This window comes from Taudactylus pleione, unplaced genomic scaffold (assembly GCF_031769625.1).
Source record: "Taudactylus pleione unplaced genomic scaffold, aTauple2 ptg000634l, whole genome shotgun sequence".
In the NCBI taxonomy this organism is placed as follows: Eukaryota; Metazoa; Chordata; class Amphibia; order Anura; family Myobatrachidae; genus Taudactylus; species Taudactylus pleione.
The window spans coordinates 3,558,094-3,702,272 of record NW_028285036.1 but is presented as its reverse complement, the minus strand read 5'-3'; the positions used below and the strand labels follow the sequence as shown (position 1 = coordinate 3,702,272).

At 45.9% G+C, this 144,179-nt stretch overlaps 1 protein-coding gene across 2 annotated transcripts; it reads left to right on the top strand.

Moving 5' to 3' along the window:
• Positions 1-33,822: 33,822 nt before the first annotated feature.
• Positions 33,823-113,036, top strand: SYT10 (synaptotagmin 10). 2 transcript variants are annotated; one of them, XM_088454880.1, is made up of 8 exons: positions 33,823-33,831; positions 34,883-35,024; positions 44,934-45,291; positions 63,674-64,238; positions 106,190-106,310; positions 110,631-110,802; positions 111,019-111,148; positions 112,965-113,036. In XM_088454880.1, exons 2-8 carry the CDS (start codon positions 34,883-34,885, stop codon positions 113,034-113,036), a joined length of 1,560 nt encoding a protein of 519 aa, XP_088311006.1. In that variant the 5' UTR covers positions 33,823-33,831. The 2 variants fall into 2 exon arrangements, with proteins under 2 accessions (XP_088311006.1, XP_088311005.1); XM_088454879.1 differs by lacking the exon at positions 33,823-33,831 and having other exon boundaries at positions 34,626-35,024.
• The last annotated feature ends 31,143 nt before the right edge of the window (positions 113,037-144,179 follow it).

Here is a 144,179-nt window from a genome sequence, read left to right as displayed (position 1 = left end):
GATGTCAGTGGGAGTGATTTTGGCTCTGATAGAGCCAAAATCACTCCTGAGCTTGCGGTTGAAAACCTCAACCGCAGGCTCCGGCTCGCAAATTCGATGGTCGCGATGGTCTCGACCATCGCGACCATCACAATGCACGCTCGTATAGCCTTTGGGTGGAGACCCACAGCTATACGAGCGTCCAGGAGGACGCTCCATGAAAATGGAGGCCGGCCCTCATTCAGAGTGTGCGCTCTGCTCAGAGCGTACGGCTCTGAATGAGGGCCATGGTTCTCTGATTATAGTGTCCCTATTCCCTACCCATGGCCCCTTTACCTGACTTTCAGTGAGTCAGAGGGGCAACTCCATGCAACCGTATTCCAGAGTGCAGCTGCTTCTCCTATAGCCCAGGTCAGAAGATGTGTAGGGGGTGTGGTGATGATATGGACCTAAATGGAGCGCACATCCACTAGTGGACAATGAATCCCAAATCTAAGAGAGAGCGCAGCTGTAATTTATACACAACACAGGAAGGGATGACGATATAGGCTTGGGTGATGGTATACTCTGGGGTGATCATCATCTTCTTCACACAATATTAATTTGTCCCCGCTGGAATCCACCAATACAGGTGCCTCTGTAATTTTTGCACGTAATTGACGATAAAGGTCTTTCTCGTAGAATTTGTAGTTAATTTTGATGGACATCATCTTTCCCACATTTTGGGGAAGTAGTCTCAGGCCGATCACTGACTGGGTTCCCTGGTATGCTGAAAACTCTTCCACCTTCCAGAGTACACACTGGAAGGTGGGCAGCTCAAGTAAAGCAAAGGCAGTTTTGTGTTAGGGACTCCAAATTTTTCCTGCCAGCAGTTATTTACATGCATCTCTTTCTCTTCAGAACTGTGTCTGTTGGGAAGAAAAAACAATGTCTTCATCGCTTCTGGGATGAAATTCCACTCCCAGCAGCAGGCATGGCGCTCAAGAATTCAGAAGAAAAACACAACGTAAGACTTAAACCTGAAATCTGAAATGTTGCATTTAATGCTCTGTTCCGCTTGTTCACATATCTGGTCTGGTGAAGTGGACAGTGGGAACAACCGCAGTTTGAAGGCCACTAACTAACCATGGCCCTGATTCAGACCCACTCGCGAGCGGCTGTCCGCTCGCAAGTGGGTCGATGCTCAGCACTGCGCACGACGGATGGAGCTCCGTCGTGCGCATGCGCGAGACGCAACGAGCGAAGGACTTTTCTTCGCTCGTAGTGTCTGATCAAAGGGGGCGTGCTGTCGATGTTGATTGACAGCACGCCCCCTTTGGTAGGCGTGCCGGGGGTGTGCCTGCCAGACGGAGGCGTTCCCAAGGGAACACCTACCGTCAGAAGCCGACCCCAATGACATCACTAGTGATGTCAGTGGGAGTGATTTTGGCTCTGATGGAGCCAAAATCACTCCTGGCCTTGCGGTTGAGAAACTCAACCGCAGGCTTCTGCTCGCAGTGGCAATGGTCGCGATGGTCAAGACTATCGCGACCATCATCCTGCATGCTCGTATATGCTGTGGGTGGTGACCCACAGCTATACGAGCGTCCAGGAGGACGCTCCATATTTATGGATGTGGGCCCTGATTCAGAGCGAGCGCTCTGGTCAGAGCGTCCGGCTCTGAATCAGGGCCTATGTTTTTGTATAGGTTGGGAAATGCTTTTACGGAAGGTTTGCAAAGGATTATTTAACAGTCAATTGTTTTTGGAAAGCACTCATCCTGGTCCCCTCCTGGGATGAAAGTCCACTCCTAGCCACAGAAGCAGGTGCAGGATTCTCAAGAAGACACAACATAAGGCCTTAAATCAGGGGTAGCCAACCTCTACTACGCTACTAACAGTTCACGTTTTCCAGACCACCTAGCTGGTGCACAGGTGTATTCATTACTCAGTAACACATTTGAAAAGATCCACAGGTGGAGTTAATTATTACACTTGTGACTCTGTGAGGAGACCTGGGAAACATGCACTGTTGGTAGCTCTCGAGGACCAGGGTTGGCTACCCCTGCCTTAAATCATAGATCTTACGCTTGTCAACATATCTGTGCTGGTTAAGTGGCACTTTGAGGTCACTAACTAACTATGGCCCTCATTCAGACCCACTCGCGAGCAGCTGTCTGCTCGCAAGTGGGTCGATGGTCTGCACTGCGCATGCGCACGACGGAGGGAGCTCCGTCGTGCGCATGCGCGAGACGCGCCGAGCGAAGGACTTTCCTTCGCTCGGAGTGTCTCATCAAAGGGGGCGTGCTGTCGATGTTGACAGACAGCACGCCCCCTTTGGTGGGCGTGCCGGGGGCGTGCCTGCCAGACGGAGGCATTCCCAAGGGAACGCCTACTAGTGATGTCAGTGGGAGTGATTTTGCCTCTGATAGAGCCAAAATCACTCCTGGCCTTGCGGTTGAAAACATCAACCGCAGGCTGTTGCTCGCAGTGGCGATGGTCGCGATGGTCAAGACCATCGCGACCATCATCCTGCATGCTCGTATTTGCTGTGGGTGGTGACCCACAGCTATACGAGCGTCCAGGAGGACGCTCCATATTAATGGAGATGGGCCCTGATTCAGAGCGAGCGCTCTGGTCAGAACGTCCGGCTCTGAATCAGGGCCTATGTTTTTTTTAATGTCCCTGTACAGGTTGGGAAATGTTCAATGTGGAAGCTTTGCAAAGGATTATTTTACAGTCAATTGTTTTGGAAAGCAGTCTTTCTGGTCCCCTTCTGGGATGAAAATACACTCCTAGCAGCAGAAGTTGGCACAGTATTCTCAAGAAAGACACAATGTAAGACCTTAAGGGGTAAATTTAATTTACTAAAGTGAGAGTTTTTATAAGTGCATTTTAGAAGTGATGTTGCCCATAGCAACCAATCGCATTCTACTTAACATTATTTACCTAGCACTTTCTAGAAGATAATAGCTAGAATCTGATAATTTTCTATTATCTTATATCTTGTGCTGGTTAAGTGGCAGTATGGAGGCCACTAACTTACTATGGGCCTGATTCAGAGCCGTTCGCTATTTGTGGTCGTTCGTTCAAAAACAAGGGGTGGCTATTCAAATGATCCGTTCGCACATTGCAGTCTGTTCCCACCTCTAAGTCTGAACGAGCGAGCAAAACATACGCTCGTTTTTTTTATAAAAACGCCCCCTGGCCGCACGCACCATACGTCATGTCCGCTATTTATTAGATTAATCTAGTACATCGTACAGCGTATGAACTGCTCGCTATTCTTGTGGTTGGTGTTTTCAACCACTATTTTGCGAGCAGTTCTGAGTTAAAAAAAAACAAGTGACGTGGTCAATGACGCTGCTGTATTAATTATGCACTCCCTTAAAACGCCCGTTTTGACCTTTAAGCACGCCTGCGTTCGGATCCCCACTCCCCGTTTTCAAGCACCTTCCCCTGTTACCACCCACATACGCCTCATTCTGTCACTCAAAATAGCAGGCCCTCGCTATATTGCGTACCAACGATTTTCGGCCGCACTGACTGGTTCGCGCATGCGTACTAAAAACCGTACGCATGCGCAGATGTGCGAACATCGCTCGGAACGAGCGTACTGCCGCTAGCGAGTGGCTCTGAATGAGGGCCTATGTTTTATTAATGTCCCTGTACAGGTTGTGAAATGCTTTTTCATGTGGAATGCACTACTAGAAGTCTTCCTAGTCCCCTTCTGGGATGAGAAAATCCACTCCCAGCAGCAGGCATATCGCTCAATGATTCTTCTGGGGCAAGGACTGATGTGAATGAGTAAAATATTTTTTTTTGCAAATGCCTCCTCCCCTTCCCTTCTCCCTCATAAATTTACTTAAAAAATAAAAAGAATTAATTAAATTTACTACCAAACTCTTCCTGTCCCTGCCTTCAACTACATACATACTCCAACTCCCTCAGGCCTGTTTCCTGATGTGCCATGTTGGAAGTTGAACTGCCACGTTTTTGTGCCGCCCACTGCTGTCACATAGCTTAGTCAGCCAGCTAGCTAAGTGCAAATTTTGGGCCTAAACTGGATGAAAACAATATAGTGAGCTGTGAGGTAGTCAAAATTGACTGGAAACGAGTGGAAATAAATGTTATTGAGGTTAATAATACTGTAGGAACAAAAACACGTGCATTTGCAGGGCACATTTGAAGCCCCACAGAGGTATTTATCATAGCTGAAGATAAAATTGTCAGAGATAAAGTACTAACCAATCAGCTTCTAACTTACATTTTACAGGCTGGGTTTGAAAAATGACAGGAGCTGATTGGTTGGTACTTTATCTCTCACAATTGTAACTTTCGTCAAGCTTGTGAAGATTTGTGACACTACAAATCCCAGCACGCACTGCCAGCTCTCTGAAGGTCTACCAGCTGCTTAAACCAGTGCTAGACCCACATCACAAGTATATAAAATATTTAAGAAATACACGGATAGCTCCCAGCTGTTTTGTATTACCAGCCTCTGTCAGCAGATACACAGGGGTTTCTTTCTATTTAGGAAGCCTCTGTTGTTAAATGGCAATTATTGCACTTTTATTATTTCCTTTTGAGCAATTGTCTGCATGTGAAGCAGCGTGAATTCAGCGTGGTATGAATCAGTGAGTTTTTCGGTCACAATCGCTCTTATACAAGATACATTTACATTAACGCAAAGACAATGGAGATAGGACGCTACATGAGAGATGAGGACAGCGTGAGATTTTTTGTTACGCACAAGCGCAGACTGCTGGGACCTTTCTACCGAAGCTGCAGTTTCAAAGTACTCTTCAAGAATTTGCACATTTAAAATGTAATTGTTTATGAAAATCTATTCATGCCTTCAAAGTCACCGATGAATACTATGTCCGGTTATTCACAGACAATGGACCTGATCATTTCTAATGTAAGTGATAATGTAGTTCACGGGATCAGCAGGGTGCGCAATCTATGACTCCCTCCATGACTGTGCAGCGTTGATGCCGCCATTTAGTGCTATTTTTGTGGTTTAACTCGGGGGTATGCAGCACTTACACCTTTTTTTTTGGGGGGGGGCTTTAATTTAATTCTTAAAACTTTTTCCATAAATAGGAATAAATCAGTGGGGATGTAGTTTAAGTCCCGACTGTTGGGATTCCGGCGCTGGAATCCCGACACCTGTCAGAATCCCGACCGCTGGCATCTCAATGGTAAGTATTGGGGTTAGGGCAGGCTTGCCTACCCTCCCGATTTGGCCGGGAGCCTCCCAATTTTCGGGTGCCACAGCCCACCAGAAAGGCAGGCAAGCCTCCCGGAAGCCTGCGACCCTCCCGACCTTCCCCCAGAAAAAACTAGAAACCCCTGCAGCGGGGGGCGGTGACGCGATTTGTGCCGTATCGCGTCATCGTGGCCCAGCCCCCTGCTTCACAATGCCGAAAATAATGGCATTGTGAAGAGGGGGCAGGGTCACGATTATGCGATTGCGCTGCCCCGCCCCCAGCTCCGCCCCCAATGTGCCATCAATGGGTGGCCCCGCCCCCCACTGTTAGCCGATAGTCAGCTCCCTCCCGGAATGCAGGAGCTGATTGTCGGCAAGTATGGGTAAGGGGGAGGGTAAGGGTTAGGCACTGGGGGGGAGGGTTCGGGTTAGGCTGTGGTTTAGGTTCAAGATGCGGGGGAGGGAGGGTTAGGATTAGGATATTTACCAACTAGTGTCGGTATCCTAACCCTGTCGGGATCCTGTACCCAACCCAATCAGTGATATCATTTCAGGAATGAATAAAGATAAGTGTCTGTGTGGAAGCTACAACTGGACACAAAATACGTGACATGATACAGAGACGGACTTGGGATATAAAAAATCAGCCCCGGCATCCCTGTAGCACGGCACACAGAAATGGTGACGTGGCCACGACTCACGGGGACACGCCGTGACTGACAGGTGCGACTAAGCACGCTGGCCGGGCAGACTGCCGGGACCTGGAGCTGCTCGGCCAGGCCTTCACACTGGTCATCGGGCCTTCAGGCATTTGCCATTATTGCCAGATGTATCCGTGCACGGCCGGACTGGCCTAGTACACAGCACTCACGTGTTACTGAAATGAAGAAAGCAGATACACCAGAAACTACCTCATTTCTTGAGCTTAAATTCAATTGAAACTAACCGTTATGGGGTACATCCACTAGACGATCTACTCCCTGTCCGATCTCTAAACGATTTTCCCTTGATTTTTTCCCTTGAAATTTTATCTTTCAGTCTGAAGGATTTGCAAACGATTTGCAAACGATCTTTAATAGATCAAGTGAAATTGACCAGTATGTTCGGTCGACTGACGAGATGATCAAACGACCAGCGGGAGCACGCATCGTTGATCATTAACGACCAAACACTGCGCGATTTATAAATGATTTTTAAACGATTGAACAATAACGACGTCATTATCGTTCAATCGCCTGCTAAAATCATGTAGTGGATGCCCCCTTAAGAATGGGGTAACTCTTATTCTTCCGTGATGTTATAGCTATCCTGCTGACGAGGAGCGTCGCACTGAGACTGTTTCCCGCCAACTGCTGCCAAAGCAACTACTGGAAAGTGACAACGGGTTTGTCTGCGTCCGGATCCAGCAAACGGATATATCGTATGAAGGGAGAACACGTCAGCTGCAGAATATCTCACACGTGTCACCTGTGCGCAACTTAGAAGATCATGATAAAAGCAGGAACACAGGAGGACACGACACCTCAACAAATGAATAACAAGCAGGGAAGAAGACAGATGATTAATAGCGAGGATGGCTCTCATGTTATCTCAGTACAGTAGCTCATTCTTCATGTTACGTGTCAGGATGAAACTCTTTTGACAGTTCCCCAGCCAAGACAATGAGACAAATGTGCAGGGCGCTTTACGTAAACCTAGCACCAGCCACCACCACACCTACCATGAACATATGTGCCAGAAACACACACAACCTAACGCTACCATGACCAAATGTGTTTCGACATTAGAGACCCTGGCACCTAGTTATCAAAATGTGACAATTAGAGCGATTGTTTTATTGTCACTGTTCTTCTTATACGCTAAAGTTTAGACAAATCGCATTTTGCATTAGAGCGCATTGTGGGAACATTTACACGATTCAGCAATGGCGCAGGAATAAGAATGCTCAGATTTAGGGGCGTGATGAAAAAGCTTGATGAGAGATAAAATTGTGAGAGAAAAAGTATTAACCAATCAGCTCCTAACTGTCATTTTTCAAACACAGCCTATAAAATGTAAGTTAAAAGCTGATTGGTTGGTGATTAAGGGGTCTATTTACTAAGCAGTGTTAGGAGACAGAATGAAAAGTGATAAGGTGCCAGCCAATCAGCACCTAATTGCCATCTCACAGGTTGTGTTTGAAAAGTGACAGTTAGGAGCTGATTGACTGGCATCTTATCGCTTTTCACTCTGGGCCTGATTCAGACCCGGTCGCAAGCGCTGAGCGCTCGCAACCGGGTCGATGGTGGCCCAGAGCGCATGCGCACGACGGAGCCGGCTCCGTCGTGCGCATGTGTGAGACCCGAATAGCGACGGGCAAGCTGTCGCTCCGGGTCTCGCACCAAAGGGGGCGTGCTGTCGATGTTGAGTGACAGCATGCCCCCTTTGGTGGGCGGGGCAGGGGGCGTGGCTGCCCAGACGGAGGCGTTCCCATGATGTCTGGGGCCGGCCCCACTGACATCACAAGTGATGTCAGTGGGAGAGCTTTTGGCTCTGTTAGAGCCGAAAGCTCTCTGGGGCTTGCGGCAATGAGACCCTACCACAAGGGTCTCGTCGCAAGCCCGATGGTCTTGACCATCGCGACCATCTTCCTGGCCGCTCGCTATAGTTGTGGGTGGTCACCCACAGCTATGCGAGCGGCCAGGAAGCCGCTTTAAAAAAAAAAATAGCCCGGCCCTGATTCAGAGCGAGCGCTCTGTCAGAGTGTCCGGCTCTGAATCAGGGCCTCTGTCGCCTAACACTGCTTAGTAAATAAACCCCTATATCTAACACTTGTATCTCTCATCAAGCTTTGATACATAGGGCCCTTAAAACGTACACATATTTCCGCACGTTTTGAAGTGTTCTATGTATTGGCGAATGAGTGTCACAGTAAGGGAAAAGTTAATTACCAGACAGGGGCTATTTTACAGTACTTGACAGGTCTCTGGCTGGTTAAATCCACCATGTTAATGTTATGCCCCTGTATCATTCCCTCCATTGCGGACGTTGGTGGGACCCACTGGGAAAGTGTTGCTGCCTTAAGGTCCATACATCCGGGCGCAGGCCAGGGACAATGAACGCCTAGATAAGGCTGTAGATAATGTAATTGCAAATCACATTTTATTAACCTATAGATTTTCTGTCACGAAAAAGAAGCTTCAACAAGCAAGCGGACTGGAGCTTTCAGCGGCAACAATCTCTGAGAGACAGGAGCATTCATGAGGAAGGCAGACATGATTGAAAACAGGAGAATTTCATTAGTTTCTCGTTGGGCTGCTGAGACTAGATACAGTAAGGTCCAGCGCTCATCCGCATCACGAGCAAAGTTATAATTGTGCTTTTGTAAATGTTCCAAAGACTCAAAACAAATCCAGTTCATCGTCTATATGCAAAAAAATATTTAGTGATTCACAAAGATTCCGCGAGGTATCGCTCCTTCAGAAATCCACAATTTAAATAAGTATGGCTGGCCGTTGACCATCGATGGTTAGCAACTATCGATGGCCTACCATCTATGGTAAAGAGTTTTACCATTAATCAATATTCACCCATGATGAACATCGGTCGCGCAAAGACTAATTTCGTATGGCAGCTGTGGTCCAAACATGCGCTCGACGAGGACATCGATGGCTCAACCATTTCAAACATCGATGGTTTCCTCCTGATGGTAAGAAACCATGGACCATCCCTGATTAACTCTCTGATATCCATCCGTATTAAGAAGCACAATACAAAACTCTTGAAACAAATGCACAGTGGGATGGGGGTGGTGGTTTGATGTCAGGTTACTGCTGGTGCATACACACTTGGGGCCTGATTTATAGAGCTGATGTTCACAGGGGATCCAGTCAAGATGCCGGCAGATGGGATGCCAGACGTCAGGAAACCGACGCCGGAATCCCAACGCCCATCAGAATGCCGACACTGGAATCCCGAAGGGATCAAGATACCGACATCAGCATCTCGACCACCAGCTTCCCGAAAGTAAGTATGCAGGTTAGGGATAGGCCGAGGATGGGGGGGTTAGGTTTAGGGACCTGGTGGGGTGGGTTAGGGTTAGGCACCGACCGGTTAGGGTTAGGCTGCTGGGAGGTGGGTTAGACACCACCGGGGGGAGGTTAGGGTTAGGCACCACTCGGGGAGAGTTAGGTTTAGGGTGTAGAAAAGGGGGTTAGATTTAGGCAACACCGGGGGGAGGTTAGATTTAGGCAACACCGGGGGAGGTTAGATTTAGGCAACACCGGGGGAGGTTAGGTTTAGGCACCACCGGGGGACGTTAGGGTTAGGCACCATCGGGGGAGGGTTAGATTACTTACTGACCCCTGTCGGGATCTTCACCATAGGGATGCCGATGTCGGTCTTCTGACTGCCGGCATCCTGTCCGCCGGTATATCATACCGATTCCGTTCACAAAGTTGAGTGATTTTATTTGCTACTGCGGGTGCGTCTAATTCGCTAAAAAGTTGCACATTGCTTGTGTCCCACAGTGTGTGCGCACAGAGGCGCAATTGCGATTGAGATGCACGGTGTCAGCCATGTGACAGAAATGTGCCAGGCGCTCCTGGGAGGTGGATATTCAGTCGCACGGACACGGTCCGTCTTATGGGCGCGTTATGGGAGTGTCGTGGGCGTGTCGCTGAAATGGGTGTGTACACAGCGGAAAGGCGAGGCAGCATAGATGAGTCCTCATTCACCTAGTGTATGCGTCATATGGCGCCAGACGCCCCACATGACTGAGGTGCTCCGAGAGCAGCTTACCGTATATTTATTTCAATTTTGCACCACAGAAACAACCAAAATCCGCACACATGGCCTGATTCAGACCTGGTCGCTATTTGCGGCCGCTCGCTGTCAAAAAGGGGCCGTCTATGCAAATCATGTGCTCGCTCTTTGCGGTGTAAGGAAGCCTCTATGTCTAAGCGAGCGACGACATATTGTGCTCGCAAGTGTTTAAAGACGCCCCCTTGCTACTTGCAACACACATCATCTCCGGTATTTAAAGGATTAATCGTAACATCGAGAGCCATCGGAGCTGCTCACTTCGTTTGAGGTAGACCTTACCTTCCCGCAAGCACTGCGAGCAGTTCAGGGTAAAAAACAAGCAAGTGACGTGTTCAATGACGCTACTTTGCTAATTATGCACACCCATTGAACTCCGTTCTGACGGTCAGACACACCTGCATTTGCACATCCACTCCCCCGTTCACAAGCACCTTCCCCTGTTACCACCCACAAACGGCGCTATCTGTCACTCATTCCAATGGGCAGTCTTTTCAGGGCGAGCGAGCAAAATCCAATCGCTTGTACTAGTTGCGACTTATACGCATGCGCAGACGGACGACCATAGCTCAGCGTGAGCGACCTCAACTTAGCGTCCAGGTCTGAATCAGACCCACAGTGCACAAGAGATGCTGGTCGGCATCTTTAACCACACAGGAATTGGTTTCATGCACTTACAAAGTTACAGATTACACACAATGGAACTTGGGGGGTCATTCAGACCCGGTCGTTAGCGCCGATGCGCTCGGACCGGGTCGATGGCCCCCCACAGAGCATGGCACGACGGCACCGGCGTCGTCGTGCGCATGCGTGAGACCCGCTACGACCAACAGAGCCGAAAGCTCTCCAGGGCTTACGACAAGGGAGACCCTACCCTAGGGTCTCGTCGCAAGCCCCGATGGTCGCGATGGTCTTGACCATCGCGACCATCACCTTAGGCGGTGGTAAGGCTGTGGGTGTTAACCCACAGCCTTACCACCGCAAAGGAGGACGTCTTGAAAATTCAAGACGTCCTCCCCTCATTCAGACCGACCGCACGCTCTGTGCGACCGGCTCTGAATGAGGTCCTTGGTGTGGGGGAAACTGCGGCTATTCGTGTCGGAGGCCTTTCTGCAAAGAATCAGACTCAGACACACATAAATGTCACCAATCACAGGGGTCTGCGCACACTAGCGAAAGTTTTCTTGCCTTCAGTAGTTTTATTTGTGCGTATAGGCTGCACAGTTTGAGCGAAAAGCTGTTCGGTGAGTGGCCCAGAACCTGCCGCGCTGAGAGAGGCTATTTGGGGTGACTTCAGAAACAGGGTAGGCTGGGTACATCAAAGGCGTATTCACGTTATTGCGAGAGAATTAAACATGGACGTTTTTACCAGGCAGAGCAGGACTTGCGCAATTATTCCAGATGAGCATAAGGATCATCAGCAGCCCCATCTAGTCACTTGTGACTGCCTGCTGAGACTTCAGCTGATAGTACTTCATTAGCGCTGTGCCCATATCATATCAAGCCCATTCCCATTACTTAACTCAGTGGTTCCCAAACTCTGTCTCCAAGGGTGGGATGTACTAACAGCAAAATGCGGTCAAATCTCAGAAAACAGCAGTTTTTAGAGGTTTGACGCATTCCCCATATCTATCATGCTCCGGAAAGCTAAACTGTCATGCCTGCGTTCACTCAACAACCCCCCCCACCCACCCACAAAGGGCACTACCTGTCAATCACACTGCGATGGGTCTGCGTGGCCTCTGCGATTGCAGTCCCGATCGCTATAGCTAGTTTGCACACACGCATGCGCAGAACACAGCAATCGACCGATTGCGTGCGTATAAGCAACTGCGTTCCTGCTGAATCAGGCCCTTAGTCGCCCTTTAAAGAGGAATTTTCCTACGTTAACCTGAAAGTGGCCAAAATGGGAAAACAAAATAATAATTCACGTGAGAAAAGAAACACAAAAGCCCCGACACGTACAGTAAGAGACACTTCTAAGGAGAACAGGAATAGGAATTTGAGGCAGGAACCGTAGCAGAAAGGGATCTATTATTAAACAAAGCCGCGGGTTATTAACCAGATATTCTATCAAAAGCTCACTGTCCACGAAAGAGCAGCAAGTTCAGTTTTGTTAGGGACATTTCCAAATAATATTTCTGCAACCAGAGGCGGTAGACGCAGACCAGGAACACAGCCTAGCGAGGGATTGGATGGTGCTTTTGGTACTTCGCTTTAAGGATTGGTTATCTCAACAGGGGCGTTTCTAGAGAGGAGGGGACCCGTGTGCAGTCTCCGACACGGGGCCCCTCCTCTCCGCCCGGCGGCCGGCAGCGCACTGACCTGTGCGCGGCCAGCGCCAGAGTTATAGACTCTGGGCACTAGAGTGTGCCCAGAGTCTATAGTGTATGCACAGGTAACCGGGAAAATGGCCGCCGTGGCCATTTTCCAGTCGTTTTACAGCGCTGGACGTCAACGTGGGACTCCAGAGAGGTAAGTAATATTATGGGTGCAGGGTGTGCAGTGCGGGGGCCCCCCTGGACCCAGCGGCCCGTGTTCCCCGCACACACTGCACCCATTATAGATTAGGGGTGTGCACGGGCCACTTTTCGTGTTTTGTGTTTTGGTTTTGGATCTGGATCTTTCTTCGTGTTTCGGTCCTGGATTGGTTTTGCCAAAACCACCCTTCGGTGTTTTGGGTTCTGGGTTTTCTGTTTTGGATCTGTATTTTTTTTTTAAAAAGCATAAAAACAGCTAAAATCATAGAAATGTGTTGATTTTTCTGCTCCTATGCTATTATTAACCTCAAAACTTTAATTTCCACTCATTTCCAGTCTATTCTGAACACCTCACAATAGTGTTTTTATGTCCAAAAGGTTGCACAGAGGTCGCTGGATGACTATGCTAACTATGACTATGCACACGAGTGGGCGGCACAAACACGTGGCCCATCTAGGAGTGACACTGCAGTGGCAGACAGGATGGCAGTTTGAAAAACTAGGCCGCAAACAGTACAAAAATTGTCCTTGGGCCCTCCCACCCACCCTTATGTTGTATAAACAGGACATGCACACTTTAACAAACCAATAATTTCAGCACCAGGGTCTGCCACACGACTGTAGCTGAAATGATTGGTTCGTTTGGGCCTCCACAATACAAGCTGGCAATTAATCTGTCCCTGCACAAACTGGCTCTACGGAGGCAAGATGTCGTCCTCATCCTACTCATCCACCGATTCCTCACCCTCTTCAGTGTTGTGTACATCCTCATCCTCACAGAGTATTAATTCGTCCCCGCTGGAATCCACCACCACAGGTCCCTCTGTACGTTCTGGAGGCTGGTCTCCCTGGAAGAGTTGATAATTCATTTTTATGAACATTATCTTCTCCACATTTTGTGGAAGCAACCTCCTACGCCTTTTGCTGACAAGGTTCCCGGCTGCACTAAACATTCTTTCGGAGTACACACTGGAGGGGGGGCAACTCAGGTAAAATAGAGCCAGTTTGTACAGGGGCCTCCAAATTGCCTCTTTTTCCTGCCAGTACATGTACGGACTGTCTGACAAGCCTACTTGGATGCTGTCACCGATGTAATCCTTTAACAGACAGACGCACGCTTGTCGCTGCTGCTTTGAGGATGCAGGTGCGGCTACAGCCCACACAATTCACAAAGACGCACGCTTGTCACTGCTGCTTTGAGGATGCAGGTGCGGCTACAGCCCACACCGAGGAACCAGGAAGTCTCCATGCTGTAAACAGGACCCGGGTCGAAAGACCCAGGTTACCCGTTTACATGGCAGAGTTACACGGGTCGTTCTCCTATTAAACCCTGCAAGTTACTTGGGTTGGATTACCGGGTCACTTGACCCGAGAATCCAAACCTTGTCCCTTTTACACCTAGCAGCAACCCGGGTTAAACCTGCGATAACCTGGGATTTTGCTGCTAATCTAAAAGGGGTATTAAGGTGCATACACACACAACGATTTTTTGAACGATTATCGTTAATGATATCGTTTATCGTTCAATCGTTGAAAAAAATCGTTCACTTTAAGTTAAAACGATGAACGATTATCGTTCATGCGCGTTCACGTTTGTAGTTTGTAGTTCAGTCAGACTTGTCAACTCAACGATTTTCATTAAGGGAATATGCAAAAATCGTTTGTAGCTCAATAAAATCGTTCATTACACTTTAAAAAATCTGACAGATAATCTGACAGATATGGGGCCTGATTCAGAGACGGACGCTCTGACCAGAGCGCTCGCTCTGAATCAGGGCCCTCCTCCATTAAAATGGAGCGTCCTCCTGGACGCTCATATAGCTGTGGGTCACCACCCACAGCATATACGAGCGTGCAAAAAGATGGTCGCGATGGTCTTAACCATCGCGACCATCGGACTTGCGAGGGAAACCCTGCGGTCGGGTTTCCCAGCCACAAGACCTGGAGTGATTTTGGCTCTATTTTGTCAGTGGGGCCGGCTTCAGACGGTAGGCGTTCCCATGGGAACGCCTCCGTCTGGCAGGCACGCCCCCGGCATGCCCTCCTAAGGGGGCGTGCTGTCAATCAACATCGACAGCACGCCCCCTTTGGTGCGAGACCCCGAGCAATGGAAAGCCCGTCGCACGACGGAGCTCCCTCCGTCGTGCGCATGCGCAGTGGGGAACATCGACCCACTTGCGAGCATACTGCCGCTCGGCGATAAAGTGGATGACTGAACGATAACGATATCGTTATCGTTCAGTTGTCCACTTTATCGTCCATTTTTAACCCCAAAATGATGAACGATGACGACGACGCGCGTTCCCGCGGGTCGTTCGTCATCATCGTTCATCGGGCTGACATGCAGGCCAACCTGACGATCTCGTCAGGTTGCTGCATGTCAGGGAATGGGGGAGAGAGCCCGGCACTGAACGATATCGTTAATGATATCGTTCAGCGGCTGTGCTCAATGTCATGAACGACATTGAGCACATGCTGCCGGGGACAACACTACACGATATCGCTCAGGGAGCATATCGTGTAGTGTGTACCCACCATAAATCTGACAGAAAATCGTTCATAAAATCGTTCATAAAATCGTTGGTACCAAAATCGTTGTGTGTGTATGCAATAAAGCTGCATACACACACAACGATTTTGTTACCAACGATTTTATGAACGATTTTCTGTCAGATTATCTGTCAGATTATCTGTCAGATTTTTTAAAGTGTAAAAACGATTTTTTTGAACTACAAACGATTTTTGCATATTCCCTTGCTGAAAATCGTTCAGTTGACAAGTCTGACTGAACTACAAACTACAAACGTGAACGCGCATGAACGATAATCGTTCATCGTTTGACTCAGAAAGTGAACGATTTTTTTCAAACGATTATCGTTGAACGATATTGTTTAACGATAATCGTTCAATATATAGTCAATATATATACTTTGTACGTCTTGTCCTTTCCACCACTAATGTCTGTTTTTGTGGACATGATCATGATTAGTGCAAGGTGACGGCAATTGCGCGATGACTCAATTTGGATAATAGGAAGAAAGGCAGCACGGCAGGAAATGCTTAGCTAAACTACATAAAATGAGAGCTATAATTATTAGGGATGATTAAGGGTAGGTGCTACCTGAAGTGCACAAGCTGATGTCACTCTTGTGGTTTAAAGATGTAAATTAAAGAAGATATATTTAACTATTGGTGAGTTACGGCAGTCTGTGTCTTTGTTCAACATAAGTTTTCTGAGTACGATCCACATGCACCAGTATCTGTGCTCCCTAGTGTAACATGGGAGGATCGCTGCATCCTATTCGGAATATAAAATATAACGAACAAAGGGCCTGATTCCCTACGGATTACTATTGCGATCGCAGCTGCGATTAATCGAGCAGTCCTGCTGCGAAAATATGCTAATGTCTGCAATCGCAAAGCCAGTATAGAGACGCCCACTACCGCTATCTCACATCTGTAAGACATGACAGACCTGCGTATACATCGGTACCATCGAGTAACATCGGCCCCTCACGTACAATTACAGCAGCCCTGACCTGTCTCCACAATTGCAACTCTCGTCGCACGCAGTGAGCACTTAAGCTGCGTATGCCGTGGCAGCGGCTAATTTATGCACGCCCTCGCGTTCAAACGGACTGGCACATCTGCGTTTCTCTGACCACGCCCCCGTCACCACCCCCAAACGCTGACTGGTGTCCCGTCACTCACTCTGCTATGGCTTTCTTTCTGCGTGCGTCATCGCAGAGCGATCGCAATGCTGGCATGTGCAATACGCACCGTCAACCAATCTGCGTATGCGGTTGCAATTGCGATGCGTGCTGAATCAGGCCCACACACAACCCATGTTACACCCCTTTCACATTGCAATGCCGGGCCGTACCCAGGATTTTATGTGACCCCTCTTCAGACTGGCGGCTCGACCCGGCTTATTGCCGGGTCGATGATATCACCGCCATCATATGTTGGCCCGGCGCTTGGAGATGAGGTCATCTCCAAGCGCTGGCTCTCCCTATGCTGTGAACGGGTTCCGGGTCGCATCGACCCAGGTTACCCGTCCACACTGCATCACGAGCCGGGTTCAACCTTACTCATGACCAGGGTTGAATTGCCGGGATCCTCAACCCTGGTTATTTTAAACTGGGCCCTTTCACACTGCGCAGTAAGCCGGGTTATTGCTGGCAGTGTGAAAGGGGTATTACATAGAATTGCTGATTTAGCGTAAGTCTGCATACCCGACTTTCAGTGGGATTGCTTTTGCTTCATTGCGCTGCATTTTATAGACAAAGTCCCTGATTCAGTGATGGACGGAACTGCGGAGCCGCACACAAGCGGCGGTGCTATTCCGTCAATCTGAAATGCAAATACAGCGGCAGGAGGTGTGTGTAGGAAACGTGCGCCTTCTTGCTGCATCTGTGCTCCCAGCGCCGCGACCGAGGTCACAGCCTGGGATTTCCATCATGACCATCAATTCAGTGGAATTTCAGAAGGCAACTCTGCGCCTGCCATAGGCTGGTGCAAGTGTCGATGATGAACGCGATGGCGCGCCAGTGGTGGAGTGTTTGGAACCACCAGCGGAGTTGAGGCATTGAAAGTGGGCATCTCAGGGCTTGATCATTCCAGCGCACACTAGTACACAAGGGGAGGGCTGAAACCAGCATTTGGATATTATCGTCCACCTCAGCTTCAGGCCCAAGGTATGTAGTGAATGGTATATTGCAGGTCTGGCCAACCTGTGGCTCTCCAGCTGTTGTGAAACTACAAGTTCCAATATGCCCTGCAACAGTTTTAGCATACCCTGAAAGCAAAACTGTAGCAAGGCATGGTGGGACTTGTAGTTTCACAACAACTGGTGATCTACAGGTTGGCCAGGTCTGGTATAGTGGATGCTGGGACAGGTTGTCTTAGTACATCACTTGGCATAATGTTACATTCCTGCCTGCTGTTTCCCTTAGTGCCTTACTATATATTCACCGAACCAGAGCTGACGGTGTATACGGCCCAGCAGCTCCCAGGCCTAGCTCTGCTTCTGTAAACAGTTGACAGCGCAAGCTCCTGGGGGCAGGTTTAATATGCAGAGCCATATCTTGTACCAATGCCTATTTGTACAGTCAGTCATACAGTAATGTAGGTATCTGGAATGAAAAATGATGCCAGGAGCCATAGCTGGAGACCATACTAATCAGAGGTTTCCAGAGAGTGAGGGGTAAATTAAGATTCGTGTTGGTCCCGATTTACAATCTCAAGTGATAATATCACTTTTTTGCAAATCGGGAATTTACTATCAATAATAGGTGAGTATGTGTGCGTGTGTGTGTATGTATGTAATAAAACTTTACTTGACGGTGTTTGTGTCTTGTGTTTTTTTAGACATTTCTTTACAGGTGAACTACAGGTACCAGCGGGCCCTCAATATCCCACATGCTGGCACTTGTGGTTCTCCAAGTACCAGCATGCGGGGGCGGCTTGCTGGCACCTGCAGTTCTACTGTAAAGACAATATTGATACTTCTCTTTTTTTGCACCACACGTACACTATAAACCCGGCACCCACCACCCAGGGGTGGTGGGGATAGCCCCGGGCAATCAGCCTAGGCCAGGGGTGACCTGGAGAGGGGGACCCCTTTATTCCCTGGCCTAGGCTGACTAGCGGTCAGGACAGATGCTGCGGCTTGGGGGCCCGGTCACAGGACTCCCCTCCGCTAGAAAAGGGTCTGGTGCTGGTTCTGGGAATTACAGGGGGACCCTACGCATTTTTTTCCCCTGTAATTCCAGGACCAGGACTGGTTCCCAGAGCCCAGTGCTGGTTGTGCTAAGTACAGTGGAACCCTACACATTTTTTTCCCTGTACTTAGACAACCAGGACTGGCTATGAAAAGTCCCGTGCTGGTTCTGTTTTAAGGGGGGACCCCACGTCAATTTAAAATAAAATAAAAAAAAATAACCATTACGATATTAAAAAAAAAACAAGCAGCCTGCACATATGTCACTGATATATGGAGCCTGCTTGTTCGGGAGAGAAATTTGTCCGGTTAAATCAGGCTTCAAAACAGACAGGATCGACCAAATACACCATCAATCAAAACGATCCTGTCAAAACCGGGAGCTTGATAAATTCACGATTTTAAAAGTGAAAAAAGGGACGTTTTGAATCGATCCAGTCTGAGTTGAAAAACGGGACAAATCGGGACCAACACGAAGCTTAATAAATTTACCCCTGAGAGTGGTGAGTGCTACGATTTGCAAAGTAGAGTACGGTGCAGCAAAGTAGTAATATCCTCCCTAAACTCAACCTCCTCCTCCAGCACAGTAATATTTAGCAATGCTCAGATGCATACCCCATTTGTACAGCTGACAGTGGAGGAAAGATAACTAACATTGGCCCTCATTCAGAGCCGCTCGTTAGCGGCAGTACGCTCGTTCCGAGCGATGTTTGCACATCTGCGCATGCGTACGCTTTTTAGTACGCATGCGCGAACCAGTCAGTGCGGCCGAAAATCGTTTGTACGCTATATAGCGAGTGCCTGCTATTTTGAGTGACAGAATGAGGCGTATGTGGGTGGTAACAGGGGAAGGTGCTTGAAAATGGGGAGTGGAGATCCGAACGCAGGCGTGCTTAAAGGTCAAAACGGGCGTTTTATGGGTGTGCATATTTAAAACAGCAGCGTCATTGACCACGTCACTGGGTTATTTTAGAGCCAGAACTGCTCGCAAATTTGTGGTAGCAAACACCAACCACAAGAATAGCGAGCAGTTCATACGCTGGTCGATGTACTCGATTAATCTAATAAATAGCGGACATGACGTAGGATGCGTGCGGCCAGGGGGCGTTTTTAACAAATAAACGAGCGTATGTTTTGCTCGTTCGTTCAGACTTAGAGGTGTGAACAGACTGCAATGTGCGTACGGATCATTTGAATAGCCACCCCTTGTTTTTAAACGAACGACCGCAAATAGCGAACGGCTCTGAATGAGGGCCTTTTTCTTTATCGCTGTCACTCTGGTTAAAGTAACTGCTACCTGCAGGACGACGCTCCCTGGTACAGATTACATTGGACATTGATACCTGTGCTCCTATATGGTTCGACCCAGTATGCTCCAAGGTTTGAGCTTACTCTCCACTCAGGAAACGGAATCAGTATGATTTACCGCCGGCTACAAGATCCCGACAGGTGAGTATTTTTTCTATTTACTAACCTAACCTCCCCCTCTAACCCTAACCCTCCCTTAGGGGTGCCTAACCTTATCCTCCCCCCGGGGTGCCTAACCCTAACCCCCTCTTCCCCTAGCCTAACCCTAACCTCACGGAGGGAGTGCCTAACCCTAAGCCCCCCCGGGAGCCCCTAACCTACCCCTCCCCCCCCCCCGTGGCTGTCCGCGCCCGGCTTACCTTCGATTGGTAAGCCAGGTGTTGGGTTCCTGGCATAGGTCTAATGACAGGCGTCGAGATTTCGATACCTGTCATTAGACACTTGCCGGGATTAGACAGTTGGGATGCCGACGGTCGGCATTTAGACCGTCGGCATCCTGACTGCATACCCAGGAAACACCTCCATAAACTAGAAATGCATCCAGGTTCCCCACTTTAGAATCGCCTTCAGTCCGGCCATCCACACCCGTCGGCCGACGCAAACTTCCACATCCCCACAACGGCCAGCGCTTTCCATTGCCCTTCCAAAAACCATGGTTGCCTAGACAACATACTGGTATGGTTCTCTTCACACGCTTTATGTAGGATATTTTGGGACCCCTGGGCCGTAGGCGGGTGCCTAATGGTTGATCCGGCAATGTGTATTAGTAACAGAGGAAATCAAGGCACACACACATGTTGTACATCATAGATTACCTCCATTGGGATTGTCCAGGGGCCAGTAAGGTCGGATGCTCCAATGCTGACTGGGTAAATCAAATTAATATCAACACCTGTCCAGCTACTACAATTTTCAAATGGCGCCGCGCTCCTCATAACTGCCAGCATGTCAATGAAGAGCGAGTTCCCGCTGTAGCCTCGCTTGGTGCATCTCCAGGTAAATAGACAACAGGCATTTTTGGCCACACCATAAGTCATTTTATATGCACCATACTTGCCGGAAATGTCGCAAGACCACGTTGCTACAGCTGGACCTCGCCCCTTAGTAAATGGAATTCTACATGTAAATGTAGAAAATGTTTCTATTACACCAGTACACATAGGAATCAGTGCAAACCTTCCAATTTCTCTATTCGCGGACCTCAAAGGAGGCGGTGCTTACACTGAGGTGGGCGGGGCTAAGTAAAGATAAGAGCAGGTATTGGCCAGACTTGGGGGAACGACGCGGGGCTTATTTAGTTTGGATTTTGCATGTATAAAGGCTGGGAGGTACGGATCAGTGTACAACCACAAATTTGGTACAATGGATGTTTAATTTGGAGGAAGGTTTCTATAAAAACAGGTTTATTGGAGGAGACTGAAAATGTGCAGAGCTGGGCCTAATGGGTTACTGAGGCATTTAATTTTGTTTCACTTGTGTGTGAAAAAAACGAAATCTAACATTTAATTAAATGATACTGCAAATAATGTGCAAAGTAAAGATAATAACTGTATAATAATGTGATGTAAGGACACACTGCACCCCCCACCGATTCCCCAGGACATTACATTATGACAGAGTGTATATAGCAATTAAATAAGTATATAATGTTTGTTGCAAGCAATAATTGTCTGCAGAGCCTCCTCCTATACATTTATTTAAATGAAGTAACATATGAGAACTGCAGGACGGGGAGAGAGAAATGAATAATTTACTACTAACGTATCTCTTAATGCAGCTCAAGAGTTTATTACGGTGACAGAAATCTTATGCAGAATGTCATTCAGAAACGTATAATATATAGAAATATATGGTGCAGTTCTGGAAATTTTTTAGATATTAAAATTGGTGTTTAACCACTTTGTGACTGGAGAATTATCCACCCCTTCACGACTGAGCCACTTTCTACAATTATGTCATACATCAAATTAGAGGGTCAAACTATTTTTAGGTATATGATTCAGGTTCCAGCACCTATTGACTTCAATATCATCTCCTCTACATCTAACATGTGACATGTGTTTACATAGGTGGGGCTCGGCTGAGCTGTATCTGACCAGTTCTTCATATTTCCTCAAAGCAGCACAGAGTATATCAGGAGATGAGTTATGTGTTAGGATAGGGCCGCATGTGACAGGGGCTATGACATGATGTGAGGAGGGGAATGGAGACAGCAGGAATCTACAGACTAGGAGTTATATGCCAAAAGGAGCTGGGGCTCCAGCAGCACAGAGTATATCAGGAGATGAGTGATGTGTTAGTGAGGACAGGGCTGCATGTGACAGGGGCAGTGACATGATGTGAGGAGGGGAATGGAGGCAGCAGGAAGTCACAGGCTGAGAGTTATATAGCGGGAGGAGCAGGGTCCTCCAGCAGCACAGAGTATATCAGGAGATGAGTGATGTGTTAGTGAGCACAGGCTGCATGTGACATGGGCAGTGACATGATGTGAGGAGGGGAATGGAGGCAGCAGGAAGCCACAGACAGAGAGTTATATAGTGGAAGGAGCAGGGTCCTCCAGCAGCACAAAGTATATCCGGAGATGAGGGATGTATTAGTGAGGACAGGGCTGCATGTGACAGGGGCAGTGACATGATGTGAGGAGGGGAATGGAGGCAGCAGGAAGCCACAAACAGAGAGTTATATAGTAGAAGGAGCAGGGTCCCCAGCAGCACAGAGTATATCAGGAGATGAGTGATGTGTTAGTGAGCACAGGCTGCATGTGACAGGGGCAGTGACATGATGTGAGGAGGGGAATGGAGGCAGCAGGAAGCCACAGACTGAGAGTTATATAGTAGAAGGAGCAGGGTCCCCAGCAGCACAGAGTATATCAGGAGATTAGTGATGTGTTAGTGAGAACAGGGCTGCATGTGACAGGGGCAGTGACATGATGTGAGGAGGGGAATGGAGGCAGCAGGAAGCTACAGACTGAGAGTTATACAGTCGAAGGAGCAGGGTCCCCAGCAGCACAGAGTATATCAGGAGATGTGTGATGTGTTAATGAGGACAGGGCTGCATGTGACAGGGGCAATGACACGATGTGAGGAGGGGAATGGAGGCAGCAGGAAGCCACAGACAGAATTATATAGGGGAATTTTTGGCTACCCCCAGGGGTGTGGAGCTGCAGCAGTGGGTGGGCCTGGGGATCAAACATAACTGTGAAGAGGGGGCGGAGCCATGATAGCGTGATTCAACGTAAATTGCATCATTGGCCAACTGGACTGGCCACTTCACTCGGGAAGTTGGTGGCCGCGGCCAGGTAACTCCAGTCGGGTGATGCTACCGGTCCCCCACAAGAGTAGAAAAGACTCCTGGAATGGCCGCCACCCCCCATGGCCAGTCGCACCCACTTCTTGAGCGAAAATGGGTGGTCCCAGGGGGCCAAAGATGCGATTAGCGCCGTATCGCGTCATTGTAGCCCCGCTCCTTGCTTTACAATCCTGTTAATATCGGCATTATAAAACGGGAAGCGAGGCAGCGATGACATGAACACTCCGGCACACCCCTGCACCGCCCACCTATGCAGACACCATGCCCCCTGTTGCAGTCAGAAAGTCGGTGAGCATGTGCACGATGCCAATTATTGTATTTGTTTATTCAGATTTAGGGGCGTATTTAGCAAAATTTTCACTCTTGTGGTAAAAAGTTTAGATACTTTTTACAAAGGCGGGATGTACTAAAGGAAAAATGTGGTTTTCTGGGTTTTTACAGCACTCTCAGATGTACTAAACCCCGGCCGCCCGATTTTCGATGTGGAGGGTAACACCAGGTTTTTCTGGTGTTACCCTATAGAAGTCTATCGGCTTCTTACTGCATCCCGCTATCCGCCACTTCGCCACCCCACCGTCGATCAGCACCTCTCCCTGTCGACCTCTTCTTACCTAAGCCTCCTGCGAGCACCTCCTGGGTCCCCTGTCTCCTTCTCCTCTTCTTCCGGGTGTAGGGAGGATGAGGAGGAGCCCAGAACTTCCTGCAGAGGTCACCAGTAGGAAGCTCCTGGGGTTAGGAGGGGGAGGAGACTCACGGCGATCCCCACACCCAGCGTCGGCAGCTTCGCAAAAGGCAGCTGTTATCGCAAGAGCTGTCCTTTGCAATACTAATCGCATATGTTAGTACATATGTGAGTAGTATTTTTGCGGTGACTGGTGGGATTTATGCCGCACGGTTAGTACATCCCGGGCCAAAATAACCCTTAAAAATAAAACATCACTTTGGAGTAAATGCTCTGGAGTACCGTCATCTCCTCTACTGATCATAGATAGGGCCGGATTAAGGGACACATGGGCCTTTACTGAGAAGGGGAGGAGCAGCAACCAGTGCTGTGTGGGTGTGGCCAGTGCCATGTGGGCGTGTACACCCCTACAGTATCAGTCCCAATATTCTCCTAAATACATCAAAATAGAAAAATTGCATCATTTTGTGAGAAAACTAAAACAACAAGTATAATACATACAGTATGATCAGGGCAGCAGAGGGCCGGCCCGGGGGAAAGGGGTGTGGCCTAATCAAGGGAGGCGTGGCCACATCTCCTCTATTGCACGCTGGGGAGGAGGCGCTGAGGAGGTGCTGTGAGCAAATCCAGGGGAGGCGCGATCTTCCTGGAGTAGAACTTTTGGAGCATAAAAGGAATATTTGGTGAACTTAATGAAAATGAAGAGACTGAGGGCACCATTTACTAACGAAATATAACCCCTTTAGCGCTCGCTAAAGGGGTTATACCATCTTTCTGAATTTAGTAAACAGCGATAATCTTAGATTACCGCTGTTTTTACAGCATCGCTCTCGCTATCTTTTAGATGGCGAGAGCGATGCGGGCCCCATTGCCGGCAATGGAGACCCGGCGGTGCCTTTCCGCTTTCAGCGAAGTCTTCCAGGCAGTGCCGGGTCTCCGTGTCATGCACATGTGCAGACGGACCGTCGTGCATGCACATAACAGTAGAGCCAGCAGCCCAGCGGAGGACCTCACCAAGGATGAGGATTCCGCTGGACCTCCCCGGAGGGGTAAGTATTACTAAATACCAGTGGAATTTTCACTTGTATCACAGTGATACTAAACGAAAATTACCACTGGTATTTCGTTCGTTTAGATAAACGAAATGACTGTATAGGAGTGGAGAGGGTTAAACTTCCTAGGCTGGGGGCGGACCGGAGTGGGGAATCATGTGTCATGTAGGGCCAATGGGTTTTTAGGGTTGTAGTTTCTAGCAGGGATATCAGAGTTTGTTGGAGGCGGAGTCAGCCTCTTTTGTTCGATAAATGGAGCCCTAATTCTTTAGTTGGGAACAGTGACAGCGCCGGAGTGGGATCTTATTTATATATCAGTTCCACTTGATAACAAAATACATATGTAAATCCACGAGATTAACACAATCGCTCTTCTGCGATTCCTGTGGTAGAATATTCTGTGGTATTTATTTTTATTATTATTACCAGTTACTTATATAGCGCACACATACTCCGCAGCGCTTTACAAAGAATATTTGACCATTCACATCAGTCCCTGCCCCAGTGGAGCTTACAATCTATGGGCCTGATTCAGAGCCGTTCGCTATTTGTGGTCGTTCGTTCAAAAACAAGGGGTGGCTATTCAAATGATCCGTTCGCAAATTGCAGTCTGTTCCCACCTCTAAGTCTGAACGAGCGAGCAAAACATACGCTCGTTTATTTCATAAAAACGCCCCCTGGCCGCACGCACCATACGTCATGTCCGCTATTTATTAGATTAATCGAGTACATCGTACAGCGTATGAACTGCTGGCTATTCTTGTGGTTGGTGTTTTCAACCGCTATTTTGCGAGCAGTTCTGAGTTAAAAAAAAACAAGTGACGTGGTCAATGACGCTGCTGTATTAATTATGCACTCCCTTAAAACGCCCGTTTTGACCTTTAAGCACGCCTGCGTTCGGATCTCCACTCCCCATTTTCAAGCACCTTCCCCTGTTACCACCCACATACGCCTCATTCTGTCACTCAAAATAGCAGGCCCTCGCTATATTGCGTACCAACGATTTTCGGCCGCACTGACTGGTTCGCGCATGCGTACTAAAAACCGTACGCATGCGCAGATGTGCGAACATCGCTCGGAACGAGCGTACTGCCGCTAGCGAGTGGCTCTGAATGAGGGCCTATGTTCCCTGTCACATGTACCACACACAGACACACTAGGGTTAATTTTTGTTTGGAGCCAATTAACCTACCAGTATATTTTTGGAGAGTGGGAGGAAACCAGAGTACCCGGAGGAAACCCACGCAAGCACAGGGAGAATATACAAACTCCACACAGTTAGAGCTGTAGTGGGTATATAGGGCTCTATTTATTAACATTATTTTGACTAAAATAAAGTGAAAAAGGGTGTTTTCACACCTGTTTCACATTATTTTAGTATCACCTATAGTTATTACAGGGCAATTGGAGTAGAATTCGTAAAATTCTACTCCAACCCCTAAGTATCACTTATTTTTAGTAATCAGATAGCATTTCCCATAATTATAATGGGAAATGTGATCTGACCAGAGTTACTAAAAATAAAATGTGAAAAAAATATCGGTGAAAGCCCTGTGATAATAACGCCACCTGGAGGTGGCGTTATCCAGGGTCACCCCCAGTTACCGGACTCCTGCCCTGCTCTAACAGGGAGAGCAGAGCCGGGAGTCGGTCCCAGTAATCAGCTGTGTGGTCTAAACAGACTGCAAGCTGATTACTGTAAATAAAATAAAAAAATTTACTTACCTGACTCCAGGGACCGGTGATCGGGGCTCCGGGTGATGTCCTCCCTCCGGTCAGCTGGTCTCCCATAGTGCACTGCGGCCCGGTCATTTGGTGTTCGGGTCCCAGTGCAGTATGGGATATCACCTGACCGGAGGACATCACCGGAGGCCCTGATCATGCAGGTAAGTGTAATTAAGGGAGGGAGGGGTCGCGGGTGGGGGAGGGGCTTAGCACCAGGGGGCGGGGCTTAGCGCCGGGGGGGTAGCAGCGGCGGCCGGTTGGTGCATGCATGGGCACTTTGTCACAGTATTTTTTCCGAAAATACCGTGACTAGTGTGCGGAGGGGATCCGCAGGGACAGAGCTTTATCGCAAGCTCTGTCCCTGCAAGGGATTTGTAGTAAATCCCTGTGATATTGCCGGAATTGGCAATGCAAATTCAGTCGTTAATATCACTCTACAATCTGCATTCAGTATGCGGATTGTAGTAAATAGAGCCCTTAGTGACAGACCCTGCATACTGGTTTCCCCCGAGTCAAAGCACTAACACAAACCTTCATATGACTATCATAGCGTTAAATGGACATTGGCCCTGATTCAGAGCCGCTCGTAAGCGGCCGCTCGTTCGTTCTGACCGATGTTCGCACATCTGCGCATGCATACGGATTTTAATACACATGCGCGAACCAGTCAGTGCGGCCGAAAATCGTTTATTCGCTATATAGCGAATGCCTGCTATTTTGAGTGACAGAAGGAGGCGTATGTGGGTGGTAACAGGGGAAGGTGCTTGAAAACGGGGGTGTGGAATTCGAACGCAGGCGTGCTTAAAGGTCAAAACGGGCGTTTTAAGGGTGTGCATAATTAATAAAGCAGTGTCATCGACCACGTCACTTGGTTGTTTTTTACTCAGAACTGCTCGCAAAATAGCGGTTGAAAAAACCAGCCACAAGAATAGCGAGCAGTTCACACGCTGTTCGATGTACTCGATTAATCTATTAAATAGCGGACATGACGTATGGTGCGAGCGGCAAGTGGGCATATTTTTAAAAATTACAACCGCAAGTTTTGCTCGCTCGTTCAGACTTAGAGGCGTGAACAGACCGCAATTAGCGAACGGTTCATTTGAATAGCCACCCCTTGTTTTAGAACGAACGACCGCAAATAGCGAGCGGCTCTGAATGAGGGCCATTGGCCTAATGGCGTAGTCCTTCACAGAAAATGGATGGCAGACAGAACCTCAAAAGATTCAATTTACTGAATTTACTACACGGTAATGGGAAGAAAAATAGACAATTTTTCACACACTGAAGGGTTCTCTCAATAGAAGAAAAAGCAAAGTCATAATAAAGTGATGTACGCTGGAAATGCATTCAGCAAGACCGTGAACTTGCTGAATAATAAGGTTATATTGACCGCTATTTGGGAGACTGAGAAAGAAAATAATACTGGAGTGAAGAATTAAGTTGTGGCAATTGTGAAACTTTTATCAGCCTATAGGGTCTAATAATACTCAGAGGCTATAAGAGGTACATTTACTAAAGTGAGAGTTTTTAGAAGTGAGTTTAAGAGGGATGTTGCCCATAGCAACCAATCAGATTCTACTTAACATTTAACTAGCACCTTTTAGAAGATAATAGCTAGAACCTGATTGGTTGCTATGGGCAACATCACTTTTAAAACTCACTTCTAAAAACTCTCACTTTAGTAAATTTAACCCTAAGTCTTCTCAGAAGGCTTCTGCCTATTTATCAGTCCTTCTCCCACAGGCGCTTTCAGCGCTGGCAACAACATTTTTGGGGAGAGACTAATGCTTTTGGGGTTCTCCAACCCTCCCTGGCAAGTACTGGACATTTGCTCATCACCCCTGTGTCTCTCCAGCCTTATCTCTCTATGGCCGGGATGTACTAACGGCGAAAATGCGGTAAACCCCCCAAAAATGCAGTTTTCGGGGGTTTTATTGCATTCCGCAAATGTACTAAGCATCCCGATGGGTAACGCCATCTTCAAGTGGCATTACCCAATAGAAGCCTATGGGCTTCTTATCGGGATGCTCCAGGCTTGCGCAGAAAGACGCAAGAGGGACTTCTGGGTGTTAAACCGGGAAGTTTCTCTGTCCGGATGCTGGAATCCCGATCAGCTGGAGATACTGACTCCCGGAATCCCGATCAGCTAGAGATGCCAAAGCCGGAATACCGACAGTCGGCATCCCGAACATAAGTACAGTGGAGCTGGACTCCTGTTAGCCGAAAGGGGGAGGGTTAGGTGGTACCACCGGCGGGAGGTTAGGGTTAGGCACCCCCCCAGAAGGGTTAGGTTTAGGGTGCGGTTTGGGGGGGTTAGGGTTAGGCACCCCCGAGGGGAGGTTATGGTTAGGCACCACTAAGGGAGGGTTAGGGTTAGGGGGGGAGAGGTGGAGGGATAGGGTACTTACCTGACCTGTCGGGATCTTCTCCCTATTCAGTTGCCGGGACTTCATACTCATTCCATTGGGAACTAGCAGTTGCGTTCCACTTGGTGGAACGCACTTGTCTGCGCAAGCGTCCACCCTCTTCATATACCCAGACGGTGGAATACACACTTTGTAGACAAAGGCGATTGGACACCACCGCGCAAGCTAAATGCATACCATGGCACACAAGTTCCAAATGGCCACTAATGTGGCGGTTTTGACAATCACACTTGGTAGGGAGGCCCATGCACTTGCAGTACTACGGAACAATGAATGTTTCTATCAGGACGACGATGGCTGGTCAGCTCAAAGTGCAGATGTTAACATCTGGGAATGTCGCTAACGATGTGCGCTTCCGTGCTTTGTCAGCGGCATCATCCGTCGGACCTGCAAACAGGTCCGATGGGCGACATCATTAGCGAGGGCTATGCTGCCGAATGCAGCATGGCCCCTGCCATCTCTGCCTGCATCGGCCAGTGTGTACGCACTTGCCGATGCTGTCACCCCGCCTGGTCCCATCGCTAAAGAAGTCGGTACACAGTAGACATCGCCTAGTGTGGTACCGACCTTAAGCCGGAGCGTGTGCCCCAACTATTATCTATTTAACTATTATCTATAAACACTGCAAACAGCAGAACAATCTCCAGTAACATATTCCATTTTTTTTTCTACATAAGACTTCTACTTTCTTTTATTATCTCAATGGTTCAGTCTCTTCATTTCCAGAGGATAGAAATTAATATTGAGCGCCGCGGAGTTATTGATAAACAAATGGATTTTATTTCTCAGCAATCAAACTAACAACGAGCAGCTCGATTGCTAATTCTGTAATAAAAAGGGATATTCGCCACTATTTGCATACTGATGACTATTATTATCCCATAAAACTGGAGGGGGACCGATGGCGGCTATAACAAAACTAAAAATAAAGTGAGGAAACTGTGTTATGGAAATTACAACCAAATATTTAGGCTGCCGCTTCAGAGGGGCGAGTAATGGGTCCCGACAGCTATCCCCGGGAGTCGCAGAATGAATTTAGACACATCAGCTGGGGATTTCAGTGGGCATTCCTGCTAGAAAAGAGGGGAGGGCCTAATAAGACGTGGGCGTGTCACAGGTGTGTCACGGTCAGCGACTGCAATAGCGTGTTCTTCTGAGTCAGGCCCATAGTGTATAAAGAAACGTACAGGATGTAAGATCGCTGATTTATACTTAGGTGTGTGTAACACCACAGTCTTCCCGCACCAGGCAAGCCTCATTCACTACTCTGTGCTCAGGGGCATAAGTAATACACGATCACTGAGCCCCTGTCCTGAATCACTCATGTGATATTATATGATATAGATAGAGTAACACCCTGTCCTGAGCCCCTCATGCGATATAACATGATATATAGATACAGTTACCCACTGTCGTGAGCCATAACATCAAATAACATGATATTGAATTTGATATAGTAGAAATGTGAATCCTCACTTTGCTCGCCACAGGTTACTATTCCCACTCTATGTCCACGTGAATAGTAGCTGATGACATCAGGGTCCTATAGCTGAAGGGGATATAGTCGCAACCCTGAGAAGAGAGGAGCTGCGAAGAGAGGAGCAGCATCCGGAAGATGCTGAGTAAGGTAAGTGACTGGCCTGGAGCTGGAGGGATGTGTGAGGCAGAAGGGGGCAGGGGAGACACTGTGGGGCTGGAGAGAACAAGGCAGCATGAGCTGGGGAGACACTGAGGGGCTGAGGAGGGATGAACTAGGGAGACACTGAGGGGCTGAGGCACAAGGAGGCATGAGCTGGGGAGGCACAAGGAGGCATGAGCTGAGGAGTGACTGAGAGGCTAAGGAGGCATGAGCTGGGAAGACACTGAGGGGCTGAGGAGACACAAGGAGGCATGAACTGGGAAGATACTGAGGGGCTGAAGAGGCACAAGGAGGCATGAGCTGGGAAATCCCTGAGAGGCATGAGGAGACATATGGAGGCAGGAGCTGGGGAGACACTGAGGGGGTGAGGAGACACAGGAGGCATGAGCAGTTTTTTCTGCGTTACCCTATAGAAGCCTATAGGCTTCTTACCACATCCTGCTCCCCGCCGCCCCGCAGCCGCACAGCACCTCTCCCTGCCGGCCCCTCCTTAGCTCAGCCTCTTGGGTACCCCGCCTTCTTCACCTAAACTTCTTCTTCTGCATGCAGGGAGGAGCCCGCAACTTCCTGAAGAGTCACCAGCAGGAAGCCCCCACGGCTAGGAGGGGGAGGAGCCCCGCGGAGACCCCTTCACCAGGTGGCAGCAGCTTCGCAAAGGCCAGCTCTTATCGCAAGATGACATCATCTCCAAGCGCCGGGAAATTCGGAAATCCCCATGCTGTAAACGAGACGCGGTTCCTCCGACCGAGGTTACCCATTTACACTGTACCATTAACCCGGGTCCTTCCTGTGTCCAACCCTGGTCTCTCAACCCGGGTTTTTTTTTGATGGAGCCGTTTTCACTGCCAAAAAGTTGATGCGCATTACTGTGCCAAAACCCAGGTTTTTCAAGATAGTGGAAAATGGGTATGGGGTGCTTGGAACGTTGAGACGAAGAAGGAAATGAGCAACAGACTAGGATATGGGGTGCTGGTACTGGGAGCAGGGGTGCTGGGACTGGGAGCAGGGGTGCTGGGATTGAAATGGGAAGAGACAACAGACTGGAGAATGTGCGCTGGGACTGGGAGGAACAACAACTTGGAACAGGGGTGATGGGAGGGGAAGACACAGCCGCAGGGCTGGCTCCAGGAGTTGGAGCACCCTGTGCCGGCCCCCTCCAGAGCGCCCTATCGACCACAAATGATGGGGCGTGGCCTAATTACCATAGGCCATGCCCCCTACATGACGTTATTAGGAGGCGTGTCCGTCTCCACATAACGTCAGACTGGGGGGAGCCTCACTAGCGGGGCTTCCCCCAGCCCTCTCCCATCACTGAATGGATGCCGCGCGCATGTGCGCAGCATCCATTCAGAGTCTCCAGCACTGCCGCACAGCTGCGGCAGTGGGGGGTCCCCAACCTCCCGATTTAACCACCCGCGGGCCACTTCAGCCCACGGGTGGAATAGCGGGACAGTAATGTCCCGCTGAAATCGGGATGTTGGGGAGGGGTGCGCCCTCTATGGGTGGTGCCCCTGTGCGACCGCTCAGGTCGAACACCCCTACAGCTGGCCCTGCACAGCAGCAGACTGGCAGCAACACTGTACTCACAAGAAGCCTCAGGTAGCAGAGCAAATGAGTCACTCCTATAAGGCTGCGCTGCAGCTGATCTCTACGAGACAGAAGATCATGTGATGGGCTCCTCCAATCAGAACTCAGCACATGCTCCTCTGATCTCTCTGCAGTCTCATGTGAATTACCCAATAGTGCAGTGCCTAGGCGTGTGCCCTCAGGAAGAAGTGTCTCCCCATAGGTGACGGTTGTTGTGGGTGTGACTGCAGGAGGCGCCCTTCCACCTGCAGATCACATAGCCCCGTCTATGGCAGCAGGCACATTTCTGGGGTGCCTGCTGCTGTACACCTCCCCCGCCCTCACGTCCCCTCCTACTCGCCGTAGCACAGGGGAACAATGTCTCCCTTAGCAGCGCTGGCCTAGGCCCCTGGCCGGGTCCCTACAACAAGCCCAGGTAATTAGAACCCCCCCTCGTTGCCACTGATTATGCCTCCTATGCCTGTGACTGTGCGTCTATGTGTATGCAGCTGCTTCCTTTGACAAGTCCACTGAAAGGACCATTCTGTGTGCACCTCCCGATCCACAATCGTCACTTTCCACAATGATTCTGATACTGTGGTCTCGATTGCAACAGTGCCTTTGTGTGTACACTCTGTGTAACGCATGTGCCACGGGAGTTTTGGTCGAGAGGCAGTGGCGTCATGCGGGGGGTGCGGGCCGCACTCGGGTGTCACCCTCGGAGGGGGTGACACCAAAATGCCGGCTCCTCTGCAGTGACAGGAGCTGGGGGCTGCAGTGTCACATTCTCCTGCAGCACCCGTCTCCTGTCATAGAAGAGGAGCCGACAGTGCAGACTGCCCAGTCTCCGGGGGCAGCGATGTTGTCAGGATGACCTGCGAGGCCACGCCCCCTTTTCAGCCGGGTGCGCTTCCGCCACGCGGTTGGTATCCAGAGTGCGCAGCGCTGCGGGTAACACCAGACTCGGTGACAGCTCTGTTGAGAGGGGAGTGGGCTCTGCGTTACCTCTCCCTTTGTCTATGTTTGCCAGGTTTCTCCGGTATTCCATATCCTGTAGATGACGGTGCTTCACACACGTGACCCGGCTACGACCCTGACTGAAGTGCGCTACTGAGCATGCGCGGCTTTGCCGCATGTCTTTCCTCCGTTCTCCATTACAGAGGTCGTGCCCCTGAGCGTCTCTATATACGGAGACTGTGAATAGGATGCATACAGTACATTCTACAATGCACTGTATCACCAATGCTGGATGTGTATGAGCCAGTGGCAGTGCCACCACTTACAGTATATAGGGGTCTATTTACTAATCAGCGTTAGGCGACAGAGTGAAAAGTGATAAGAAAGTGATAAGGTGCCAGCCAATCAGCTCCCAACTGTTATTTTTTTGTGAGATGAGAGTTGGGAGCTGATTGGCTGGCAACTGATCACTTTCTTAACTACCTGAACATCAGTATTGCGTGCAGCTCTGAATCAGACTTTGCATCTCTACCTCAGTGGAGTTAGCTATTTCTTATGGGCCAGAGCAGAGGATGATAATGCACCCCATATATATTCACTAGAAAGTAATGACACCAATGAGGCATGAGGCACTTTGTGCCTCCAGATGGCTCATTAGTTCCTGGTGAATGTATGAGCTGTTTGCCTGGTGCATTGTACTAATAACTGACACTATGTTTATCCTCACTAGTGAGCTGAGTGCAAGCTGTTGACTTCTTTACCAAAGCCGTAGTGTCCTGCAGTGTCACCAATTCACTATGGGCCTGATTCAGAGCCACTCGTAAGCGGCAGCTCGTTCGCTCCGAGCGATGTTTGCCCAACTGCGCATGCGTACGGATCGTTATACGCATGTGCGAACCAGTCAGTGCGGCCGAAATTCATGTGCTCGCAAAATAGCGAATGCCTGATAATTTGAGTGACAGAAAGAGGCGTATGTGGGTGGTAACAGGGGAAGGTGCTTGAAAACGGGGAGTGGAGATCCGATCGCAGGCGTGCTTAAAGGTCAAAACGGGCGTTTTATGGGTGTGCATATTTAAAACAGCAGCGTCATTGACGACGTCACTGGGTTTTTTTTAAGCCAGAACTGCTCGCAAAATTGTGGTAGCAAAAACCAACCACAAGAATAGCGAGCAGCTCATACCCTGTTCGATGTACTCGATTAATCTAATAAATAGCGGACATGACGTAGGATGCGAGCGGCCTGGGGGCGTAGTTTCCCAAAAAACGACCGCAAGTTTTGTTCGCTCGTTCAGACCTAGAGGCGTCAACAGACCGCAAACAGCGAACGGTTCATTTGAATAGCCGCCCCTATTTTCTGGACGAGCGAGCGCTAATTGCGTCTGGCTCTGAATCAGGCCCTATATATATATATGGCCTCCTCCTGTTTGGTAAAGTGGAAGCCAATTATATGGCCATTCACCATAAGTGAGAAGATGGGAGGGAGGGGGCGGAGACTGTAGAGGAAAGGGGGCGGGAATGGGGAGGGGTGGAGGGTAATTATATGGCCATTCACCATAAGTGAGAAGATGGGAGGGAGGGGGCGGAGACTGTAGAGGAAAGGGGGCGGGAATGGGGAGGGGTGGAAGGTAATTATATGGCCATTCACCATAAGTGAGAAGATGGGAGGGAGGGGGGCGGAGACTGTAGAGGAAAGGGGGCGGGAATGGGGAGGGGAGGGGTGGAGAGTAAGTGAAAGCAGCAGCAGCAGGAATCTGGTCACTCACTAGCAGCTTGTTTGCAGACTGCATAAGCGAATCACACACAGGGACTCTCTCCTTGTGCAGTAAACTTGTCCTGTAAAGCATCTGTTGCAGTGTAGTAGCCATAAGCGATGTGCAGGGGATAGAGCAGGGGATAGAGCAGGGGTTTCTCAGCCAGTGACCGGGAGATAACAGGTGGCAGCGGGGAATTCCGAGGTTCCAAAGTGGAAGCACTGACTGAGCCTGTTGCTGGAGGATTCCCCCCCGTGCCCACCATGACCTAGCTCTGCGCAGGGGCCACAGCGGAGATGAGTTTCCACAAGGAGGACGGGGTGAGCTTGTGCCAGAAGGCGCTGCAGATCGTCTCCGAGCTCTGCCTGGGGGGGCAAGTGGAATGGGACAAGTGCACCGGGATCTTCCCCAGGAGCAACCAGGGAGCGGGGAGCACAGGTGAGTGTCCAAGCCCCCCTATCAGGGGCTGAGGTTCCCCCCCCGGTGTCCACATGTCTGATCCCCAATCCACAGCTTCAGCCACTGCGCTACCTGTCCCCCAAATCCCCAATTTACTGTCCCCAGAGCACCCATGGCTCCCCCATCCCCAGTGCACCCATGGCTCCCCCATCCCCAGTGCACCCATGGCTCCCCCATCCCCAGTGCACCCATGGCTCCCCCATCCCCAGTGCACCCATGGCTCCCCCATCCCCAGTGCACCCATGGCTCCCCCATCCCCAGTGCACCCATGGCTCCCCCATCCCCAGTGCACCCATGGCTCCCCCTTTCCTGGCTTCCCCGGCTCCCCCCAGCTCCCAGTCCCTTGCCCGGCGCACTGTGCTCAGCCTCTCCGTGCGGGATACGGTGGATCAAGCTGAGTGTGGGCGTCAGAAAGTTCAACTTTCTTTTCTTCTACAACCGGGTGATATTCTCCATCCATAGTCCACAAATCTTATCCTATCACCAGACATATCCTCCAAATCTTATCCCCCTTATTTACCCCTCTGTGTGCCCCTTGTACAGATATATATCCCCCTTATTACCCCTCTGTGTGCCCCTTGTACATAGATATATCCCCCTTATTACCCCTCTGTGTGCCCCTTGTACAGAGATATATCCCCCCTTATTACCCCTCTGTGTGCCCCTTGTACAGAGATATATCCCCCCTTATTACCCCTCTGTGTGCCCCTTGTACAGATATATCCCCCCTTATTACCCCTCTGTGTGCCCCTTATACAGAGATATATCCCCCCTTATTACCCCTCTGTGTGCCCCTTGTACAGAGATATATCCCCCCTTATTTGCCCCTGTACAGAGAAATAACCTCCATATTATACATCTTTGTGCACCCTGTATCCCCAATATTATCCCTCTGTGCTCCATATATATATATATATATATATATATCGATATATCCCCATATTACTCCATTGTGCCCACTGTATACAGAGAAAACCCCATATTAAATGTTTTCTGTGCCTCTGTACAGAGATATTACACCCCTGTGTGCCCCTGTACAGCGAGAGATCCCCATATTACACCTGTGCCCCTGTACATAGATAACCCCATAGTACACCCCTGTGTGTCTCCTGTACAGAGATAAGACCCATATTACACGTCTGTATTTCTGCTATACAGAGAGAACCTCATATTACACCTCTGTCCCCTCTACAGAGAGAACCCCCATATTACGCTACTGTGTGCCCCTTGTACAGGGAGAACCTTTATAGTTCACCATTGTAACCCCATGTTACACATTTGTGTGCCCCTGCACAGAGAACCCCATATTACACCTCTGTGCCCCTGTACAGAAAGAACCCCATATTACACCTGTGTCCCCTGTACAGAGAGAAACCCCCATATTACACGTCTGTATTTCTGCTGTACAGAGAGAGAACCCCATATTACAGCTCTGTGCCCCCTGTACAGAGAGAACCCCCATATTATACTACTGTCACCCCCTGTACAGAGAGAAATAGCCCCATATTACACCTCTGTTCCTCCTGTACAGAGAGAGAGAACCCCTTATTACACTGCTGTCACCCCCTGTACAGAGAGAAATAACCACATATTACACTGCTGTCACCCCCTGTACAGAGAGAAATAACCCCATATTACACCTCTGTTTCCCCCTGTACGGAGAGAGACCTCCATATTACACCTCTGTTCCTCCTGTACAGAGAGAGAGAACCTCATATTACACCTCTGTTCCCCTTGTACAGAGAGAGAACCCCATATTACACTGCTGTCAGCCTCCCAACTAAGATAAAACCAACATATCACTCTGCTGTCACCCCCTGCCCACACAGGTTGCCCCAATCTTGCACTGTTGTCAGACCCTGGAAATAAAGCTAATCCCTGAAATTCCCCTGAGATGTGCCCCTTGGAAGTATTTCACAAAATGCCAATAATCTCTGTGTTTTCCTGCTGTGAGCCCACCTGTAGGTATATCCTATACATATATGATGTGTGTAGTGGGACTGAGGTGGCAGGCATTGAGAAAAACACTTGTTGCTCTGTATAGCAGGATTAGGCTCTGTGGAACTACAAGACACAGCATGCCTTTTACAACAACTGGAGACCTGCAGGCTGTCTGCTGTGTCTTCTGCTCAGGGACGACCTCTCAGCACAGGGTGTGACTAGTCTCCACCAGAGCGATACTGATAACTTCAGCCTCATCCCCTGATTTATGTGAATGAGCGAAGGATTGGGAGCACATGGCGCAGTCATACGGTATATACCGCTCCATCCATGTCAGGCTCATTACTACTGTGACATCACTGTTCCTGTGCTGCTAAATCCATGGATAGGATACAGTATTTATGAATGTAACACACTGAAACCCTGAATGAATATGGGGCGTGGGGATTTACACCGTGTACAGCACAAGGGACGAGTTAGGGTTTCCGGCTCAGTATTCTGTTCTCTCTAAACCAATATTCCCATGATAATATACTGTAGATTGCAGGTTAATGCAGATATAATTATGGCTTATTGATTGGAGGGGTTATCTACTGTACATCCCTACTGCTAATATCTGTGGCATTATTGGAATCTATGTAGTTGGGTAATCCATACGTGTTATATGCAGCGGATAAATACATGTCTCACACCGTGCACTAATGACTTTGCTGTCTGTCTAAAGGGGGGTATCCACTAGACGATAAAGTTGAACGATAATGATAAAATCGTTCGATAATCGTCTGAACATCGTTTGCAAATCGTGCAGTAATTGTTTCTAACGATGTACGATGCGCGCTCCCGCTGGTCGTTTGATCGTCTCCTCCATCAACTGAACATGCAGGTCAATTTCACTTGATTGCTTACAAATCGTTTACACATCGTTTACGCTGAACGATCAAACGATGAACCACTATCTGCCCACTATAGCTGAAAACTCTCAATCACAGATTAAAACAACATCGTTTATCGTTAGATCTTTTGCAAATCGTTCAGAGTGGAAGATCATATTTCAAGGGAAAATCGTTAAGATGTTGGACAGGAATAAAATCGTCTAGTGGATGCCCCCCATAACAAAACTGGCACATATATCTATAACTAACCCACATGTGACTTCTCTCGCTCTGTTAGATCACTTTAAATTAGGAGACTATGGGCAGATGTACTAAGCTCTGGAAAGTGATAAATTGGAGAGTGATAAACTTCCAACCACTCAACCCCTAACTGTCATGTTTCAAACACAGCCTGTAACATGACAGGAGCTGAGTGGTTGGTACTAAATCACTTTCCAGAGCTTAGTACATCTCCCCCCCCCCCCCCCCCCCTCCATATACAGTATATAATTCATGTATAGAAAGCACGCCGCTGAAGCTTCTTAACTGTTACCTTGACAGTTCGTGGCGACAGCTTCTGTACAGATGGGAGATTTTGTGTAGGAATTTCCCCTGTGTAATCCCTGCTTTCCCGTATCGATAGTCTGTGATCTGAGGGTGTTTGATTTAATCACAGGCACATACCCCATTTTTTTTATTATAGTTTCTCTTTTTGGTTATGTTCTCTTCTCTTTTTTTTTTTTTTTTTAACCAATTTATGTCTAGAGAGCAATCAAACCATATTTTTTTTGCAGCATGCCATTAAGGGTGACCTTTACGTCAGCCAGGGGGGGATTAATGGTACTATTATTTAGTGTTTATTACACAGATCATTCTATATATTAGGGCTGGCATGACACCGAGAGGGGTCTTTGATGAATGAGACCTTCGCGCTGCAAAAAGAAAACCTTTTCAAAGATCAGTCGGGGTTGGCAATCATTTAATTCTGATTAAAATAAAGAGTCAGTTCAAGTGGGGAGTTCCTATTATCTGCACCCCTCCCCCCAACAGCACGACACATCCCCCCCTCTCTCGCTGCACTCTGACCCTCTCTAAGGTATGTACTCTAAGAATAGAAATATTTTAAGCTTGGTCTAATTGAATAAAATGAAATCCGCAGACTTGCGCAGGAATTTATTCCCTCTGCCAGCCGAGTCAGTATAGTAAAATAGTCCTATATATGACTCCTATCGTCCAATCCACGTGTTTTATCCTGTCCTTACTCCCAAATGCAGGGACGTAGCATGAAATAATACTGTCCCCTTTCCATAAAACACTTTGCAGCCGGCCCTCTGCATGGAACAGTAGAGGCTGGTAAATGTAATATAACTACAGGCTGCGTACTTAATCTCCAACAATAATCACTCCAAGCATTGCCTCCTCCTATTCACGTTCATACCCCCCAAATTACCACCTCCTATTTACAGCCCTAACCAAATCTCACATATTTACACTCCTGATATAACATTCACTTATCCACACTTCCAACACAACCACCAAATATTTATAACATGATCTGCACCTCTTCACACGCCTGTGATAAATTTTACCGATTCACACCCTATATCTAACCTCCATTCATTCACAAATAAACATCATCTATCCACTCCACACCGCCAACAAAACCACCAAATATTCACAACACAACGTTTACACACCCATCATAAATTCCACCTATTCATACACTCCAATATCACTTTCACCAACAAGTCAACATAAGCCTCCACTAACAGACATCACACCTCCGCCTGTTCTCATCCAACATGACTCCGCCCATGCACACACAGCATCACCTCCGCCTGTTCTCATCCAACATGACTCCGCCCATGCACACACAGCATCACCTCCGCCTGTTCTCATCCAACATGACTCCACCCATGCACACACAGCATCACCTCCGCCTGTTCTCATCCAACATGACTCCGCCCATGCACACACAGCATAACCTCTGCCTGTTCTCATCCAACATGACTCCGCCCATGCACACACAGCATCACCTCCGCCTGTTCTCATCCAACATGGCTCTGCTCATGCGCACACACACAGCATAACCTCCGCCTGTTCTCATCCAACATGACTCCACCCACGCACGTGCACAGCATCACTTCTGCCTGTTCTCATCCAACATGACTCCGCCCATGCACACACAGCATCACCTCCGCCTGTTCTCATCCAACATGGCTCCGCCCATGCACACACAGCATAACCTCCGCCTGTTCTCATCCAACATGACTCCGCCCATGCACACACACAGCATAACCTCCGCCTGTTCTCATCCAACATGGCTCCGCCCATGCACACACACAGCATAACCTCCGCCTGTTCTCATCCAACATGACTCCGCCCATGCACACACACAGCATAACCTCCGCCTGTTCTCATCCAACATGACTCCGCCCATGCACACACACAGCATCACCTCCACCTGTTCTCATCCAACATGACTCCGCCCATGCACACACACAGCATAACCTCTGCCTGTTCTCATCCAACATGACTCCGCCCATGCACACACACAGCATCACCTCCGCCTGTTCTCATCCAACATGACTCCGCCCATGCACACACAGCATCACCTCCGCCTGTTCTTATTCAACATAACCCCCCCCCCATGCACGCACACAGTGGGCGTGTTATGGGAGTCTTGAGGGCGTGTCAATGGAAGCAGCTCGGTTCACAGATGCACAACTTCCAGTGGTGGGTTACCCATCGATGGTCACAAACCATGGTACCATCGGTGGTTTAACTCGATGATGTGCAACCATCGGTTTCGCCCACCGATGGTCAGCCCTGATCTAGTAGTCGCTGTGCAGCAAGCCAATCAGAATTGGCGGTGGGGGTTTTCTGGGGCGCATCGGAGGGTGGAGCTATACGCCGTGTCCCAGGCTTTCTACGTGCCATGGAGGAAAAGAAATAAAACATTGTGCAGTGATATGCCATCGATGGTGAAGAACCATGTAATTAGTTTCCCTTTAAGTTTCTCCTCCTCCCTGTAGTGTTTGGTGTCCCTCTTCTTACAGTCCGTTATACTGTAAGATTCGTGCACAGCTTACCGATCCATCACAGCTTTCTCCCATCTCATGTTTCTAGTTGCTGAACCATTTTGTTAGATAGATAAACTGTTTCTGATTACTCCAGAACAGAATAAATTCCCTAATTAGGTCTTTTAATGACAGCAGTAAAGGTCAGTGAAATAAAGTGGATACCAGCTGAGCAGTAATTGGGAGACTGACTTTGCGAAGTCTTCAATGATCTGACTTTGAACACAACTATTGGAATAAATCATGAATAAACCGTTCCTGTGTTTCTGCCCATAAAAATGTTCCTTTCTGATTGTAAATCTGACTAATGCAATGTACGAATAGTTACCGTGCTAAAATACCAAGACAATAAAAAAATGTTTTGGTGCCTAAACATCCTCTTCTTCTTTTTTTTTGCTGGGAAAGTAAAAAAAAAAAACCAAAAACTCAAATTAAAATATAAAACAGAAATAAGTAAAAGTAGATAAAGTAATGTGCAATTTACAATTGGCAATTTAATCTACAATATTTTCCTTCTCCGAGAATGAACAAAACCTTGCATGGGCCTGACCCATTTACATTTGGGGGTGGGGGGTTAAGAAATTTATGTAATGAATGAGATATTCCAATGGAAATTAGGCTCTCTAATGTTTTTATAAAAGATGAAATAAAAAATGTATTACAATTCTGTTGCAAAGTAGAAAATATTCTAAATAACTACACGATGAATAATTTATTACAGACCAAATCATTAATAAAGCAAAACCAGAGTTAACCACACATGAATTCATGGGGGGGCGGGGGGGAGAAGTATAACATAAACTTTCAGACACAAAATGACTGTACTGAAGTAACAGAGTATCAGTAACTGTTAGGCCAATTACAAGTAGTCTTTCCCACTACACTTTATGATTGGCTGGCATTGAATGGAGCCCTTTAATTGAAAATCTGTGGATGTGGGGAGAAAAATTCTCAACAGTTCCATTAATGTCAGTGGCCCATTCATTTCATTGGGGTTTCTGCAGTACCTTACAACCCCAGTGGAAAGAATGGCCTTTGATACCAATGGTAAAACTGCTCTTGTTAACTCCTAGTGAGTATGTACACAATGCACCACCACAGAAATGAAGAGATTTGTGGCATGCTTGGAACGCACGGAAATGGAACTAGCTGCGTCCTAAAAAAAGTGGCGCAATGTGAGCGCACATTGAGTTAAATGCACACAAATGGGTATGGAGACACAGGGCACAATTCATTTGTTTTATCGCGCTGGATCTCCTGTCTAAAGTGACGGGAGATCGCAGGGCGATATTCAATTGATGGCGATCTTCGTGTCGATCGCGCCCAAAAAGATCTGGTTTAGCCACGTAAAACAGCTACAGCCAACCAAAGTGCTGGGCGTGTTCACGAAAAGTGCCTTTTGGGCACCCAAATGGGCCACTTTTCGCACTTTTCAGCTCGCCATCCCCAGGGGGGGTATTGTGTGTAGAATTTTGAGGACAACAATGAATTTATTCCGTTTTGGAATAAGGCTGTGACATAACAAATTGTGGAAAAAGTGTAGCGTTGTGAATACTTTCCGGATGCACTGTACAAACTTGCGAGGCTTCCTGTCGCCATCTAGACCAGGGGCTTAATTATGCACGCCCCTGCAATGGCGTTAAAACACACAGGCTCGCCTGCGTTCCTTCGACCCCCCCCACCCCCACTTTCCACCCCCAAACATCACTTCTTGCCAATCATTGGTCCGTGTCTCTGCGTATCCGCTGCATTCGCTTTTGCCATCACAGCGGCTGGTTTGCGCACACGCGGTGCATACACAAGCGCAGAACGCGAACATCGGGTGTGTGCGTCTGCAGACTTGCGATCTAAGCTGAATGAGGCCCCCAGTTCAACAAGCTGCTATTAAATACCTTTAAAAAACCACAGAATGTTAGTCCAGCAGCGCTGTCATTTCCTATAAGGGATCCTTACACCTTATATCGTTTGTCACTTAAATCATCACTTCATACTGCTAATATAAATAGAAAAATATTTTCAGATCCTAAGTCTCGACACAATATTCAGATGTTCAGAATATATCAAAAACAAAATAAGTAGCAAATAAAAAAATTTCTTTATTGAAAGATTCTTCTAAAGAGAGTCCTTCTAGCATATCGCATATGCAGGTATTTAGTATGTAAAAGAAGCATGAACAGAGCTATCCGGATCTGTTTTTGTTTTTGATATATTCTCTTGGATACATTTGAACATTGTGTTGAGGCTTTGATCTGGAAAGGTGATTTCCGCTTTAAAGATATTGATACATCTGAATATTGGGCCTGATTCAGAGCCGAACGCTCTGACCAGAGCGCTCGCTCTGAATCAGTGCCCTCCTCCATGAAAATGGAGCGGCCTCCTGGCCGCTCGCATAGCTGTGGGTGACCACCCACAGCATATGCGAGCGTCCATGATGATGGTCGCGATGGTCTTGACCATCGCGACCATCGGGCTTGCGACGGAGACCCTGCGGTAGGTTCTTGCTGCCGCAAGCCCTGGAGTGATTTTGGCTCGATCAGAGCCAAAATCACTCCCACTGACATCACTACTGATGTCAGTGGGGCCGGCTTCTGACCAGAGCACTCGCTCTGAATCAGTGCCCTCCTCCATGAAAATGGAGCGGCCTCCTGGCATAGCTGTGGGTGACCACCCATAGCATATGCGAGCGTCCATGATGATGGTCGCGATGGTCTTGACCATCGCGACCATCGGGCTTGCGACTGAGACCCTGCGGGTCACTACTGATGTCAGTGGGGCCGGCTTCAGACGGTAGGCGTTCCCATGGGAACGCCTCCGTCTGGCAGGCACGCCCACCAAAGGGGGCGTGCTGTCAATCAACATCGACAGCACGCCCCCTTTGGTGCGAGACCCGGAGCGATGGAGAGCCCGTCGCTCGCCGGGTCTCGCACATGCGCACGATGGAGCTCCCTCCGTCGTGCGCATGCGCAGTGGGGGAACATCGACCCGCTTGCGAGCTGGTCTGAATGACCCCCATTGTGTCGAGACTTTGGATCTGAAAATAAATGGTTTCATTTTGAAGATCTATCCGACCTTTTAATCTGCGTTTTTTTTTTATTTATTTTAGTAGTATGATGTGATGATTTAAGTGACAATGATATAAACATTGGAATACAGCGCTGCTGGACTAACATTCTGTGGTTTTTTAATGTATGCTGAATCGACCGAACGTCTCTTTTGGCCCAGCAGTTACTTACCTAGTCCTGGTTGCAGTGGCTCCAGAGTCTCTTTCCGGGTCCTGGCTCCGCTGGCTGCCATGTGACCAGTACTTCCAGTGGGGACCTGTGCTAAGCGGCAGTCCAGGTGTGTTTTCTCCCCCTAATCCTAATCCGCCCTCTGCCGAAAGGCAGTTAGAAGCTTATTTGTGTCTATGGGTAAACACCTCTTTTTGACCTGTTTAGAAAGTGTGATAAATTTTCCCCTAAACTGTATTAAGCTGGCCACACACTAGACCAACTTTCATCCAACCATCCAACTAATTGATTGGTTGGAATGAAAATCTGGTAACGTATGGGAGTAACTGATGATCAGCAATTTGCTCCTAAATGCCAGAAAACAGATGAAAATGGCGTCAGACAAGTTTGTTAAATGTTTGATCTAAACAATTTGTTTAAACAACAGTTTTTGTCCATTTTCCGGCGTTTGGGAGCAAATCGCTGATTGTCATTTGCTTTCATACGTTACCAGGTTTTCATTCCAACCAATCAACAAGTTGACTGGTTGGACAGATAATCTTCAGATGTGTGGGCAGCTTTAGACTCATTGTTGGCCACTTTTGGTCAGGTCTGGACCCCGTGGTTTTCAGGTAAGACGACCATTCCTGGCTCCTGTAAGTGACATGTCTCCAGGTTTATCAACATTCTACAAAAGGAAAAATATAAATATACTGCCGTCTATGGCAACCAATTGAATGATACATTGACACTACTTTCGATTTTTAATTTTTTTATTCCCTACAGACATATCGGTAAGCCTCCTCGCCGTCGTGGTCAGTTTCTGCGGGTTGGCCCTTCTGATCGTCTCTCTGTTTGTCTTCTGGAAGCTCTGCTGGCCGTGTTGGAGGAGTAAGCCCGTCACCGCTACGGCGCATGTGGTCCTCCCGTGCATTCCTAGCGCCCCTCCTGAAGTCATGGAAACCGACGAGAAAAAAGAAATTAAACAAAACGGGAAACACTCGGTGAAGGTGCAGGAAGCGGCCATGAAAATCAGCCACACGTCACCGGATATTCCCGCCGACGTCCAGAACGCGTTGAAGGAACATTTAATGAAACATGCACGAATACAGCGTCAGATCACCGAGCCAGCTTCCTCTTCACGGTAGGGGATGGGAATTCTATAGCCTGATATCAGTGTTAGTATCTCACAGGTCTCGGCTACCAACTTTGACACTTTTATGTTGCCATTTTGTTTCATATTGTAATTATGTCAAAGTAACTACAATGAAGAAATAGAGTTTCTTATGGCCACACTGATCACTGGAGCCAGAGGAGCTCCTTGAAGTTCGTCTGAAACCTCTGGTTACTTGATCATATGAATTTGAGGATGCATAGTCCCCCCTTCACTCATTCTCCCTAGTACACAGCCCCTTCTTCACTAACTGTCCCCAATACACAGCGCCCTCTTCACTCACTGTCCCCAATACACAGCGCCCTCTTCACTCACTGTCCCCAATACACAGCGCCCTCTTCACTCACTGTCCCCAATACACAGCGCCCTCTTCACTCACTGTCCCCAATACACAGCGCCCTCTTCACTCACTGTCCCCAGTACACAGCGCCCTCTTCACTCATTGTCCCCAGTACACAGCGCCCTCTTCACTCATTGTCCCCAGTACACAGCGCCCTCTTCACTCATTGTCCCCAATACACAGCCCCCTCTTCACTCATTGTCCCCATTACACAGCCCCCCCTTCACTCATTGTCCCCATTACACAGCCCCCCCTTCACTCATTGTCCCCAGTACACAGTCCTCCTTCACTCACTGTCCCCAGTACACAGCCCCCTCTTCACTCACTGTCCCCAGTACACAGCCCCCTCTTCACTCACTGTCCCCAGTACACAGCCCCCTCTTCACTCACTGTCCCCAGTACACAGCCCCCTCTTCACTCACTGTCCCCAGTACACAGCCCCCTCTTCACTCACTGTCCCCAGTACACAGCCCCCTCTTCACTCACTGTCCCCAGTACACAGCCCCCTCTTCACTCACTGTCCCCAGTACACAGCCCCCTCTTCACTCACTGTCCCCAGTACACAGCCCCCTCTTCACTCACTGTCCCCAGTACACAGCCCCCTCTTCACTCACTGTCCCCAGTACACAGCCCCCTCTTCACTCACTGTCCCCAGTACACAGCCCCCTCTTCACTCACTGTCCCCAGTACACAGCCCCCTCTTCACTCACTGTCCCCAGTACACAGCCCCCTCTTCACTCACTGTCCCCAGTACACAGCCCCCTCTTCACTCACTGTCCCCAGTACACAGCCCCCTCTTCACTCACTGTCCCCAGTACACAGCCCCCTCTTCACTCACTGTCCCCAGTACACAGCCCCCTCTTCACTCACTGTCCCCAGTACACAGCCCCCTCTTCACTCACTGTCCCCAGTACACAGCCCCCTCTTCACTCACTGTCCCCAGTACACAGCCCCCTCTTCACTCACTGTCCCCAGTACACAGCCCCCTCTTCACTCACTGTCCCCAGTACACAGCCCCCTCTTCACTCACTGTCCCCAGTACACAGCCCCCTCTTCACTCACTGTCCCCAGTACACAGCCCCCTCTTCACTCACTGTCCCCAGTACACAGCCCCCTCTTCACTCACTGTCCCCAGTACACAGCCCCCTCTTCACTCACTGTCCCCAGTACACAGCCCCCTCTTCACTCACTGTCCCCAGTACACAGCCCCCTCTTCACTCCCTGTCCCCAGTACACAGCCCCCTCTTCACTCCCTGTCCCCAGTACACAGCCCCCTCTTCACTCCCTGTCCCCAGTACACAGCCCCCTCTTCACTCACTGTCCCCAGTACACAGCCCCCTCTTCACTCCCTGTCCCCAGTACACAGCCCCCTCTTCACTCACTGTCCCCAGTACACAGCCCCCTCTTCACTCACTGTCCCCAGTACACAGCCCCCTCTTCACTCCCTGTCCCCAGTACACAGCCCCCTCTTCACTCCCTGTCCCCAGTACACAGCCCCCTCTTCACTCACTGTCCCCAGTACACAGCCCCCTCTTCACTCACTGTCCCCAGTACACAGCCCCCTCTTCACTCACTGTCCCCAGTACACAGCCCCCTCTTCACTCACTGTCCCCAGTACACAGCCCCCTCTTCACTCACTGTCCCCAGTACACAGCCCCCTCTTCACTCACTGTCCCCAATACACAGTCCTCCTTCACTCCTTCTCCCCAGTACACAGCCCCCTCTTCACTCACTGTCCCCAATACACAGTCCTCCTTCACTCCTTCTCCCCAGTACACAGCCCCCTCTTCACTCACTGTCCCCAGTACACAGGCCCCTTTTCACTCACTGTCCCCAGTACACAGTCCTCCTTCACTCCTTCTCCCCAGTACACAGCCCCCTCTTCACTCACTGTCCCCAGTACACAGGCCCCTTTTCACTCACTGTCCCCAGTACACAGCCCCCTCTTCACTCACTGTCCCCAATACACAGTCCTCCTTCACTCACTGTCCCCAGTAAACAGCCCCCCCCTTCACTCACTGTCCCCAATACACAGTCCCCCTTCACTCCTTCTCCCCAGTACACAGCCCCCCCTTCACTCACTGTCCCCAATACACAGTCCTCCTTCACTCACTGTCCCCAGTACACAACCCCCTCTTCACTCACTGTCTCCAATACACAGTCCCCCTTCACTCCTTCTCCCCAGTACACAGCCCCCTTTTCACTCACTGTCCCCAGTACACAGCCCCCTCTTCACTCACTGTCCCCAGTACACAGCCCCCTCTTCACTCACTGTCCCCAGTACACAGCCCCCTCTTCACTCACTGTCCCCAGTACACAGCCCCCTCTTCACTCACTGTCCCCAGTACACAGCCCCCTCTTCACTCACTGTCCCCAGTACACAGCCCCCTCTTCACTCCTTCTCCCCATTACACAGCCCCCTCTTCACTCACTGTCCCCATTACACAGCCCCCCCTTCACTCACTGTCCCCATTACACAGCCCCCCCTTCACTCACTGTCCCCAGTACACAGCCCCCTCTTCACTCCTTCTACCCATTACACAGCCCCCCCTTCACTCCTTCTCCCCATTACACAGCCCCCTCTTCACTCACTGTCCCCATTACACAGCCCCCCCTTCACTCACTGTCCCCATTACACAGCCCCCCCTTCACTCACTGTCCCCAGTACACAGCCCCCTCTTCACTCACTGTCCCCAGTACACAGCCCCCTCTTCACTCACTGTCCCCAGTACACAGCCCCCTCTTCACTCCTTCTACCCAGTACACAGCCCCCCCTTCACTCCTTCTCCCCATTACACAGCCCCCTCTTCACTCCTTCTCCCCAGTACACAGCCCCCCCTTCACTCCTTCTCCCCAGTACACAGCCCCCCCTTCACTCCTTCTCCCCAGTACACAGCCCCCCCTTCACTCCTTCTCCCCAGTACACAGCCCCCCCTTCACTCACTGTCCCCAATACACAGTCCCTCTTCACTCCTTCTCCCCAGTACACAGCCCCCTCTTCACTCACTGTCCCCAATACACAGCGCCCTCTTCACTCCTTCTCCCCAGTACACAGCCCCCTCTTCACTCACTGTCCCCAGTACACAGCCCCCTCTTCACTCACTGTCCCCCAGTACACAGCCCCCTCTTCACTCCTTCTACCCAGTACACAGCCCCCTCTTCACTCCTTCTCCCCATTACACAGCCCCCTCTTCACTCACTGTCCCCAGTACACAGCCCCCTCTTCACTCACTGTCCCCAGTACACAGCCCCCTCTTCACTCCTTCTACCCATTACACAGCCCCCCCTTCACTCCTTCTCCCCATTACACAGCCCCCTCTTCACTCACTGTCCCCATTACACAGCCCCCCCTTCACTCACTGTCCCCATTACACAGCCCCCCCTTCACTCACTGTCCCCAGTACACAGCCCCCTCTTCACTCACTGTCCCCAGTACACAGCCCCCTCTTCACTCACTGTCCCCAGTACACAGTCCCCTCTTCACTCACTGTCCCCAGTACACAGCCCCCTCTTCACTCACTGTCCCCAGTACACAGCCCCCTCTTCACTCACTGTCCCCAGTACACAGCCCCCTCTTCACTCACTGTCCCCAGTACACAGCCCCCTCTTCACTCACTGTCCCCAGTACACAGCCCCCTCTTCACTCACTGTCCCCAGTACACAGCCCCCTCTTCACTCACTGTCCCCAGTACACAGCCCCCTCTTCACTCACTGTCCCCAGTACACAGCCCCCTCTTCACTCACTGTCCCCAGTACACAGCCCCCTCTTCACTCACTGTCCCCAGTACACAGCCCCCTCTTCACTCACTGTCCCCAGTACACAGCCCCCTCTTCACTCACTGTCCCCAGTACACAGCCCCCTCTTCACTCACTGTCCCCAGTACACAGCCCCCTCTTCACTCACTGTCCCCAGTACACAGCCCCCTCTTCACTCACTGTCCCCAGTACACAGCCCCCTCTTCACTCACTGTCCCCAGTACACAGCCCCCTCTTCACTCACTGTCCCCAGTACACAGCCCCCTCTTCACTCACTGTCCCCAGTACACAGCCCCCTCTTCACTCACTGTCCCCAGTACACAGCCCCCTCTTCACTCACTGTCCCCAGTACACAGCCCCCTCTTCACTCCCTGTCCCCAGTACACAGCCCCCTCTTCACTCCCTGTCCCCAGTACACAGCCCCCTCTTCACTCCCTGTCCCCAGTACACAGCCCCCTCTTCACTCACTGTCCCCAGTACACAGCCCCCTCTTCACTCCCTGTCCCCAGTACACAGCCCCCTCTTCACTCACTGTCCCCAGTACACAGCCCCCTCTTCACTCACTGTCCCCAGTACACAGCCCCCTCTTCACTCCCTGTCCCCAGTACACAGCCCCCTCTTCACTCCCTGTCCCCAGTACACAGCCCCCTCTTCACTCCCTGTCCCCAGTACACAGCCCCCTCTTCACTCACTGTCCCCAGTACACAGCCCCCTCTTCACTCACTGTCCCCAGTACACAGCCCCCTCTTCACTCACTGTCCCCAGTACACAGCCCCCTCTTCACTCACTGTCCCCAGTACACAGCCCCCTCTTCACTCACTGTCCCCAGTACACAGCCCCCTCTTCACTCACTGTCCCCAGTACACAGCCCCCTCTTCACTCACTGTCCCCAGTACACAGCCCCCTCTTCACTCACTGTCCCCAGTACACAGCCCCCTCTTCACTCACTGTCCCCAGTACACAGCCCCCTCTTCACTCACTGTCCCCAGTACACAGCCCCCTCTTCACTCACTGTCCCCAGTACACAGCCCCCTCTTCACTCCTTCTCCCCAGTACTCTGCCCCCTCTTCACTCACTGTCCCCAATACACAGTCCTCCTTCACTCCTTCTCCCCAGTACACAGCCCCCTCTTCACTCACTGTCCCCAATACACAGTCCTCCTTCACTCCTTCTCCCCAGTACACAGCCCCCTCTTCACTCACTGTCCCCAGTACACAGGCCCCTTTTCACTCACTGTCCCCAGTACACAGCCCCCTCTTCACTCACTGTCCCCAATACACAGTCCTCCTTCACTCACTGTCCCCAGTAAACAGCCCCCCCCTTCACTCCTTCTCCCCAGTACACAGCCCCCCCTTCACTCACTGTCCCCAATACACAGTCCTCCTTCACTCACTGTCCCCAGTACACAACCCCCTCTTCACTCACTGTCTCCAATACACAGTCCCCCTTCACTCCTTCTCCCCAGTACACAGCCCCCTTTTCACTCACTGTCCCCAGTACACAGCCCCCTCTTCACTCACTGTCCCCAGTACACAGCCCCCTCTTCACTCACTGTCCCCAGTACACAGCCCCCTCTTCACTCACTGTCCCCAGTACACAGCCCCATCTTCACTCACTGTCCCCAGTACACAGCCCCCTCTTCACTCACTGTCCCCAGTACACAGCCCCCTCTTCACTCCCTGTCCCCATTACACAGCCCCCCCTTCACTCACTGTCCCCAGTACACAGCCCCTTCTTCACTCCTTCTCCCCAGTACACAGCCCCCCCTTCACTCCTTCTCCCCAGTACACAGCCCCCCCTTCACTCCTTCTCCCCAGTACACAGCCCCCCCTTCACTCACTGTCCCCAATACACAGTCCCCCTTCACTCCTTCTCCCCAGTACACAGCCCCCCCTTCACTCCTTCTCCCCAGTACACAGCCCCCCTTCACTCCTTCTCCCCAGTACACAGCCCCCCCTTCACTCACTGTCCCCAATACACAGTCCCTCTTCACTCCTTCTCCCCAGTACACAGCCCCCTCTTCACTCCTTCTCCCCAGTACACAGCCCCCTCTTCACTCACTGTCCCCAATACACAGCGCCCTCTTCACTCCTTCTCCCCAGTACACAGCCCCCTCTTCACTCACTGTCCCCATTACACAGCCCCCCCTTCACTCACTGTCCCCATTACACAGCCCCCCCTTCACTCACTGTCCCCAGTACACAGCCCCCTCTTCACTCACTGTCCCCAGTACACAGCCCCCTCTTCACTCACTGTCCCCAGTACACAGCCCCCTCTTCACTCCTTCTACCCAGTACACAGCCCCCCCTTCACTCCTTCTCCCCATTACACAGCCCCCTCTTCACTCCTTCTCCCCAGTACACAGCCCCCCCTTCACTCCTTCTCCCCAGTACACAGCCCCCCCTTCACTCCTTCTCCCCAGTACACAGCCCCCCCTTCACTCACTGTCCCCAATACACAGTCCCTCTTCACTCCTTCTCCCCAGTACACAGCCCCCTCTTCACTCACTGTCCCCAATACACAGCGCCCTCTTCACTCCTTCTCCCCAGTACACAGCCCCCTCTTCACTCACTGTCCCCAGTACACAGCCCCCTCTTCACTCACTGTCCCCAGTACACAGCCCCCTCTTCACTCCTTCTACCCAGTACACAGCCCCCTCTTCACTCCTTCTCCCCATTACACAGCCCCCTCTTCACTCACTGTCCCCATTACACAGCCCCCCCTTCACTCACTGTCCCCATTACACAGCCCCCCCTTCACTCACTGTCCCCAGTACACAGCCCCCTCTTCACTCCTTCTACCCATTACACAGCCCCCCCTTCACTCCTTCTCCCCATTACACAGCCCCCTCTTCACTCACTGTCCCCTTTACACAGCCCCCCCTTCACTCACTGTCCCCATTACACAGCCCCCCCTTCACTCACTGTCCCCATTACACAGCCCCCCCTTCACTCACTGTCCCCAGTACACAGCCCCCTCTTCACTCACTGTCCCCAGTACACAGCCCCCTCTTCACTCACTGTCCCCAGTACACAGCCCCCTCTTCACTCCTTCTACCCAGTACACAGCCCCCCTTCACTCCTTCTCCCCATTACACAGCCCCCTCTTCACTCACTGTCCCCAGTACACAGCCCCCTCTTCACTCACTGTCCCCATTACACAGCCCCCTCTTCACTCACTGTCCCCATTACACAGCCCCCCCTTCACTCACTGTCCCCATTACACAGCCCCCTCTTCACTCACTGTCCCCATTACACAGCCCCCTCTTCACTCACTGTCCCCATTACACAGCCCCCCCTTCACTCACTGTCCCCAGTACACAGCCCCCCCTTCACTCACTGTCCCCAGTACACAGCCCCCTCTTCACTCACTGTCCCCAGTACACAGCCCCCTCTTCACTCACTGTCCCCAGTACACAGCCCCCTCTTCACTCCTTCTACCCAGTACACAGCCCCCCCTTCACTCCTTCTCCCCAGTACACAGCCCCCCCTTCACTCCTTCTCCCCAGTACACAGCCCCCTCTTCACTCACTGTCCCCAGTACACAGCCCCCTCTTCACTCACTGTCCCCATTACACAGCCCCCCCTTCACTCACTGTCCCCATTACACAGCCCCCCCTTCACTCACTGTCCCCATTACACAGCCCCCTCTTCACTCACTGTCCCCATTACACAGCCCCCTCTTCACTCCTTCTCCCAAGCTATTGTTCAGATTTGAGCATCCCTGATCCCCATATAACCTGTGTTCTCACCATCTCAGCTAGACATTTCGCTATTAGGAAGAGGTTATGGGATGGGAGCAAGTTTGAAATAGTTTCACAAAAATGTGACCCGGCACAGCGGTGATTACCACCTGTCATTTGCTCAAGTCCAGGCATCATCTGAGCGCAATTTTCTAACCTCACATTCTGTACTGCAAATACATGTACTGTTCTCTGATGCACCCGCCTTTGCCTGGAGAAGTGGGATGAGGGAGGGAAGGGGCAGACTGATGTAGGTGGAGCGCAGTATGGGCTCGATCCTGTGATTGCGGGTGCAGCCCATTACGGAGACTCACATACGCCTGTCCAATGGGGTGATGACGATGGTCGCCAGCAGTAGATGACCCCTTCTTTTTTTGGATGATTGCGAATGTTCCACTGATTGCTGCTAGAGTATAAATGATATTTTTGTGCTGGTGTGTTAGAGTATTTTTCTATGCTTTTATGGAAGCCTAATGGCGAATGCGTATTTTGCAAACAAAACAACTGTGACCAGCAACTGTCTGTAAATATGGGTGTTGGTGTACGTGCTGTATGCCTGGCGAAACTCGAGTGCCTATGCCACTAGTGGCGACCTGCATCCATCTTGCGATAGACGCCCCCTTGCATATGTACCCAATTGGTGATTTTTAAAGTGAACACATTTTACCCCCGTGATTTGGCCTCGTCAGCCCCTCTGTCCACAAATTTGACTTTCATTGATTTACAATGGCACGTGAAATGTTCCTGCGCTTTGCGGTATGCTTATAAATGGCTTCCAGGGGGAGATGTAGTATATTAAGCAGCAACTTGGAGCGAATTTTTGGCCAATGTACAAACTGAAGGAAAATTGCAGAAAAACTTTGTTTTCTACACACAAAACACAGCAAATCCACTAACGGTTTTATTTTTACACATTCTGAATAGATTTTGACGGATTTATTAAACTGCGTTTTCAGAAACCCGCCAACAAACTCGCCGGAATATTGAGGTGCCTCTTCCCGGCAAGAAAGAGAATCCTTTTTCTATGTAAATTGGAGCAGTATTAATTCATGAATGAGGAGGGCACAGGCATGCTGGCACTTGTAGTGCCATATAATGGGTGCGCACATCGTTAGAGTACGAGAAGCCTGGCAGTAGAAAATGTTATATAGTCCTTCCTAGTTTCATTTCTCCTGCATTTTAGAATGCTTTTAATGTGTCTGATTAACATGTAGTGTTGTTATTCAGCGAGCATCATTCATTGTATTAATCCAGTCATGTCAGCATGGCTGTCCCTGTAATCAGAACATGGTGTATCTCTTATTCTCTGTGTTCTAATGGGAAGAATGCTTCACAAATGTTTCAAAAGCAAAATCCATCGGCCTTTGCCCTGTAGTCATCAATGGCTCTGCCATCACCACAGACAAATGAAAATTAATATATTACGAGGACGGCAGCAAAGTGTCTGTACCAACACGCAGAGAGATCTACCAGGATGATTGTGATATGTATTACACACTCAGAGCAGCCTGAATTCTCTGTGCCATGGATTCAATATAGTGCTGGACACGTTTCTCAGGGACTGTGGCCCGTAATGGCGTCACGCAGTTGCCGCAAATTTATTCAGCTGCACATTCGTGCTGCAAATCCGCCCCCCTGTTGCACCATATTCTAAAGGTGCTCTGTTGTACTGAGATCTGGGGACTGTGGTGGCTATTGGATGTCATATGTGCTGTGTGACCTGGTATTAGCCTTCTGGATGTAGCTGTTAGAGCATGGGGAAACTGTGGCCATCAATGGATGTATGTGGTAAATTTTGTCGACATGGTCATAATGTTGCTATGCAGCAAGTCAACATGACTATAATGTCGATAAAACGTTCTACTGGTGACGGCGGCTCCAGCGATGTCTTTCAGGTCAAGCTGTGACGTCCTGTTGACTTCCGGCTCATCCTGTAGTGCAGGGGTCTTCAACCATGGCCCTCGAGCTGCTGTGGAACTACACATCCCAGCATGCACTGCCACCTGTTTGATATAACAGCATGCTAAAACTATGGCAGTGCATGCTGGGATGTGTAGTTCCACAGCAGCTGAAGGGATAAGGTTGAAGACCCCTGCTGTAGTGGTTCCCGCTGTGAGTATCCTTAACCGTACCCCTAATGCCTAGCCCTATCCTCCTTTCCCACAGCCTAACCCTCCCCTCCTGTGCAGAATGTTGACGTGTTTAATATCGACATTCTGCAGATTCTTTCATCCTAACGGGTACACTGTCACCAACACAATGCAGGATAGATCCATGGATTCATGTGAACACCAAATTCTGACCCCACCAGCTGCGTGTTGCAGCAGAAAAGAGATTGTTCTGATCCGGTGACGTTTTTTTAAGTCATCTGCTCAGTTTTGGTGACCTGTGCCCACTGCAGCTGGCAGAGAGGAACCCAAATCACAAAATCAGACAAAAAGGGGTTGCAGATTAAACCTTTTCATATACAAGCCACAGTGGAGTTATCCGTAATCATCTATAAAAGAAATAAAGAATTAAAAAAGCAAACTGAAAGCGAGACACAATTGGTACCACCGAGGGACAGGAGCCATATATACGTCTTTACTCCATCTGTTCCGTTGTAGGACTAAACAGAGTGAGCTACCGAACTGTAAATTACATACCAACACGTTTCATCGTAAAGTGACTTCATCAGGTGGATGACACGTCGCTATTATATTGTTTTATTATTTCATCCAGTATTAAAAAACAATTGTGAACCGATTGCTTAAAAATGTAGAAACATAGGACTAAATTGTTCATACAGTAGCGTTCATATCACGCTCAATCTAAATCTAGTTACTTCCATGAAGAGATCATGCATTTATATGGGAACATCAGCCAATATATAAAATCTTCGCTTTAGGTGGTGGTGGTCTCTGTCTAATAATTCTGATTATTTAGGGTGCAACATTCCCCCGATCCAGCAAGATCTTCTGCAGGGTCCACCATTGCTCACATCTGGGGAGGGGCTTTGACAACACCACAGGGGGAGGGGCTTCAACAACAACGCTGTGTCCATATTAACCCAGTCTATAGTAGCCGAGAGGAGAGCAGGTTCTGCTGGCTGTGGTCTGTCTGGGCTGAGCCAGCAGATCTGTGGAAACAGCACTCCAGCCTGGGGTCAGAAGCAGGTGAAGTACCTGGGGTCCCCAGTTACTGTGTGCAGAATTGTATATTTTCGCCATAATCTGCCAGGCAGATAAATACAATAGAGAGCGTTCACCTCTGCTTTTGAGATATATTGCTATGATGGTATCACTACTGCAATCTGCATTTTCTGAGGCTGTTCTGCTTTCATTTAAATGCTGGGACGACAGCTGTAGGAGCATGTGGCGGGACAAGCCAAATCATTTCAGCAAGACTTTAGACAGCTCTGCCTGTGCGACTTTTCCTACGTATAATTCATTTTTCCGACTAGTCAAAACATGTAATTTTCTGCTGCGTTAGTCAGTTTTAAGTCGCTGTGCTTTATACTCTGCACTAATCGGTAAACACAAGCCGCTGCCTTCCGAAAACCGAAAACAAAAATTCCTGAGTATTAATCCAGTCATGTCAGCATGGCTGTCCCTGTAATCGGAACATGATGTAGTTTATTTCACGTATAGCCTGCATAACCATTTCAGGACAGGTAGGAGGTCCTATAGTGGGAACGCGTGGTTCTTCAAATATTCTGGATTACATAGAGAAAATAATCCCTCTGTTTGTCCACACTGTCCCTGGCGCTCCTCTCCCTATTAAACTCTTTCATAAGTGGACTACGGAATTGGAGAATCTTGCTTTACTCTGGATCCAGAGGCCGGTTTATTAAAGGGCAATAACTGTAGTACAGACATGGTTGGCACTGTCAAAACCAAGGATAGCGAAACTTGGCAACCCTGTCAATGGAATCGTTATGATTTACCGCCAGACCCATGCCCGGCGGTTGGAATCCCGACAGCGGCATCCCGGCAGAGAAGGAAATACAGATCGTCAAAGGTAAGTATATAGTAAGCTATTTCTACCCCCTAACCCTCCCTTAGGGGTGCCTAACCCCCCCCCTTCCCCGCCGCCTAAACCTAAGTCCCCGGGGGTGCCTAACGCTAAATTCCCCTAGCCTGAACCTAACATCTTGGGGGGGCCGTCTAACCCTAAGTCCCCCCCAGGAACCCTAAACCTAAACTTGCTGCTATCCACGCCCGGCGTCCCTTCGATCGGGATGCCGGGTGTCAGGCTCCCGGTGTATGTCTAATAACAGGCGTCGGCATATCGACGCCTGTCTTTAGACCCTTGCCGGGATATAACAGTCGGGAAGCCGGCTGTCGGGATTAGGTCCGCCGGCTTCCCGTCTGCATACCCTGTCGATAACGCCTTATCGATAACAAGTATCCAGAGATATGAAAACAAATGTTGTATAAGCTGCAGGAGGGCGCTCACAAACCAAGAGAACAGATTTGTATGAATTTGGTAAGCCCTTCAATAAAAAAAAAAATCAGCAAGACAAGAAATAAATGAACCAGATTTCCAAATGGGAAACCAACTTCTAGCAGTAGTTTAGTACGCGTTTAGTGTGACGACCCTCTCCTTGTCATGTACAGTGTGATATGGCAGACCTGAATGGGTTCATGCCGGTTAGCAGGAAGACACTGACAGACACGAAACGCTTAGGAAAACTAATTATGCTGGAACGACGGAGGTTTAGACAACACGAGAACGACCTGACGTATATTGTGCAGCAAACTGGTAATTTCTTTATGCTAATTCGAGAAACAAAAGAAGAAAATTAATTGAATGTCGAAGAAGGTAGACACGTTAAGTGAACCTATTTTATAAACAACTGTAAAATGTAATGGAATTGATTTTTTATTTTTTATTTTTTTTGTAGCTCTTCATGAAACCATTTTACAAATCTAGACCCACTTCTAAAACAAATGATTAGTTAATGGTCCGCGGAGACCGGGTTCACTTTGGGTAAACATGGCAACTGTACAAAAATGGTAAACACATCGGTGCCCCCATTGAAACGAAGGATACATATTAATACCCATGAAAAAAAAGTTGTATCGTAGCAGCCTTTAAATGCTACCTGCCTGTCATAGGAGGAGGTGAATTAAGATCTGAACGCGACTTAGGAGGAGATGTGTCAAACCTCGGAGAGAGAGAGAAAGTGGAAAGAGATAAAGTACCAATGTGTTTGAAAAATGACAAACTGTTTGGTACTTTTATCTCTCTCCAAAGTTTGATGCATCTCCCCCCCTTAAACTAAAAAAGCCCCTGAGTTAGTTGGCCTTCACCCATGTGTACAAAAGGCTACTTGGTACAACTGATGGACCACTATTTCTTATACTCTCAGTGGTCATGTTATCGGGTACGGGATGTAGTTAATAGACCGGCGGACGCAGTGCCACCGGTCTAAATTCCAGACTGCACCTGCCCGACAAGGGACTTAAGATAGGCGTCGAAATACTGACTCTTAGTCCTGGCACGGAGGACCGACCCCTGCCATCCCGATCGTCCGCTGACGGGTAAGTGTAACACTTAGCCCGGGGATGAGAGGGTTAGGCATCCCCCGGGGAAGGTTAGGGTTAGGCTAGGGGAAGGGGAGGTTAGGGTTAGGCACTATAAGGGGAGGTTAGGGTTAGGCAGCCCTAAAGGAGGGTTAGGGGGGGGAGTGGGGAGGGTTAGCGTATTTGCCAACGCTCATAGGACGGCCAATGGTTTTAGATCTGAGCGGCACTACGCATTGGTCCTGCTTCGTCGTAAGCGTCAGTTCTGTGGGTGGAAACGCTTTGGGTGGTGAGGTCAAAGGAGAATGGCAGGGCTGGTTGAAGCGACAGTAACTCAATTACCATGCGTTACAGCAGTGGTAGGTAGAACAACACCAGTACACAGCACGTCCAAACACAGTGGGTTCAATTCCTATCCACTAAGAACAGGGCACCGAGGCTACAGTGGGCACAGGCCCCCAACACTACAAAGTTGAAGAGTGAGAAGACCTTGTTTGGTCTGACGCATCCTAATTCCTGCTCTACCATGTAGATAGTGGGACCAGAATTGGGCATAAAAAACTTGACTCCATGGATCCATTTTGCCTTTTATCATTGGTTTGGTGGTGATGGTGTAATGGTGTAGGCCAGAGTTTCCCAAACTCTACCATTACAAGCCAGGTTTTAAGGCTAAACAATCTTGAGCACAGGTGACTTAATTTAACCATCTGGACTCAAGCATGGATAGCCTTAAAACATGGACAGTAATGGCGCAGTTTGGGCAACCCTGGTGTAGGGGATGTTTTCTTGTCACACATTAGGCCCATAATACCGATTGAGCATTGCGTAATAGCCACATCCTACCTGCTGAGCATGTGCTTCACTTTATGGCCACCGTCTCACCATCCTCTAATGTCCACTTCCACCAGGAAAACGCGCCATGTCACGCAGACCATGACGATGAGATCAGTGTACACCAATGGCCGCCACTGTCACCGGAGCTCAGGCACAAGTTATGTCGGCAAGACCAGCCACGGGGAGCGTTCAGTGGTATGACCGTGCAGTTTGTGCCGTCATACAATGTGCCACGCCCACTTACCTAGCCCCCGCCCACAGCCACTTTTCATTTAAGTTCAAAAAAAAAATTATGCCTTCTAGCCTGTTTAAGTTTGGCAAAGTCACATGTGGTACCAGTCTTTAAAAATGAGAACCAGGAATTGAATTGAAGCCCCTGACCCGGACTGCTGCAAGTAAATTATTTAAAGAGATTGTGAGGAAAACTATTGTTTGTGTACAAAATAATTTGACTATTTAATGAGCTACTGAGACCAGGTTATTTTTAAGGTGAAAATGTGTCTTGATGCTGATGATGACCCTGTCTGTGTGGAGATTGCATGTCCCCCTTGTGTGTGCCTGGGTTTCCTCCGGGTGCTCCATTTTCCTCACAGTCTATTGTGCATGTTCTGAGTTGGACGTGAACACAGTTTGTCTTTTTACACTGCAAATAAAGGCCCTCATTCAGAGCCGTACGCTCTGAGCAGAGCGCACGCTCTGAATGAGGGCCGCCCTCCATAATTATGGAGCGTCCTCCTGGACGCTCGTATAGCTGTGGGTCACCACCCACAGCCTATACGAGCGTGCAGTTTGATGGCCGCGATGGTCTTGACCATCGCGACCATCGCCACTGCGAGCCGGAGCCTGCAGTTGAGTTTTTCAACCGCAAGGCCCGGAGTGATTTTGGCTCTATCAGAGCCAAAATCACTCCCACTGACATCACTAGTCAACATCGACAGCACGCCCCCTTTGATCAGACACAACGAGCGAAGGAAAAACCTTCGCTCGTCATGTCTGGCGCATGCGCACGACGGAGCTCCCGCCGTCGTGCGCATGCGCAGTGCACAACATCGACCTACTTGCGAGCGGACAGCCGCTTGCGAGTGGGTCTGAATCAGGCCCAAAGTGTATTGTTTCTTAAGGCCCCCATACATCAGCAATTGATTGCAGCAATCGTGCAATTTGCAATCGATTGTGTATAAAAATCTTTACCTTTTTCAATCGATTGCAGAATTGCCACAATCGATTGAAAAAGGGAAAGATTTTTATACACAGTCGATTGCAAATTGCACGATTGCTGCAATCAATAGCTGACGTATGGGGCCTTTACAGACGTGTAGCCATGCCCACTGAGATGTGTGTTTCAAAATGTTGTCTAGTTCTGTCATGGCTGCTTCCACACCTAGCTGGGTGTTGTTCACAAGCCAGCCCCTGTCTAGATGTTACCCTCTGCACTTGAGGTGAGGGCATTTAGCTGCCATTTAATGGTGTGTTGGTCCTACATGCTAGTGCAGGAAATTGCAGAGAATTGGGGTCTCTTGAGGACGGGCTGCAAGCTTAAATGTTTTGATCAGAATATGAACCAAATCCCCCATGCTGTTATTTGCTAGACACGCACAGATTTGCCGTATATTATTGTTAGTGCCGATAGCGACAGACTTTGTTTTGTATACATGTATGGCGTTAATACTGCCACACAGCTGGTACCATGTACAATATGGGTACCACCGAGCGCGGGCATATTTCTTTTCTGTTTTGTTTCAAGAATTCTGCGAATGCCTTTTGGTATTGATCCACGTAGCAGTATGGGTACATAAGACGAGAATATTAGGTGAAGGATGGAAGACAAAGGGTAGTTATAAATAGAACAAATTCAGATGGGGCTTTAAGCTATTAGAGGTGTCCCACGGGTGTAAGTATTGAGCCCTTTCACTATGTGTAGCTTAGTGTCGTCAGGATATGTGGACGTCTTACTCTGTCGGCCATGTAGGGATATTTACTCAGAATACGACCGTAGCTCCTACAGAAAGATTTCGAAAAGATAATAAATCTGTGTAATGAAAATGGTCTGTACCCAGCACTGCATCCTGGGTATGAGTTTGGTGCGTGTGTCGGTGCATTCCTGTGGGTAGGAGGAACCAAAAATGAAATACCGGGTCTGGATAATATGCTGGAAAAACTAATATATTGCTAATAGGTGGAAGACAACTGAATTAACAACTGATATTTGGAACTATCCGTGCACCGAAGGAGAGCACGTCCGAAAAGGGGGCATGGCCTCATGGTATCAGGACGTGCCCCCGTTTTCATGCTGGGCTGCCCCCCCGAGAGACTCCCCGCACTGTGTGGATACCGTGCGCGTGCAGTGCAGAGGTGTGCGCTCCCCTCAGCTTTCTCCACCGCACGCGGGACACGGAGCCCTGCATGTGGGACAGTCCCAGTAAAGCGGAACAGTTAGGAGGTCTGTCGTATAGTTCTGGGAGTAGTTGCCTGGAATGTAAGTTGATGTCTTCAGAGTGCCTCATTCCGTAGGATACAATGGGGTTTATGTATCAAGCAGTGAAAAGCATGGAGAAGTTGCCCATAGCAACCAATTAGCTCCTACCTATTGTTTTATAGACTGTACTTTATAAATGCTACTTTACAGCTGATTGGTTGCTATGGGCAACGACTCCACTGATCCACTTCTTCATACTTTTCACTGCTTAATGCATAAACGCCAGTGTGTCTATGTCTCCCTTACACTTATTTGGGGAGATTAATCAAATACTAACAAATCTGCTCCTAACTGTCATGTTAGAGGCTGTAGGGTCTATTTACCAAGCCTTGGCTGGAGATTAAGTACCAACCAACCAGCTCCTGTCATTTTTCAAACACTGCCTGTGACATGGCAGTTAGGAGCTGATTGGCTGGTACTTTATCTCCGTCCACTATATCTCCATCCAAGGCTTAAGGTGGCCATACATCTGCGACGGATCGTCGGAATGCGATCGGAAGTTTCCGATGGGCGATAGGAAATTTCCTATCGACCACCATCGATGTTCTGCGATCCAGCATAAAGCTGGGTACACACTGCACAGATATATCTGCAGATGATGGTCGTTCATACACACTGAACGACCATCATCTGCTTCTGGCTGGGGGGCGCATCCCGCCCCCCTCCCCGTGGCCTCTGCTGTATGTGTACACACTGGCCGATGGACAGATATATCTGCAGATATACAGTATCTGCCGTCGGCTTTGCAGCACAGCCGACGCGATATATCTGTGCACGACGTCTTGTCCTATGGAACTAACGTTCAATTCCACCTCTGCAGATCACATTGGCTATAACTGCACTCTCCCTGTAGCAGGAGAGATCCATCGCACTGGTTGTAAATGAAATTCGTTCAAATCTTCAGAATGGTCACAGCAACAAGCTAGTCTTATGGGAGGCAGTGACTCGTCCTCTTGTGATAATGTTAGTGAGGACAGGGCTGCATGTGACAGGGGCAGTGACATGATGTGAGGAGGGGAATGGGGGCAGCAGGAAGTCACAGACTGAGAGTTATATAGTGGGAGGAGCATGGTCCCCAGCAGCACAGAGTATATCAGGAGATGAGTGATGTGTTAGTGAGGACAGGGCTGCATGTGACAGGGGCAGTGACCTGATGTGAGGAGGGGAATGGAGGCAGCAGGAAGTCACATACTGAGAGTTTTATATAGTGGGAGGAGCAGTGTCCTCCAGCAGCACAGAGTACATCAGGAGATGAGTGATGTGTTAGTGAGGACAGGGCAGCATGTGACAGGGACAGTGACATGATGTGAGGAGGGGAATGGAGGCAGCAGGAAGCCACAGACTGAGAGTTATATAGTGGGAGGAGCAGGGTCCCCAGCAGCACAGAGTATATCAGGAGATGATTGATGTGTTAGTGAGGACAGGGCTGCATGTGACATGGGCAGCGACATGATGTGAGGGGGGAATAGATATTAGGAAGCCAAAGAGTTCTATAGATTAAGGAGCAAGGACCCCCAACAGCACAGAGCAAAGATGTCGAGTTCTTGTAAAACCAATAGTGGTGTCCACTGCATTTCAGAATTAAACTAAATTTATATGTGCAACTGTTAAAATTACTGTATAACTGCAGATTTTATTATATGTTATGTTGTTGTTGTTGTTGTTATTTCACTATTACATATCTTTTCCCAATGCAGGCACAATTCGTTCAGGAGGCACTTGCCGAGGCAGATGCAAGTGTCCAGCGTAGACTTCAGCATGGGCGTGGAACCCTTACAAAGAGGAGAGACCACCACGAGCATCGGCAGGATCAAACCCGAATTGTATAAGCAGAAATCTGTTGATTCAGAAAACAACAAGAAAGAAGATGTCCAGACGTGCGGGAAGCTGAATTTTGGGTTGCTGTACGACTATGAGAACGAGCTGCTGGTCGTGAACATCCTGAAGGCCCTGGAACTACCTGCTAAGGACTTGTGTGGGACATCTGACCCCTACGTAAAGATCTATCTCCTCCCGGACAGGAAGAAGAAGTTTCAGACTCGGGTGCACAGGAAAACTCTAAATCCCGTGTTTGATGAGACCTTTCAGTTCCCGGTGGCTTATGACCAGCTGAGCAATAGGAAACTGCATTTCAGTGTGTACGATTTTGACCGTTTCTCTAGACATGATATGATTGGGGAGGTTATCCTTGATAATTTGTTTGAAGTCTCAGATCTCTCCAGGGAGGCCACAGTCTGGAAAGACATCTATTGTGCCACGACAGTAAGTAATCCCTTATAATCTTCATGTGCCCGCTTTGTGCCGTTAAATCTTTTGTGTGTGTTTATTGCGGATTAGTAACGAGCAGTGGTGTCTATGGCAGCGCTGTACATCGGCTGCAGCGAGTACGAGACATGATGTATAATTACCAACCATGGGCACAATGGGCCCGATATACGCGCTGCCGATGTTGGACATAGTGGAGCGATTTTTGAGCTACTGCGCAAGCGCCCGATGGTGTCTTTACAGAGCCGCAGTTTTAACTTTAGGTGCACGCAAGTGTTGACAATGTTTTGGGAGTTCCTAGGAGGTGGCTTAGCGCACGCACAGAGATTGGCCGTCTCATGGGCGTGTCTATGAAAGTGTTTGGCATACTCCGATCCTTTGCCGCTGACATTGGAGGCCCGTACATGGTTGGAGAGACTGCAACTGCCAGAGGCCTGTTGCAAGTTTTGATGGCGTATCTAAGGATGCACCAATCGGAATTACTGCGTGTACAGACGCAGAAAGTGGGAGTCTCAGTTTCTAGCTGCATTTGGATAAAGTCACAGATGTGCGACCGCCAATAGACGCTTCTGTGCCCGCCTCTGAATCAGGCCCACAATTGTAATTAAAATTCCCAGTCTCCGTGGTCAAAGCCCCCTTAGCGTCCAGGTTTTAAGGATATCGTCGCTTCAGCACAGATGGCTAAATCAAAATGACTGAGGTAGTAATTTAGGGCCTGATTCAGCGAGGATCGCAAGTGCTAAGACGCACGCAGTCAAACGATTTTCGCGTTCTGTGCATGCATATGCATCGCAGTGCGCGAACTAGCCACTGCGATCGGGAATGAGATTGCATTGTGTACGCAGACCCAGGTTACAGGTGCGTGCATAAATTAGCCACTGCAATACCATACACAGCCTGAGGCCTCATGGCGTGCGCTGAAGCTAGCAATTCCTGAGTGAGGTCTGACCGGCCTTATCTGTGCGTATGGGTCCGATGTTACCAATTGTTTTGCTATATTGCCAAAGTATACGGGATATGAGTAATGGAGCATACACACGGTCAGATTGGTCAGATTTGTCAGATGAACGGTTTGAACGTTTTTACCAAAGATTTGAACGATTGAACGATTTTTGACTGCATTAAAATGAATGGAATCGTCCAAGTCTGACTGCAAACACATCAGATGTCAGATATCGTTATCTGACCATCGGGAACGCGCATCGTTCAAATCGTTCATCTGTCAGATATGTCAGATTTTCCTTCAGATATGAACGACTGAACGATTTTTTAAATAGTTGTTATTCAGATCTGAAGAAAAATCTGACCGTGTGTATGCTCCATAAGGCTGAGATCGCATTGCAAATGCAAACATTTACATATCGCCTCTGATATTAGCAACTGCATTGTGGGCATTGCGATCCTTGCTGAATCAGGTCCTTAGTCACCAGTGCTCAAGCATGGGAATAATTAAAGGGACTTAGAGGACTGAAGGGTCTAGTTACTAAGCAGTGTTAGGAGACAGAGTGAACAGTGATAAGGTGCCAGCCAATCAGCTCCCAACTGTTCATTCTTCAAACACAGCCTGTGAGATGACAGTTGGGAGCTGATTGGCTGGCACCTTATCACTTTTCACTCTGTCTCCTAACACTGCTTAGTAAATAGACCCCTTAGTTTGATGAATGGTAATCTAAAAGATAAGTGAGGGGTTGAAAGCTAATGCATGGACACCCGTTGAGGGAGCCCAGTGTTACCCAGCCTGCTTATTATTTTGGACCCCAAACGCCAATCTACCATCGATTTGAGACCCGCGTGAGTGTGCAATTATTCTGGGACCCAACAAGACCCTAAAAGAGGCTGCTCTCAGCAGAATGTTTTTAATTTCTGATCATTTGAGAACCACAAAATAGGACCACAGAGCTCCACTTGTGGTCCTGATCCACGTATTGCACAACTTTTAACTTGCACCTACAGAACCCCATGCTGGGTGTAAAAGTTCCATCAGACACAGGTGTCCCATTTCTGCCTGAACACCACAAACTGGCACAAAATTTGGCCAATGCTCCCACAAGACGCAACAGTTACCGACAGAAGTGCCCATTTCACGGAAAGAGTGGTCCGGCACTCCGACCACGTGCAGAAGGCTGGTCCGACACATGCGCCATTTCTAAATGCTATGTATGGCGCGCATTCGCAGTTTGCAGATATACGCGGGACTCGCCCGTAATAATAATACTTGCGCCAACGCCGAATTATGCCCTATGCGTATGAGAGACATTCTAGAGGCGTGACTGAGGCGAAGTAAGCAAAAGGAAAAGCAAAGATCAATTGAAGAACCAAAAAATACGGATGTGTCCTCATACACCCAGCGTCTATACGCCATATTGCGCGAGACGGCTGGAGCAAGTGAGACTCTCCAAGAGGAGTGGTGTACAGTCTATTTTCTTACATTTTTAGGTTTTATTCACATCGCAGATGCAGCAGGACGCTCCTCGCAGTGTACTAGAGAGTGCTGGGGTGCGACTTTAACCGCACAGGAGTTAGTTTTAAACACGTGTGAGAAAAAAGCCGGGGGGGCGCTGCATTGTAGCACTTTGTACACAGATTCTGACTCCTTCGCACACAAACGTCGCACATAGTATTGATAAATGTAATCTAGCAAAGTTGTTTTGTCGCTCCTAGTTATTTTATTTATGTGAATAAGATAGACATTTTCAGCGGGAAAGGCACTCGGGGTGTCCGTGCCGCCTGGGACCTGCCGCGACTAGAGCCACAGTGTATAAGGACACATCTGTTCGCTTGGCAGAGTACTTTATGTCAAGAACTTTAAAGTTGACACTGTTGAAGGTTTTGTGGGACTTTGTATTATGTGTATGGTGGGCTGCTAGTGTGGAGACTGGCAGAGAGAAGTGGACATTGAGAAGCGAACGGCTGAGTGTACAAGTCTAGACGTAGCATTTATAATAGACTGAGGGGGCAAAGAGAGGCACTGAGTACTGTTTTATAATAGCCTAGGTCAGATGTGGAAAGCGGATGAACAAGCATTTTGGTTGCATCATGCAGGAGCGATGCCTGGATGCGAGAGGTGACCTAGGGGGGAGAGTGAATTTGGAATGTTGGCTGCAGAGATTGCAGTGTCTGGCAGGGGAATTATGTAGCAGTTGGGGAATTAAAATATGTTAAGTTTTAAGCACGGATAGGACATAAGCTACAGAACAGTAACACAAGGCAGGAGACACATAGGGCCTGATTCAGAGCCGCTCGCAAGCGGCTCGATGTTTTCCCCCATGCGCCGTGTCCGGCGTGCGCATGCGCGAGCCCCGCCGAGCAACTGAACTTCAGTCGCTGCAGGGCTCGATACAGGACGGGGCGGCTGTCGATGGTGAGTGACAGCTTGCCCCGTTTTGTAGACAGTGAGGGGGGGGCTCTGCACAAATGCAGGCGTTCCCTTAGGAACGCCTGGAGTTTGTTGGAGGCCCTACAGACATCATTGCTGAGCTATGCTGAGTACAGTAAGCGCGTTTGCCAGATCGTTTGCGGGTGACTAAGGGCTGATGCAGATGAACAGACTTTTTGCGGATTCCGTGCTGGGAGCTGGTCGGTGCTCCCTTAATTGATCATGTACAGCTTAGATGATTTTCTGTGTGTATTTTAGTAAGATATTTGTGTCTTACCTGTTATCATTACTTATTTCAATCAAACCTAATAGCGAATGGCTATTTCGCTATCAATACAGATGTTTACAAATTAGGCATAATGGAATCTGATGTATGGCGCATATACTATAGATTACAGATGTGCAGGTTCGGATTTTCACAGCCAAATTCAGATTTTTTTTTCCCGACAAATTTTTGGTTTCAGAAAGAGGCAAAATATCATCTTACATGGATTTTTGTCCATGAAAGGTTACTTTTTCCTCTTTCCGAAATCCAAAATTTGGCGGGTAAAATCCAGACTAATCCGAGCCGGTACATCTCTACTATAGATGCAGAGCCGGATACACCTTGTGTTGTGTAGACATCGGCAAATAGTCATTAATATATATATATATATATATATATATATATATATATATATATATATATATATATATATATATATATTTTTAAAGCTTGATCTTGGAATGCTCATGGGTAGGGTTATAGCGAGCATTATGTATCGCTGCATAGCGCATGTATTACCGCCACTATTTACTGCACCAGGACTGGTCTGCGGGCCCTAGTGCACAATTTTCCTTTAAACAGTGGAAGTGATCGTTCCCGTCCTTGTGTAGGCCGTGTGCATTCGCAGCCAACCTTGGTGCATGTGCATAACACGAGGCAAGGGGTCTGCAGTAGCGTTGGATCCAGTGGTGGCTCCAGGGGCGGGGCTCCAGCGCAGTCCAAAATTCAAATAGGGGAGCCACACCAACTGCCAGTGATTCCCGGCCATCTATGTTTGGCAGCGTTTCAAATGGCAGTTGGCGTGGGTCCCCTATTTGAATTTTGGACTGCGCTGGAGCCGCCACTGGTTGGATCCCATGTTATAGGTAAGTAACGTCATCCTGAGATTACGTGAAGAATTGCCCAATTATTTTGTACCAATAGAGGCGTATAGCGATGGCAGTAAGACTGCAGTAAATGAGATTTCTTTCTGCAATAACTGTTTTTGGTTAATAAATAGGCCCATTAGTTCTGGACTCAATCCAAACCCATTGCTTAGGTTTGTGTGGAGCTCTTGTTTGCAATGAAAATGTTTTCCACAATGCAAACGTCTTGTCTCATTCCCCCCCCCCCCCCCCCCACCCTATTTAAATATCTGACATATAATTTAATATCAAGTTAGTGATTTTCCCACTTGGCCAAGCGCAGTGTTTTATGAGCAGACCCTTATTCTCTCATCACCGGAATAGAGGAAAGACCCTTTTAGAAAGACCCCCATCTTCGCGTTTAAAGCCGCAGGCACTAGTGCGAACAGCAGCCTTCACTCTCTCCTGTCTCGACAGCAGTCATGCAGTTACATGGTTTCTGTGTGATATGGGGCAGGGTTGCATAAAATTGGATTTAAAAAAAATAAATAAAAATAAAAAACTGATTTATTTGATTTTTAATTCAGATTTTTTGGATTTAAATAGGATTTTTTATTACAATTTTTTTTTTTTAAAGTAAATGTTTATAATTGTCTATGTAAATCCAATAAATCAGTGGGGTTTTTTTGTTTTTTTTTAATTTTTATTAATTTTTTTTAAATCCAATTTTATGCAACCCTGGATCATATGGGGGGGGGGGTTTATCAAAACTTGGAGAGAGAGAAAATATCAACTGATCGGCTTCTAACTAATTTTTCAAACACAACCTGCAAAATTACAGATCCTGATTGGTTAGTACTTGTTAATTCTCACTCATGGTCCCAGAGACTAATGCAGACAATTTGAGCAGTTCTTCCACTGAAAGTCTCTTTGGCTAAATTCTCCCCTTGCTCCTAAACGCTAAGGGCTCGATTCAGACCTGCTCGCTAGATTCTTACACTCGTTCCCAGCATATGCAAATTCAGCGCACACCCAGCATGGCAGGCGAACGCACAGCAATGCATAAGCACACCCACTGTCTTGGCGTGTGATCGCTTTGTGTATGCAGATGCCCACCAGCCTGTCTTGCGCACGTCATCTCTGAAAAGTGTATGCAACCATCGGTACATCAGGTAGCGAACGCAGTGCTTGAGGTTGACTATACCCTACCGCAAGCACTGCGACCACTTCAGTGTAAAAATCAACCAGGTGACGTGTACTATGACGCTGCCTGTTAATTATGCACGCCTCTTAAACGGTGTTAAGAGGCTCAAGCATGCCTGCGTTCACACCTCCACTCCCCCCGTTTCTAGTGGCCCGCCTCTGTCACCACCCACAAACGGCTTCTCCTGTCACTCAGCTGGGGCTGTCTTTGCTCGGCGAGCGTACGCTTCCCCGGCCGCTCGGACTAGTTCACGCACGTGCACTGCGATGCATGCGCACATTGCGAACCATCGGCAGCTACGAGCGAATGCTTCTTAGGGACCGATTTGGGCTGTGAGTCCCCAGTGGGTGCTGTATTAAGTGTAGATCAGGTAAGGAATATTTTTATTTCTGACTATCGAGGTTATGTGATATCCGGCTTCTACCTGATGCTCTGAAACCCCCATCTCCAATATTTCTACAAACAGTTTGCTCCCGGATTTACATCTATTTCCAGTCACAGCAAACTCATTCATAAATGTTTAAAAATATAACATTTTTAGTGCATGAAATAATACAGCACTGCTAGCTGCAATCGACCATTTATCGGTCCAGATTGGCATTCCCTACAGGGGTGGTGGGGGCACAAGTTACATTAAGGAGGGGTAGATCAAGGGAAACTATCTTTTTCTGGCTTGCAGGGGTTGTGTTTAAGGGTCAAGTATACATTTTATTTTTTTAACGCAATTTACTAGGGTCTATTTACTAAATAAATAGATAAGATAAGGTGCCAGCCAATCAGATAAGATAAGAAATGAGATAAGGTGCCAGCCAATCAGATAAGATAAGAAATGAGATAAGGTGCCAGCCAATCAGATAAGATAAGAAATGAGATAAGGTGCCAGCCAATCAGATAAGATAAGAAATGAGATAAGGTGCCAGCCAATCAGCTCACAAATCTCATTTTTCAAACACAGCCGGTGAGATGACAGTTGGGAGCTGATTGGCTGGCACCTTATCTCATTTCTTATCTTATCTGATTGGCTGGCACCTTATCTCATTTCTTATCTTATCTGATTGGCTGGCACCTTATCTCATTTCTTATCTTATCTGATTGGCTGGCACCTTATCTCATTTCTTATCTTATCTGATTGGCTGGCACCTTATCTCATTTCTTATCTTATCTGATTGGCTGGCACCTTATCTCATTTCTTATCTTATCTGATTGGCTGGCACCTTATCTCATTTCTTATCTTATCTGATTGGCTGGCACCTTATCTCATTTCTTATCTTATATGATTGGCTGGCACCTTATCTCATTTCTTATCTTATCTGATTGGCTGGCACCTTATCTCATTTCACTCTGTCTCCTAGCACTGCTTAGTAAATAGACCCCTATGTGTTTGTAAGTTCTCAGCATTTATTGTAACATTTATTTTGATTTAATAGCAACATCTGACATGTAACTGTATCTGCCTTCTCTCTGCCGCTGAGTATTTACCTAATGGGGGGTATCCACTTAGCGATTTAGGCAAGCGATTGCACAATATCGTTATCGTGAAATCGCTTGCAAATCGAGCATGCATTGGGCATGTTTTGGTCGGAAGCGACCAGCGATGCGCGTGCCCGCTGGTCGCTTCTGACATCCGACATCGCCCGTACATGCTGGTCAACCTGACGATCTCGTCAGGTTCAGCATGTGCGGGGTTGGAGGGATGTGCCGGGACTGAACGAGTGAACGTTCAGTCCTAGCACATCACTAGCTATACAAACGACAGCACAACTGCAATGTCGTAACCGTGCTGCCGTTTGTATATCTACAATTGGATACCCCCCATTACAGACACACTTCTACTGTGTATTAAAGGACGCAATGTATCTGAACAGCCCTGAGCAATTCCCTAGGCGGTTGTTGAAATATTTTTTTTTTTCCTTCTGTTAATATAGATAAGTCCGTTTATCTCAATGTATGACTTTTGTATACTTCAGCCGACATTGGAAATCTAATGTGACCCTAGAATACTGTAGCCTGAAAAGTGAGAACGCAGCTGGCGGTTTATGGCAGATGGCACATGTCGCGGCCTGCGTAGGCACCTTCGAGAAGTTATGACCAAGCCAGAATTCTGCACACCTCAGTCTTTTCGCTGCAGCCCCTAAATGGGCATTTCAGGGAGGCAAATGGGCGACTACAGTGCAACCACGCGTTTCCCGGGTGTGCGGGGAAGAGTAGCCAGAGTTTGCGCGCTAATCTGGTCACGAGTGCGCCACATTCAGATGTTCCTCCCTCACCCAGCACGGGGAAATCGTAAGTGATGATGGTTGCTTTTGCCAACAGAAGCACTAAGGCGGCGCGATCCCATACGTGCGTATGACTCACAACGTGGATATAGACGCATTGCCATTCTGCGCAATTTCCGTTCATTTCGCGCGCCCGGAGTTGCTCTTATTACGTTAGAATCGGGCCCATAGACTACTCAGAGAAATCACTGTCGTGAGTTGACAAAGACCAAAACTTAAGGCCCCATACATCAGCAATTGATTGCAGCAATCGTGCAATTTGCAATCGATTGTATATAAAAATCTTTCCCTTTTTCAATCGATTGCAAATTGCACGATTGCTGCAATCAATTGCTGATGTATGGGGGCCTTTAGTTTCATCTTCGGGAGTATTATCTCTCTGCTTCTCATTTGAAGGACAGGATTTATCGTCAGGCAAAGAACAATACCTCCAGAACAATGGAAGCTCTCTCCATTGTACCCGAACCTGCATTTACATAACAATCGGTTACAGCCACTATAAAGGATATGCCGTGTGTGCCTTATAGCAATTCTACATTTCTCATAGTCATCTGAAATCCTTACCCGCCCCCCTTCCACCTATATAATAATTATCTCCTGCATCTTGCAGGAGTCTCGCGGTGCTGGTAATTCACTTCAAGTCTGTATATAGTCTCTGCTAATTGATATCCCTCCTTAGCTCCTGGCTTGAGCCGTATATTGTACAGGAGAATATACAGCCTGCAATTAGTATGATACATAGTTTCCATCATTTGTAAAATAATTTCTAGCGATACTTAGCTGCTGCGCAAAAGCTCTGCCATTATACCTCACCTGTACACACGAGCCTTCCAACAAGATGGAGGTGATGGGGCTGGTATAGAGCCTGCATGGGAGGAGTACAGCAGGGGATGGAGCCAAGTGTGACACACGGTGTGAGGGGAGACGGCAAGTGTAGCTGAGGGACCCATCGTTTGTGGTCTCCCAGTTATGATGAACTGGTGAAGGATTTTCTCCCAGTTATGCTGACTGGTTTTATAATTTTTTTTTTTATGGCACTGTACGTTCAGGAATGACCAGAATAAATTAGAACTTGAAGACTGGTTTGCCAGAAGTTGGCGCCTCGGCAACTGTCCGCCGTAAAACTCGAGGTGCATTAAATTTTGCTGCAATTTCCTTCCCTTCTCCAGGTGTCACACAATGTTTTTGAATGTTTATTTTTTAATGGGTGTTCATGTTGATGGGTAAAACAGGGCAGTATCTAACCTGAAGTCAACGACTTGAGGGGTATGGGCCCTTTTCAGAGCTATGATAACATCCGGCGAGCAGGTACATAAAACAAACTTTGGGCTTGATTTACTGCCCTATAGCAATAGCGATTACGCATGCGATAGTATACTAATTCATTGCGAACGCAATGCCCTCGCAGCACTACACAAGCACGCCCACTTTACCTTACACACATCCGTAATGTGTAGCAAGACTGCGAAACCATCGGTACAAACGAGTACCATCGCAGCCTCACGCACACTTGCACAAGCTCTGACCTTACTCGGAAATTGCTGACATTTCCGCAGGCTATTGGGCCTCAGGCTGCGTAGGCCATGGCAAAGGATAATTTATGCATGCCCCCACCCACAAACAGCACTTTCTGTCAATCACATGGGTCTGCGTAGCCTCTGCAATCTCAGTCCTGATCACGAACGGTCTGCGTAGTCACTGCGATTGCAGTCCTGATCGCAGTGGCTAATTCGATGCATGCGCAGATCAAAACAGTTGGCCGATTGCGTGCGGAATTGCAGTTGCGTTCGGTAGTGGATCAGGCCCTTTGTTCCATGAGGGGGTGTGAAATCCTGACATAAGTAACACAATTCTACCTTTAAAAAAAAAAAAAAAAAAAAACATTTTTGTAAGTAAATATTCCCAAATTATACATTTTTGCTAAATAATCTCCATTGGGCAACAATCACAGGGATTCAGCTGAGAGAAGAAATCTTGGTTTGTGCGGCACGGCACGCCATTTACAGCCACCGGAGAGAGGGGAAAATTCCAGGAGGAAATCATGCGATTTACATAGAAATATGCTGGAGATTGAATTAGAAGGACGACCATATGCTTCTGTGCAGGATCCCTGCCTCAGTGTTTGCTGATAAAATATGCCAGACTTCTCTATTTTCAAGCTGATTATCAAATTATGAATGTTCCGCCAGGCGCACAGTGGGCAGCTGTCACAGAAAGTTCCGCGACTTGTTTATTACGTGCTCAGTAAATGTTATGTATTTGGGTTTCTAAGAACTGACTGTGCTGAGTTTACAGTCTGCCTCCTAACTGCAAAGAGCGGACGCTGCCACCATGGGGTCACTAGTTCCTAGTAAATTCACAGGGTAGTAATCATTTGTTCTACCCAGGGACGTGCAGGCAGGGGAGGCAGAGCATACTCCTGAGTTTTGAGATAAAAATGATTAGAATAATACAAAGAAAATAATTATTAACTTACAAACCTCTTCTTTGTTTATTGTAATCATTTTTATGGTTAACATTCACCAGCTTTGTGGAGCTCCCTGGGACTGCAGGGAGACGAAAGATGATGAGGCAGCAACAGCTCAGCCTCTCTTCTGTATCGTCAGACACTGTTTGCAGAGCTAGGGGCGGGGCCACACTACGGGCAGTAGGTTGCACAGAAAGAGAGCTAATAGAGGCATGCCTTTGAGTATGGGGGGCGTGCCTTGAGCCAATGGACACCTTGGGTGTATCGTGACCAGGAAGTGCACTGCAGTGTTTAGAGATCGGCACGTAGGCAGCAGCAGCAAGTGAAGACACAGTGATGCAGGTAGGTGAATCAATTGTCACTGAAGCTGAGTGTAGCGAGGGCAGAGTTACAGTGAGTTGGGGGTGAGACAGGCACTCAGACCCTCTCCATATGCGCCTCACCGCACGTCCCTGGTTCTACCTACTGGCCGTTTGGGGGAGGAGCCACTAGGTGGCCCAAATGTGAAAGGGTCTAAGCAATAGAGTGTAGCACTCCAGGCTCTATTTACTACAATCCGCATATTGAATGCGGATTGTAGTGTGATATTACCGAGTGAATTCGCATTGCGAATTCAGGCAATATCACAGGGATTTACTATAAATCCCTTGCAGGGACAGAGCCTGTGATAAAGCTCTGTCCCTGCGGATCCCATCCGCACTCTAGTCGCGGTATTTTCGGAAAAAATACTGTGACTAAGAGCCCGCGCATGCGCCGACCCACCGTCGCTGCTACACCCCACCGACGCTAAGCCCCGCCCCCTGCGATTGCGGACCCCCGCGACCCCCCTCCTCCTTTTTCCGCAACACACACACCCCCCCCTCCCTTCATTACACTTACCTGCATCCTCCTAGCCTCTGGTGATCTTCTCCAGGCTTCCCAATCAGGTGATCTCCCATACTGCACTGGGACCTGATCACCTGATGACCGGGCAGCAGGGCACTATGGGAGACCAGCTGACCGGAGAGGAGCCATCATCGGAGGCCCGATCACCGGTCCGTGGATTGAGGTAAGTAAAAAAAAAAATGTTTCCATTTCTTTTTCTTTTTTTTACTGCAATCATCTTGCGGTCTGTTTAGACCACACAGCTGATTACTGGTACCGGCTCCAGCCTCTGCTCTCCCCGTTAGAGCAGAGTGGGAGCCCGGTAACCGGGGGAGACCCTGGATAACGCCACCTCCAGGTGGCGTTATTATCACAGGGCTTTCCCCGGTATTTTTTTACAATTTATATTTAGTAACTATGGTCGGATCACATTTCCCATTACAATTATGGGAAATGCGATCTGCTTTACTAAAAATAAGTGATACTTAGGGGTTGGAGTAGAATTTTACTAATTCTAATCCAATTGCCCTGTAATAACTACAGGTGATACTAAAATAATGTGAAAAGAGTGTGAAAACACCCTTTTTCACTTTATTTTAGTAAAAATAATGTTAATAAATAGAGCCCCAGGTCTTGGGCCTCCGCTCCCATCCCAAGAACTGCCTGAGGCTTCTGCATTTGGCCTGATCTGGACCGCGCATGCTGTATAGAGCGGATGGTCCATGGAGACTAAAGTGGCATTGCCAAATGTTGCTATGGGTTTTGGTGATGCGTCTTTCCATACCCACACAGTAGTTGCCCCTCAGCCCATGTGCACATTAAAGTCTTGCATAAGGCTCATTTTCAGGTGGCTGTTCTCCTCTTTTTTATATTTTCCTTTTGTGTATATTTATTTATTGGAACGTGGTTGTATCTTATGTAACAGTATCTCAAACGTAAATAAACTCTGTGACCTGTACTAGGGCCGCTTTCAGCAGCGGACGCAATGCCGGTGTTTATGCGGTGTGAGCGATTACCATTGTGCATGCGGGTACGTCGCACTGCGCATGCTCCGCGATTGCACTGCGAGTACGCACGTACAGAGGATCCATTCGCAAAGTGAGTGACAGGCAGTCAGTGTTTGGGGGAGGTAACGAGGGGGTGGGGGGGTTAGAAAACCGCAGGCATGTTGCATCGTTTAAACGATGTTGCGTGGGGGTGCATAAATTAGCAGCTGCGACTTCCTACACAGCATAAGACCTCTCTGTGTGGCAGGAGAGCCGCTGATTGTGAGATGGGCAAGACATGCCGCAAGGGAAAGATGGTCGCTCGTGCGTCGAAGGGACCGATGTTTACTCTGGTCTGCGACATTAGACGGATATGAGATTGCATTTGTCTCCGCTGCTAAATCAGGCCCTAGATACAACCTAGCATTGCCCAAGCTATTTACTGGGGTTGTCGACTTTTAGAAAACCACTCATTTATCTGTCCACCCCACCCCACCCCTTGTCCATGATAAAAGTCGCCATTTATACTTCTGGTCAGTATAACAGCGATTTTCAGTAGAGCTGGGAGGGAGCTCTGGAGGCGTGTAGTGATTGTGGCTTCTCATTGGGCAGGAGCAGCCTATCGGGTGCTCCATGTACCGCAGATCCCCATCCTAGCTACTGGCACGGCTGTGTGTCTGCCCTGACCGCAGTTATCCTTCCCGTGTGTGTAATTATCATTGTAGGTCACATAAATAAAGTTTATAATAGGGGCCTCGATATTGGTCCGTAGACCCGTTGTCAATGAAAGGATAATGGCAGAGAAAAAAAGTTGGGTGAAAGTTTGATCCTCAAGCGTTTTTCAAGAAGTAGGGTCTATGTACTAAGCCGTGGAGAGAGAGAAAGTACCAACCAATCAGCTCCTAACTGTCATTTTTCAAACACAGCCTATAAAGTGGGTTAGGAGCTGATTGGTTGGTACTTTTATCTCTCTCAAAGGGCTTAGTACATCTAACCCATACCAACCAAATGTGATATTTAATGATGATGCTCCCTGTAGTTCCCCCCTACACATAATGAGATTCATTACACATTATGCAGAGCCTGGAATATTCAGGAAATCTGATGTGCAGGTAACCTGACTGTAACCTATGGCAACCGCCCATATTCCTCTCTGTATCCTGTATAGCTAGAACCGGCCGCAGCAGCTTTTCAGAACCTTTACTTGTGCGACCCGTTTCCTGCAATGTACTTTGCTGAAGTGATCTTGTAATAAATATATGTATATATATTCGCACTTACACCATCGTGTAAATCATCGATCAACCTTTTGTAGCCAGGGGCAGCCAGAATCAGTGCCTCATTATCCTGCAATAAGCCGTCTATCTGTTTGTGCAATGTGACAATAAAGGCTGAGACCTGATCATGGTGATATTTGTATTGTGCACAGTGGATATGACCCTATTAAATATATACAAATAAAGACATCGTTATTCTGCTCTTATTTCTGCAAATTTCTTCCATGTAGAAACCATTTTTTTTTTTTTTTCGTTTTCAAAGGATTTTGTTAAACAAAAACAGTATTGAAACAAGTGGCTTCCACCTAATAGGTGGGGTGTCACACTGTGCTCTGGTGCTTCTAGCACACTCTGGTCTGTAGCTGAGCAGATTGTTGCATCAGCTCAGTGTGCTAGAAGCACCAGAGCAAAGAGCGACGCCCCAGGCAGGAAAGAGGAACTGAATGGTTTGGGGTGCTAGAATGAAGACATTATAGACAGATAGATGGATATAGATTTGCTGATTCAAACCGGTACCTGTGAGCTTTAGTTTAGAAGCGATCACTTAGGAAGCCAATCCCACCTCATTTTTCTAATCCCGGGATTCAAAATCTCAATCCCGGGATTGTCTATCAATGAAAATATTATTATTCTGTACTTCCATAGAGCGCCCCCCCCACCACGGGCATAAAATGACTCAGCAGCTGCCCCCCGGCAAAAAAAAGGAAAAAAAAGAAGTTTCATGGCTCAGCCAGCCCAGTATGCAGTCGGGAAGCCGGCGGACCGTAATCCCGACAGCCGGCTTCCCGACTGCTTTATCCCGGCAAGGGTTACATGACAGGCGTCTAAATCTAGACGCCTGTCATTTTACCAACGCCGGGAGACCGGCGCCCGGCATCCCGATCGAAGTGAGGCCGAGCGGACAGCCGCGGGGTGGGGGGAGGGTTAGGTTTAGGGCGTCCGGGGGGGACTTAGTGTTAGGTACCCCCCCCGGGGGGAGCTAGGTTTAGGCGGCGGGGAAGGGGGGGTTAGGTTTAGGCACTGGGGGGAAGGTTACGGTTAGGCACCCCTAAGGAGGGTTAGGGGAGGGAAGTAGGTTAGTGAATACTTACCTTAGGGACAAAATCGTTACATGTGTATGCACCTTCAGAGAGATCTATGGTTGAGCACAGGTGATTTAATGAATACCTCAGTAAATTTGATTTAACCACCTGTGCTTAACCATGGATATCTCTAAAACCTGAATTGTTGGGGAGCCTTGAGGATCTCGTCTGGGAACCTCTGTTCTTGAGACTTTGTGGTGACTTTCCAGGAAACACAATTTCTGTGTATATATAAAGCTATAACTACTGAGGGGTATATGGTGAAATGATAATACCAGGTTGACCTGATTCACCTTTTATCAATGGTATGATGGCCAGAAAGGAATCCCAATTGTTCCAGGTGAATCAACCGGGAGAGCCAAACATTGAGTCTATTGGCCAAGACCTTAGAAAAGATTTTCAGATCAATGCTCCACATAGCAAGAGGCATCTGCCCTACTTGTGGATAATGGATATAGCAGTGGTTGTAGCAGCTGGGCCAATGGTGGAACCTTTGCAAATAGCTATACAAAGGTTGGTAAGACTGGGGAGAGAATGCTGCGAAATTTCTTATAGTACAGGGAATCCAGAATCACAAGTCATTAAGGGGCATATTCCATTAGGTGCGGAAAAGTATCGCCGGTGACGTCATTTCGCCAGGCGAAAACATCCCCATATTCAATTCCCGGTGCGGAAAGTCAATGCATTGGAGAGGCGAAAAAGATTTGCCTATGAAAGCTGTCAAAAAGAAGTGCAGAATTGGGGTTTTGGGGTGCAAACTTGCGGGAACCCCTCTGCACCCTTGGCACAGGCAGGCCCGCTGAGAGCCGCAGCGGGCCTGGGTAATAGGGGGTGTGGCCTAATTGCGGGAGGTGTGGCCACGCCCCCTTCCTGAAAAAAAAAAGATTTGCAGCGCCGCAAAGCCTGGGGGGGCGTGATCAGTGTGATCGCTCCCCCCCACAGGCATAGCCACGAGCAGTCTCCACTGCAGCTCAGCATACGCTGTGTGCTGGGCTGCTGTGAGGGAGGGGGAGCGGGGCCGGACCCGGGCCCCTCAGGAAGCCCGGGCCCCGGTAATCTGTGTTAAAAAAAAAGTTTACAAAATACTTAAGAACACCCCAAAAAATGACTTTGAAAAAGGGGGTGAAAAAGTAGAAAGTTGGGTGTCAGGCTGATTTCCACAAATCTATCAGGACTTTTCGCCAGGTCCGAATTCGCCGGGTCCCGTTTTTGCCGCTCTCTAATTGAATTCGGGGATAAGCGGGGACGAGTGCAATACTTTTCTGCATGTAAAACCTGCGATGTCGCCGAAAGGTGCGGCATGCGAAAAGTACGGGACTTTTTGCACCTAATTGAATATGCCCCCAAACCTTCAAAATCGTGAAGTACGTTTCTTCACTCAATACCTCCAGCCTGTTAATATCTTCAAATGGTAAATGTTATTTTAGCTATTACGTCCCTTTTAGGCAATCAATCCATTTTGTCGTCACAACAAAGACATTTAAAAAAAATGCATTTAAAGTGAGATTACTTTGTGATTCTTACAAGACTTACAGGTATAAAATATATTTAACAAAACAAGTGTGGCAGGGAGGCCATGGTGCCACAAGGCAGAAGCAATACTCACCACTTGATTACCTGGGTGTAGGCTGGTTGTGAGGTCCAGTCCAGGTTTTGCAGTGTACTGGGGTTCATAACCAAGCAATCAGCACCACCTGTCAGCTGGGCTTAAGGCTTTTTGCTGGAAGCAGAGCACAGGGCTCCTGATGCCGGACAAGCTGGCCAGGCAATAGGCTGTGGGTGGTGGTTAGCGTTAGGGTGCCAGGACCTGGAAGGTCCACAGATCTTGTGCATGCTGTCTGTAATGGTCATCTTGTATAGTGTTGGTGACCTGCTGTAATGCCAGACTTGATGCTTGTTGTGCAGGGCCTGTTAAGCTGAAGTGAATAAACAATCCCGTCTTCCCGTATTGCTGGCTTTGTGACACAAGTTAAAAACGACATATTATAAATTCAATCTAGAAATCACAGATGGGATAAAACTATTTATCAACCTACTTGTACGGGTTCTAATATACCATATATATGCATTTATTAGGGGGCAGTAAGGAAAATAAGGCATGACAGGGATGGCTAAAATCAGCGATAATCTCCTATGCTTTCACTAAACTCTTCCTAACAAAAATATTATCCAAATGGGGCAAAGTTTGACCAATAGTTCTCTCCGCAGCTTGATCACCCTGGCTATAGACTCACAATCTGCGCACGTGCATTTACCATACCGCTCCGTAATAGCATAAGTTAAGAGGCTCTCGACAACACGTGGATAAAAGTGTAGCGGCCCGCACCGAGTGACACCAAAATAGCAGAGCTGCTCGCATGGTGTCACTAAGCGCGCGTCATCCACACTGTGCTGGGAGAGGCTGGGGGGCAAGCCCCAGAGTGATGACGACCAGGGCAAGTCACGCTCCAAAATGGCACAAATCAGGCCGTGGGCACGAAGGCCAAGTCCCCTTCTGCATGTGCGCGCGAGGACTCGGGAGGTGCCGCACCTTATGTCACCATCCGTGGTGACGCCTCAGAGTATAGAATAATAATGTAAGAAAAAGAAAAGTTAACATTCAGAGGGTAGAGAAGATATTCACGGGATGCAGTCAGGATACCGGCGGGCGCTATCTCGCCCGCCGATATCCCGACACTTACATCCCGACATGGGACTAAAGAAAGGCGTCGACATCCTGACGCCTATCATTAGCTCCACTACGGAATCCCAACACACGGCATACCGAACCAAGGTAAGCCGGGTGTCTTAGCGTCTAGCCGCGGGGGGGAGGGTTAGGTTTAGGGACCCTGGGGGGACTTAGGGGTAGGCACCCCCTGGAGGATTAGGGTAGAGGAAGGGGGGGTTTGGGTTAGGCACCCCCTGGGAGGGTTAGGTTTAGGGTGTAGAAAGGGGAGGTTAGGTTTAGGCACCTCTAAGGGAGGGTGAGGGGACTTACCTTTAGCTGTCGGGATTTCGACCCGCTGGGCTGCCGCTGTCTGTATTTGATCCGCCGCCATTTCATACCGATTCTGATATTCACGTGCTCCCCAAATTTTTATTTTGTAGCATACACCCCTATACGATTCTTAATGTTTGCAAAATACCCTCGATAGTGTGAAATTTCATTCCCAAGTGTGTCCATTTATTGCAAATATGTGTTGGTGAAAGGGTACTTAGCACCTCTCCCCTAGGGCACTCTCTTGTAAATTCTGCCCCCCCCCCACATCCTTAACTGGTGAAGGGGTGGGGGGGGCGGGCCATGGTTGAAGTAAGCAGAGGAGCTCACATTTCCGAGGCAATGCTACCTCTGATTCGGTGTTTTAGGCACCCGCAATATGTTGCCGCTCACAGTTCACCAATTGTGCTTCATAATGTGCATCAATGTTCACCAAAAAAATCCAGCATGTAAAAGGTGGACATACCGCTTGAACCTGCCTGTGGTAGCCCTGGAGATACATGTACCACGGTTAAAAGAAAAAAAGAAAAAAACAATGTTTAAAAAATCTAATTCCCTGAAGGTGTAGAACCTCATTAAACAAGTTCTTACTTTACAATAGCCCGCTGTGATGTTGATACTATAATGCATGAAAATGTGCTAAATCAACAACCAGACGGCAGTAAATATATGACAGTACACGTTACAAGCCATTGCCTAGACAGGTAACGCACTTACTGGAAATGTAAGCAATTAGCCTTTAATTCAGATAAGGTGCAGCTCCGTAATATCTGCAAGCCTTGAATAATTCTAATTATATGATATTGTCACCGGGGAGGAACTCAGAAATGTCAGGATCGTTAATTTTCATCGCATTCGCCTGTATTGCTCTGAAAGTTCATTTCCGTAAACTAAATCGCCCAGAATCAGTCAACAGGTTTCCAGAATAATTTTTAAGGGAAAAGGAACCGTATTGATATGTATTGTTCATTTTAACTGAAAGCTGAACGTATTGAGGGCCCTATTCAGCAGCGTACGGAATTGCAATTATGTACGCAGATCGTTCAATTTTCAAACACTGCGTTTGCAATGCGCGTGTGCTGCGAACGCACTGCAATTACGGACGCTCTGAGGAATCCATCGCAGAGTGAGTGACAGGCCGCAATTTGAGCGCTTGGGGGAGGTGATGGGGGAGTGGCTGGAAAAACGCTCCCACTGTGTCTATCCGTTTGAACGCCATTTCCTGGGCGTGCATAAATTAGCCACTGCGACATCATACGCAGCTTGAGTACTCACTGCGAGCGATGAGACTTGCAGTTTCTGCGGCAGGTCAGACCTGCTGTAATGGTGCGTGACGGGCCGATGTGCATCGATGGTACCAATCTGTATGCAGGAGTGCGCGGTAGTACAGATGTGAGAAAGCAGCAGGTGACGGTTCTATGCCGGTTGAGCTATGACGTGCATTAGCATACATTCACAGCTGCGTACGCAATAGCGATCCTTACTGAATCAGGTCCTAAGACCGTTCCATTGTGGAAGGTTGCGCTGGACAGCAGATTCTAAAAATTTTGTTTCATTGGTTTACCTGACTTTAGCCTATTTTGCCGAACAACTTTTCAGCAAGATATTGATACGTTGTTTATTACGTGTGATTTTAAAAAATTACTATTTAAAATACGAAATAGGATTTTCTCTAGGAATAATTACTTTAAGCCGGTAACGGTATTAGGGGTGAATGACAAAAAATTAATGATTGACTCGCAATAAGCTGCCAAAAAGTTTTGGCACAATAGCATAAATCTTCCTAACTTAGCTGTCATCTATAAGGTCTATTTTTAGGCTTAAAGCTTTCAATGGAATGATATTAAATAGCATCACTTAGATAAAGTGAATGGCAGGCTTACTGATTACTACTGTATGCCACTTGCTCCAAGCTATCTCCATCCTAAATTATTAACTCCCCCCCGGCTCTCCCTGTGGCAAAAAGAGAAAATATACAGAACTATGGACTGAAAATTACAAAATGTGCCTCTTATTTGGCATTGGAAAAGCAAAAGATTTGAATAACCGTGGTTATCACATGAGGAAAAGTGAGGTATATGTTCTGCAGAGTTTATTTTACCTGTTAATTTAATTTAATTTATTTCTAAAGCTGTAGGAGTGTAATTGGGAAATTAGAGATGGGGATAATTGCAAACTAAATTACAAATTAGAAATTAAATAAGCATATGAGGTTGTTTTATTAATAAAGTTTAAATTAAATTAATGTCTCGTCTTTGTAAAATCGCAATTTAAAAGTGTAAGTTACAGCATAAAAGAGAAGTTATAATTGTAAAAATGACAGGATCCATTTTATAGAGGAATTAAACAGAAAAAGTTGATACTGTACTATTTATTTTCTTAAATCTCATGGACTAGCGCTGATAGATGTTACAAATGTATAGCTTTGATAATAGAGAATCCTTTGTAAATTTGCATTTTGCAGCATTTATATTTTTTACATAGAGGTGGGGGTGATGATGGCCAATTTATTCAACTCAGCATTGCTTAAAGCAGGGGTGCGGAACCTTTTTCATGCCGAGGGCCATTTTGATATCTACATTATTTGCGGGCCCGGTGCAGGCCACTCCCCGTCCGTACAATATCACAGGGGGTGGGGCCACAATTGCCAGTGATTACAGCAATGCCCGGAGCATCCTGAGGATGCTACGGTGAGCTGTAAGTGCAGTGTTGCGATTCTAGGCACCCTGCTAGCCAGGTGAGGATAGCAGAAAAAAGCTTCAAGGGCCAGACCAAATAATTCCATGGGCCTTATACGGCCCCCGGGCCTGAGGTTCCCCATCCCTGGCTTAAAGCAAATAAGTAGGAAGCAAAAGATGTAAGTAGGGTAGATGGCGCACCCTTGAAAACTGTTCTTGAAACACAAATTAGGGAAATAGAATATGACCTGAGGCGCTGATTCAGAGCCGGACGCTCTGACAGAGCGCTCGCTCTGAATCAGGGCCGTCCTTATCTTTTTTAAGAGCGGCCTCCTGGCCACTCGTATAGCTGTGGGTGACCACCCACAGCTATAGCGAGCAGCCAAAATGATGGTTGCGATGGTCAAGACCATCGCGACCATCGGGCTTGCGACGAGAGCCTTGTGGTAGGGTCTCGTCTGCCGCAATCCCTGGAGTGCTTTTGGCTCTACCAGAGCCAAAAGCACTCTCACTGACATCACTAGTGATGTCAGTGGGGCCGGCCCCAGACGGTAGGCGTTCCCACGGGAACACCTCCGTCTGGGCAGCCACGCCCTCGGCACACCCACCAAAGGGGGCGTGCTGTCAATCACCATCGACAGCACGCCCCCTTTGGTGCGAGACCCATAACGACGGCTTGGCCATCGTTATTGGCCATCATTATTCGGGTCTCACGCATGCGCACGCCGGAGCCGCCTCTGTCGTGCACATGCGCCCTTGGCCAACATCGTCCCGCTTGCGAGCGATCAGCGCTCGCGGGCGGGTCTGAATTAGGCCCTGAGTTTGTAGTGTTCAACAGGTCAATAAATAGTTTAAAATCAAATATAAAGCAGGGAGTGCTATATTGTAGGTAATGTGTGTATGATAATGTGTATTTATAACCAATACAAATATATTTTTTTCAAAAATACAGTTAGGTAAACGTACAGAGTACATGTTTAGGAAGAGGGTAGGTGTATTGGGAAGGGGGAGGAAGTGTACAGTGGAGAAGGGGGAGTAGGGAAAGGAAGCAATAATGTTTATAGTCTGTTCTGTTTATTTATGGAGAGGCAGTGAGTCCTGTTAGCTCAGAGGGGATTCAAGTGCTATGAGGCAGATGTGGTTCCTGGTGCACCGATTGCTGGGTCACCTTCTGATGGTATGAGGTCTTAGAGATACCAATCTGTCCCTAAGCTTCCATACCTTTATCAGTGGATCGTGTTTTCCGATGGTGTATGTGATCGTTCCTACCCGTGTTTCCCTAGCCCAACACTCCCGAACAAGCAGCCTGCACATATCAGTGAGATATCTGCAGGCTGCTTGTATGTATTCATGTTTAAACAAAGGGTTAATTTAATAAAAACGCGTGCCATTCCCCCCAAAAAACATAACTAGCCCCGGGCTCCAAGAGCCAGTCCTGTTTCTAAAAATATGGGGGCCGAAATGTGTAGGGGTCCCCCGTATTTTATGAACCAGCACTGGGCTCCAAGAGCCAGTCCTGGTTTTAAAAATTATGACAAAAACATGGTGTGGGGTTCCCCGTATTTTTAGAACCAGCACCGGACTCAAACTAGGCAGAGTGAGGAGACCCTTTCACCGGGTCACCCCGGCCAAATCATTAACACCCCAAACTAGTCAGCCCAGGCCGGGGATACCAGGGGAGGCGGGGACCACGCATTAAAGGGGTCCCTCCTCTCCTGAGCGCTCCAAGCCCGGGGCTCTACCCAGCACCCTTAGCCAGTGGGTGCAGGGGTAATAGTCATAATATTTAATGTATACTATTGTTTTTTAAAGTTTGACTACAGGTGCCAGCATTCCTGCCCTTTGGCACATGTGGAACTACCCAGTGCCAGCACGTCGTCCGGCACCACTACCCCCACTGTAAAAAAAATAGTAAAAAATGACAGTACACACACCGTGTAAAGTATAAGTTTATTACACACAACACGCACACATACATACTCACCTTCTCCCCGGTGATCGCTCCCCTTGTCCAGTAGTAATCCAAGGTTAACCCTAAAACCTAAAATTAAAAACTCGCCTACTTCCTGGCGCAGGTCGATCCTCTTCCCGGTCATAAATAGTAACAAACCAAGTAACGCAAACCACGGACACTGAAGAGATGTATGTGTTTCAACATACATCTCTTCCAAAATGACGGAGACCTTATGGGTAACATCATTTGCCGTGCCGCCAGCCAATCAGTGGCCGCTCTAGAGTAAGTGGCCGCTGTTTGGCTGTGAGCCGCGTGGCTGTTGATCGACAGCCGCGCGGCTCACAGCCAATCAGCTGTGATTCCGTGTTTGTAAAAAATGCCAAAATACGCCTTGACTTCAAATTCGGACCAACACGGAGCTTAGTAAATTCACCCCCTGGACTTGATTTTGTTGTAGCAAAATGAATAATAGTGACATTTGCAGGCCATAATTAAGGTTGTATGAACCCCACCTGAGGACCGCAGCGCTTTACATTTCAGCCATTCAGATCTGTCCCTGGCCCAGTGGAGCTTACACTCTACACTCCCTACTACATGATAGATTAATACAGAGAAAATGCTTACCGGTAGTTACATTTATACATTCTAATTCATAGTTGTCCATTTCTAAGGTCCAACTAAAATGACCAGACGTTTTTAGTGGAAATGTACGGCAACATCTGTTTGTATACTGTATGATACATAGCTTATATAACATAAAATAACAAGAACCTGGAAACCTGTTGGGATTTACGCTGAGAAAGGACTTTGCCTCTACACCAGACGTTAAAACGATTAAAAACAAAAGGTTATGGGAAAGTAACACAAGCTGAGAGAAGGAGGAAAAGGTGATAAATGTTTTTTTATAGAAAGTAACATGATTATCTGACCACGTTTTAGTCTTCATATGGTATCATCAGACCCCTTATAAAACACCTGATACTCGTTTAATAATGACATACAGGATGAGGAGGGAAAAGCATTCAGGTGACCGCTTGTGAATCCAACGTGAGGAGCGCCATGACATTGTCCATGTACTAAAGTTGGTAAAGGCCTAGTGGAGCACGCCCCTGGGTACCGCTCACCTTTGGACAACATTGTGACAGAGACGTAACAACTGATATGTACCAGTTCCTACGTGGAATCATGCAATGGTCTAGTCAGGTCATGTCACCTTCCTAACCCCTCTCACCTCTTTTTGACCCCGTGTTCTCTGTGCTAGTGGTAATGGCGGTTCTGCGGCAGGAATTGCAGTATCTCTAGATGAAGGGCCAAGTTCACCACATGAAGATCGTTGACTACAAATAGTGCTACAATTTCCTTTCTTTTTTGGCCACACACTAAACGACTCGTAAAAGATGCGATGTCCCATGAAATCCCCGTGAAACTCACCGGCAATCCTGGACGGACGACATCTTGCTAAACTGTGCAATGTGACTAACAACCTATTGTGCGTCCTTAATGATTTCCAGTGCATCGATAAGTAGATTGCCAGATCTTACCTGCAGTAGGTAAGATTTGAAGATCTGACAAATGATCCGTGGGACCGCGTATCGAATCGTTATCGCTTGTGTAAACCGCGCGATTTGCACGAATTAGAATAATTCATCGTTCCGATGCAACGAAAGGCGCCCCATAAGCCTTAATCCGGTTCTGCATCATCTTGTGAAAAATACCCAATGAGGGTGAAGCCTGGATGCAGTAAAAATGACAGGTGGGAAATTGTATTCAAAAGTTTTCTGGAGAAACGCGTGGAATTTTAGGTCAAAGTGCTGCATTTTTGTCAGTTTCACTCGTTCTAAAAAGTACTATTGTTTAAATGCCTGTGAGTACATGTTTTGCTTCATGATCATGCATTTGTGTTCTCTCATACATGTTAGTAAATGTAAGTAATTGTGGTCGCCTGGATTAAAGGACATATGTCCATGTTTTTTACTGAATATTTGTAGGAAAAAAAAACATAACAATAATCCCAAATTCATGCTTCTTTTACAGTGTCAATTAAGAAAGAAAAAAAATATTCTCTTTCACATTTTTCAATCAAAAGCTGTCAAAGTGTCCTAGTACGTTGTGTTCTGAGCAGAAAGCTGTTGAATAGAGCTACAGACAACAGTTGATCACAATGGGAAGTAAAATATGCTTCAAACCTATTCCGAGGTTCTGAATAAATGTCTTCAAATGAATACTAACCCTTAAATAGCCATTATACATATTTCACTTTAAATTTGATGCAGAGATGTATAAAAAAAAGAGGTAGGCGTGGCTTGATGATGTCAGGTGTGATCACTTGGGCGGGGCAACGTGTGTGATGACATTATGGGTATCATCACATCCCTTACCACTTGGTGATCATGTAGATGGGCAGATCATCACGACGCGGTTCGCATCATCATGGTATGTTCCCGCCCACCTTGCAGTTGGTCGAACACTCTCCTGGGAGAATTGCCTGCTCTCTAAGGAGTCTGGGAGGTCTCGACCAAAATCCATTCATCTCCCGTGATGAGCAGCAGGTTAATATGACTGGAGATGCCTGAAATTGTCGACCTATTGATGTAAATAAAATTGTTGGGTTTGTAAAAAAAAAAGTGCAAACAATTTGCAGACTGTAGCTTAGGTTGAAGAGCTGAGCAAAATTCAGCTTTCAGGCAAAGAGGTTCAAAAAATATCGAAGCCTAATGGCTAATTTGTAGTATATGTGAGGGGTTTCGTTGAAGTTGGTGTCCTTCGGTTAAAAATCTGTTAAAACGACCATGTAATGAAGCCATTTAAGATGGAACAAACAACATTTTATAGCCTACTTTAATGTCTTTAAGAACTGCCAACTGCGTATAATGTACGAGGCTGAATTGTGATCTACAAAGACATCAGAAAGTTCACCTTCGAAGACAGGTGTAGACACGGCATTCAAACTTGCCATTTGTTTCATAGACACGTTCTAGGTCCTCCAACTGAAACTCAAATTTTATCAAATGTTAAATTATTCGCCCACGTCTGCGTCCCACTCAGGATCATTGGGGAAGATTTACTGTCTTTTTATCACAGACTTCCTGCTATTATGTCTACTGAATGAGGCAAACAGTGACATTGTTACTTGAGAATAGCTGAGATCAACAAATCGGAAACTTTCTCTAATTTGCACTGGAAAAATGTCACCTGGCATGCGATTGGTCGCTGTGAAACACAGTGTTTTTTGTTTTCATTAATAGTCCTGTATTCCATCTTGGGCCATTTTCAAAATCATTTATGTGACATAAGTGGCCGAGGCTGTATAAATGGACAGAGGACCGCTCGCAAGCGGGTCGATGTTTAGGCCCTGCACACGGGGGAAGTTCTCTCGCTCCAGAGCTCACTACAAAAGGGGCGGCTGTCGATGGTGATCGACAGCTCGCCCTGTTTTGTAGGCGTGGCGGGGGGGTGGTTTCACAAACGGAGGCGTTCCTTAAGGAACGCTTGCCGTTTTGTGGGCGGCCGCAGTGATGTCAGTGTGGAGCTTTCTGCTTGATCATAGCAGGAAGCTCCCTGGAGCTTGCGGTTGCCGAGACCCAACCTTAGGGTCTCGTCGCAAGCCACGATGGTCGCGATGGTCTTGACCATCGCGACCATCAACCTGGTCGGTCGCTAAAGCTGTGGGTGGTAACCCACAGCTTAGCTAGAGACCAGGAGGCCGCACTTCAAAAGAGAAGCGGCCGCCCTCATTCAGAGCGACCGTTCGCATTTTGCGAGCGCCTCTGAATGAGGGCCAGAGTCTGGGTCTGAATTTAAAGGATAATTCCGTTTACGTAAAACTTAAAAAAATGATCCAGGAGCAACACATCACTGAGCAACAGCTGACTTAGCATATACGAGATGTGGCCTGATTTGTCAAGGCTGCCTGATCTAGAGTGGCCACGGGATGTCGTTAAAATGCCGACGGCCGGGACGCCATCTGTTATTTAACATAGGTGGCTAAATCCCGACGGCAACCCACCAACAGTATAAAGAGGTTCCAAGTGCTCTTCTCTAGGTACAGTCCAATAAAGAATTTTTCTTAAACCTTAAAAAAATATATATAGAAAATCACATAGTCATATAGTCACTCTTCTGTAGTTCCAATAGTTCCTAATTCCTGTAGGTATTCCAATAAATCCTGTTTAAACATTTTTCTGTATGCCGGGATGCCCTTAGCTGTTAGCCGTGGGGAGGGGGGAGGTTAAGTTTAGGCACCACGGGGGGTGGGAGGGTTAGAGTTATGTTGCAGGGTGGGGAGGGTTAGGATTAGGATGCAAGAAGGGAGGGTTAGGGGGAGAAAGGGGGAGGGTTAACATACTTACCCGACCCCTGTCGGCATTCCCAACATCGGGATTCCGCTGTCGGCATTTTGACAGCTGGCATCCCAACTGCCGGGATTTCATACCCAACCCAATGACGACAGTGTACAGGAATTGGGACCTTCGCCAGCATCTGCCAATGGTCCCAAGTGAATGGTGGGCATTGCTTTTCTGAGAAGGTTTCGGGGTAGATTGTGAACTATGTTGAAAATGTTTAGAGGTACAGCAAAAATGTCCTAAAGCACCAATTCTGTACTCATTTCTTTCTTACAGATAAAGTAACATTCTAATAAGGCGAATTATCCTTTCATTTCTAAGATTCAGCCCTGAACCGTCCTAATTTGCTATGATTTCTGTCTATAGTTAGACCTTGTCTTTTTTGCATATTATAGGATTTGTATGGCTATAAATCATAATCAGTCAGATTACCTGCGCGGCGTGGGGCTGATGACGGGGCTTTCCTGATTAATGGTTGGGCTGATTGGAGCAGTCAGGCGATTGGACAGTAGGAGGCCGCACAACAGACAGGCTGATTAGCGATCATTTCACTTGTATTACCCCTGGGGCATTCCAACAAGGCACTATGAGAGATATTTTGGTATAAAAATCAAAGTCTTTATCCTAAATCACTTTTATGACTATTCAGTGGGACCCACTGAAAATAAAAAAATAAAGTACAGACACATTAGCCGTCCAGATCTTTATCTCGATAATCTCATTATCATATCACAAAATGCAATATCGGTGCCGCATTGATGTGCCAAACAGAATGCAGACCTCCGCCCCTCCCATCCTGTCATACTGCTGCAGGCACTGTATAAATTAGCTGTTGGCGCGGGATGGCGTTCCTATTGCATAAATCCTAAATTCTCAGTCATAGCCAATTTGAAGACGAGTGAGATCACTCCTACCAGTACATGGGATGTCCACGCACTTACTATAAAAATATAAATAATGTGAGTAATAACACTATTAATACATAATTAATAATTACTCTTAGGGCCATATTCAATTTGAAGCGCAAAGTCCGAAGTCGGACTTTTCGCCATCATCGCCGTTTTTTGCAGGGATAAAGTATCAGACGCGTGCCCGCTTATCCCCGTATTCAATCAGGATCCGGCGAAAATGGGACCCGGCGGAAAGGTAAGTATCGTAAAGTCCTGTCACTTTAGGGGAAATCAGCCTGTCACCCCCCAAAAAATGGTTTGACATGGGGGATCACCCCCTGATTTGGCCTGCTGAAGGTAATCAGGGTTTTTAAATAGCTGCGGCAGGTTCATAAATGCACATGTGAAGAATAGCATTTATCTTTTTTCTTTTTGGAAAAATAACTAATCCCATTAAATTTGGAGTACATGAAAATGGGTGCAAGCATATTTATAAGTCCCTGTAGTGATTGTTTAAATCTCAAAAATCCACCTTCCTCAACCACCCGCATTCTAGAAAACACCTGCCGCATACATAGGGACCCCCCTGAGGCTATTTCGCTAGTTTTTAAGTTTGTTTTCCAACATTTTTTTTTTTGCCTCCAAAATTAAAGTACTTTTTTTGGGGTGTCCTAAGAATTTTTTTTTTTCATTTTTTGATACAGATTATATTCAGGGGTCATTCCAAAGGCTGCAACCCCCAATTCTGCACTTTTTTTTGCCACCTAAACAGTGGTGAAAACTTATCCCCATATTCAATTTCAAAGACCTTTCGCAGGTGCAAAAAGTCTTTTGTAAAAAAAACGGGGATAAGTGAAAATGGCGAAAATTACGTCATCGGCGATAAATTATCGCCGATAACGGACTTTTCGCTCCAATTGGTATATGGCCCTTAAAGTATATTAAATATATATTTACATATCCTGTCCTATATCTAGTTGTACATATCCTCAGGTACATCCAATTCAAAGTGCAGCTGTATATCAGTTTTATATACTTCTACCTGTTTTCCTGAATAATGTAACTGATTACAAACATGCCCAGATCCATTCTTCACCATTTTATAAATCAAAGAATCCTCTGTCCTGCGGTAGTCCAGATAACATATCAGAAATTCAAACAGACGGCCAGGACCTGCCATAATGATGCCAATGACTGACTAACAGATAGAGTGGTCAGGGCGCAAACAGCCAGTCAGAAGCTGTCGCACAGTGACATCATTATTGCATCATTTCATACCTGCAGAAAATACATCTCAAAGGAAGCCTATCTGGTACAGTATGCATCCAAATCTAATTACAGGTGCGTCCTCCGACACCAAGCCTCAATACGCCATGAGTGAGCCGAGCTGCATAGCGTAGCGACTTTTTCTTTAACTTTGCTTCTCCTTCGCAACACAGACGCAGCAAAACAACACTCAGTCTGTACTAGAGACCCCGGTCTGCGGCTTTAACCGCACAAGGATTAGTTTTAATTATGTACAAAGTCACACAACAAGCACAACGAAACTTGGCGTGAGAAAAGCCGCGGCTACTTTAGCGTAGCAATTCGTATACAGATGTACAAGTGTCGCACATCAAATGAGTCGGTGCAGTCTCGCATCCGATTGTTTCATTAGTGCAACTAAAACACACCATCAAGGGAAAAAAGATGCTCAGGGCCGACCTGGCACGCAGAAAAAGTCTATTAGGCGCGAATGCAGCAATAGCGTATGAGGGCACATCAGTAGGTTATATGTCCGTGGGGCGCGCTACAATCTTGCGTCCATGCCCTTACTGTAACCAACACAAATTTGCCAGTGCCTGTTCCATCCCCCCACCTGGGAGCAGATTTACTAAAGCTTCTAAAATAGCCAAGAGGTGGTGCTGTCATATCAACCAATCAGATTCTGTCTATCATTTTCTAGAATGCAATAGAGAAATATAGCTAGAACCTGAATGGTTGCTATGGCAGCACCACCTCTTGTCTGTTTTAGAAGCTTTAGTAAATCTACTCCCAAGGGTAAAGGTCTGCAAGTATAAAGTACACTGTAATCTAGAAAAAGTCACATATTGGTGTAAAGTGCGTATATTTGTATATATATGCCACAGAAATGGAACTGTGAATGAGAATTCTAAAGCTGCATACACACACAACGATTTTTTGAACGATTATCGTTTGACGATAATCGTTTGAAAAAATCGTTCACTTTCTGAGTCAAACGATTATCGTTCATGCGCGTTCACGTTTGTAGTTTGTAGTTCAGCCAGACTTGTAAACTCAACGATTTTCATTAAGGGAATATGCAAAAATCGTTTGTAGTTCAAAAAAATCGTTCATTACACTTTAAAAAATCTGATAGGTAATCTGACAGATAATTGTTCATAAAATCGTTTATAAAATCGTTGGTAACAAAATCGTTGTGTGTGTATGCAGCTTTAAGGGTAAATTTACTACAGGGAGAGTTTTTAGAAGTGGAGATGTTGCCCATAGCAACCAATCCGATTCTACTTAACATTTAACTAGCACCTTCTAGAAGATAACGGCTAGAATCTGATTGGTTGTTATGGGCAACATCTCCACTTCCACGTTACTTATTCATGCCCCTGTAACGGTGTTCAAACGCACTGGCACATCTGCGTTTCGCCGACCCCCCCGTCTCCACCCCCAGATGGTTACTTCCTGTCATTCACTCTGAGATGGGTCTGCGTAGACCAGGGGTCTTCAAACTTGGCCCTCCAGATGCTATGGAACTACACATCCCAGCATGCACTGCACATAGTTTTAGCATGCTGTTATATCAAAAAGGTGGCAGTGCATGCTGGGATGTGTAGTTCCACAGCAGCTGGAGGGCCAAGTTTGAAGACCCCTGACGTAGACACTGTGATCGCAGTGAAGCCTTCGCACACTGCGATGCACACGCAGAACGCAACAATCGACCGATTGCGTGCTTAATCGCAGTGGCGATCGGTAATGAATCAGGCCTGGTAGGCCCTTAATTTAGTCTCTAGGTCCCACTCCTAATTGCTGTCTTTAGGAAGCATTTGGCCAAGAGTTAGATTTTCTTTGCCACAACTGTGGCGCCCCCTGCAGGCTGTGCACTACAGAGTCATTTTATGAACTTAGCCCTCATTCAGACCCACTCGCGAGCGGCTGTCCGCTCGCAAGTGGGTCGATGTTCTGCACTGCGCATGCGCACGACGGAGGGAGCTCCGTCGTACGCGAGACGCGACGAGCGAAGGACTTTCCTTCGCTCGGAGTGTCTCACACCAAAGGGGGCGTGCTGTCGATGTTGACTGATAGAGCCAAAATCACTCCTGGCCTTGCGGTTGAAAAACTCAACCACAGGCTTTTGCTCGCCGTTTTGATGGTCGCGATGGTCAAGACCATCGCGACCATCATCCTGCACGCTCGTATATGCTGTGGGTGGTGACCCACAGCTATACGCGCATCCAGGAGGACGCTCCATATTAATGGAGGTGGGCCCTGATTCAGAGCGAGCGCTCTGGTCAGAGCGTCCAGCTCTGAATCAGGGCCTTAGATCAACTTTTTTTTTTTATTAATACGAGTAATAGTTTTAGACTGTAATTGGAATACATGGATTTAAAGAGTAATTTGACTTCTGTAATTTTATAGAACGCCAGCTAGGGATTTATATATTTTGAAATTGGAACTGGTTTGTTTATTTTGCTGAAAATAAGCTATATTTAAATAAGTGCTGTTACACTTGGTGTTCTATGTACAGTACGCAGCATAATAGAGGGACTTTATATTCCAGAAAATACATATTTTGAAAATACTGTATGAGTGATTCATTCCCTGTAGTCCTGTGAGTGTCTGGCTGAGTTTTTGCACCCAATATACAAGAAAATATTCTGTTGTTTTTCTTCATAATTAGCATTTTGTTCTCGTGATGGTTATGAATGATACATGGGTTACTTTTACAGGTTGAGTCTCCTATATCCAAATATTCCCGAAATACGGATCGCACTGCACTCACCTACACAGATGCAAATCCATCGCAGACCGAAGGACGGGACATCAGCATTTGGGGGAGTGGTCAGATAAACGCAGACGTGCCTGTTCGTTTGAACGCCGTTGCATGGGCACACATAAATTATCCACTGCGACGGCATACGCAGAAGGTGTACTCACTGCGCGCGACGGGGTTAGCAATTTCTGAGTAAAATCAGACCTGTTATAAATGTGCGTGAGGGGGTGATGTTACTGATGTTCCTGATGTATACGCAGGACTGCGAGGTATTACGGATGTGAGATAGCGGTAGTGGGCGTCTCTATGCTGTCTGCACGACGGCTTTGCGATTGCAGTCATTAGCATATTTTCACAGCAGACCTGCGTGCGGAATCACAGCCGCGATCACAATAACGATTCGCAGTGAATCAGGCCCAATGTACACAAACTTTGTTTAAGGCACAAAATTATTAAAAATATTGTATAACATGATCTTCAGGCTGAGTGTATAAGGTGCATATGACACATACATACAGTCAGGTCCATAAATATTGGGACATTGACAGAATTTTCATATTTTGGCCTCTATTCACCACCACAATGGCTTTGAAATTAAACAAACAAGATGTGCTTTAACTGCAGACTTTCAGATTTAATTTGAGGGTAATTACATCCAAATCAGGTGAACGGTGTAGGAATTACAACGGTTTCTATATGTGCCTCCCACTTTTTAAGGGGCCAAAAGTAATGGGACAAACTAAACAATCCTAAATCTAACTTTCACTTTTTAATACTTTGTTGCAAATCCTTTGCAGGCAATTACAGCCTGAAGTCTGGAACGCATAGACATCACCAGACGCTGGGTTTCATCCCTGGTGATGCTCTGCCAGGCCTCTACTGCAAATGTCTTCAGTTCCTGCTTGTTCTTGGGGCATTTTCCCTTCAGTTTTGTCTTCATCAAGTGAAATGCATGCTCAATCGGATTCAGGTCAGGGGATTGACTTGGCCATTGCATAACATTCCACTTTTTAGCCTTAAAAAACTCTTTGGTTGCTTTTGCAGTATGCTTCGGGTCATTGTCCATCTGCACAGTGAAGCGCTGTCCAATGAGTTCTGAAGCATGTGACTGAATATGAGCATATAATATTGCCCGAAACACTTCAGAATTCCTTCTGCTGCTTTTGTCAGCAGTCACATCATCAATAAATACAAGGGAACCAGTTCCATTGGCAGCCATACATGCCCACGCCATGACACTACCACCATCATGCTTCACTGATGAGGTGGTATGTTTTGGATCATGAGCAGTTCCTTTCCTTCTCTTCTCTTCCCATCACTCTGGTACAAGTTGATATTTGTCTCATCTGTCCATAGGATGTTGTTCCAGAACTGTAATGGCTTTTTTAGATGTTGTTTGGCAAACTCTAATCTGGTCTTCCTGTTTTTGTGGCTCACCAATGGTTTACATCTTGTGGTGAACCCTCTATATTCACTCTTGTGAAGTCTTCTCTTGATTGTTGACTTTGACACATATACACCTACCTCCTGGAGAGTGCTCTTGATTTGGCCAACTGTTGTGAAGGGGTTTTTCTTCACCAGGGAAATAATTCTTCTGTCATCCACCACAGTTGTTTTCCGTGGTCTTCCGGGTCTTTTGGTGTTGCTGAGCTCTCCGGTGCGTTCTTTCTTTTTAAGAATGCTCCAAACAGTTGATTTGGCCACACCTAATGTTTTTTCTATCTCTCTGATGGGTTTGTTTTGATTTTTCAGCCTAATGATGGCTTGCTTCACTGATAGTGACAGCTCTTTGGATCTCATATTGAGAGTCGACAGCAACTGATTCCAAATGCAAATGTCACACCTAGAATCAACTCCAGACCTTTTACCTGCTTAATTGATAATGAAATAATGAGGGAATAGCCCACACCTCTCCATGAAATAGCTTTTGAGTTGATAGTCCCATTACTTTTGGCCCCTTAAAAAGTGGGAGGCACATATAGAAACTGTTGTAATTCCTACATCGTTCACCTGATTTGGATGTAATTACCCTCAAATTAAATCTGAAAGTCTGCAGTTAAAGCACATCTTGTTTGTTTCATTTCAAAGCCATTGTGGTGGTGAATAGAGGCCAAAATCTGAAAATTCTGTCAATGTCCCAATATTTATGGACCTGACTGTATATTCTGTGTTTAGACTTGGGTCCCATCCCCAAGATATCTCATTATGGTATGCACATATTCCAAAATATGGAAAAATCCAATATCCAGTATAAGCTGGGTCCCAAGCATTTTGGAATCAACTTATTCAGTATGGCAGAGCCCACTCATATTTATCAGTACTGATATACTGATTGAAGACTGCCTGTACAATGGGCATGATTCAGCTTGGTCCGCAATGTTTGTGATCGCACACACCTGGTCGTTGTATGCATTCTTCGCATGCGTGTGCATTACTCCGCGCGTGCGCAAATCAGCTGCTGCGATTGTAGTGAGCACACAGTCCAATCGCATCGTGATTGACATTAAATGACAGTTTGTGGGGGGAGGGGGGGGACGCAGGCGTGCTTGTGCGTTTGAACGCCATTACAGAGGTGTGCATAATTAAGTTTATGCGATTGCATACGCAGCCAGAGCTCTAGATGGCGACAGGAAGTTTAGCAGTTTGTGCGGGAGATATGGTTCCGATGTTACCGATGTTTTTCGCTGGCTTGTGGATGCATGTCATGGGAAGTGGGCGGCTTGGTATATTGCTGCGGTTGCCGTGCTATTGCATTCATTAACATATTTTCGCACTGGCGTCACTAGGTGGGTGCGGGCCGCACCGGGTGATACCATCTGAAGGGGTGACACCAAAATAGCAGAGCTGCTCTGCTATTTTTTGGTCACTCTGTCAGATGGTGTCACCGAGAAGCCAGTACCCGGAGAGAGGCAGGGGAGAGATTGTGGGCTGCCCCAGCAGCTGCTGGAGCACTGGGTAAGCCCACAGTGTGCCGAGAACAGGGGGACAGGAACGCCCCCAAGATCGGCACACATAAGGGGGCGTGGCTTTGTTGAGCAAAGCCACGCCCTCTTCGCTCGCTCACGCGTCTGCGGCGTGCAGAAGAGCACCACCCAGCCAAGCTGCCGCACCGGGTACACCCAGGTAAGTGACGCCTGTGTATTTTCGCATCGAGCGGGTGCGTGCGAACGCAGCCTTGTGATCCGTTCTGAATCAGGTCCAATGTATTTTATTAAACGTGTAGAAAATCAAGTGAAAACCGTTCTTTTTAATCAATAAATGTAATATTAATAGCCCCTTTGTCGCTATAAGTCTGATTTATTATCACTGTAATTTATTGAAAATATTGTGGAGACAACTGTCTAATTGAGTCTTTGCGTTTCATCAAGTTAAAGAAAACACATTTTAACAAGTTTATTTGTAGATTTTACAGAAGTGAAATAATACAACTATACAAAATCCAATAAAGAGGCATATGAAATATTCAGATCGACAAAACAGTATGATATCATGTTAGCACATATATCAACAATCCAATCTAATTAGAATAGACCATATAGAGCAATACAAAATATTGGAAAAATATACATGGAAAGCAGAACTACGTAGGGGGTAGAGAGATGAAAAAGAAAGAGAAGGAAGGAAGAGAAAGGAGGGGAAAAATATGTTGAGGGGGATATGGGAATTGGAGAGGAGACCGAGGGCCTGATTCAGAGCCGGACGCTATTTGCGGTCGTTCGTCCAGAAAATAGGGGTGGCTATTCAAATTAACCGTTCGCTCTTTGCGGTCTGTTCACGCCTCTTATGTCTGAGCGAACAAAACTTGCGGTCGTTTTTTAAAAAAATAAGCCCCCTGGCCGCTCGCATCCTACGTCATGTCCGCTATTTATTAGATTAATCGAGTACATCGACCAGCCTATGAACTGCTCGCTATTCTTGGGGTTGGTTTTTCCTACCACAATCTTGCGAGCAGTTCTGGCTATAAAATAACCCAGTGACGTGGTCAGTGACGCTGCTGTATTAATTATGCACACCAATAAAACGCCCGTTTTGACCTTTAAGCACGCCTGCGTTCGGATCTCCACTCCCCGTTTTCAAGCACCTTCCCCTGTTACCACCCACATACACCTCATTCTGTCACTCAAAATAGCAGGCATTCGCTATTTAGCGAACAAACGATTTTCGGCCGCACTGACTGGTTCGCGCATGCGTATTACGATCCGTATGCATGCGCAGTTGGGCAAACATCGCTTGGAGCGAACGAGTGGCCGCTTACGAGCGGCTCTGAATCAGGCCCCGAGTCCAGACTTCAACAGATAATAGGTGGATTATGATCATTAAAGCAGAAGGTTCGAAAAGCCTGAGGGTAGGGATCCATGTGGTGTGGTGTTATTGTAAAGAAACCAGTCACTCCAAACTATAAGAAACTTATGGGAGATGTTATGGAGATAAGCTGAAATTTTCTCCATGGCCGCCACATGCCAGATTTTATTTATAAGTTGTTGGCGAGGAGGAGGGTTGATATCTTTCCAGTGCCTTGCAACTAAACATCGAGCTGCATTCTCAGATATGTGAAGAAAGCTTATCAGCATGTGGGTTGAGGCCCTCAAGTGGACAGCCAAGGAGAAAAGACCAGGGAGATTTAGTCAATGGTATTTTTAGTATTTCCGAGAGGAGGACAGCAACCTCATCCCAAATTTGGCTATTTTAGGACATGACCACCATATGTGAATGTAGGTGCCTGCCTCACCGCAACCTCTCCAGCAACGATCAGATGCTAGGTGATACATTCTATGCAGGCGGGCAGGCACCAGGTACCATCTGTAGTATATCTTGTAGGCATTTTCCTTTATTAAGGTGGAAATAGAAGATTTGGATACCCTCTCTCGCACCACAGACCATGTGCCCTCATCTGGTGGGCTCCCTAAATCCTTTTCCCATTGAAGTTCATGGCCAGGTGCATCTGATATATTAACATTCAAAAAAAGATTATAGATGACAGATATAATGCCTTTCATAAGAGGATTACGGAGACATAAAGACTCATAAGGTGTTAGAGATCTAACAATTGAATTAATGGGAAAGAATTAATAAAGTGACGTATTTGAATACTGTATAAGTAAAAATATTAACAGAAGATATATTAAATTTATTCTGTAGGGAATCCAGAGGGGCGCATCTATCCGACTCACAGAGATCAGATACCACCCTGACTCCACCTTTAATCCATGGAGAAAAACGGGCAAGGTTGAAGCCTGGGGAGAATGCTGGGTTCGACCATATAGGGGTAATGGGGGATGGGTAGGTGGTGGTGTTAAAATGTGATTTACAGTAATCCCATATAGAGCATGTAAAGGAGATAACCGGGTGTGAGCGAGCAGATTGGGGTCTATCAGGTGAAGCCAAGCCTATGATTGTAGATTTGGAGGAAACATTACACAACTTAGGCCCTCATTCAGAGCCACTCGCTATTTGCGGTCGTTCGTTCTAAAACAAGGGGTGGCTATTCAAATGAACCGTTCGCTGTTTGCGGTCTGTTCACGCCTCTATGTCTGAACGAGCGAACAAAACTTGCGTTCGTTTTTTTGAAAAATACGCCCCCTGGCCGCTCGCATCCTACGTCATGTCCGCTATTAGATTAATCGAGTACATCGACAAGGGTATGAACTGCTCGCTATTCTTGGGGTTGGTGTTTGCTACCACAATTTTGCGAGCAGTTCTGACTATAAAATAACCCAGTGACGTGGTCAATGACGCTGCTGTTTTAAATATGCACACCCATAAAACGCCCGTTTTGACCTTTAAGCACGCCTGCGTTCTGATTTCCACTCCCCATTTTCAAGCACCTTCCCCTGTTACCACCCACATACGCCTCTTTCTGTCACTCAAAATAGCAGGCATTCGCTATTTTGCGAGCACATGAATTTCGGCCGCACTGACTGGTTAGCGCATGCGTATAACGATCCGTACGCATGCGCAGTTGGGCTAACATCGCTCGGAACGAACGAGCGGCCGCTTACGAGCGGCTCTGAATCAGGCCCTTTGTTTCAATTTCCACCCAGCGGGGTATTTGAGATAATGTAAACCATGCTATTGCCTGACTTAAATGGGTAACATAGTAATAAAGGTTAATATCGGGAAATCCATTCCCCCCATTAGTGGTGGGACGACAAAGAGTCAGAAAACCAATGCGGGGAGGTTTGGATTTCCATACGAATTGGACAAACCACCTGTGTAAAGTTGATTTGGGAACAGCAACAGGGAGGGTCTGGAAAAGGTAGAGTAATCTAAGCATAAGGTTCATCTTGATTGCTGCTATCCTGCCTAACCAGGAAATTATTAGATCACGCCATCGAAGAAGGTCCAGTTTAATTTTTTTAAGCATAGGGGGGAAATTTTCCAGAGTATAAAGTGTCGTAATTGTTTGTTATGTAGGCTCCTAAATATTTAATTTTAGAGGGGTGGCAGGAGAAGTTATAATTCTGACGCAGGAGATCCAGGGCCCTATGTGTCATATTAAGTGCAAGAGACTCAGGGCCTGCTTCAGACGCGCGTCGATGGTGCTCTAGTGCGCATGCGCGAGACCCGAATAGCGACGGCCAAGCCGTCGCTATGGGTCTCACACCAAAGGGGGCGTGCTGTCGATGGTGAGTGACAGCACGCCCCCTTTGGTGGGCGTGCCGGCGGCGTGGCTGCCCAGACGGAGGCGTTCCCATGGGAACGCCTACCGTCTGGGTCCGGCCCCACTGACATCACTAGTGATGTCAGTGCGAGTGATTTTGGCTCTGATAGAGCCAATATCACTCCAGGGCTTGCGGCAACGAGACCCTACCGCAAGGGTCTCGTCGCAAGCCCGACCATCATCATGGACGCTCGCATAAGCTGTGGGTGGTAACCCACAGCTATGCAAGCGTCCAAGAGGCTGCCTCGCAAAAAAAAAAAAAACACGCCCTGATTCAGAGCGGGCGCTCGTTCAGAGCGTCCGGCTCTGAATCAGGCCCTCAGTTTTAGAAAAGTTGACCTTATAACCCGAAAGTGAGCCGTAGTCAGTCAGAACTTGAAAAAGTTTCGGGAGAGATGTATGAGGAGAGGTTAGGGTTAGGAGTACGTCATCAGCGAAAAGAGATATTTTGTATTCAGACTTTCCAAGGGACGCACCCCTAATATCCGAGTCAAGGCGTATTTGCGCTGCAAGGGGTAAGAAAACACATTTTAAAAATACATACATTTATTATTAAACCTTTCCTCTTCAAAAAAGAAAAAGCATTAATTGTTTTCTAATTTAAAGGATAACACATTTTACTGTTATCGCCATCATGAGATGATTAATACTCTTACCCCGCCATACTTTCCGCCGGCAGGGTTATCATCAGCGACGACAATGCTATTACATTTTGCACTTTCATGAGTATTCTTTTTTATTATCCCAATAAGCACAGTCCATTATTGAATTTCCATGTATTTTGCACCCCCACCGGTAGAGGCTCCAGACCCGTGCTGACCAGGTTGGGCCTGGTTCCCAATATGAACCATACTGCTGGTTTCCTTCTATTAATAGGACCAGGCTAGGGATGAGCATCGAAGAGGTGCCTTCGAAGCTTTACATTGATGGCATGAAACCATATAGGGATAACCATCAATGGTTTGAAACATCAATGGTCATCCTTGCTGTGGGACATGGCGGGCCTATCACAGGTGGGGCCGAGCTGAGTAGCGTGACAGTGGGCGAGGGGAATAAAAGAAAACTTCACTGAGACTCGGTGACAGAGAACCATTAGACTTCTGCCATCGATGGCAAAACCATTGACCATTGGTGGCAAGCCATTGATGGCCATTCCTAGTACATGCTTGTCTAGACTATTGCTGGTTTCCACTCTAGCGGTAGTAGCCCATGCTCGCTGGCTCAGTGGGAACTAGCCCAGGCTGTGGCAGCACTGTACAGAGAATATTTGTCATTCGCATGGCCTCTTGAAGCTAACAATCTAGATTCCATGATACGCACACAAAACTGGTGTTATTTTTTTGTCTGAGTTCAATTAACCTATCAATATTTTGTTTAAGTGTGTGAGGAAAACAGACAATTATGGGGAGAACATACAAACTCCACACAGAGAGAGCCCATGTTCGGAAATTGAACTCATGACCCCAGTGCTGTGAATCGGCATTGTTAGCCACTGTGCAGCTAGCTAAATAAATAGATAATGGAAATGTAACTTTTGACACAATGCAATGTGTTTCCTTAATTCGACCAGGTACCAAGTGTCCCTCCGCCCTTTGCTACTAAGTAATACATTATCATTAAGTAGGAGCTGCCACACTGCCAGCCTAAAGACAGTAAATCAGCCACTGACTAGTGGAGTTAATTTTTAGATTTTTTGTTTTACCAAAAAATACCTTTTGAGTATACCAACTCTCAGACATGTGAGTCGGTTCAATTAGACGCCGGGGGGGGAGTTGGCATTATAATGGCATGGAAATGCCACCAACGGATCCGCAGCTTGCCCCCCTCATGTCCCAATCTCGCCCCGAACTTGTGGAATTTTGTGAGGAGCCCTATGGGGCGGCAAACAAAAATCTACTAGTCCGGCGGTGCCGTAAGTGCGGTGTGTAGCCGTCTAAAGGCTCTTATATACACTAGATGACGATGAGCGATATACGAGGTATGTCTATTAAATAACGAGACTGATTAAATAACTCATCTTTATTTATCGGTATTACAAATTTAATGTTTGTCCCGTTCAATATACTCCCCATTTGCACTAATACATCGCTGTAGTCTTATTTTCCACTGGTCGACCTATCTGCCGTTTTCGACCTACCTTAGTGGTTTCAACATATCTGCCGTTTTCTTCTTTACAGCATCAACTACTTCAGAATGTGGCCCTTTAAGCACTGATTTAACTTTTGGGAAAAGATAAAAGTCGCAAGGTGCTAAATCGGGCAAGTATGGAGGATGTATAAGTGTAGTAATGTGATTGTCGGTCACAGAAAGTGCTGTGTGATCGGGCGCATCGTCCTGGTGAGGAATGAAACTATTTTTCCACAGTTGCGGCCGTTTCTTTCTGACTCTCTCTCAGCTTTTTCAAAAACTTCCTTATAATAATGCTGGTTACTGTTGTGCCTTCTGGAACCCATTCTTGCAAAATTACACCCTTGATATCGAAAAAAAACAATGAGCATTGCTTTGAATTTTGACTTGCTTTTACAAAATGGGGCGAGCTGTCGATCAACATCGACAGCCGCTTCGTTTTGCTGCGAGCCCCGAGCGAGTGAAGTTCTCACTCACTCCAGGGCTCGCGCACGCGGCGTGTGCACTGTCCGACCATCGACTCGCTTGCGAGCACTGTGCGCTTGCGAGCGGGTCTGAATCAGGCCCTAAATGGTGACTCACAATCACCTGAACGTCATAGAGTGTTGCTGCTTGTCATGCAGGTTCAGACAAGTTCAAGGTTACTACTTATGCAGTTAGAACTGGTTCTGACTACTTTGTTTACTAGGTGGAATCACAGTCTCATTATTTTATAGACATACCTCGTAGGTGGAAGATATTGGGTGTACACACTGAATGATATCGTTCAGTGACGTCATCCTGCCACATCCCTGAACAGGCACTTCTGACGATATCGTTCAGTGACGTCATCCTGCCACATCCCCGAACAAGCACTTCTGACGATATCGTTCAGTGACGTTATCCTGACACATCCCTGAACAGGCACTTCTGACGATATCGTTCAGTGACGTCATCCTGCCACATCCCTGAACAGGCACTTCTGACGATATCGTTCAGTGACGTCATCCTGCCACATCCCCGAACAAGCACTTCTGACGATATCGTTCAGTGACGTTATCCTGACACATCCCTGAACAGGCCAATCTGACGATATCGTTCAGTGACGTCATCCTGCCACATCCCAAAACAAGCACTTCTGACGATATCGTTCAGTGACGTCATCCTGACACATCCCTGAACAGGCACTTCTGACGATATCGTTCAGTGACGTTATCCTGACACATCCCTGAACAGGCCAATCTGACGATATCGTTCAGTGATGTCATCCTGACACATCCCTGAACAGGCCAATCTGACGATATCGTTCAGTGACGTCATCCTGCCACATCCCAAAACAAGCACTTCTGACGATATCGTTCAGTGACATCATCCCGACACATCCCTGAACAGGCCAATCTGACGATATCGTTCAGTGATGTCATCCTGCCACATCCCTGAACAGGCACTTCTGACGATATCGTTCAGTGACATCATCCCGACACATCCCTGAACAGGCCAATCTGACGATATTGTTCAGTGACGTCATCCTGACACATCCCTGAACAGGCACTTCTTACGATATCATCAGATTGGCCTCCATGTTTGCACTACAGCAAACATCCTTATGTTTTTTTTCAATCTGATACCAAATGACTTGAATGATGTAAACATGCTGCAGTACTAAATCATTTTCCTTTTTTTCCCAGGAAAGTGTAGACCTCGGAGAGATCATGTATTCCCTGTGTTATTTACCTACTGCCGGCCGAATGACCCTGACCGTCATCAAGTGTCGAAACCTGAAGGCGATGGATATCACGGGATCGTCTGGTATGTCGACAATACAAAATGCGAATTACACTGCAGTATCGTATGGTTATTTGCGGCTGTCTCAGTTTCAAAAACTAGAGAAAAACAGAAATGAACAGCTAATTTTTTTAACCACTAGAATGCTGCTGAGTCTGTCAGCTCCTTTACATAGAAAAGGGACTCATTAGATACAGGTGTGCCCTCGTACATCTAGCCTCACTACGCCATGTGGCGCGAGACACCTGTCGTGAGTGAGCCACCGACTCTGCTTGCGCCGAGTGTCATTTTCCGGTGGAAAATACGCAAAGAAAGATGCTAGGCGCGAGTCGCACGGAACCCATCTGTATTCCATGATGGAGCCAAAAATATCTACGAATCAACTTTAACTCTTTCTTTTCATTCATTCTACATTTTTTATGTTATGGTTGAAAGTTTTATACTGTTACAAAAAATATAGTGAATGGAAGATTGACCGTTTATGTAGAACGTAATTAGTCCTTAGTATAGTACTGATGTGTGTTAGGCTTGTAACGAGGCCCCGTGTGACCTGTGGCATTACAGGAGAGCGGGGTAAGGATAAGACTAGGAAAGGCCCCATTTCTGTAACAAATCGTAGCCCTGATGTCTATACAATTTGGAATCTGCTACGGAAGATAATAGGACTCCAAAAGTCAACATATCACAGCGGTGAGTGTAAAAAGTCCGCTGGGCCTTCGGAGGAGACAGCGCCGCACTAAGTGCTGCCAAGTGTCAGGGACTGAAACTGCAAAGGGACAGAAGATAATTGGGGGACGAGAACTCAACGTCGGCAGTTCAGCCCGAAGACGAAACTGACAATAGGCCCCTGATTACATAATGTCCCTGCATCCAATTACCATCTGCGCGGCTCAGAGCGGAATGACTTGAATAACTCTGAAAAAGGTGCAAGGAAGTGGGAGCAATTTACCTAATGAATGAGATACGTAATTACAGAGATTGAGGATTAAAAGATCGCGGAGACTTTCTAGCAGCGGTGACAATGCCATGCGCTAAATTACCCTGAACATGGGATTCAGAACAATTTCCACTCCAGCTCCACCGACTAAAGCCGAAAACTTGTTTACTCTTATATTCTTCTGTTGCTGGCAGATACTTATACCTGAGACTTCTGTAAATATACTAAATGAGTGCAGGGGGTGCAGTGTGGGTCCCCATGGGCCGGTGTGGACCGCACACCGTGCACCCATTATTGATATGCATTCTGAGCCATACGGGTAGCAGTCGGGGGGGGGGGGGGGGGGCTTAGGGTTAGGCACCCCTCCCGGGAGGTTAGGGTTAGGCTAGGGGAAGGTGGGGTTATGGTTAGGCACCCCCGGGGGGAGGTTAGGGTTAGGAATTCCCCCGAGGCGGCGGGGAAGGGAGGTTAGGTTTAGGCACTTAGGGTTAGGCACCCCTAAAGGAGGGTTAGGGTTAGGGGGTAGAATAGGGTTAGTAAATACTTACCTTTGGACGATCAGGGTTTTCACCCCTGCCGGACCGCTGCTGTCGGGCCGGCCGGCGGTAAATCATACTGATTCTGAGCCATACACCCAGCAAGGGGAAGCACAACGTGCAAAGCTGATTAATAATACAATGTACCATGACCTCCTCCCCTGTTCTGTGTCAGGACCCCTATTATGTCAAGACTAATAAAGTTTTACCTCATAATTGCAAGCCCATCCAAAGGTTCCTTTATATATTCCATTATATTTGAATCTAGAGCCTGAAGAACAATAAAAGCTTTCCCTTTCTCACAGAAGGACTCAGCGTGCGCCTCTGTATGCTATTCCCCAGGAACTTCACAAAGTTCACGTGACCTTGAGAAATTCAATAACGTTAGAGGAAGAGTGGTGGCCACTTCCTGCCCCCGGCTCTCATCTAGCACCAGGACAACAATGGTGAAGCCTTAGCAATTCATCTTATTAATGTAAGACGCGCTTCGCCCCTGAATCTCTGAATGGAAGAAGATCAGTCTCAGGCAAAGCATTCAATTTCCTGAACAAGACTGTTAGAAGTGGAGTGTGCGCTACAAAATGGCTTCTTAAGGGATACTTCACTTCCCTTACTAAGATGGTCCACCGCTACTATAACTGCGCATGCACAGTACCATCTTATTCACGGTGTATGAGCGATACAGTGGAGGACGGTTGCCCTGCATATGAACGCTGTTCCAGCGCCTGCACCGCTACCACAATACCTGAGACAGTCACTGGTCGGTGAGCTGCCTAACCCTGCCCCGCTACACCATCTGCTTCATGCTCTGGATATCCAGTGTTACAGTGAGTAAGGGTCCTATTCAATAAACCACACAGCCTGGTTAAGTTTCACTGGACTAGTGGCCTGTATTAATTATATACTCTGCTAAACCAACAAGTTGCGCACGCATTTCCAACAATGAGCTCACTTAGGACAGTGCGGAGTGTATAGTAGAGGGGGCTGGACTATTTCATGTTAAAATCATATGTTTCTATGTGGGCTACTTTCAAGTGAGTCTCCCATAACTCTTCATTTACAACCCATATTAATGCCTGAGTCTAAATATTATGCAAGACCAATGGGCGAACGTACGCGCGATTCAGAGCTGCACCCCTCACAGCTGTTTCTCTGCGGCCACTAAATGGGTGATTTGTGGGTGTGAGTACTGGGCGTGTAGCCATAGTTACTCACTATTCTGCGTTAGTGCGAATGCATTCTGGATGCCGGACACAGACAGATCTCCTGCATCTAGCATGTGGTTGGCGTCAACGCCAATGATAATGATGACAGCTGCTCTCAAATACGGGAGAGTGGGGCGGTGCGTACGCATTAGGACTTGCGTAAAGTGACATTAGCCTTCAATTTGCAATTAATTTGCACTCCGTTCACAGCAAGAGATGCGTTTGCATAACGTGCTGTTCAGTATCAGGGCCCTGCTACTCTCTTCCCAAATAGTTTTATCGTTATCTTCTAGGTCAGGCCTAGCCAACCGGGGGCTCGCCAGCAGCAATGAGGGATGTGCCCAGCATCTCCGAGCTGGGCTTCCCCCCCATGCAGTGAATAGATGCTGTGCGCATGCTATGCAGAGCAGCGGTGTACGGTTCCCCCAACTTTCCCCAGCCGCTCGGCACTACGGCTCGCAGGAGGGACAGTGGGACAGTCCCCAAACAACGGGACTGTCCCGCTGAATGCGGGACAGTTGGGAGGTATGCTTTACCAGCTGATTAATGGGATGGTATGCTGGGACTTGTAGTTTTCAACAGCTGGAAAGCCACAGGTTGACCAGGCTTATTCTAGGTCAAGCCTGGCCAACCTGTGGCTCTCCTGCTGTTGTGAAACTACAAGTCCCAGCATGCCTTGCAACAGTTTTAGCATTCCCTAATAGCAAAACTGTAGCAGGGCATGCTGGGACTTGTAGTTTCACAAACAGCTGGAGAGCCACAGGTTGGCCAGGCCTATTCTAGGTCATTAAAATCAATTACACAGTTTCTTAGGGGTACATTTACAAAAGTGAGAGTTTTTAGAAGTGAGTTTTAGAAAAGATGTTGCCAATAGCAACCATTCTACTTAACAGTTAATTAGCACCTTCTATAAGATAATAGCTAGAATCTGATTGGTTGCTATGGGCAACATCTCTTCTAAAACTCACTTCTAAAAACTCTCAGATTAGTAAATGTACTCCTTAGTAACTGGCCATTGGCCTCAGGTCCAATTGAAATCATTTACTTTTGTTTCTAAATGCCGGCTACGTACCACAGCTATTTTCCTTGCGTTTCCGATAAGCGTGGTGGTTTTTTACCTGGTGGAAGCTCCCAAAATCAGCGCTACCCACTAAGCAATTTTTTCAAATAAAAATCTGCCAATTTTTTAGGATCCACCCGCAAGGATGGTGACATAGGGTCAGATTATCGTGAATAACCGGTTGCACGCTACACGATTTTGTGGTGACATAAATCATCATGAATTCTGAATGATCGGAAAATCGTCACGTTTTATCAGCATTTTCTGCAAACCCTATAAAACTTCGAAGAAATCCTATTGGAGCTCTACCCATCTTCTACCGTCTCTCATCTTCTCTTGAACCATGTATGGTAGCCTCATGCTCTATTATATGAAATTGCAAATTCCTGGATTAATTATATTATAAGTATATTCTGGTACCAATAAACATCTCTCCATTGTAAATAAAACAAAGTCAAATTGGAATTTGACCCTCCCTACAGCATTCTAAGTATGGGATCAATTCTTATTTTAATACTTCTTTTGAAGCAGTGGTACTTTAATTAGGAGAAGGCTCTTCCTGTTTCCCCGCTAAGCAAGACATTTTTGACCTTCTCTCCATTCTAGATCCCTATGTGAAAGTTTCACTAATGTGCGAGGGCCGGAGGTTGAAGAAACGGAAGACCACCACGAAGAAGAACACTTTGAATCCAGTCTACAATGAGGCCATCATCTTTGATATCCCACCAGAGAACATGGACCAGGTCAGCCTCTCCATAGCCGTGATGGATTATGATAGGTAAGCTTCTCCATCCCTTTAAACCGAAATACATTTCGCTCTTATTTTCAGTAGCCTGATCATTCTTATCCTTTTCCTCTTTTTTTAATTCATCCCGACTGGGTATAATAATTCATCCCGATTGGGTATAATTTTCAGGAGGCTCCTTGGTGTAGGACGTCGGACATAAACCCGACACTTGCGTTGAAGCATATCTCACCACACTTTACTTCACAGGGTGGGACACAATGAGGTCATCGGAGTATGTCGGACCGGAGTAGATGCTGAGGGACTCGGAAGAGACCACTGGAACGAGATGTTGGCTTATCCGAGGAAACCAATTACTCATTGGCATGCTCTAGTAGAGGTAAGTGCTGTTTTTGTGCTCAGTATAATATTAGTTGAAATACGGCCATCAGGTATGTGATATGAAAGTGGTCCTGGAGGCTACAGACATGATTCAGTTAGATGCAGCGCCGATATTTACGCAGCTGAGCGGCAGTTTGTTACTGTGCATGCGCAAACCAGTGTGTACAATACCATCCAAAATTGCTTACGGAATCGCGAACACTTGAGAAGGGGGTTTAATATTCATGAGCGTATCAGGGTGATTTAAAGTGATCACAAAAACAGGCCGTTTCATGGGCATTAAGGGTGTGTCACTGGCGTATCTGGGAACACTGCCCCCTTCCCAATCGCAAATCCAATGCTTCAGATTCCAAGTTCAGTTGGATTAGAGGAGAGTCGATTCTAGGCTACCGCCAATGACGATCGCATAGGCACAGACCACGCAGCCTGAAAGCGGTCGTCTCACCGCTTCTACACTCCATCGCTTCATCCCGCACAAAGGGAAGGCTAACATTAGCATTTGCTTATTCCCGCAGCCGCCATTGCGAATGGCGGCTGTGAGCGCGGCTGCATTACCGACCATCTCTAAATCAGGCCCAGCGCTGAATCATCCATTACACAACTTAGGAACCCCTCCCATGGACCAGTGGACACTGAAAGCCCCAGATTCCCCTAACACGTTTTTAGTTTTTGTTTTTTGTTTTTTTTAGTGGAGCCGAAGCAGTGTGGCGCAAACACCCATTTGCGGAGCGTATTCTAGTCATTTTGGCAGTGCGCATGCTCTGGAACCAAATGTATGCAAGTACAGACCTTGCAGATTCATATGCAGCGTTCCACTAGACATCAGCCACAGCGGTTGGGGGGCATCCATTTTGTCGACTGAACCAATCTTCGTCCTATCAATTCACTAGGAACTATTTCCTACTACATATATTGGCTATGTATTGGTCAAGCCGACAAAATGGATGTCTCCACTATGCGTAGTTGATCGGTCAACTTTGAAGGAGTATTTTAATATTCTTAAAGAAAAATGAAAAGTTATGTTCATATGAACTGATTCGGGGTTGTACGCTGCTGCACTTTTGGACCCAGCACCATATGCTAATATATGCTGATGCAGCAGGAGGAGTCTTGTGGAAATACACGCCTCCAACTTACTCAGAATAGCCCCCTGACCTCCCCTGCCAGGGCCAGGAAATATGCCTCACATGTTGCAGACCCTGGTATCGGCCCAGAATACGTGGCCGACACTTTTGTATGGCGCGCTGCCCCCAACGCCAGCAGCATGTCAATCACTCTGCGGGTTTTGGGTTACTGCGAGCGACATCGCAGGACCTGACCTGCGTGAACGTCGGATTTCCGTAAATCTCTGAATCAGACCCTCAGTTGCAGCCTGTTGGTGCATTCGGACGACTGCATGGGGCTACCAGCATTCATCCTCTGACGCCATTTTCCATAATGTCCTATGATTGACCCTCTTGAACTGAAGAGGCTCATTATCACGGCTTCTGTTTTTGGTTCATATGTGCTGCACTATTGGCTAGTTGGCTGATATCGGCTGTGTATGGCTACCGCAACATGTAGGCAACCAGAGCACCTAACTATCACCTGCAGCCCAGAGTGCCGGTATGAGAATGCTAAAACAGTGGGGGGGGGAAAAGTTATTTCACCAACTTTTTTAAAAGCTACAATCAGTTATAAAGTCTACTTGAATGTGGCTTTGTTTTCTTAACTTGTGCAGCTGAATAATTTGCTCATATTATGTCTTAGAAATGTAATCATGATATACTAATAAAGTTGATTGAATTTTTTATTTTTTTTATTTTTGCTGTTAGCAGCCAGGTCGGGCCACCAGTTTTGATAGTCAAGGATCCTGTTCCTCTCCAAAGCCTCCTCTGACACCTTAGACTAGACCTCCTGGGATCTTAATCACCTTGTCACCTGTCAACATGGCAAAGCCTTGCCTATCACACGTCTGTGCGTGCAAAGGAGTTAGTATGTACAGCAAACATCCAGAAACGAGTTCATTGTGCAATGTGACAACACTTATCCTCTCTGAAAGGAGGTGCTAGCGGTCCTAGCGGCACAAGCAGAAGATAGAAATTGGGCCTGACGCCGGCACAAGAATTGCGAGGGTACATTTGCTTTTTTTTTTTTGTGGTGGGTCGACCAAAAAAAAAATATATATATCAAAATGTGTGATATGTAACACAAATGCACTCAGGAGTAATATTTCTATGTAGTTTTATAAGTACCCACGTAGATTAGCACCAAACCAGAGGACACCTGCGAATAGTGTAGAGCACTCGCCAGGCGACGCCCAACTTTGCAACTCCTCCCAAATCTCATGGGGCTTAACATCAAACCAGCAGTAAGACAGCACCGAATGAGAGTTCAGCCTTGAATAAAAGTTGCTATAAATTCTTATGCAGATTTAATATGCCTAAAATATATATATATACAGAGCATACAAAAGCAAAACATTTAATTATTTATATTGCAATTTACATATTTTTGTAAAATTCCATAAAAAAATATAAGGGCTAGGCTCATGGGAAATGTTTATCTAGCGTGTTCATTTCCGCTGTCCCCCTAGACTATGGTGTTCTGCTTATTATAGAACTAGAGCTAATTTTCTATGAAGATAAATTGTGTATTTGCAAGTGAAGAAAATAATGTCTTCAGATTTGTTGCAACCCAAAGATGGATATTAAGTAAATCCAGTTTGTTTACCAACATTACGTCAATGATACATTCAGGTGCTAAAAGTGCAATGAAGCACGGCACAGGGGTGAATCTATAGCGAGTGCAGGGTGCCCCCACGCCCCCCTACCCTACGCCCAGGCCAGGTCCCACTGGATGGCTGCCGAAGCCATATTTCTGAAGCCCTTCACAGAGAGCTTCAAAAATATGGTGCTGACAAGTGAGCGATCTTTGCTATCTTCTACAGTATGTGGGTGCCATATTTCTGGAGCGTAGAGGGCCCACGCCAAAAACTGGCCTGTCCAACTTTCTTAAAATGCCCCCTGCCACAGCAACCAACGCTGGCTTTCATTGGCTACATTACATTTGAAATATAGAAGCTAATTGCTTATCAATTGCTGTGGCATAATGGATATATTTGGACCTACACGCAGGGGTAGATTTACTAAAGCTTTTAAATCAGACAAGTGGTGATCTTGCCCATAGCAACCAAACAGATTCTAGCTATCATTTCTCTATTGCATTCTATCAAATTATACACAGAACGTGATTGGTTGCTATGGGCAACATCACCACTTGTTTGTTTTAGAAGCTTTAGTAAATATACCCTGCAGTGTTAGAAAATAAGACCTTCTGTGTAGATTTTATGGAACATTAGGCATTTAAGGGGTACATTTAATAAAACGTATTAAAAGGAAGGCTAGATGTGTTGCCCATAGCAACCAATCAGATTATAGCTATCATAATGTACTATGTAAATGATAGCTAGAAGCTGATTGGTTAATATGGTCAACATGTCCACATTTCCTATGCTAGATAAATGATAGCAAGAATCTGAGTGGCTGGTGATGGGCACCGTCTCCTTTTTAGAAGTTTTAGAAAATCTACCCCTAAATTATAGTTGATCTGGAATGAAAGAAATACAGCTACTGTACGTAAAAATTCTGAAAAACCAGGACATTTTTATTGTTTGGTTTTCTCTTTTCATTTTTTTTAATTTATCTATCTAGTGCTATATTTTGCCTGTTTAGGTAATTACTGTGTTCTTGAATAGACTTTAAAACAGGAAGTCTCCTGTGCATGGAAAAAATGCTTCCCTATCTCAGCATTATTTAGAAAAAATAGTTAGAACGAATTGATTCCTAATTTTTTTTACATATAACATTTTCAATAATTCTAGTAGCTCTTCCTTTTTAAAAAACTTTTTTAGTTTTATAGTTTTTCGTTATTTTGGTGTTTTAACTGTAGGTTATTTACAACCATGTTATTTAGATTTGTTTTTCATTGTTTTACGTCTTTTTTTTTTTTATGTGGCCGCTGACAGAAAATTCCTAATGGTAATCTGGATTACGTCTGTGTTTTATCATTTTCATTTATCTGGCTGATTAAGTCTGCCAAGAGCATAGAGTGAAGATTTTTAAAGCACAGGAGATGATTAAAAAAATATATGTTTTTTCCCCTTTTATTGGCTCAATTTTACAAATATGGAATGTTAGTTCTGCTATCTGTCCTGGTCAAATGAAAAGCAAAGTACTAGCAACAAGACATCAATTGTGGCTACTTTCTTATCATATGTCAGGTAGACTCATTCATTTTGCTAAGTTATTTTATTAATTAGTTAATTAATTTTATTTTATTTTTTTAATATTTAATAAACTAATGGTTAATGTAGGGAAGAGGGCGAGATCTGTGAGAGTGGCCTGCTGTCCCGGGAGTCTAGGAGAACGCCATTAAATTTGTGAGTCTCCCAGACATTCCAGGAGTGTAGGTAGTATGAGCAACATCATTCCAACAAGGTCAAAAATAGTCTGTTTGCTGAACTCTCCAGTTCACAAGTAGATAAGTTAGAATTAGTTGTGTTCTGTGTTTATTTTCCTAACAGAAGGCAGTAGATTATCTTATTATGATTTGGGGGATATTCACTGAAAAGGGAGATTGTGTAGCATCCCATATTAAGTAAATGATATAACAAATGGTATGTAAGAACAGAGAATATTGGGATTGAACATAGCTTAGTGTTACATTTGTGAGTTTTGTTGTGCAGTGAGATGTAGCAGAATGACATGCGGTGAAATGCGTAGAGAAATTTTAATTAAACCATACATGGTTCTACGCACTCTAAATTACAGTGTTCGTTCTTGTGTCCTATTGTTGTATGATGATGGTTTCTTTTGTTGCACAGGACTTGTGAATGTCTCAGATAGCACGTACAACTATGCTACTCCTGTCATGTGTGTTCTGTGGGTGCGACATTCCATATCCATCCGAGCATCAAATTGATGCAAATATGTGCATGTAGCTGACCCAATGGGAGTGCAATAGACTTAAAATACCCTGCTGGGTGTGGGGTGAAGGGGACATGTGTGATGGCAGGAGGTGAGGTGCGAATCTCGTCTCTATGTCCCCTGGGATTTTATCGCAACTCGCCTCATGGGAGATGCGGCCCTGAGTGTAACCTACCGAGCTCCTTTAATGACATATATCTCCGCCAGAAGCACAGGTGGATTAGTCACTGACTCATTTGGAGAAACTTTTATGTAGCATTGTGGAACTAGTGCCAAACCTAAACATTTAGTCAGGTCAATCATTGTTTACATTTAATGTATTACACAGAGGAACTCCATGCGTGCGCTGTTGGGTGTGGTATGGCATGTCAACAGGCAGAATGTCGACACCAAAATGGCAGCGTGTTCCGGATGTTGAATGTCAACATACTATTTTTTTAATTCTAAACTGTACTGTCAACATTTTGACTGTCAACATATAAATGGTCAACGTTCAGAACATTTTGACATTCTGGTGTCGGCATTTTGAATGTTGACATTTTAGTTGTATACCGCACTGTTAGCCCGTCCCATAGATTACAGGAGCGGACTGCAATCAAAAACACTAATAATAAAACATATACGCATTTAAAGGATGTCTTGCACAATTTTCCCAACACTGATGTGCCCATTCTAGATCTAAACAGCGCTTCCAAAATCAAATACATCTATTAAATCCGCTGTTAAATAAGTTGGATAAAAAAAACACATTTATCCCAATTAATCATTAGAAACTGATTAAATGACACAGACTTTCACTGACTGAAATGTAATCTTGTGCACGCGGTGCCTTAATACTTAGCGTTGCTTGTGTGATAAAAGTACTGATTACTTTCCGATGTACGACGTCGTCTCCTTTAGAGGAACGATTTCAGTGTTTCCAACCTGGTGCATTGAAATGAAAAAATAAATAAAAATTGTGCTGCGTCTCTGAGGTGCTTCAGGTGCTATTCTTAGCAGACGATGGCCTCCGGATTTACTGGCACTTTCAAGGGAGTACATTAGACCTGTCGCCTATTACAATGTTATTGAAAGAGCCAATTAGTATGGGGACTGTCTGTTGCCATGACACAGACCACTCAGTTCCTGCACAGTCAGCCTCCTGGTGCACCACAACACACGAGTATACAGAGAGTGGAGCCGTTGCTGTGCATTAGCGACTTATTTCTATAGACAGGCCACAGAAAAAAATTATCCCCGGGAGAGGCTATTGCTTACTGTTCAATGTGTGATACAGGAATAGATGAAACATTCCACATTGGAATTAAAACACTCTATTGATGAAAATGCACAGTCATTGAAACGTTGACCCCAGGAAAAATTGGTATTCTGTGATTTATTGAAACCCCTGAGTGCCGCATCTACCCTGTCTGTTTATATATATATATATATATATATATATATATAGTATATATATGACTAAAGAGGTTGAACAGTATGTTTTTGCCTTTTTTCGAAAAGCAGGATAGCTCTTTTGACTCAGGAAATTATAAAAAATGTGGCCATTTCACACTGCCATATTTTTGTCAGATTTCACACCCTGCCCTAATTCACTGATGAGATCAGTAAATAGATGGAAAATAGATGTTACAGCAAATTGAGCCACATAGCAAATTTATGGAGTGGGACCCAGCCAATCCCCTCCAGAGGAAACGAAAGCCAGAAAAGGGGCTCATTGCATAGGCCCCTTGCGGCCTCTAAGCAGTATGGACCTCATGGCTACAGGGCAAAGTTTGCCTGCCAAATCCCATGGCCAATTGTGATTACTTTGTTACAGCCTATTTGTGGCATTGCAACCCTGCTATTTATTAATCCCTTTTTAAGGCATTTTTTATTCGTGCAGTCACTGCCGGGAAGCCGACCTGATAACATTATCGCACGCAAATTCCCAACACTTGTGCTTGATAAGAAAATTAAAACAAATAAATTAAGAACATTCACCTTTGTTTGGCCCTTCACCATTTCCACATGTTCAGAAGTTTATTATTATTATTATTAATAATAATTAAAATAATTGAAATAATTTTTTTGTAAATAAATTTTATCCAGCAATGGAAAAATATATAAATAACCATTTGTGGGATTTTATTATTATTATTATTATTATTATTATTATTATTATTATTATTATTATTATTATCATTAATATTATTATAATTTTTTTTTTTTTTTAAATAAAATGTTATTGAAACCTGAAGTGTTTACCGGGAGATGTAGCAATTGATTTCCTCTTGTTCTCACTTGATTCCTGCCAGTGACACTTTATTTGAATGTAATTTCATGCAGAGCTCGTATCGTGTTTGTTTTGCACATCACAATACACTGTAGCAGCAATATATCAAGACTGTTAGAAATCAATTCCATGTAGTATGGATAGATTTACCAATACAAGTATTACTTAAAAAAATAAAAAATACCAATTGAGGCTTGGAAATGGCCATTGTCGCTGTAAGGGAATTATGTTGACTAAAGAAGCACAATCTTTATTTGATACCTTTTAGTATGTGTTGTTTATGTGTAAGTGATTGCTTTGTACTGTGAAAGGTGTCTAGTTTTACTCATGAAAACCCACCCACCATCATTTGATTTATACACAATTCATAAAACAAGTAAATAGAATATTTGGAGATATGCATATACCACTATGGTGGTGCGAGGTAAAATGAGCGATGTTGAGGTCACGATGTGCAGTCATTATGAGCGTCGCCATGCCATTCCAGCATCACTGGGATTTCAATTGCCCGCATAGTTTCTGGAGTAGTAGAAATGACGTAACATTGTGCCGTATGTGGACACAGAGCCATGGCAAGTGCAGTCAGAAAGCCTACAGTAAGCAATTTGAGCTTTTTTCCCCCAATATTTGCACTCTATGAACGATTGTCGCAAAGACGTTTTATGCGCCTTGATGCGCCTTTTGCTTTTTGTAATGGAGGGGGAGAAAGTACTCTATCACACACGGAAAGTCAGAGGAACGTTACACGTTTGGCATTTGTTATACGCGTGAATGCAGACTATAAAACATGAGACATCGCAGCAGCGTTGCCCATCTCTGTGTATTTGAACTACTGTAAAGATAATTGTTGCTACTTATTTGCTGGAGTTTTCACACTTTAGATCCTTATCAAGCACAGATATTAAAGTGCTGTGGCCCTTGCATCTCAGGCTTCCCTCCTTGCACATTATCAGGTTATTGCATTTGTAACGCTCACACAATGAGCGCCTGTATCTTGATCAGTACTTGCCAAATGTAAAACAACTATTATCTCCCATTCAAAGTCACAGAGGTCTGCTGCACCAAAGGCCACTGCACTGCACTACCAGCTGCTACTGCGGGAAAGCTGCGTGTATGTACATGGCCCCAAGGCATGCTGGGAAATACCCAGAATTGCATTGAGCTAACCAATATCTGAGTAAGTGTTTGTTGTATTGTCCATCTCCCTGACAGTATAATATTGTAAAGATTAATATGTAGTTATTGAAGCTCTAATCGCGCAGGCAGCATTTATAAACCAGCTTTATAATATCCAGGTGATAAGATTGTGGTCTATGGGCTTGATACAGAGTTATACGCAAACTTAATGGTTTACTTTCGATCGGTACATGCACAGGTCACAGTGCCATTTGGTGGCAAGGAAAAGGCGGCGACGGCCAGCATCCCAGAAAATGGAGGCGTGTGTTATCTGGACGTCTGCGTTTTTCAATGCAGATTCGCTGGCTCCGGGAGCGTGAATTTCACCTCCATTCTGAGAAATCTGAGGGCTACATAGACAGCCAATGTTCACGGAAGTGATCAGATGGGTGCGTCCAGGGAGTGCAGCATCGGATCACAGAAGCCGGAAGGAGGCGTCTAATTAATGCGGTATTAGCATATAACCGCACAGCTGTTGCGTACATCCCTGAATCAGGACCTTTGCGCTTTAAGGGAAAAAAAAATCTTTTTTAGAATATAAAATAGAACATCGTAATTGTAACATAAAGCTCAGAGCAGATAGGCTAAAATATGATGTAACGTTAGTAACAGAGGGTGACACTGGCCGCAATATTGATCACAGACGTAGATCTTGGACAAGGGGTGCTCCCCGTGTGTGGACTACTTACGTCTTTCCCTCCAGTACCATGCAAAATGTCTGAATGCACTTCCGATGTATTGAGAGTTAAACCTAGGTTCTACACATGGGGTGTAATCAGGGGCATATTAAGAGAGGAAGGCGCCCGTGTGCATCCGGGGCCTCCTCCTCTCTACTCAGCGGCCAGCAGCGCAGTAGAATCCGGGCACTGTTATACTCTAGTGCTGTGCCAGAGTCTCCTGCACTGCGCAGATCACCAGGGAAATGGCGTTTTCCTGGCATTTCCCTACTACGTAAGCGCGAAATGCCGGGGAAATGGCCACCACGCCATTTTGCTGGTGATCTGTACAGCGCTGCTACCGCCGCCACGGGACTCCGGAGAGGTAAGTATTGAATAAATGGGTGCAGTGTGGCCCCCCTTGGACCCAGGTACCCGTGTTCACCAGACACCCTGCACCTTATATAGATACACCCCTGGGTGTAATAACTACTGACGGAATAGTCACAGTTACATAATAATTGAGCAATCCTCCATACAATAACCAAGCATTAAATGTACCAGTTGGTATTTTGGGATGTTTTATTTCCAAGCAAGTGAAAATGCAATAATTAAATATAAAAACTAATAAGTCGACATGCCAAGAATATTCTACAAGTTGACGTTGATGTTTTAGGGACCAATCTCACAACTATGTATTCACATTCACAAGATGTATTTTCCATTATATGTGTCATCATTATGTGTCTGGATTGTTATTAAAATTGTTTGATAGTTTACAGTTTAATAAGCGAACAACAAATTAAATAAAAATTTGCGCAGCATCAGCAAATCAACATATCATGAAAATGGATGGAATTTGTTTTTCTAGCTTTTTTTTTTTTTTAAATACAGTATATGTATCAAATATGCTCTTTCCAATACAGACAGAACTTAGGTAACATGTGGCTCTCCCGCTGGGGTGGAACTACAAGTCCAAGCACCCACTGGTGGCCTAAAGTACCTCTTTTTTTACCCCTTTCTCTCAAGACCCCTTGTGTCTTATTTTAAATATAGGGTAAAATATCTTGCGGCCATGTAGTGATGAGGTTCAGATACACCTGTATATATGTATGTAGATTACTAGATTTATATAGCGTTATCCGTATTGTCTGCTGTTATAGGTATGTCTGTGAGCTTATGTGACATAACTTTCTCAGAACATCTTGCTGCGGGGTGAGGGGGTCCCATACACTTTTATTAGGGGTGTGATTAACAGATATTTTCATATTCGGCGTGAGGATGCCATAGTACAGATGTGCCTTCATACACCTAGAGGTATATTTACTAAAGTGCGGGTTTTTAGAAGTGGAGTTGTTGCCCTTAGCAACCAATCAGATTCTAGCTGTTATCTTCTAGAATTTGCTAGATAAATGATAAGTATAAACTGGTTGCCGTGGGCAACATCTCCACTTCTGGAAACCCACACTTAAATAAACCCCCTAGTGTCTGTACACCATAAGGCGTTAAGACACCAGATGCGTCTGAGTCGTGTACCATGCTTTTCTTTAAATTTTGCGTCTTATTCGCAGACGTAGCGAAACACCACTGACAGTGGACTATAGGCGCTTTCCTGCGACTTTAACTGCACTGGAATTAGTTTTAAACGCGTACAAAGTAGAGATGAGGGGGTTCGGATTAGTTACGATTTTTCCCGCCAAAAATCGGGTCTCAGAAAGAGGTAAAACGTCATCTTTCATGGACAAACATCATAATTCCTGGGCAAAAGTTCAGGAATGATGATGTTTGTCCATGAAAGATGACGTTTTGCCTCTTTCTGAGACCCGATTTTTGGCGGAAAAAATCCGAACTTGGCAGGAAAATCCAAACTAATCCGAACCTGCTCGTCTCTAGTACAAAGTCACAGTTGAAGCACAACGGAACTCGGGGTAAGAAAAAGCCGAGGCCGCTGCAGCGTAGCACTTCGTACACAGATTGTAATCAGGCAAAGTAGTTTTGTCGCTCGCAGTTTTACTTATGTGCATAAGACGCACATTTTAAGCAAGAAGGACACTTGGCGCGGCCAAGTTACCCAGGAACTGGCACGCCGAGACGGGCTATTGGCCGTGACTTGAGCAACAGTGTATGGCGACACATCTGTACCTTCATATTCTACAGAGAAACTGGCTACTGCCACGTACATGTGATTGGGGTTGGCTTGTTGCTTGGGGGGCGGGGGTACGATTTCTGCAGTGGGGGGCTTAAATAATTTTGGGCAAAGATTTATCAGACCAAAGCACAGGATTGAATGGGTGGCCAGTTTTCCGAATGTTGTCTACAACTTCCAACTTTTTTCGAATTGTTGCACCGTCTTTTGCAAAGTCTTACAGGATCATGTATCAAAACCATCTGTTATCTCAATACTACACAAATGATCTAGCATTAACTTGTATCTGCTGTGTAGACATAGTGGAAGCAGCTATAAGGGGAGATGTACCAAGCCTTGGAAAGAGATAAAATGGAGTTGTAGCCCTTTTTAAAGACTATGCTAGATAAATGACAGGAGCTGATTGGTTGGTACTTTATCCCTCTCCACTTTATCGCTCTTCAGAGCTTGATACATTTACCCCACAATGAGGGCTGAACTAATATTCATGCCTTAGTGAACGATCTCCGGTTTCCCAGTCTTACATATTCCCCCCACAGTGCTTTGTCCTCACACCGTAATACGTGAGGCGTAATTGTGATGTTTTTTCACGACCACATAAGATCAAAATGGTGCTCTCAAAATGAATCATTAAAAAAATGATTTGCCTAAATGACCATCAGTTAACAGGAAAAATAAACTGAAATTTAGTAATCGGTTCCTTTCTTCAAAGTTCAGAGGCAAACGCAATTTTTTTCCCCCATCTGGTAGGATAGCTACTTAGTCTGTCTCCTTCCTCTTTGCAGATGACTACAAATTAAAAAAAAAATAAGGAAGGGCTGGGACGGCAATGAGATATATATAATGTTATTGCAAAAATATCTAATTTCTGAGACAAAGGGCCAAATTTAATAGGGTGAGAGTTTAGAAAATGTGAGAGATTAGCAGTAAACTCTCATTTTGGTTGAGTTTTATCTTCAAATTGGGAAAACATCTCAATGAGATTTTAAATCGTGAGAGTTTTTTAAGTCTAAAAAAACATGCAAGTTCGCTCTGTTACTTTGTTTTTGGACTCTATTACATTGGCAAAGTTTAAAAAGTGTCAGAAACTCTCACTTTTCTAAACTCTCACCCTATTACATTTGGCCCAAAATGTCTACAATGACGCACTGGTATTTTTTTTTTTTACCGTTATTGAATGAGAGAATCCATGATGGCGGGTCTATTTTTGTAAGCGCATACATGAACCTGTAAGAGAAGACGCAGCATTTAAACGTATTTAAAATAATATATACTTTCCTTGGTAGCCTGGGACAGCTTTTAAGGGGGAGGGTTCATATTCCTCACAAAGTGCCTACCCCCCTAAACACAGTTGAGGCAGTGGATCCTTTATACCTCATGCCTCAATGATATCAATAGTTCCTAGTGAATAGATAGGCTTCATTCTATGGGCCCTGTGGGGAGGCAAAAGGTATTCCATACTTTATGATAGTCTAAAGTTTGGTGAGACTGTCCCAATTTTTCAACTTAGAATGTCTTATGAGAAAGTGGGTGTGGCTGCATGAGAATTTGGGCAAATCTTAGTATAGTTACGGTAAATTGGTGTGTGGTTTAGGGGGGTCATGGGAGGGGCTGATTTTGTGCCATTTTTTTTTTATGTTGGGAGTTATGGGTATACTTCAACAGTGCCTCAATTTCCCTTTCAGGGGTGCCACTTAATGTAGCTCTGCTGACCATCAAATTACAACTGTAAAACTTTTCATTTCTCAATTCATTATCCAGCAAAATGTATTTAATATTGTTCAACATTGAAATATTTCTGAATCTAAGATATTATATTACTTTGTATGGTATTGCCTTTTCCTCCACGGTGTAGTATTGGTATTATTTTCTTTTATCCCTTAAGTGGTTGTTGTGCTGTCGAAAGTTGTATATATTTTTTAATATAGATAATTAAATGGTGATTTCTATATTTGAAGCAGTATGTTCTAAAAGAAAAAGCAGGAACTTGGATGCTGACGAATGTGCAGCCATGTAATCTGGCCAATTTGACAGCAGATGCACAAGTATTATGAATAACTTATTGAGGAACAGTTTTGTGTTTGTTGACAACAGTTACAATATTAATTATTATGTAACAAACTATATGTATTGATGCCTTATGGAACCTTTACTTTAAAATTAATCATCTTCCACAGCCATTACATATTTTATTTTTATTGGATCAATAAAACCATTCTTTTAACCTACCTTTGAAGTCTCCAAGTCCTGCCATTCTGCAGCTATATATATATATATTTATATATATATATATAAAATGTTTTATGTTATCATTGATTATTTATTTAGTGTTTTCCATAGACCAAGTGAATAATACATTACAAATTAGCTAGCAAGGTAGGGAGAAGAGGTAATAGAAAAATGGTAGGTTTTTTATTTGTTGTTTTTTTTTTATTTGCTGAGGTTTCTATTCTTCTGCAGTGCTAGTCACATTTTCAAATATTTTCCATATTAAAGTTTATTATCATATATGAAAATGCAATTTGAATTGACTAAGCGGATTTATAGAAAATACTAAAACCTACTATTACAAACTCTGAACATCATGTACAGTAATAAGTAAAAAAATGTGTGATACTGTAGGCAATTTCAGACCAGCATTGTTTTTGTACTATATATTTTTTTCTTTTATAGTCCATATTTTTTATGGTTGTACACATATTGTGAAGCATAGTGTAAAAATATGCAATTCCAAAAAAATTTACATTTTGCAGAAAATATTTATGCACATGAAATTATGCAAATTAATTAAAATTTGTTCCAATGAAAATTTCAATATGTTTTTCATTTCAGCCTGAAATATCTATTACTGAAATGTAAAATTTCTACTTTTAGTCATAGTCTTGAAAAATGTATGCTTTTTCCTAAGTAAAATAGACTTTGCCAGGTTACACTGCTGCACTTTAGAGAAAATGTACTGCCAAATTTCTGGTAAGGAATTAGTAAGGACTTTACAGTTTAAGAAAAATAATTATCTTAGTTTATCTTGACAAGACATCAGTCAGGAGAGCATGTGAAGGAACAGCAGGATGTCAATTATCTGTGCTAAATGTTGCTTTCTGACATAACAAAATACTTGAGCGTTTTGTATACTTTTCCTTGTGTCCAGAATAATGTGAATTTTTAATGGGGTTCGTGATTTGATACTTGGCTATTGTTGAAGTCAATATCTCCAGCTTCTGTACTATTTAAGAAAAAAACATAACTTTTTGAAAATTTGTGTATCTGGCTTTTTGTATGCGCTGGCACAAATGTTTGTGAACTTTGAGCTACAGAGAATATATGTAAATATATATTTATTGTATAACCTATGGTCTACGTTTTTATTTTATTTATTTGCACTGGCCTAAAGATGTACCGCATTTCAGTATTTTAAAAATTGTCTGCTCTGAAAAAAAGTGTGCAAAATGTTTGTCATTACAGATGGGTACTGTAACAGCAAAACCTCAAAATATTTGTCATGGAGTGTACAGTTTGTGATAATTTTTTCTAAAAAAAAACAAAAACAAAAAAAATGAAATATTTAAGTATAAATTTAATCTGTTTCATATGTATTTTAAATAAAGAATAAAGTTATTCCAAATTGATGACTTTGTCTTGGATTTGTTTATGTGTATTTTATGAAAAATATTAAAGATTTGCAGTCAGCAAAGTAAAATGAGTTGGAGGTTTGAGATAAATTGTATATTTTGCCTTCAATGACTGCTCTGTCTTCTATCACAAATCATGTTCAAAGTACTGATGTAATCAATGTAAGTGGAGCTTTTTTCTTGAGTTTATACAAATGACAGACACATCAGCCAAATAATGTGCTTCAGGCCTTTAGCAAAATGTGTCTAGCATAGATCTGAGAAAATAAATATCAGAAATGTAATTAATATTTTTGGAATGGCAAAGTCCCAGCTTTCCTGGGTTTTGTATTTCTCTCTATAGAAATCTCTACATCTGAATACAGACTCCTGTTATATCTAGAGTAACATAATAAGTAGATTCCTATATGGGATGACATGGGTTCATTTTTTGTCAGAATGCAGTAAGCTTACCAGTATGCCTTTTGGAGGTGGGAGGAAACCAGAGTAGAAAAATTAACTCATGGCTTCAGAGCTGTGAGGCAGTAATGCTAACTACTATATCACTGTGCGGCCCATGCTCTATAAATGTTAATAATAAAAAAATATTCAGTGTCAATTCTGTTACCAAAATCTCTATAGGCTTTTAAATAAATGACCCCCAAATTATGCTTTTGCAGTTCTGATCCTTTAAATCTCTGCTGATGTTATAATGCAGACCAGCCAAATCTCTGGAGGCTTTACTATGCAGAGGCCAGACCTATGTAGCTTTTATAAACAGACCCAGAACTAGGGTAGTAGCTTTATCATGCAGACCATCTATTGCCCCGCAGTCTATGGTGACTTTACTATACAGACATCAGGCTTATAGGGCCAAATGTAATAGGGTGAGAGTTTAGAAAGGTGAGAGTTTAGCATTGGTTGAGTTTTATCTTCAAAATGGGAAAACATCTGAATGAGATTTTAAATCGTGAGTGTTTTTTAAATCTAAAAAAACATGCAAGTTCGCTCTGTTACTTTGTTTTTGGACTATTACATTAGCAAAGTTTAAAAAGTTTCAGAAACTCTCACTTTTCTAAACTCTCACCCTATTACATTTGGCCCATAGAGTCTTCAGTGAAGCCACTGATGGTGATGGTTAATGACCTCCATAGACACTTGAAGCCATCAGCGGCGATAGAGAAAAATATTTAAAATAGGTAAAATGAAGTAATAAAATGGGGTAGATGAGGTAGTTTTCATAGGTAAATTTTTATGAACATATATATATATATATATATATATATATATATATATACAGTGCATCCGGAAAGTATTCACAACGCTTCACTTTGTGCACATTTTGTTATGTTACAGCCTTATTCCAAAATGGAATAAATTCATTTTGTCCTCAAAATTCTACACACAATACCCCATAATGACAATGTTTAAAAAGACTTTTTGAGTTTTTGCAAATTTAATAAAAAAAAAAAAACGAAAAAAATCACATGAATAGTGAAGTATATAATATTTGTTTGCATTTAATGACAGTTGGTCTGAACTATGACTCCTCCCGCCTGTGTCAGTGTTGTCACTTCCAGTAAGTTCTGGCATAACATCTACAGTCTCCAAAACTTATTTCCCCTACTCATCAAATACGGCCTCATGATGAACCACAAACACTCCTGATAATCACCCAATAACTACATAGGGAGGAATTCAATTCAAAGTGATGTCAAATAGCCCCGAGAGGGAGCCCCCGAAGCTATTCAATTCCATACGATATTTGGCCAGTCTAAAGGACTTCTCACACTCCCTGGGGATGCGAGGAGAAATCTGACAAAAGTGTTGGCGACACGGCTGTTTGCCAGCTTAGCGTGGCGCTAACAGCATCGCGGCCGGCACTTTACTTGGAGAATACCGGATCTTGTGACTAAGCACCCATGTTAAGTCGTGAATACCGTCATTCTACAACTTAACAGCGCGCTGAATTGAATGGCTCTGGGAGCTGATTCCCGGGGCTTTTCAGCATTGCGCTGTATTGAACTCCACCCATTGTCCACAACCAAAAATGTATGACAATATAGAAGAATGGATAAAGACACACACAGGCCACATACAGAAAGAAAAAAACACACCCTGTAATTGAGAAACAGTGAGGAGGTCCAAAAAGTTGCATTAGTAAAGATGACCAGAAAAAAAATCAGTGTTAAGGAAAATCTATATAATAACATCAAAAGCTAGTAAGAGATATAGACATACAGGGGTCAATCCAATTAGGTGCAAATTGCGAGTAGCGAGTTTGTTTATTGAACTCGCAGACTTCGCATCGATGCATGCTCCTGAGAATTCTCCAACCCAATTTTAAATGCCTATTTGCACAGCAAAGGTTTGCGAATTGACTGCCAAATAAGATTTGAGAGAAGGGCATGAAAAAGTGGGGAGACCATCCTGTACCCCCCAAAATGGATAATTTTGTTAGCAGGACCGCAGAGGGCATTGTTTGTGGGCATTAGAAAGGTACTGTAGCTTTTTAAATGGTATCAAATTGCTGATTTGTGTTTGTTAGTTTTTTCTATAATTTTCTTGCATGTTTTAAAAAACAAACTTTTTTCGTTTAATCTCAAACGAATTACACGAAAAATGCACAAAAAAGTAGGAAAAAAGGTGATTGTGGGATACTTGGAAGGCACCTTAAAAAAATATATTTTTCAATTTTAAAAAATATTGGAATTAAATTTGGGATGCCTAAATTAACCAAAAAGCTGATTTTTGGGGTAATTTAAGGACAAATTATTTTTGCACACCTCCCCTAAAAAAAATTAAATGTAATTATTGGACTAATTAAGCTAATTGGAAACTCCAAATTGCCTAATTAGTCGTTAGGGGGGGTGTCCAAGGGGGTTCAGCACAGTGTCCCAACATTTTAACTTTAAAATTAAGATTTACTTTTCCATCTCTCACCCTTCGGGCGGTGCGAATAGAGAAATGTGAATTCAGTCTGACTGATTCAGTACGATTTTCTAATTGAATTGCAAAATTAATTCGCTATGCAAATTCAAAGAGAAAATAGCACCTCACACCTGGCAATTAACACCTAATTGGAATGAACCACAGTATCAGGGGGAAGAGAGAGCTGGAGTAAGAGAGGGAGAGAGAGGAAGAGAAAAAAGAGTGAGTGTGCTGAAAAGATAGAGAGAATGAGATAACTAATTATGAGATAGATAGATAGATAGATAGATAGAAAGATAGATATGAGAGAGAGATAAATATGAGATAGATAGATATATATGAGAGATAAATATGAGATAGTTAGATAGATAGATATATAGATAGATAGATAAATATGAGAGATAGATAGATAAATATGAGATAGATAGATAGATATGAGAGATAGATAGATAAATATGATAGATTGATTCTGGAAAATTTAGAAATTTCAAAATGTTCTTTCAAATGTATTTAATGTAGAGATGAGTGGGCCCGGTTCTCCGGGAACCGGACCCACCCGAACATAGGGGATCCGAGTAGGATGACATTTTTCCTCATTTTGGATTCCGAGTCAGGCGGGAAAACCCAACTCGGAGTCCAAAACGAGGTAAAACATCACCCTCTCGCTGTTGGATTCTCGCAGGTTTTGGATTGTATATAAGTCCCTCCCCGCGGTGATTGGCGCCAATTCCTTGCTGAGTCCTGGGCTGTGTTGTGCTGTGCCCCGTCCAAGGGGGCTGTTGTTCAATCAGGGGCTATGTGTCCAATCCAGGGGTGTGCTGTCACAGTGTTCTGGTAATGCTGTTGTCAAAATGGGAATGCCTTCACTGAGCTCTGTCCAGGAGGCTGTTAAACGGGTGTGCTGTGCTCTGCCCAGAGGGTGTGCTGTTCAATCAGGGGCTGTGTGTCCAATCCAGGGCAGGGATGTGCTGTCACTGTGCTCTGACAACGCTGTTGTCCAAAACGGGTGTGCTGTCACTGTGCTCTGTCCGTGGTTTTGTTTAAATGGGGGTAGGGGGGGTGCTGTACTCTGCCCAGGGAAGGGGGGGACTGTTCATCAGGGGCTGAGTGTTCAATACAGGGGTGAGCTGTCCGTCCACGGGCTGTAGAAAAAAAAAATGAGCAAAGTTTAAAAAAAATTATAAGTAAAAAAAAAGTTAAAAATAATTGTTTTTGTTGTGCCCCAGTGTATCTATACAAGCACTGTGATGCTGTATGCTGTACCCCCCCTCCCCCCCGTGTATCCATATATAAGCAATGTGACGCTGCTGGACATACCACAGTGTAATATTCATAAACTTATTGTGACGCTGTAAGTCATTCGTAACGCAGTGTAATATTCATAAAAATATTGTGACGCTGTCAACCGTACTGCAGTGTAACATTCATAAAAATATTGTGATGCTGCCATCTGTACTGCAGTGTAATATTCATAAAAAAATTGTGACGCTGCCACCCGTACCACAGTGTAACATATTCATAAAAATATTGTGATGCTGTAGGTCATTCATACTGCAGTGTAATATAGTCAAAGAAATATTGTGACGCTGTATGTCATTCATACTGCAGTGTAATATAGTCATAAAAATATTGTGACGCTGCAGGTCAGTAATACCGCAGTGTAATATTCATACAAATATTGTTACGCAGTCAGTCACCAGTGACGATACTAGTCCATCAACATGCTGACATAGAAATTGAGGATGCTTCTGTGGAAGTGCACCAGAATGAGGAGGATATTTGTGTAGCCAACGCTAATAAGGATGTTGATGAAGAGGATGTTGTTTGTGTAAATCAGGCACCAGTGGAAACAGTTGTTGCCCATGATAAGGAAACGCCTATTGTCATGACTGGGTATAAGACAAAAAAATCCACTTCTCATGTGTGGAATCATTTCTACCCAAATCCGGACAATTGTCAAGCCGTCTGTACCCATTGTAAAGCCAGAGTAAGTAGAGGTAGGGACCTTAACCATCTACGAACCTCCTCCCTGTTATGTAATTTGCAGCAAGTTCGTGGACCATTGTTGGGAAAATCAGAAACTGGTGCTAAAAAAAATAACAACAGACAGTCCAGCATCAGTTAGCTCCCTTCCCGCAGCTAGATCCCAGCACCAGCAATCTCCATCGTCATCATTATCAATATCCTCACTAATGATCGGAGGTAGTTCTGCATCCAGGATAAAGCTAGGTGACTCCTCCATTATACAGTATTCCTCAGAAGAGTCCTTGAGCGTTAGGCCTGCTGTTGCTGCTGGGGGTGGTTCTTTATTCCAAAAATGGGCCAAGAAGACTACTGGTAGTAGTAGTTTTAAAAAAAAATGGACTGTTAAACAATCCTTTGATAGAGGAAGCAAGTATAACAGCTTTCACCCAGTTGCACAATGGATCACTAACGCCATGACGGCTGTGCTAGTATTACATGGTGAAATAATAGAAATTGAGGATGCCAGTGTGGAGGAAGTGCAAAAGGAGGATGAGGGGGAACTTTGTGTCCTATCTGATGCTAATGAGGATGTTGTTTGTGTAAATCAGCCACGTCTTGGGTGTGGAATTATTTTAACCCAAATGCTGTCAACAGTTGTGAAGGCATCTGTACCATTTGTGAAGCCAAAGTTAGCAGACGAAGGAATGTTACCCATCTAGGCCTCTCCTCCCTGTTACGTCATTTGCAGTGAGCTCATGCAATTTATTTAACAAAATTATAATAATTAGCAAATTAATAACAAGCAGTCCAGTATCAGTTACCAGCAGTTTGGACCAGCACATGCAATCTCCACCACCATCACCCTCATCTTCAACCTCCTCCTTAATGATTGGAGGTAGTCCTTCCAAAAATTGTTTTGTGGGGTCCCAAACAAACCAAGGACTTCAGCCACAAAAGTGTCAGTCCTTGTCGCTGAAGTGCTTGATTTGTTAAACTGTGCATGTCCTTTTTAATATCTCACATAAGAGTGTGTGAGAGGGCCCAAGGACAATTCCATCTTGCACCTCTTTTCTTTACAATTTTCACAATTTGGGGCTTTGCTGACTGACATTATTATAGTTTATTAAACTGCCATCCTGTCTGCCACTGCTATGTGGTGATGTTTCATAAATGTCCTATATTTTCTTTAAACTGCCGTGTGTTTGCGCCGCTGCTCTGTCGCTTACTTTAGCCAGCCAGCTCGCTGCAGCCTATGGCCTATATTGGTGAAAAAAAGTAGCGAAAACAATATTGTGAGGTGGTTAATAATGACCGGAAATCCTTGAAAATTATTGTTATTAAGGTTAATAATACTGTAGGAACAATAACAGGACCAAATTATGTGATTTTAGCTGTCTTTATCATTGTTTAATAAAAATACAGATCCCAAACCACAACACGCAAGGGCGGTTTTGCAAAACCAAATCCAGATCTATAACCTCTCAAAGAGATACAGATCCAAAACCAAAACACGGGGGGGTTGGTGCACATGTCTAATTTAATATAAAGACTGTTGAATATTACAATATATTCTAATAATAATTTACATTTTTAAATGTATATTTTATTATCTTATTTTACCTAAAAATTCATTTTTGTAGTGTGTTCTTAGGAAAATACACATTTCAGTAGTCATTCTTTCTGCTCTTCACACAAGATTATTTTCTTCCTTTTGTAACATGGAGTGATACTTTAATTGGAAAAAGTCTACATTACATGTGTTAAATAGAAATTACATTTTAAGATGGTATTACTATTAACTAAACCACAGCCAGTTTTTACTCATTGTCAGAATATAGAAATGGCAGGAGAAAAAGGCAGTATGACATTACGCAATACTGTACAATAAAGGGCGATTCTACAGACAAATTAAGGGAACATTCCTTTTCCTTCTCTTTAATAGATGAACCATCGTTATGTTGGTGTCACCACAGACTCTCTCCTAATAACAACATTGTCCTTTAGAAGTAATGGAAGTTATTCCTGTTGGAAATTAGCACACAGCCATCGACATGCAGTAGGGAAATCTTGTGTAGAATATACGTATATTAGAAGTCACTTCCATGTTATAGGAACTATCCGAAAGCAAGCATGGACAGAAAATGCCTCCGTGTTTTCTAATATACATATATTTTACGAATATACTGTCAAATTGTTGTAATTCAAATAAAATGATATCCTGCATAAATTTAAATAATGTTGGCTTATTGTTGAAAAGAAAAAAATATGCTACTATAAAAACATGACATGAATGAATATCTTTATTGATATATGGTGACTATAAGTAATGAAAAAACTGATCACACGAAAAAAATACAAAAAATTAATGCGTCTAGAATTTAAAAAGAATAAAATACATTTTTTATTAAAAAAAAATCTTATTTTTTTTCTTTTTGCCCTTTATTCTTTGCTTCAGTTAAATGAAACCATATTTTACATGTTGCCATTACCATTATTAATTATTACTTTTTAAAAGTATATTTATTACCAGAAGATGTAATGTGCATACATTTATTTATTTATTTTCATTTTGTTGTTAAGAAAAAAAGTGTTTAAGATAACAGATAAACACGAAGAAGCTGACGAAGGTTTGTCGGCTGTCATTGCTCCACGATTGCGTACATGGAAATAAATGCCTAATTTGACCATATGCCGAATTGTTCACATCTTTCAGAACTGAGAGAAATATGTAAGAAAATGTCCTATATTATTTAAAGCAAGACTCAAGTTCAGCATTAACAACCCTGTTGCCTAGTAATATAAATGCTCAGTAATTTAAGAAATAAAGTTTAGACTAGGCAGAGAAGGGAGATTTATTCATTCTTTTGATAGCAAAATAGATTTGATGTTAACATAACAGAAATGAAACATAGGGCCGTATTCAATTAGGAGCGAAAAGTCTGTTATCAGCGATAATTTATCGGCGATGATGTCATTTTCGCCATTTTCACTTATCCCCATATTCAATTTCAAAGACTTTTCGCAGGTGCGGAAAGTCTTTGTTAAAAACGGGGATGAGTTTTCACCACTGAATAGGTGGCGAAAAAAAGTGCAGAATTGGGGTTTTGGGGTGCAGACTTAAAAAAGTACCCTGCACCCCTTGGAATGTCCCTTAAAAGGTATCTGTGTAAAAAAAATAAAAAAAAAATAGCATAGGACACCACGCCTTTTCGTTTTGGGGGCGAAAAAAAAAAAGTTGGGGAACAAACTTAAAAACTAGCAAAATAGCCTTAGAGGGGGAGAGGGGGTCCCCATGTATGTGGCAGGTGTTTTCTAGAATGCGGTTGGTTGCGGCAGGTGGATTTTTGAAGAATTTTAAAAACTCACTTTAGGGACTTAAAAATATGCTTGCACCCATTTTCATGTACCCCAAATTTGATGGGACTAACTATTTTTTCAAATAAATAAAGCTAAGTGCTATTCTTCACCACTTCTTTAAAGCCGCATTAAAGCACCTGTTGGGGCCTTTTAAAAACCCCAAATACCTTTAGCAGGCCAATTCGGGGGTACCCATAGTGATCCCCATGTCAGACCATCTTTTGGGGGGTGACAGGCTGATTTCCCCAAAAGTGACAGGACATTTCGATACTTACCTTTCCACCAGGTCCCGTTTTCGACGATTCCTAATTGAATACGGAGATAAGCGCCCGATACTTTATCCCATGGATAAACTGCGATGATGACCTCGGACTTTTCGCCGCTAATTGAATATGGTCCATAGTTTAATATGATGGTGTGTATTGTTCTAGAGTCTAAAGCTTTTAGCTCATAATCCAAAACTTTATTCATCTGGGGAGTCTCACACAATGGCGCTAACAAGATTAAGTGTCGAGATCTCAACATAACAACGACCACCATGCACAAATCTTCCCAAGCCTTTTACCTGACACTTTCAGTTCGACAAACATCAACAAGAAAGAGGGGGGGGGGAGAGGGGGGGGAACACTGCTCTAACTTTCCTTAAATGCACATATTACATATCAAAAAGAGTCCAAGAAGTCAGCAATCACCGGCAATTTTGGCAAATGGTGACCCAACTGTTAGCTTGGCGCCTAGGTTGTTGGCCAGTAGCAATCTTTATCTCCAACCCGTGCTGTCAATATCCACAATCATGGTGGCCTGGGGAGGAACCGACATGGCACCCAAAAGTGTAGATGATGAGTGATACAAAAATAAAATATACTTTTATATATAATAATATCATTAATCATGCTCATGTAAAGTCAGTGGTCCCTCTTTATACTATTAACTTAAAACACACACTATGATATCGTGCGTTATAGCCAGTTATATAAAAGGATGTATTGGCATTAATATATTTTATTGTACATGTGGGCAGAGAGTATCAATGGTGGTAAATGAGGGTAGCACCATAAAGGATGTTGTAGTAAAGGGAGCTCTAAGAAATAGTTCTGTAGCTGTGAGCCCTTCAAAGCTGGTGACCCAAGGCGATTGCCTAGTTTGTCCTTCATAAATGCATACTGTAGGTGCCTACGTTTATTTTTTGGGAAATAAAATGTCTCGACACAGATACATCACTAACCGTGAGCAGGATGTGGATCCCTATATTGGCACGAGGAAAAATGTCAGTTGACAGTCCCGCCTACTATGACTTTTCAATCATGCCCATGCCCGTCTACTGTGTGTTGGATTTCTTCTCTAATTTAGGATCGCATCAATTTCTTTACAGAACTGGTAAAATTATTGCCTTAAAAAGCAGGATATTTTGTTTCATTTAAAGGGCCATACACCCAATTTGAAGCCTTATTTTATTATCCTTACAAAACCTAACTGGAGGAGAAAAGAAATACTACTCTCGCTGGTTTGATGTGATGGCTTTTAAAAAGCTGTTTATATATGTGCTGTTATTAACACACTCATAACAAAGTGTTTTATTATATGCGATTAATTTTCAAATACGAGTACATCTATTTTATAATTACTTATATACACTTTATTTGTATTGACTATGGATTAACATTGAGGCCAAGGGCATTATGCATGGGCATAACTACCATAGGTGCAAGGGATGCAGTTGCCAGAGCCGTAGCTAGACTTTTTGGTGCCCTGTGCCAGAGAGAGCATTGGCGTCTGCCCCTCCTCCCATTTTTTAAATAGGAACATAAGATAGTGCACCTGAAAAAGGGCCATGGCCACATGGGGAAGGGCCAGGGAAGAGGTAGGGGAGGCCAGGAGATGCTGGGGATAAAAGAAGAGGAAGCTACAAGTGAGAATGATAATAAGCAGGAACATTGACAGGCCCAAACAGCGCCCCCTGCCCTGCGGTGCCCTGTGCCATGGCACTGGTGGCACTACCCTAGTTACAGCCCTGGCAGAGGCTTTGGGGCCCAGAGCTAAAGGGGGCCCATCTTCCTTGTCAAAGTTACATGTGTTATATATATATATTTCACCATTGGGTGGTACATAGGGGCCCTTACAAACTTTTGCTATGGGGCCTTCAGATACCTAGTTACGCCTCTGGCCTTATGGGTGCTGTTTATTCCACTGGGTATTCACACTTCACACCATTACAGTGCCCTCACTGAGCTATTGTGACAAACTTGTCACCAGTGAGAGGGGTACATAGCACTTACTCGGACCTGGTGGTATTGCTTCAGACCTGCTTGCTTTGGATAGTCCGGATAGATTGGAGAGGTAGAGAATTCGATCCACACAGAAAATGTAACACTTGTAGTACTTTCTGTACTTGTGATTCACTTTATTGCAATGTACAATCTTTACCTATTCGAATGCACAGGTTTAGCTCTTCACATGACATTTAACAGAATTTGCAGTAACAACTTACTATTGAAATCAATATTCAATAAACAAGAACACAATTTATTGTAGAGGAACTGAGGTTAACCAAAGCTGGAATCATCAATGAATACCTGAAAAACAGGAAGTCCTTCTTACCGAACCTGCAATTCTCTGCAATATTTGAATTCAATGTTCAACATCACTTTCTCTAATGATTAATCTATTTAACTTACATATGTACCCTAACAGATATAAGTCACAATATACCTGTACACGACTACTAACTTAAATACCATCACTGTTATTTCAACACATATATCTTTTATCTAAAGTCCCTCTTTATATTTACCTTCCCCTAGCATGCATGCTATAAGTCAATTTCTAGGCTGTCAGTCAAATGTTTAGAGGTGGTGCACTTTTTTGGAGAGTTAAGATAAGTTGTTGCTACTGAGCGCTCTATTAGGGCCGTTGCCCGGAAATCCTTCCTAACGAACCTGCAATTTTCTGCAATATTTTAATTCAACGTTCAACATCACTTTCTCTAATGATTAATCTATTTCACTTATATGTACCCTAACAGACATAAGTCACAATATATCTGTACACGACTACTAACTTAAATACTATCACTGTTATTTCAACACATATACCTTTTATCTGAAGTCCCTCTTTATGTTTACCTTCCCCTAGCATGCATGCTATAAGTCACTGTCTAGGCTTTCAGTCAAACCTTTAGAGGTGGTGCACTTTTTGGAGAGTTAAGATAAGTTGTTGCTACTGAGCGCTCTATTAGGGCCGTTGCACGGTTTAGTTTTATCAGATGAACTGTTCATAAGTTAACTCCACTGTTGGAGGTTCTCTGGGCCTCATTCAACAAGGAACGCAGTTGCTTATACGCATGCAATCAGCCGATTAATTTGCACTGCGTATACGTATGCATCGCTGTATGCGTGCACAAGCCAGTCACTGTGTTTGAAACTGCAAACGCAGTGGCTACACAGACCCATGGCAGAGTGATTGACAGGAAATGCCGCTTGTGGGTGGTGACGGGGGGTGGTCGGGAGAACGCAGGTGTGCCAGTGCTGTAGAGGTTCTCTCTATAGACAGTAAACTTGCTGTCCTTTGTGCTGTGACTGTCTATGGAGCTCAGCTGCCTCCCCGCTGTAACACTGCTTTAAGCTGGGAGGGGTAGCAAACCACGGGAGCTCCGCCTCTGTCCAGCACCGATGTCAGCCTCAGCAGCTCCGCCTATCCCTGTCTCACCGCTATCAATCAGAGCCAGGAAGCCGACAAGGCACCGGAAGGGGCGGCTCTAATCACGTCTCTGGCAATGCGCTCCGTCACTCCTCCTGCTCTCCTACAAGACACGGTAAAGGCGCCCCTCTAGTCCCCAGCAACTAGAGATATGCGGTTTGGTTTTACTCGGATTTAGGCCCGCATTCAATTTGAAGCGAAAAGTCCGGGTCCGCGATACTTTTTCGCCGATGACGTCATTTTCACCTGTTTTGCTTTTACCCCGTATTCAATTTGAAAGACTTTCCGCCTAGGCGGAAAGTCAATGCAATGTAATATGCGAAAAAGTTTCGCCTATGAAGAGCAGGCGGAAAAAAGTGCAGAATTGGGGTTTTGGGGTGCAACGATGCGGGAACCCCCCTGCAGCCTTCAGACAGTCCCCCAAAGGTAAATTGTGTCAAAAATTTAAAAACACTTAAAGACACCCCAAAAAACCACTTTGAATTTGGGGGCGTTAAAAAAAAATGTTGGGGGACAAAGTTAAAAACTAGCGAACTTGACTCTGGGGGGGTCCCCAAGTATGCCCCAAGTGTTTTTTTGATTGCAGGTGCTTGCGGCAGGTGAATTTTTCATGATTTTTTCAGCTTGATTTTAGCAACTTATAAATATGCTGACCCCAATTTACATGTACCCCAAATTTGCTGGAATAAGTTATTTTCAGGAAACAATACTCCTGAATACTATTCTGCACCATGTATAGAAAAACGCTATTTAGCAGCTATTAAGGTCGTTTAAAAAGACCAAATACATTCAGCAACCAAATCGAGGGGTACCATAGGGAACCCCCATGTCAGGCTGTCAGGGGGGTGTCAGGCTGATTTCCCCAAATCTGACAGTACTTTCCGCCTGTTCAAGTTTCTCCGGGTCCCGTTTTCGCGTACTTTCAAATTGAATACGGGGTAAAGCGGGCACGCGCGCGATACTTTTCTTCCTACAAAACAGGAGAAGTAGCGAAAAGTCTAGGACGCGAAAAAGTATCGCGGCTCGGTTCTAATTGAATACGGCTCTTACTTGGATATGTTTGGATCTTAAAAACGGCATTGTATTGGCTATCTGGCTGTCAAGTGTTTTGGATAACCAACAAGAGAAATCAAAACTAATCCGAACTTGCGATAATTTGGCGATAAGAACCGAATAAAACCGAACCGGTATATCTTATCTATACCAGCAACAGCTCACTCCTAACGGTTCTTTTTCAACTGTCTCTCTCCCCTGTGGCTTTTCACCTGTCCCCTGCAGACAGTACTCCCCCTTTTTGGTCTTATGGGAGAATCCTTGCCCAGTCCCCCTATATAATCCAGCCGTGGGACAGTTCATTTAAGTTCAAAGGAGGGGAGCAACATTACATCTAATATTAACTGTATTTTCACTTTTTATTACACCCGGTATATAAGTTTTAACTCACTCATCTTATGCATTTGACTATTATGAATTACAACATTACTTTTACACCCCTTATTACAACTCCTAAATACACCCTTGTCAGGTAGGAGACCCCCAATTTCTGGGGTATCACACTATAACTACGTGACAGCGACCCATTTCAGCCAATATACAAACGGGCGTATGTACCAAATCTGCACCAGTCCATAAACGTTAATAAATATTTATACAGATTTTTTTCCTACATAAATCCACTGGGATTGGTATGAATGACCTTCCGGCGTCGGTTCAAATCCTGACGCCGGAAGACCGGCACTAGAAGATCCCAACAGTGTAAGTATTTGTACTATACCTAACCCTCTCCCCCCCCCTAACCCTCCCTTAGGCGTGCCTAACCCTAACCTTGCCCCCTAATGCCTAACCCCCACATAAGTGCCTAAACCTAACCCCCCTATCCCCACAGCCTTTACCTAACCCTCCGGGGGGGGTGCCTGACCTACCCCAGGGGGTGCCTAACCCCCCCTTCCCCTAGCCTAACCCTCTCGGGGGGTACCTAAACCTAAGTCCCCCCTGGGAGCCCCTAAGCTAACCTTCTCCCCCGCGGCTGTTCGCGCCCGCCACTCAGCTTACCTTCGTTCGGTATGCCGGGCGTCTAGCTCCCGGTGTAGGGATAATGATAAGCGTTGGGATTTCAACGCCTATCATTAGTCCCCTGTCGGGGTTGCACAGTCGGGGAACCAGCGGTCGGCATTCCGACCGTCGGCTTCCTGACCTCATACCAATCCACTAGCTTCAAACACTAAATAGAATACAAGCAGTTAAATATTAACCGAAGAAAACCAAATCATTATATCTGTTCCTGAGTGAAAAAAGTCAGTATATTTATTTTACCTCATCCAACATGGCTGGCTAGTCTAAGGGCAGCCTAGATGGGCTGAGTGTTTCTTATCCGCCGTCTATTTCTGTTTCTATGTTAAGATTATCCAAATAATGGTGTCATGATCCAGGTACACCTTTCTTCGTAGTGTATGACTCCTTGTATTTGATATATGATATGTCTCTTCCTAGAATACTTGCTACAGAAGTTATACATGGGGTCCTGGAAGCAGAGGGCACGGTCTCCTCTGCAATGATTTCACATTCTGACAGCGTATGATTGCAGCGTTCACATATGTGATGCGATTCTGCTATGTTTGACAGTCTTCAAGTAGAAGTTGAGAAACCTATCAACATGAAAACTAACATTTTAGGTTCTCTCTATAGAAACAAAAAGAAAATTGCTTATCTGAAACACGCTTACACCAGTGTGAAGCACAGATCCCTCATCTGCCCAACTACAGATCAGAATACTGTAGTGATGTGAATAGCTAGATAAATCCTGGCCTAGGGCACCGAGAAACCGAGTAAAGACGCTGACCATATTTGGAAATCATTTCTCTATCACGCCTTTATAATTACTGTCAGAATGCATTGATTTGCTTCTCTGCAGAAAGTGTGGCGTGTGGAACTCTATGGTAAAATGGTGTGTGGAACTCTATGGTAAAATGGGAGGTTATTATGGCTGCCCCTCACACACAAATGTCCACAGAAAATGATATGCAACTTTGATAATTGTAGTTATCTTTTTGGTAGTTTGAGTAGAATGTTTTTTGTTTTTTTTGATGACCTCCCTTGAATACCGGAGCTGAGAGGCTGTTACCACAGAGAATCTGATGATGGAGTCAATCTTTAACCAAATGGGCATCAGGAACCCACTTGCTAGGCTCATGCTTACCGAGATTGATTGAACATATTCCAGGAGAGTCTGGAGGGGGTAATCAGATGGCAGGAGTGTGCAGGTGGGTGTTAGAGTCACAGCCCTACCCCTTGCTATACAAAACTGAAAAATTGGTGGCATGGTACAGCACGTGTGGGGCCACGATGAATAGATTCAAAGCGAAACGCGTCATCTAGTGACATTTCATAAAGGATATTTCCTCCTTTAAAACTGCTAGTGTTAGTTGCTAGTGATTAGTTAGCGTAGGGATATATGTTATGTAATACACATGTACTATACAGGGACAGGGAGAATTACCAGAAGTGTAGTAGACAAGAGATTAGGGGCCTGAGCACACCCACAGCTGTGTCTATTGGCAGTCATCCATCTGAGATTTTGGGTCATATTCAATTCGTAGCGAAAAGACGTTTTCGCGTGGTTTTTTTACCGAAAATTTTGCCAGATTTTTTTCTCCGTATTCAATTCCATTCCGTTTTCGCCTGTGCGGAAAGTCAAGGCACTGAAATAGACGATACTTTTTCTCCACAGAATAGCAGGTGAATAAAAGTGTAAAATCTATAATTTTGGGGTTCAGATGTTGGGAAACCACTCAAAACCCTTGGGGGACACCCCCCCCAATGGACAATTCACCCGTAAAAAAAAAAAGAATTAAACATTTCCAGGAATACCCCTAAAAATGCCTTTGAAATTTGGGGCGAAATTTAAAAAAGTGGAGGGACAACTTCAAAAACTAGAGAAATAAGCTTCTGGGGGTGCTCTAAGACGGTGCCAAGTGTGTTTTGGGATTGCAGGTGCTTGTATGACCCAGGAATTTCACTTTCTAAAACTAAACTTTAGAGACATTAAAATATGCTAGCACCCATTTACAAGCACCCCAAATTTGATGGGACTGCTTATTTGCTCCAAAAAACACTGCTTTTTGCCATTCTTCTACGCTTTTACCAAGACGCTAACAGCGAGCAATTACCACCACTTAAGTACCCCAACTAGTTCAATTAGGGCTAATACTAAACTACCATTATGATTTCCAAAGGCAGCCCATCTTTTTCTGGGGTACAGAGTGATTCCCTCAATTCATCCTGCAGCTTTCGCTTGTTCCACATTCGCCGGGTCCCGTTTACGCCTGTTTGGCAACTGAATACGGAGTCAATCGGGAGCGCGCACGAAAAGTTTTCACGTCCAGAACAGACGAAGGCGGCGAAAAGTCAGGCAGGCGAAACTTTCTCGCCGATGCGAAACTATTGGATACGGCCCTTTATGTGAATGGCGGTACAAAATCCTCCCCCCGCGTACACCCGTGCGGCCGAATTTGCGAGGTCTGAGCTGCCCACTGTTGGCGTCTGTACGCGCTGTAATACCGATTAGCGCGCCCATGTACGCCACCATCTGTCACATCGGTGCTTGCGTTGACACCCCCGCAACACTCCTATAACACGGCCACTGAACAAACCGTTTTTGCTTCCACCGCCCAGTCCCCGCGCAGGAACGCCCATCATTTTTCCATATAATTTCTAATACCGTCGGTCTGAATGGTAACAGCGCCTTTGTGCATACACATTTGTAACGCATGCGCCGTAGGAGTTTCCAGAAATTGCATGCGCAGTTGTAATAAATCGCTAAACTAAATTTGTAATGAGTCGTTATAGATCAGTATTATATACAGACATTTCCCTGAGAGTTCTCACCACTCGCCACTTGGTGATTCATTGTACTAATCACATTTGCCTCCAGTGCTAAAGCCAAAGCAGCTAGTTTTGGTCTCTAGAATAATGGCTGCCACTGGCATAACTCAGTCAGTAATAGAGACGCACTGTAAGGTGGAAGTTAACTCACATGAAACTGCTGTGCTCATGACTTTACTTTGCAGCCTTCCCTCAGCAGATTGAACAAGCCTGGATTTTTTTCGAATATGCCACCGGCAGATACTTTACTGCTAGCTTTGGGGGCTAGGTGGACCCCGGTCCTTCAGCTACATACACCATGCCGTCACTTCTAATTTCCTGACTTTGATCACTGGGTGATAACATATTTTATGTACATATTCCTTGTTCAATTGCTGACACCAAAAGCTGAAACATCTCTCGGGATGCGGTCATAATCCCGGCTGCTGGGATTCTGGCGCTGAGAGTGCTGGCGCCGGGATACCGACACCTGTCAGAAGCCGACGCCAGCATCCCGGTCGCCGGAATCACGAAGGGAAGTAGTGGTAGTGGGGTTAGGGGGAGGATTAGCGTTAGGGTTAGGGGTTAGGGTTAGGCACACGGGGTAAGGATTAGGGTTATGCACTAAGGAGGGAGGGTTAGGGTTAGGCACTAAGGGAGGAGGATTAGGTTTAGGGTGTGGGGAGAGGGAGGCTAGGTTAGGCACCGGGGAGGGAATGGGTTCGATTCCCGTCAGCGGCAGCCCGATAGGAGCAGAGTGCGACGCAGCGGAAGCCCGACAGCGCTGGAAATCCCGATCGCGGATAGGTAAGTATCCACTAACCTAACCCCCCTAACCCTCCTTAGGGGTGCCTAACCCTAACTTCCCCCCCAAGTGCCTAACCCTAATCCCCCCTCTAAGTGCCTAACCCTAACCACCCCCTTCCCCGCTGCTTAAACCTAAGTCCCCCGGGGGGGTGCCTAACCCTAACCCTCCCTCCCCCTAGCCTAACCCTAACCCTCCCGGGTGGGTGCCTAACCCTAAGTCCCCCCCGGGAGCCCTAAACCTAACCCTCCCCCCCCGCGGCTGTCCGCTCGCGGCGCCCGGCATCACTACGATCGTGATGCCGGGCACCGGTCTCCCGGCGTCGGGGAAATGCGGGCGTCTACATCTAGACGCCCGGCATTTCACCCTTGCCGGGATAAGACAGTCGGGAAGCCGGCTGCCGGTATTTAGGCAGTCGGCTTCCCGATTGCCTCCCTGTCAGAAGCCAACGCCAGCATCCCGGTCGCCGGAATCACGAAGGTAAGTAGTGGTAGTGGGGTTAGGAGGAGGATTAGCGTTAGGGGTTAGGGTTAGGCACACGGGGTAAGGATTAGGGTTATGCACTAAGAAGGGAGGGTTAGGGTTAGGCA

Coding starts and splice junctions, on each gene's coding strand:
- SYT10 (XM_088454880.1), top strand. CDS start 34,883: ATGAGTTTCCACAAGGAGGACGGGGTGAGCTTGTGCCAGAAGGCGCTG. Junction 35,025..44,933: donor CCAGGGAGCGGGGAGCACAG/GTGAGTGTCCAA, acceptor TATTCCCTACAG/ACATATCGGTAAGCCTCCTC. Junction 110,803..111,018: donor GCCGTGATGGATTATGATAG/GTAAGCTTCTCC, acceptor TTTACTTCACAG/GGTGGGACACAATGAGGTCA.